The 144,179-nt window shown below is 41.9% G+C and overlaps 1 protein-coding gene and 1 non-coding gene across 8 annotated transcripts; one reads left to right on the top strand and one right to left on the bottom strand.

Annotated features, from left to right (window-relative positions):
• Positions 1-32,368: 32,368 nt before the first annotated feature.
• Positions 32,369-136,450, top strand: FAM53A (family with sequence similarity 53 member A). 7 transcript variants are annotated; one of them, XM_030563758.1, is made up of 6 exons: positions 32,369-32,388; positions 61,151-61,406; positions 75,784-75,838; positions 78,740-79,542; positions 111,855-111,962; positions 135,257-136,450. In XM_030563758.1, the coding sequence occupies exons 2-6, from the start codon at positions 61,329-61,331 to the stop codon at positions 135,581-135,583; spliced, it is 1,371 nt and encodes a 456-aa protein (XP_030419618.1). In that variant the 5' UTR covers positions 32,369-32,388; positions 61,151-61,328; the 3' UTR covers positions 135,584-136,450. The 7 variants fall into 7 exon arrangements, with proteins under 7 accessions (XP_030419618.1, XP_030419619.1, XP_030419615.1 ...); XM_030563759.1 differs by lacking the exon at positions 32,369-32,388 and adding an exon at positions 32,486-32,566 and having other exon boundaries at positions 78,743-79,542; XM_030563755.1 differs by lacking the exon at positions 32,369-32,388 and adding an exon at positions 32,486-32,566.
• Positions 131,540-131,646, bottom strand: LOC115652989. The gene has a single exon (XR_004000806.1). It is a non-coding gene; the product is annotated as a U6 spliceosomal RNA (small nuclear RNA).
• Positions 136,451-144,179: the final 7,729 nt, after the last annotated feature.

Below are 144,179 nucleotides of genomic sequence, written 5' to 3'. Positions count from 1 at the left end.
TTCGTTCACGTCCCCTTTCCTGAAAGGATTCAGTAATGACCTATCAAAGAGATGGTGTGACAGGATGTACAGAACATGAAAGGGTTAAGGAATTGCTATGGGCTTGAGTGGGCCTCCCTGGCCATGCCAGACCTGCAAGATGTGTCAGGCCTGGCAGAAGAGTTCAAAAGGGAGAAGCTCAGCTCAGTAGCAGGTCAACTCTAGGAGGAGAGTAGATCCCAGGTCCTCCAGCTCCCACGGGAGAGGCCTGCCCAAGGGCAGAGCCTGCCCCTATGCATATGGATTGTCCAAGCACCCTGAGAGCAGAGTGGACTAGACTATAAACAGCTGCCACAAGGTCCTCTCTGGAGATTGACCAGAGGATACTGAGCTGGACAGTAGCTCACCCACGGCCCCTGAAGTAAAACAGACAGGTGGTTCATTTGGGACTAGTTGTTTTTTGGGGCTTTTCCTCTCATTTTGTTTCTTCTGAACCCCAGAAGGGGCAAACTCCAGAGGAATTCAGCTAGAGAGCTGGGTTTCCATCCTTGGGCAGCGGTTACTCACTGTTTCTGTGTGGACAACTGGAGACTGAGTGAGCACATGACCCTGATGCATCCTGAGGGGGCACTACAGAGAGACTAGGCCCTTGGCGGATGGGTTTAGTCTCACATCTTCCCAATCAACCAATACACATAATTTGCCTTGGATGGGCTAGGTATGCTTCTCAAGGGCAGTACTGCCCTCCCATGGGCCTTTTCCCTGAGAGCTGATGGGCTGAAACAAAGGGGTGTGCTAAATTCTCTGTTACTTAGAGTCTTTAAATCAAAACTGGGCATATTTCTAAAAGAGATGTTCTAGTACAACTACAAATTGTTGGGTTACGTGGAGAAAGCACTGTAAGAAATTATATGGCAAGGGTGGCCAAACTTATTGACCCTCGGAGCTGCATATGACAATCTTCAGAAGTTCGAAAGACAGGGTGTGCCTGCTGGGGCTTGGGGCTTCAACTGCGCAGTATGTGCTGCTGTGGCCTGGGGCTTCAGCCCGGCTCCTGCTGAAGCCCCGAGACCCCCTTCCCCACAGGACAGAAGCTCCTAGCCCCAGCACCTTGCCACAGGGCAGAAGCCAGGAGCTCTCCCCCACAGTCTGGTAGGTAAAGAAAAGGGGAGGGAATGTGAGGCTCCTCGAATTACACTTCAACAGTAAAAGAATTGCAGTTTGGCCACCTCTGTTATATGGGCTGTGATATGCAGGAGGTGATCATAGTGGCCCCTTCTGGTTTTTTAAAGTCTATGACCCAGAGATACATTAAAGTGCAATTTCCTGTCCAATCCATCTGAACTCCCCATCCACATGGGAAATAGCTGTGCAATTATTTCCCTCCTCACACCTCCATGTGTGCAAATGCTAATGTATGGCCATATGGGAAAGCAAGAGTGATGAGGGAGTTTTTCCTGTGGACTTGGAAGTGTCACAGATGGGAGCAAATTCCACAGTCTTGGGCCAGATGTTGAGAAAGCCCTGTATTCCGTGCACCTTTGAGGTAGGCAGTTCCATTGTTCCTGAGGAGCAGGGTTGTCCAGGGAGACACAGGTTCTGAAGGGCGAGGGGATCTCGCTGGTTCCTGGGTCCAGTCCATGAAGCGATTTGCAAATATGCTCTGAGAACCTAAACTAGAGCTGTTGTTGGGGAGGGAGACACTGGAGTGAGGAAAAAAATTGTGATGTGTGTTCTCAGCAGTCCATGTTCAGTGGCCACATTCTTCACCAGTGGCTGCTTTCTCAAAGCTGATGCCCATGTATATTGCATTGCAATAGTAGAGGAAATGAAGGTGTGTGTGATGGAAGCCCGGGCCACTGTTGGAAGGGATGAGGTGTAGTCTTCTAACCAGTGATTACAATGTGTTCCTTGTGGTGGAGACTGTTTGAGCATCCTGCAACATTTAGAAACCTAGAAGGACTCTTAGAGTAAAACCAACCAGCCACAACATCCTGGAACAGTCCCCTCCACAGCTCTAAACATAATTGACCTGCAGCATGTATACTCCATGGGTTATGAGGCAGTGCAGAACTGGGTGCCACAGCTGTGCCCTGCTTGCCTACCTCTCCTCCCATGCGTGCATATGTGGAAAAGCTAACCAGAATTTGACCCTTCATGAACAATATGTGCCTGGGCCTGTACAGGTTTATAGATTCTGGACTAATCTTAGATGTCTCGCCCAGTTTGGCATGTGTCAGAGATTAAAACCTGGCCCATAATTCACTTGTTCAGAAGATATTCACTTGCTTCACTTTCTTCCACATACTCTTTTTTTCCTACACCTACCATCTGGGATCAGGCCTCAGAGGCTGCCAGAGCGGAGTGGCTTATGTTGCTCTTGAGCAAGGTATAGATTAATTGCAGAGAAGTAAGCGACATGTCTTTTAATACTTCACGTGCAATAGAACAACCCATTTTCTCTGAGAAATATCCTGTATGGTGTTAACACACATTCTGTTCCAGATACTTAACTATCACTATTGTGTATCGGATGCATTTTTATCTGAAAACTGAAATTAACCCAACAACCCTTAATCTGAACTTTTTATTTTTTTTTGGTGGGGGGCAGAGTGATGTGCTGGGAAGAACTACAGAACAACTCCCTTGAGGTCTTGACATTTTTTGCATAGCCACCAAGGACTTTGAAAACTAAAATGTTTTGTCAAATCTCCTCCTGCCCCCACTGTGCCTTACTAATATTAGACTGTGATGATGCAATTAGTACTGATTCAGGATTTAAACCTGCAACCTGCTGATCTAGTGGTAAGAGTTTTACCATTAAGGGAAGAATGCTTTTATCAGGAGCATTGCCTGGGTTTGTAACTCTAACACTAGCCACCTACACGGAGGCGCGTGTGACCTTTCAAACTCCCTTTTAGCTTGCAAAACGAAAAAGAAAAGATGGTTTAACCACAGTTTGCATTTAGTTGCATGCAAAATGGACCTCTTTTGTAGCACAGAAGGCAGAGTTACCATCTGATATCTGTTTTGTGACCTAATTAAATTAAGCATGGTGGTCTCAGTTCATGTGTGTGTGTGTGCGTGCGCATGCGTGCGAGTCTCTACATGGCAAACCACAGCCAGAATTTACCCGAATGATTCTCTTGCTGGCTGCCTTGGAAAAGAGACCAAGAACTCCGTGGGCGTGGAAACTTGAATTAGTTTCTTCTTGCTACAGAGTATGTCTAGGCAATAACTGTGGGGGAGCAGCGTGGGAAACTTGCACGCCTGTTACCTGTGTTGTACCTGTTCTCTGGCTAAACAGGCACCTGGACTTCTAAGTTTTAACTCTTCCATCTGTGCATTTGGTTGTTGTTGTTGTGAGGGGATGGGTGGAAGGGTGGTTGGTTTTCATTTAAAGAAGGAGGTTGCTGAGATACAATTGTTTCTAAAGCTTTCCAAATGGCGAGTCGGGGCAGGCATTTTGCTCTCTTTTTGTGAAGCAGTTCTGGGGGAGGTATGCAGCGGGGATGCTGCAGGCATCAGCACTAGGCCTGGTTTTATTTAGCATCTTTATTAATGATGTGGGAGAGAGGAGAAGCAGCTCGCTAATGAAATTCACAAGTGACTTTAAATGGAAAGGCAGCGCAGACATTGGAGACAGCAGAAAGATAAGACAAAGGAGCTTCTAGCCATGGGGGTCAAGGAATAACAAGATGACATTCACCTGAAAAAATGCAAGTTGGATACATCTGGTGCATCAGAGAGATGCTGGATGAGGCTTGTAGGAGCCTCTTGTGAAAGTTTGGCTACTGGATTGAAGGGCAAGCTGTGGTGGATTTTCTCTTGTTTTGGATAATGCTTAATCTTTCCTGCAGAGGGAACTGGGATTCATAAAAATATATCTTGGAATCAAGGGCTAGATCTTGAGCTGAGGCTGAGATGTATTCTGTGCATGTGGTGGGTATGGAGGAGGACTCAAAGGTTATTCATGCTGCTTTGATGGTAGGATTGGTCCTACCCAGGAGGTCAGAGCAGTTTACAGACTGGCCACAGGGTCACTATAGCAGCAGGGAATCGCTAGGGGTGCCCTGGTTGTTGCCTCCCTCCCCTGGATTCACCCTTTATGCTGGCTGCTGGAGGACGTAGTGCACAGATACTCAGACCTTAGTGGTTCAGGAGCCAAATTAGTCATCAACATTACCCAGAAGAGCCACAGTAGTGTGAATTCACTGTTTCCTTTACTCTCTCTCTCTGTATGTGTGTGTACACACACACACACACACACACACACACACACACACACACACACACACACACACACACACGGGAACCTCAGAGTTACGAACACCAGAGTTAGGAACTGACTGGCCAACCACACATGTTATTTGGAACCAGAAGTATGCAATCAGGCAGCAGCAGAGACCAAAAAAAAGAAAATACAGTACTGTACTGAGTTACACATAAACTATTAAAAAAAAAGTTTTAAAAAAAGATTTGACAAAGGAAACTGCTCTGTGCTTGTTTCATTTAAATGAAGATGCTTAAAAGCAGCATTTTTCTTCACAAAGTTTCAAAGCTGTATTAACTCAATGTTCAGTTGTAAACCTTTGGAAGAATTACCATAATGTTTTGTTCTGAGTTATGTACATTTCAGAGTTACGAACAACGTCCATTCCGGAGGTGTTCGTAACTCTGAGGTTCTCCTGTATATCTGTATATTATTGTCTTGTTATTCTAACCAAGTATTATGATTTTATCAAGTACAGTTGGATAATTACATAGTAAAGGCCTCCTGATTGGTTAATAATTAAATCACACAGTGATTTAATATCACATGCTGCAAAGAATTGCAGGAGATTCATTAAAGAGCCACTTGCGGCTTGTGAGCCTCAGTGGGCATCACGGGTGTAGTGTAAATGCTACCAAAGGATTCCTTTATGCAGGGGAGGTCCCCTCAGGGCTGGATCCAGCAAGTTCAGGCCTGCTTGGCACTGGTGGGATGGTGCAAAACAGCCAAAGTGGGACTCAAGATTGGCACGCTTTTTGGAATGGCCCAGATAGCACCAATATCAGGTGTTTTAAAAAGAATACCACTGTACCCTTGTACAAGGGCCACACATGCAGCCTCCCACACAAAGCACCTGCACCCAGGTTCACATACGCACTTGTACACTTGCCCTCCTTACACCAGAAAACGGGCACTTACAGACCTGGGAGGGCCAAGTGCTGCTGGTTCCTTTGCTGGCTATAAGAGAGCATATTTTTTTAAAAATTGAAAACTAATGAGTAGCTTCCCCAATCATCCCCCTCCTACTCTATGGACTCATGAATCCCCCGCTCCATGGCATGCATTGCAGTCTGCAAAGGGGCAACCCTGAAAGACTCCCTTGTTAAAAGAATTGACCCTCCACTAGGAACGTTTCCTTAGGGGCACGTGCCACTTCCTGTCTTTTCCCATTTGTTGCTATGATGAAGCTTCTGCTCAAACAATGTACTGCTCCCTCCATCCTTTTTTTTTTATGCTCCAAAAATGTAGCTGCTCCTACAGTCAGGCTTTGAACAGTAAATAGAACTATGGCAAGTCACTACTGCCTTTTCCTTTCCATTCACTCCAGTCACTAATTTCCCCAGTTTAAGCAATAGCTCCCTCATGTAGGGTCCTGGCTACAGGGGAATGAGCCTAGGAGGAGTTCTGTGCAGAAGGCAGCACCTTGCAGGATCAGTCCTCATCCTAGGCTGTGGATCTTGGCCCAAGTCCAATGGTGCATAACAGCTCAGAGCTAGCATAAAGTGACAGCTGGGGGTTCCCTTCATAGGGCAATCCCACAGTGATGTAACACTGGCTTTATGCTACTCACTCTCCCTCCAACCCCCAGAGATGGGGAGGATGGGGGGTTCCGGGGAGTGTGCTGGAGAGGAGAGGACGCAGCCTCGCCAGTGGAATAGCTTCAGGCAGCATAAGTTAGAGTAGCTGCAGGACTATTATAACTTACCCCAACGGCTGTTTTGGGCCTGGCAAAGCTCAAGATGGGGGGATGAAGCACCACTTTCGCCTGCACTTCGGCACTGCTGAGGATCGAGCCCTGTAGAACAAAAGTTTCTTGATTGAAGTTCATAGTGTAGTCTGTTGGGGAGACGGTGTGCTGAGCCCAGCGGCCTGATAGGAAAGGCTGAGAGCTTTCTAATGAGGCTCTATCCTAAACCAGTCTTCCTTTCATCCCTAATCCCTTTAGGATCTCTTGACAAGGGGGCGGGGCTCAGGTAGAACAGGGGTTTCATAAGCCAGCTCGTAAGCAACTGGGATCTAGCAAACATGAGCAGCAAACAAGGGAGTTTTGCAAGGGAGCGTGAGAGCTAGATACACCTAATAAACATTCTCTAAACCAAGACCAGTAACCTTCCCTCCCACTCCCACACCTCCCAAACACCACCCCACCATACACACACAAAGAACAAACATACAAAAAACCCAGCAAATGTAAAAATAATGCAGGCAGAAGTTCAGCAGCAGAGTGAGAGCTGTCCTGTTTATTTCACTGTATGAAATGTGTGATAATCTGCCTCATGGGCAGTGGTGTACGTGTGCATTCAGTGCAAGCAGCACATGGCCCTCACAGCCTGAGTACGGGCTCTGGAGACCAGAGTGGCAGAACTGGAGGATTTAAGGGAAAGGACAAGGTACATAGATGAGACTTTTCTGGTCCCACCCCTGCTCTGAAAGCCTCTGCACTGTTGAGGGTGATGAAAGTCTAGGGGAAGGAGAACATCCAACTGGAGTGGAGGGAAATAATCTCTCAGTTGGGACCCTGCCTCCACGTGATGTCATGGTATCCTCTTGCACTGAGGGTACCTATCTGCAAGAGAGGACCCTTATTATTAGAGAGAGACAGGGGGATTCAATTATTAGAAATATAGGTAGCTGGCTTTGTGATGACTGGGAGAACCGCATAGTGAATTGCCTGCTGGGTGTGAAAGTTGTGGACCTCTTGAGACATCTAGACTGATTTATGTGCTGTGCTGCACAGAAGCTGCTGGTCGTGGTACATGTAGGTACCAGTGACATAGGGAAAGGTAGGAGAAAGGCCGTGGAGGCCAAATTTAGGCTGGTAGGTAAGAGATTAAAGTCCAGGAACTCCATGGTAACATTCTCTGAAATGCTTCCAGTTCCATGCGCCGGGCCAGTTAGACAGGCAGAACTGCAGGGTCTCAACACATGGATGAGACGATGTAGAGAGGAGGGATTTAGGTTTATTAGGAACTGGGGAACCTTTTGGGAAAGGAGGAGCCTATTCTGGAGGGATGGACTCCACCTAGCCCAAAACAGGACCAGATTACATGTACAATTAAAAAGGTCATTGAGGAGATTTTAAACTAAGGGCTGGGGGAAAGTTGACAGGTAGGGAGGAGCACATGGTTCAGACAGACACATTCCTTAGGGGAGGATTTATTAAAGGGGATACTTAATGTCTTAGTAAAGAGGAGAGGATAGAAGTTGATAAAGTGCAGGAAGGAGCTGAAGAGAAACAGTCAAATGAAAGAGTACCATTCAATTACATCCCAGGAAGGCAGACAACTAAATATTGACAAATTTTATAAGTGCTCATATATAAATGCAAGAAGTTTAAATACTAAGATGGGTGAACTTGGCTGCCTGGTATTAAATGAGGATTTTCATTTCATAGGCATCGCAGAAACTTGGTGGAATGATGATAATCAATGAAACACAGTAATACCAGATTACAAAATATATAGGAATGGCAGAGTAGATCGTGCTGGTGAAGAGTGTCTCTATATGTGAAAGAAAGCATAGAATCAAATATACTAAAGCTCTTAAATGAACGAAACAGTACCATAGAATCTCCATGGATAAAAACCCCATGCTTGAATAAGAAGAGTATAGCAGTAGGGATATACTACCACCCATCTGATCAGGATGGTGATGGTGACTATAAAATGCTCAGGGACATTAGAGAGGCTACAAAAACAAAAAACCCAATAATAATGGGGGATTTCAACTATCCCCATATTGGCTGGATACATGTCACCTCAGGATGGGTTACAGAGATAAAGTTTCTTGACACCATAAATGACTGTTTCTTGGAGCAGCTTGTCCTGGAACACATAAGGGGAGAGGCAATTCCTGATTTATTGGAGCACAGGATCTGGTTCAAGAGATAAATGTAGCTGAATCACTTGGTAACAGCGACCATAATATAATGAAATTTAACATCCTTGTAGTGGAGGAAAATACCAAAGAAACCCACCACAGTAGCATTTAACTTCAGAAATGGAAACTATACAAAAAAGAAGAGGTTAGTTAAACAGATGGTAGAAGGAACAGATACAAGAGTAAAATGTGTGCAAGCTGCATGGAAAGTTTTAAAAAACACCATAATAGAGGTTCAAACTATATGTATACCCTAAATAAAAAAAAAGTAAGAGGACCAAACAAAATGCCACCCTGGTGAAAAAACAGAATAAAAGGGATGGTTAGAGACAAAAAGACATCTTTAAAAAGTTGAAAGTCAGATCGTACTGAGGAAAACAGAAAGGAACATAAACTCTGGCAAGTCATGTGCAGAAGTATAATTAGGCAGGTCAAAAAAGAATTTGAAGAGCAACAAGTAAAAGATACCCAAACTAACAGCAATTTTTTTTAAAGTACATGAGAAGCAGGAAGCCTGCCAAACTATCATTGGGACCACTGCGTGATTGAGGTCCTAACAGAGAACTCAGGGAGGACAATGCCATTGTGGAGAAGCTAAATACATTCTTTGCATTGGTCTTCATTGCAGAGGATGTGAGGGAGATTTCCACACCTGAGGCATTATTTTTAGGTAACAGATCTGAGGGACTGTCCCCGATTGAGGTGTCAATAAGGCAGGTTTGGGAACACTTTGATAAATTAGACAATAACAAATCACCAGAATCAGACAGTATTCATCCAAGAGTTTGGAAGGAACTCAAATATGAAGTTGCAGAACTACTAATCGTGGTATGTAACCTGTCTCTGAAGACAGACTCTGTACCAGATGACTGGAGGGCAGCTCATATAACACCAATTTTTTAAAAAGGCTCCAGAGGTGATCCTGGCAATTACAGGCTGATAAGCCTATTTTCAGTACCAGGCAAATTGGTTAAAAGTACAGTAAAGAACAGAATTATCTGACACATAGATGTACATGTGGAAGAGGAAGAGTTAACATGGCATTTGTAAAGAGAAATGATACCGCATCAATCTATTGGAATTCTTTGAGGGGGTCAACACACCTGGACAAGAGATTGGGTGGATATAGTGTACTTGGTCTTTGAGAAAGCCTTTGACAAGGTATCTCACCAAAAGTTCTTAAGCAAAGTGAGCAGTCCTGGGATAGGAGGGAAGGTCTATTCATGGATCAATAACTGGTTAAAAGATAGAAAACAAAGAGTAGGAATAAAAGATCAGTTTCCACAGTGGAGAGAGATAAATAGGATCTGTACTGGTACCAATGGTACTCAATGTATTCATAAAGGGTGTCATCAGGAGGAGGGAGAAAACTTGTTCACCTTAGCCTCTAATGATAGAACAAGAAGCAATGGGCTTAAACTGCAGCAAGGGAGATTTAGATTGGACATTAGGAAAAAGTTCCTGTCAGGGTAGTTAAACACTGGAATAAATTGCCTAGGGAGGCTGTGGAATCTCCATCTCTGGAGATATTTAAGAGTAGGTTAGATAAATGTTTATCAGGGATGATCTAGACAGTATTTGGTCCTGCCATGAGGGCAGGGGACTGGACTCGATAACCTCTCGAGGTCCCTTCCAGTCCTAGAGTCTATGAATCTATGAATAAATGATCCGGGAAAAGGGGTGAACAGTGAGGTGGCAAAGTTTGCAGACAATACAAAATTACTCAAGATAGTTAAGCCCAAAGCTGACTGTGAAGAGTTACAAAGGGATCCCACAGGACTTGGTGACAAGATGGCAGATGAAATTCAGTGTTGATAAATGCAAAGTAATGTACATTGGAAAACATAATCCCCACTATAATACAAAATGGTGTTACCACTCAGGAGAGAGATCTTTGGGTCATTGTGGATAGTTCTCTGAAAACAGATGCGCAATGTGAAGTGGTAATTAAAAAAGCTAACAATGTTAGGAATCATTAGGAAATGGATAGATAAAATAGTAAATACCATAATGCCACTATATAAATCTATGGTACATCCTGTGCAGTTCTTGTTCCCGCATCTCAAAAAAAGATATATTAGAATTGGAAAAAGTACAGAGAAGGGCAACAAAAATGATCAGGGCTATGGAATAGTTTCTATGTGAGAAGAGATTAAATAGCCTGGGACTGTTCAGTTTAGAAAAGAGGCTACTAAGAAGGTGATATGATAGAGAGATCTATAAATCATGAACAGTGTGATGAAAGTGAATAAGGAAGTGTTATTTATGCCTTCATATAGCACAAGAATCAGGAGTCACCCAGTGAAATTAACAGGCAGCAGGTTTAAAACAAATATAAGGAAGTACTTCACACAACACACAGTCAACCTGTGGAACTTGTTCCCAGAGGATGTTATGAAGGCTAAAAGTGTAACTGTATTCAAAAGGAATTCATCTTTTTTCCTTATAAAACCTGAGCACAGAAGACCTGGATTTTCCAAGCTTCCGAGTACTTCATAATGTGTCACACCCTTCATTTCACATCTGCCTCAAATCATTACTAACTCACTGGAGAATCAGCTGTGAAGTCTTCAAGATTTCCACCATCCATGCATGCCAGTAGTCAACTTTGTTTTCAGTCTAATAGCCCATCAGAAATTACTCATCAAAATCTGAGTGTTGAAAGCTTTGTAGGATCATTGTGGCTTCTATTGCTGCTGTGTTCTCAGCTTGAGCTGTCGCTCCCTTTAGAGGGCATCTGAAGTTTTATTCCTTCTCACATTTTACAGTTTAACTTCTTTTAAAGTTTCTTTACTTCATTACACCTGAAAGGTAAAATTACACCATCAGCTCTTTGCGCACAACTCCCACTGAAGTATAGAGGAATGTTGAGCATGAATCATTAGCAGGATGTAGATTAATACCCATCCTCACATGATGAAATATACCAATGGTTTGCTGCCATTTCATTACAAGAGAGGTGCAATGAGTGGATTTTTATGTGTGACTGGTTTGTTAATTTCATTCTGGGTGAGTTTTCCAGTACAAGTTATTTACTTTAGTCTCTTTGTTTATTTTCATGTTCTAATCCAGATGCTCTCATTGCCTGAATGAGCAAGGCTCTGTCTCATCCAGTGGGTTCCCTATCATTTCAGGTACTTCTACTCACCCCTGGGCACAGGACCTGCCCAAGCATTTTCGGGATGCTTCCGGGGTACCCAGGGTTGTGAGGCACCTCGCTACCACCTGCCCTGAGCCCTTGGCTATGCCTGCTGTGGGTCAGTTCCCCAACTCTGCCAACCTCTGGCAACACAAGCTCTATCCTCTAGGCCTCTGCAGGCCTTTCTCTCTCTCTACAGGTCAGCCAGAGGTGCACCCCATCCTCCCAGTCCTCTGAATGTCTCCCTAGCATGCCCAGCCCCTGATCACTGGAGACTCCCAGAATTCCCAGATCATCTCCCAAAGGCACAGTTATACCATTGTTCCGCTGATCACACAGCACTTAAGAGTTGTTTGCAGAGAAAGCAAGGGTAAGTTTATTTAACAAAGAACAGAGATTCAAGTGGGAGCAAGCAGAAATATTGGAAACAAAGGGTTACATGAAAAACAAAATCAGAACATGCATAGTAGAGCCTAAACTTAACCTCTAAGATGTTGTCATGTCATACAAAGCAAAAGCTCCCCCAAAATCTTTCCAGCATATTACAGCCAGGTTTGACTGTGATATCGTCCATTCATGAAGCAAGTCCACACTCAGCTTACTTCCTAGATGAAAGATGCAGATTGAATCTCAGTACCTACAATTATAGTCCCTCAAAATCCATTGTCTTCACTTTCAGCCCGCTGCTTGGTTTTCCTGTCAATAGCCTCCCCTGGAGACTTTGCAAATCACTTGGGCAGCATTTTCAGGGTGACCAGATGTCCCGATTTTATAGGGACAGTCCCGATTTTGGGGTCTTTTTCTTATATAAGCTCCTATTGCCCCCTAACCCCGTCCCGATTTTTCACATTTGCTGTCTGGTCACCCTACGTATTTTGCTGACTAAATAGGAGTTCATTGTGAAGTATGCAATTCTCAGTGTACACAGAGACAGACTGATAAACATCTCTTGCCTGAAAAAACCTGTTTCTCACCTTTTGGTGACCAGCCCCAAGTCACAGACCTTAAGAACATCATTTTTAGTATATATACGTAATTCCTTACATATTATCCATCCATACATAGCGCAATGATTATGATGACCACTGTGACGCAGGCTTTCTGTAGAGACATTAAATGACGTGCTTTGGTAAACGAGGATGTAGATACTAGATCCAGAGGATCCCTGTAAACCTTACGCATCCTGTGCCTTCTGCCAGTTGGCAACAAGAGGGCCCTTGGTCACGTCTATGCACCATTTAAGTCCCACTTAAGCCCTTGATGTGAAATCCTGCCCCCAGTGAAGTCAATGGCAAAACTACCATTGACCTCAATGAGGTCAGGATTTCATCCCTAGAGTGAGACTTCATTAGGTCACAACCTTGTGAAGAGCCTCTGGCCTAAGAATATAACTCATTTCCCACTCATAGACTCATAGACTCTAAGGTCAGAAGGGACCATTGTGATCTTCTAGTCTGACCTCCTGCACAACGCAGGCCACAGAATCTCACTCACTCCTGTAACAAACCCCTATGTCTGAGTTACTGAAGTCCTCAAGGTGCATAGAATTCCCCAGCAAGTGACCTGTGCCCCACACTGCAGAGGAAGGCGAAAAACCTCCAGGGCCTCTGCCAAAATGCCCTGGAGGAAAATTCCTTCCTGACCCCAGATATGGCGATCAGCTAAACCCTGAGCATGTGGGCAAGACTCACCAAGCAGCACTCAGGAAAGAATTATCTGTAGTAACTCAGATCCCACCCCATCTAACATCCCATCACAGACCATTGGGCCTATTTACCTGCTAATAATGAAAGATCAATTAATTGCAAAAATTAGGCTATCCCATCATACCATCCCCTCCATAAACTTATCAAGCTTAGTCTTGAAGCCAGATAGGTCTATTGCCCCCACTACTCCCCTTGGAAGTCTGTTCCAGAACTTCATTCCTCTAATGGTTAGAAATCTTCGTCTAATTTCAAGTCTAAACTTCCTAGTGTCCAGTTTAAATCCATTTGTTCTTGTGTCCACATTGGTACTAAGCTTAAATAATTCCGCTCCCTCCCTGAGATTTATCCCTCTGATGTATTTAGAGAGAGCAATCATATCTCCCCTCAGCCTTCTTTTGGTTAGGCTAAACAAGCCAAGCTCTTTCAGTCTCCTTTCATAAGACAGGTTTTCCATTCCTCGGATCATCCTAGTTGCCCTTCTCTGTACCTGTTCCAGTTTGAATTCATCCTTCTTAAACATGGGAGACCAGAACTGCACACAATATTCCAGGTGAGGTCTCACCAGTGCCTTGTCTCTGGATTTCTTTGGGATTGGTATTGTAACAGACTCTGCAGTGTGCTTGTAGGTAAACAGACATATTATTTTGAATGCACAGTTTTCACTGGACAGAAAGTACTTTTAGTTCTTCGCTTCTCTCATGCAGATCTGTACCGTTCCTCTTGTTTGTAATGTAGACTGTTAAAACAACACCCTGATCCAAAGCATCATGGCTTTAGGCTGTGTTCGTCCCGTGCAATGTTCTTGTTTCTTAATGCAACATGATCATGATCCAAACATACAGGAAAATTACTGTGGCTCAGGTGCTCTAAAGTTTCCACAATATTTTTCCTGTAGTCAGTTTATTACAAAAAAAAGACGAGGGCTTGTTTTTCAAGGTTGCCGAGCACCTCCAGTTCCCAGGGCCTTAACCTGGAATTGTGGCTGCTCAGCACTTCTGAAAATCTGGCCCTAAGAAATTACTTTGTCAGTATGTTTTGCAGAGGAAGAAGAAGAAAAACAAGGCAAGGCATGTCTTTAAAGCCTAAATGACAATGGCCTAGTCCTATATCTTTAATTCTACATAAATTATCCTATGGGATGCCCCAAAAGCCATGATTCCACAAAAGCACAAAAAAAAGTTATGCTGGACCCTCCAGGTTAAAATGAGACGTGGAAGCAGTGATCAAAAATTGAAAATGAATATAAACGGGGGAGAGGGGAAGTGAATGGCAATGAGTATAAGTTACAGGTTAAAAAAATAGAGGTGACTGATAAGGGAAGATAAAGAAAGTTATGAAATATCAATGGCCTATAGGCTAAAAGACATTAAGGCATTTAAAAAATATATATTAGGAACAAACCAACAGAGACCTAGGTCAGATATAGGTTCATTGCTAGATGCAGATGGTAAAACTATAAGCAGTGATGTAGAAAAAGCAGAAATGTTCAATAGATGTTTCTGTTCTGTATTTGGAATGAAGTGGGGAGGGGTGTATTCATCCCATATGATGATGGGCATGCAACAGAAGGATTTCCGTTGTAGTGGGGTGTACCAGCTCCTGCCCTGAGGGGTTTAAAAAGCAGCCCCGGAGAGGACTGAAGCTCTAAAAGCTGCGGTGATTGGGGGCAGCAGTTGCAGCTCGGCCACACCCCAATCAGGCCACAGCTGGCCGGTATACAAAGGCTGTGAGCCAGGAGCCCAGACAGCCTCCCTCTGCCTGTAGAGGGAGAAGGGCCTGGCTGCAGGGCAGGGCAGGGCAGAGGAGCTGGGGAGCTCGGGAGCTCCAGCGTGGAAAGCCCCAGGCTGCAGCCTAGGCCAACAGGTACTGGGGGTTGCAGAGGGCAGCCCAGGAGTAGGCCAGGGCAGCAGGTCCAAACCCAACCTTGCCAGTGATGAATAGGCTGATACTGCAGTCTGCCCCAGGGCGCAGGGGCTAGACAATGACCTTATACTGAGGTGAGATGGGAATAGTGGGTGATGCTTTCCTGGGGAGGGGAGACTCTGAGAGAAAGGGGTTACTGCCAGGGGGCAGCACCCCAGCTAACAGGGCACCGGAGTCCAGGGAGAGAGATGGGGGCCACGTGGTAGTGGACCAGTGGCCTGCAGAGGGTGCTCCGGGCTGGAAATTGAGTTAATTCCCTGAAAGACCAGCAGGAGGCACCTCAGGGGTGAGTCTACATGCTTACATCCATCTATAACAAAGGAAGATGTGAGGAATCTTCTACTAAAACTAGATATTTTCAAATCAACAGCCCTGGGTAATTGTCTTAAGGGAATTGTCTTAATAGCCTTAAGGGAACAGCAATGTTATTTTGTTTAATCAATCATGGAAAACTGGGGAAATTTCAATGGCCTGGAGGACTACCGGTACTTTCCAACCCCTCCCCCGCCCCCAAACAAACAAAAAAACACTACCAACAAACCTGAGCATGCAACTGGGAATTTGCATGACTAGTGGTGATTTGTGTACACAAAGTGGACAGAGGGACATCTAACTAAGCTGTACACACAAATCCTGCTTAGATGTGTATTTCATTGTTCCCTCCTGGGCTGGTGCAAGAAGTGGGCACCATTTAAGGTGCCAATGAGTTTTAAGAGGTGCATAGGCCTTATTCTAGCTACCTGCACACAGTTCAAGAATGTACACAAGTGCTGATGTGTATCAAACTGCCTGTGCAAAGGTAGAGGCCCTTTAAAAATTTAGCCCTGAATGTCCAATTCCAGCCTGGAATTCCTATCAATAACAATAACAATTCACTCCAGGTGCTGATAAAGAACTGATTGACCACTTGTTCATGGAGGTGCTGACCCATGTCCCTGCATGGTTCAACGGATCCTAAGTGGCAAAGATTGGAGCAGGAGTTCAGGGCAACTGATCTCATGTACCATATATGCTACATGACAGCATCAGGTCAGAGGCACAATGTTCCTGACCAGATCTAGGGCTAAACTTTCCCAGACTTTGTGAGGTGAAAGGTTTGGAGCCAGTGTTCTGGTCTGGGATTAATCTTACTGTATGCGCACTCTCACTCAGGGCCTGATATTTTCACCTTTGAAATCAATGGGCACAAAGTCAGGGCTTCAGTGTGCAAGTTAAGCCATTTCTTAAGATTTTCTGCTAAATTAATGGACAGCATAGTATACGAACATTTAAAATTTGGACCAACAGCCTACACTTTGTTCAAGGGGACATAACACTTTGTAGACTATACATTTTAATATTTTAAATGCCAAGACCTTCTGAATAACTTTATGCTTATAAAATTAGCAGAGGACAGCAAACTGAGAGGGGTGGCAATCACTTCAGAAGACAGATTAGAATTTAAAATGACCTAGACAAATTAGAGAATTGGTTTGACATCAGCTACATTAAATTCAATAAAGACAAGTGCAAAGTGCTTCATTAGGAAGGGCAAGTCCAATGCACAACTACAAAATGGAGACCATCCGGCTAGATGGCAGTATTGCTGAAAAGGGCCTGGGGATTTTAGTGGATTGCAAATTGAACATGAGTCAACCATGTGCTGCAGTTGTGAAAAAGGCTAATATGCTGGGATGTATTAACATGAATGTCCTGTGTAAAACTGTGTAAAAGTGTAATTGTCCCACCTGGCACTGGGGAAGCCTCCAGCTGGGGTACTGTGTCCAGTTCTGGGGACCACACTTTACAAAAGATGTGGATAAATTGGGGAGAGTCTAGAGGAGAGCAAGACAAATGATAAAAGGTTTAGAAAAGTTGACCTAAACTGGACACGTTTAGTTGTGAGAAAAGAAAACTGAGGGGGGACCTGATAGCAGTCTTCAAATATGTTAAAAGTTGTTATAAAGAGGATGGTGATCAATTGCAGATGACACTAAACTGGGAGGAGTGGTAGATACTCTGGAGGGTAGGGATGAAAAGCTGGATATGAGTCAACAGTGTGCCCTTGTTGCCAAGAAGGTTAACGGCATTTTAGGCTGTATAAGTAGGGGCATTGCCAGCAGATTGAGGGACGTGATCATTCCCCTCTATTCGACATTGGTGAGGCCTCATCTGGAGTATTGTGTCCAGTTTTGGGCCCCACACTACAAGAAGGATGTGGAAAAATTGGAAATAGTCCAGCGGAGGGCAACAAAAATGATTAGGGGGCTGGAGCACACAACTTATGAGGCGAGGCTGAGGGAATTGCAGAAGAGAAGAATGAGGGGGGATTTGATAGCTGCTTTCAACTACCTTTAAGGGGGTTCCAAAGAGGATGGATCTAGACTGTTCTCAGTGGTACCTAATGACAGAACAAGGAGTAATGGTCTCAAGTTGCAGTGGGGGAGGTTTAGGTTGGATATTAGGAAAAATGTTTTCACTAGGAGGATGGTGAAGCACTGGAATGGGTTACCTAGGGAGGTGGTGGAATCTCCTCCTTAGAGGTTTTTAAGGTCAGGCTTGCTAAAGCCCTGGCTGGGATGATTTAGTTGGGGATTGGTCCTGCTTTGAGCAGGGGGTTGGACTAGATGACCTCCTGAGGTCCCTTCCAACCCTGATATTCTATGAATTGTTCTCCTTGTCCACTGAAGGCAGGACAAGAAGTAATGGGCTTAATCTGCACCTACCGAGATATAGGTTAGATATTAGGAAAAGCTTCCTAACTCTCAGGGTAGCTAAGCTCTGGAATAGTCTCCCAAGGGAGGTTGTGTAAATCCCCGTTTTCAGATCAGGTTGGACAAATATCTGTTAGGGACGGTCTAGGCTTACTTAATCCTGTCTCACTGGAAGGGACCTCTCAAGGTCCCTTTCAGCCCTACTTCCTCATCATATTTTCATTTTATAGTTGTGTCACTATATGCACTGAATTAATGCATGCTACACCTCTTATAGTCACGCAATATTCATGTCGGACATATCTAATTTGTGACAAATCCTGAGACTCTAAATCAGAATCCGAGTGAAATACATTTCATAATTATACTAATATAAATATCAGTAAAGCTGACTGCAGTGCCCTGTGAAGGCCCTTTGGATATATTAACTTCTAACATCCATTAATCAGTAGGTGCCATCACTGAATAAACAGAGTTTCAAAACTTTCTCTTAAAACCTTAGCTCCTTTTTCCTTTGGGAGGAAGACCTGAGGGTACAGGAATGATAATGAAATCAGCTGATTCAAATCAAAGGAACACCCACAGTGAGCCAGTAATTAGTGCCATTGCTATTATTTGCTAAGGACCAAATGTTGGCCTTATGAAACTGATAGGAGTTCAGTACTGGCTCCAGTGGGACCAAGAGTTGTGATTCTATTTTACCACTATGCACTGAAAACATGCTTGGCCCTGTACAAAACACAAAACAAGTCCCTGCCCCAAGAGCTCACAGTCTTAAAATACAGACCATAGGTGTTCAGAAAGCACCAGGAGAGAAAAAAACTGGTGTTTTGGTTTTTAAAATGTTACTACAATGCCCACAAGGATGGAGGTGGAAAAGATGAGTCATTGGCAGGGGTTTGAATTAAGATAGGGAGGTGGTTTGGCAAACCAAGTGGTGAGGGGAGGACCATTGGCCCTAAGTTTGTTTTACTGTCTCCTGAGAGATTTTCATTATAACTTCTAGTGGTGCATGTTTTCATAGCATGCTGCTTTTTGCATCTGTCATTTTGAAAGGATGGTTGTTCTACATATAGACAAACGTGCAAGTTGCAACATGTAACCAATAAAAAGCAAACTTTCCCATGGAACGCCCTGGTGGTAATGGTATTGCATGGTGCCTAAAAAATTGTAGGTTAGAAGAAACTTAAGGCCTTCTGGCTACTTCCTGAAAACAGAGGCAGTGGATTATAACAGTCTTCAAACTTCCCACGCGTCAATGCCAGATAAACAATCCATTAGTCAAATGCCCATGCCAAAGTACTGCAGCTTCGTGCAAATGAGAACTGGCAGAGAACTATGACCAACATTTTCAAACTTGGGGAGCATCTAGAGTTAATGTCCATGGCCATATTTAGGCTCTGATCTGCAACCAGCTCCACACAGGCAGACCATTGGTCAATGGGGCTGCATGTGGAGACAAGAAGTCCACTCATGTGGGTCCAGTGACAGGAGCAAGGCTCTAGGCACCTAAATACAAAGGATATGATTTTCAAAGGTGCTGAGCAGCCACATCTCATAGTTGGCATTATGGGTGCTCAGCACCTTTGAAGACCAGACCACTTTAATTCAGGCGTATAAATAGGAAGGTACGTGCCTAATTTTAGGCAGCCATATTTAAACATTTTGGCCCATAGTATACTGTCCTGGGCTGGGTGGCTGGAAACCCTACTACATGAAATGACAGACCTGCTCACCTGCCTTTTCATGTTCCCTCTCCAGCAGTGGTTCCCAAACTTGGGACGCCGCTTGTGTAGGGAAAGCCCCTGGTGGGCCGGGCTGGTTTGTTTACCTGCCGCGTGCACAGGTCTGGCCAATTGTGGCTCCCACTGGCTACGGTTCACTGCTCCAGGCCAATGGGAGCTTCTGGAAGTGGTGGCGAGTATGTCCCTCACCCCGCACCGCTTCCAGCAGCTCGCATTGGCCCAGAGCAGCGAACAGCAGTCAGTGGGAGCAGCCATCGGCTGGAAATGCGGACACGGCAGGTAAACAAACTGGCCTGGCCCACCAGGGACTTTCCCTGTACAAGCGGCATCCCAAGTTTGGGAAACACTGCTCTACAAGATTAACTACTGAAGCTGTCCATCTGGCTGGGGCCTGTGTTTACTACAGCAGACAGTTGAGTTCTGTTCCCCATGCCACATGGTTAAGTGACTACCCTGGTGTCTGTGCAACCGTGGAGCGTTACAGCAAGATCATCTGAGTGGGATGTCTGGCTTTAAAGCATTGCACAACAGCTGACCTTTTGTTTGCATACCAAAAAAAAAAAAAGGGGGACAGATGTGGGTGGTTTCTGAGCCTTCCCTTAATTACTCGTGACAGTAGCTGCAGGCTGGTGATGAGCACAGCCCCCACATGTGTACAATCAGATACTCAATGCATGGTTTTCTTAGGACAAGTCCCTATAGATGTTGGAGTGGATGAGAACAGTGGATTAAGTTGTTTGTTGCACACATGGTTTTAACTACCTGACACTGGGTGTGAGAACAGCCTTCAAAACTTACCAGCCCAGGCACAAAAATGACTTGGCCACCCTTTATCATGACGACAATAAGGGGATGGAAAAATGATATTCCACTTTCCTCAGTTGTATCTCACAAGGCTGGTTGAGAATGTACTGTTAGCTGTAACCAGAGATCAGCTATACAGTGGTGGGCAGGAGGTGCTGGGAGGGAAAGGGGGGAGTGAGGGTGGGGTGCACTCAGGGAATGGGGCAGAAAGAGGTGGGATGGGGTGGGGCCTTCGGGAAGAGGTGGAGTGGAGGTGGGGCCTGGGGTGGAGCACTCCCTTAGAGTACTGGTGGAAAGCAACAACGCTCACAGCTCTTGTTTTGAGTGAACCTCTCAACAGCTGTCTGAATCGCTGTCATTTTAGGGTTAGTCTACATGAGAAGCGCTGCAATGGCGCAGCTGCCTCAGCACATCTGGTGAAGACATTCTATGCTGACGGGAGTGAGTTCTCCCATCGGCATAATAAATCCACCTCCGTGAGAGGCAGTAGCTAGGTTGGTGGCAGAAGCTCTCCAGCCAGCATAGCACTGTCCACACCAATGCTTAGGTTGGTGTAACTTACGTCACTCGGGGGTGGCTTATTCACATCCCTGAGTGACATAAGTTATACTGACATAAGGGGTGGTATAGACCAAGCCTTAGGCATGGGACCATTGGCATAGCAGTTCAGCTTTTCACTGGCCCTGACGAATGCATACAAAAGAAATCTAAGGCCTTTCAGAGGATCCAAGTTCCCTTATCATTAAAACAAAACACAAAGAAGCATATCTAGACAAAGTGATAAGGGGAAAGAGTTAGATCCATTGCTGCCTCTGTGGTGCTCAATGTGGGATCACAAAGTAACTATAACTTGCAGGTCTCATTCTGTGTATGTGCAACATTTGATGTTAAGAATATCCACATCTTCTGTAATCCTACTTCAGTTATGTTGAATGCAAAAGGTTTAGTTTAAGCCAGCTGTGAATGAAGGTCTGCTATTAACTAGTTTAAAATGTCTATATAAATGGCCCAAATTAGTTACATATTATTTGTCCTATTTACATTAAACACCTTTAAAAATACACTGTTGTACAGAGTGAAATTCTAGGCCAAAATTCAGATTTATCCAGTTCATTATAGTTTAATGGGGCTTTTGTGCCAGTTTGACACTCCCTCTGTGTGCTTCACTTTTCTGAGCAGGCTGGGGTTTTGAACTAAATGAGAATCCTGTTCTCTATACTGCTCTGCCCTCTTCCTGCTTACAAGACCAGAAGGACAGTGTAACATTCACATACACGAGTGTCCTTGCTCATGAAGGAAGCCAATGTAGGGCTGCCTAGCAGAGTCTTAAAATCAATGTGACAGCTCTTGCTGTGGGAAGCAGATTTTTCAAGACTTAGGCCATATGTACACTACCACTTATGTCAGCAAAACTTATGTTGCTCAGGGGTGTGAAAAAAACACCCCCCCAAATGACGAAAGTTTCACCAAAAAATATGGTAGTATGCACAGCTACCGCAGCTCATTTAGATGGTTTTATTATGTCGATGAGAGAGCTTTGTCCCGTCGGCATAGCATGGCTACACAAGCAATCTTATATCAGTGCAGCTGCATCAGTACAGCTGTGCCACTGTAAGATCACTAGTGTAGACATGGCCTTAGAAGGGCATATGAGTTCAAAAACAACATAGGCCACATGGAGTTACAGTAGATATTAATTTGGTCCTATATAGGTAATTTTAAATGTTACGTTTGTCAACATAAAATTCACAGGGTCTGTCCCATAGTAGTGCAACACCGACAGGCTCTGGTTGTCGGTGGGCGGGACTGAACCTGAGGACTCTGGAGCTTAATACATGAGCCTTTACTGCATAAGCTAAAAGCCAACAGGCCCTTAGCTAAGGCTGCAGCAGACTCGTTAATCGCTAAGTGGTCTCAGTGCCACTAGAGGAGATAGAACACCACACTCAGGAGATGTGTGAGTTACAGTAGTTTAAGATGGAAACAACTTATTACAGGGATTCTCAAACTGGGGGTCGGGACCCCTCAGGGGGTCACGAGGTCATTACATGGGGGTCACGAGCTGTCAACCTCCACCCCAAACTCAGCATTTATAATGGTGTTAAATATATTAAACAGTGTGTTTAATTTATTAGAGGGGTCGCACTCAGAGGCTGGAGATTGAAAGGGGTCGCCAGTAAAAAAGTTTGAGACCCACTGACTTATTAGGTAGGGTCCATCCTTCTTCAAGGGGCAGAATATAGTCCTCCCAAATAGAGAGTCTTCTATTCACTTCCCAAGCGATATACTTGGTTCTGAGCCTTCTTTCATTGACTCCAAGGACTTAGTCTTTGATCTTTGTTCCTTTAAAAACTAACTTTATTTAAGCACTGACTATATTCTCAACCATGACTGGACGTACCTCTAAAGACAGTACCTGCTCCAAGGAGCTTATAAGAGCTCGAAGACAGACAAAGAAAAGGCATGACACAAGAGTAATGCTTAATAAGCACATCAGGTTTGTCAGGAGGAAGACACAGCACTTTCATTTAACTTGCACAAGCATTAAAGCTCAGTCTAAGTATGCTTAGTTTTCAGAGTGGCCTTAACTCTTGCCTCCATATGGAGCATCAGTGAAGAGTTCAAAGTACTGGTCCTAAAAGATCATCTTAGCCTCCATGAGCCCCCAAATAACTTTGTTCCATAAAGATGATGCAGCTGGATAGATCCAGGTTCTGACACGTGGGCTCTGGGAACAGAGCATTCTCAGCAGCAGGCCTCCAGTTGTGGAACTGCTTGCCAGAAAAGATCAGACTGAGCCCTATGTTGATGGTATTCAGATCAAGGTGTAAAAGACATATTTTATGATAGTTTTCCCTGAACTGATCTGCAAAAAGCCCAACGCAGACAAAGTCATGCTCTTCTGCTGAGGAGCGACACAGAGAAAAAAACAATTTTGTTCCAGGCTTTTACAGTTTAATAAATTTGTGCAGCACATAAATATCATGGTGATAGGTGCAATACAGAAACCTAAGAGACGTAGAACAATCAGAAGAGACGTTATGTGAATTGTATATGTCTATAACTCTTCTCTCTGTATTTGTTTTAGACAAAGAACTACTTTACCATAGTCACACTTCCATGTGTTGAACAGCTGAATGAGACGTTAAAGACTGCAGTAATTATGTAAATAATGCAGCTTTACTCAAAGTGTTCTAGCAGTATGTGTTAATACTCCATATATATTATTCACTAAAAGCTTCCCAGTTGCTTATTTTCTTTACCAGTGTGACGGGGCATGCATGCCTTACACAGGGACAGCGGGGGTTAACCCCTCACTGAGGGCTGAGAAAGCCACGCCCCCATGGCCCTACTGGGCATGCTCGAAGTGCAACACCAGTATAAGAGGGAGCAGCCTGGCTCAGTCTGGGCTGATTGCTGTAGGGGAAGAAGGTGTGCTGCTAGCCCCTGCTGAAGGGCTGTGGGCACTTTGTGATGTGGAAGTTGGTCAGCTGTCAGCAAACCTCAGGCTCTGGATATGACTGAAGGAGGAGGAACTAGGAAGCCACGAAATATGGAGAAGCAGGTAGGGAGTAACCCAGGGAGTTTTTCTGTGGAGTTGGTTGGACAACTGGAGACTAGGTTGGTGTGTTTTGGCTGGATCTCTGCCAAGCTGGCAGGGCCCTGGGTTGGGACTCTGTGGAGAGGGAGGACCTGGGTCCCCTTATCCTGGCTGCTGGCCAGGTGGTGGCCCATCCTGACAGTGGCTGACTCTGGCTGCTAGGCTGTGCAGCCCTGAGTCTGGGGGAAGCCACTGACTCTGGCTGTGAGGCTGTGCAGTCCTGAGCCTGGGGATCTGCAGGAGTGACAGCGGGCCTAGCCCATGACAACCAGTTTTTAAAGACCTATGGCTGATTGCTATGGAATGGAAGACACTTGTCTTTAGTACAAATTAAAATCTGAATCTAGAAAATTGAAAATGAGTTTAAATTGCAGATATCTGGATAAACAGGACCGTAGTTCAATATGGAGAAAAATGCTGAATTAATGTTTGGAGTCTCTTATATGTACTTCTCTGAAACTCTAGCTCCATTCAGACAGGCACATACTGAAGTCTGAACTGAAATCAAATTACTATGTCCAGCTCTGCCGTTTCAATCATTCATCCCATTTATAGGGGTCTTTTTGTCTTGAATTAGGCAAAATGTGAGCCCAACAGGAAATTAAGCAACCAAGAAAAATCAGGAAATTCACTCAAGTGGCTTAGCCAGTGGAATGCCATGGCTATCTGCAAACTAAGGCTCCAAAGAGGAAAGGCTGAACTGCAGTCTGATTTATTTTCAGAAAGGCTAATGTGCTTTTAATTTGTATAGGACTAGTAACCATGAAAAAACCAAGGCAGAGCTTTATGCTGTTGTTTTGAGATTTGCTTTTTATTCTTAATATATTATGCATACATATACATATAGGAGTATAATAACAATACCCTACTTATACAGCAAACATCAGACTGCCACATTCTCAAAATTTGGTGTTGAGACAATTTTTTCTTGCTATAAATCAACATTTTTAAGTTTTTAAAAGCTCAGTGAACTGGAACAGAAAATATAAATACAGAAATTTCTCCTCACTCCTTGGGACAAAGAAAATCTATGATAATTCACTTTAAACATCCAAGCACTATTTATTTTTGTAGCAGCCTCTAAAATTGTGTGTGTAACACCAACCGACTTGGGGCAGGATCAAACCTGGGATCTCTGGAATTTAGTGCATGACCTAAAGCCCATATAGCTCTTAGCCAGGCTATATAGCAGACTCATTAATCTCTCTCTAAGTGGTCTCGGTGCCACTAGATGGGACAGAACACCACACCCAGGAGGTATGTGGGTTACATGTGCAATTTTGCATGTGTAATATTTTTCTGCATCCAATTTTTCGCATGTAACCTCTGATTTGCATATTTGCAGTAAGCAGAATACTGAGACATGTAACTATACTTTTTTTGCATGCAGATTATTATTGTAATACCTAGGATTCTTACTCATGGACTGGGACTCCATTGTGCTGGGTGCATACATACACACAACAAAAAGGTGAGCAAAGAACAAACAAAGTGAAAGACAAGAAACAACAGATGGATACAGATATAGATGTGGGAGCACAAGAAAACAATGAAACACTCATGACTGGTCAGCACGATAGGTAGTGGTATCACTGTACGAGTGGACTGACCATTGTCATCGTGGTGAAGGAGAGTTCTGAGGAAGGTTTTGAAGGAGGCTAATGAGTGGCTTTGCAGATGTTTACAGGGGACTCCTCCCAAACATGAAGGGCAGCGTACAGGAAAGCACAAAGGTGCTAGTTTGAAAATTTAACTAGCAGGTGATGGGACTGACATCGCCAGCTGAGTAGAGAGGGGAGTTTATGCCTAGGCAGGGAATGAAAGATAGAGCGTGGGATTGGCTGTGAAGGCCCTGTGAAGACAAGCAACTTACATTTGCTGTGACTGAGAAGAGGGAGCCAGTGGAATGATGCAAAAAGAGGTCAAAGCAGCACTGCAAGGATCTGAGCAGGGCAAGATGGCATTTGTCCAAGAGAAGGCTGTTGCAGTAACTGAGTTGATGAGCGCCTGGATGAAGATTTTAGCTGTATGGATGTATAGGAAAGGTCTCATCTTGGAGATATTATGCAGAAAGAATTGGCAGGATTTACACATAGCCTGAAAGGGAGTTGAAGATGACTTCCCGATTATAGATCTGCGTGACAGACAGGATGGTCATGTTCTCCACAGTGATTGAGAAAGGAGGTAGCAGGAAGAGCTCAGGGGAGAGATTGAGTTCTGACAGCTAGACATCCAAAAGGAAATGTCAAAGAAACAGGCTGAGCTGCTAGTTTGGACAGAAGGAGACAGGTCTGGAGAGAGAGAGATCTGTGAGTCCTGAGCATAGAGATGATAGCTGAATGTGTGTTTGCAGATGAGATTACTCAGGGATAAGATGTGAAGGGAGAAGATGCAGTGTGAGCATAGAAAAGAGGTTTTGCATGCAAAACTCTAGGTGAAGGATTGTATGCCTAGTATTTTGGGCATGCATTATTATACCCAGAATTAGACAACTGAGTTGAGGATTGTGTGAAAACTTGGCCCTGTAATCGTAATTTTGAGTATCATCATAAAATATAATGGTTTCTTCCTTATCAGATGATAGTAATGCTCAGAATATTTTGCATCATATAAAGTGAAATAGAGATTACTGGACTACAACATTTGCTAATAAAATGTCTTTATTTCCAGTAAAGTTTTCAAGTTTGAAGGGACTTTGGTTCCTGGGAACAGGTAAAAGTTATTGAGGCCTGACATAAAGCTCCTTGCCACAGCACACCATGCTCACCACAGTTCTCAGAACAAAAGAAAATGCATAGTTGTGTGATCCAAGACAATTCCCATCCTGTGAGAGTCCCCCACCCATCCAAAATTATCCTGCATAGGGATGCTAATATAAATTAGTCCATTTCTTTTGTGCCCAAAAGATTTCTGGGAACCTAGTTATAGAATAAGAAACCAGAAAGTTGGAAAATATGGTTTCATTTAAAAAAATATTTTAGCTAATAAAAATCATCAAGGGGAGAAATGACTGGTGGTAGTTTGACATAATTGAATCTTAGATAGTGGTGAAAAAAGTCAATGTGATGTTTTGGGAAAGCATACCCTGGGTAGTTGTACCTAAGTTTATTTACCTATGATTCATGTCATATACCCCCCTCAGAAACTGCCAAAGGCGTCTCCAAAAACAGAGTTGCTTGCAACAAATTCATCTTTCTACATCCTTCCAGATTCTCTAGGATCAAAATTATTCTAGTTAAATTCTGCCTGCACACACAAGGCATCTGCACTTGATATCTTTTCAGGGCAAAATTTTGGTCCCACGTTTCTTCTTTACATTTAGATGACCTTTGCAAACTGCCTTGTTTCTCAGTTTCAGATTCTTTTTTTTAGCATTCTTATTGCTTATCTTACTCACTACACCTCCCCCAAAGAACAGACAGTAAGGGAAAGCAGTTTACAGACAAGCAAACCTTAATCTGTTAGAACAGTCAGAGCTAAACTAGCTTTAGAATTCACCAAAAGACAAACAGTTAGGTCAGGACTTCCCCATACCATCAGAATCCAGACATTTAGCTGTAGGATTGCCAAACAAATAGACTTGGGTGGGGAAGTGTGAAAAGCCAGTTTGACAAACTAGGCCATGCTAAAAATTCCTACTCCCATATCGCACTAGAATATGAGGGATGGTTTGGGACTCTTAAAAAATATTGCAACTCCTGCTCTAAGTAGGACTACAGAGCCAGTTTGGTTTCTTTCTTCACCCATCACCAAAAAGATTCTATTAGATCTGGCCCTAAACCAAATGGTGCCACACAAAAAGAGCATTTTCAGTCCCCTGCCCCCACCTTTGGCTAAACTTTTGAATACCTTAATTTTTATTGCATGTGTAGCCCATTTCACAACTTTGATGCATGATTTACCCGTCATATAAGATGATACATTTGTACACTAGGATCTGTAAATCTTTTTTTCCCTCTAAGCTTATAGACACTTTTTTTTTAATTTTAAGAATAACTGAAATGTACTAACATCAATACCTGAAACATTTTACCTCCAACATTTTTTCCCTTTTGTCGCTAACAACAAAAAGAGCTCCCTGAGCTTGGTGCCCCCCAAACTCGGCACGCCAAGTGATTGCCTGGGTCACCTGCCCCTAAATCTAGCCTTGGGCTTCGTGGGCTAGGAGATGGCATCCAGGATGATTGCTTGCTGGCTAAGGCGGGTTTCAAACTGTCCCTGATACAAAGAGGATCAGCTAGGGTTTTATTGCATCTGGAATCTTTCTGACGGCTTCATAAATTTCATTGGTCTCTGAAAACAGAGGCCCCACTTGTATCATAAGTATTTTACAGGGGGACAGATGAATGACTAATAATTCCGGCAGGAAGAGGAATATTATGATTTCATGTAATTAACTGAAATTTGCTAGCAAAATTCTAGACTGCTTACCTGTATTACCCTCTCAGATCTTCAGATACAGAAAAAACAGTGTGGAGCAGTTATGCATATACCCTGCTGCTTTTGGATTAATAAAGTTAATGACTAAATTCTTTAAAATGTGATTACTGCATGATTATATGGTGCAAAATATGTTTTAGTTAATGCAAAATGCACACCTGAAATTTAACATAATTCTTCACTGTGGATAAATATGGCATTTCATTCACTTTACTGCTTCTCTCTTGTTTGCACAGGTGTGGGACGGGCAGAGTGGGGGCAGGAAGAGGTAGAGCAAGGGCGAAGTGGGGGTGGTGCACCCCTGAGGAAAAGTAAAAGTCAGTGCCTATGCTACTTAGGCAGCTTCCACACAGCTTGTCACTGTTGGTGCCTCACATCAAATAGAATAGGAAGCCATTAGGAGATTGGAGGAGTGTGTCACCTGGTACAATTACTTGCTCATAGCTCAGATCTCCACCTGCTCATGTGCTAGACAGAGAAGAATGGGCCCATCAGAGGTAACAAAAAATAGACTGGAAGCCTTTCCTACCTGTGACAGGGGAAAGAGACAGGGAGAGCTGCAGAAAGATGTCAGCAGAGAGAGCGGGAGCAAATGAAGGTAAGGACTTGTGAGAGTTAAAGGAGGGAAGGAGACAGAAGCTCTAAGAGGTACAGATGATGAACCTTACTACAGTACCTGGAAAAAAGAGTTGAAAAAATCATTACTGCAAAGACTTTTGTTCGCTATAACATGATAGGAATGAAGCAGAGTGGCAGCACTAAGGATACATAATGTCCCTCAAGTTTGTTAGGATGCTTTGAAAAAGTTAAACTAATAGGTAAGCGAGAACCCTAGGATATAATTTGATTAGAGACTTTGTCAAAAGCCTTTTGGTAAAGTCCCTCACAAGAAGAATCTACTAAGGAAAAGTGGTAACTATGGCACAAAAGGTAAAATTATAAATTGTTAAAAACTGATTACATGTATAACTAAATGGCCAATTCTGAGTGTGGAAAAGGGTTAGTAGTGAAGTGCCTCAGGGAACAGTTGTCTTCAATGGGAGTTCTATGTACAAAAGTGATTGCAGGATATGGCTCTATCACTGCCAAACAAGGTCATGGACAGGATCATGAAAACAGATGGAATACAATTTTTCATGTGTTTAGAATGGATAAGGCCAGAAGCAAGATGAATACAACCAAAAACTATTTCAAGGACCAGCATTAGGAGCTGAAGGAGAGACCTGTGTACTGTAGGTAATCTTTTCAGAAAACTTTGGAAGTAAACTAGTGCCTGAAGAGATAGTACTAAGAGGTCATTTCTTTCAAAGATAACTTATTACATTGTGAGGGTATGGGGAGGGTGTCCTGACAGAATTGTTTGGGAAGGCTTTAATGCCAACATGGACATGAAAAATACAGGGGATAAATTAAACAAATGGGTGTCATAGGGCTTGCAAAGAAGAAAAGCAAAACCTGACAAAGGAAATACTGAAATAGCACTGGCGGGTAAATGAATTCAGATTTGGGCATATGCTAGTGCTAGAATTAAAAGCATGAAAAACAAACACTATGAAACAGGGGTTTCCTACGGACAAATACAGTGATGATTTTGGGCCCTGATTCTGCATCGGAATCTGTTAGATTTGGCCGTGGGCCACTGCAGTCTCATGATGCATCACAAATCTACAATGTCGTTAGATACAATCAATACATAGAAAAGATTGGGAGGAAGGTAGTGTCGTAACATTATATTATATCTACAAGCATTGGAAGGTGGAAATAGCCCTGTTGGGCTCTCAATCTTAGTGCTGTCCAAACAAACACCCTCCTCTTCCTATTGTAGCTGCCTCGGAACTGCTTTTCAAACACTCCAACAGAAGCCTTTCTTCTATAGTAAGAAACAAAACCAGTCAATCCTGGCCTCCATTTTGAGAGAGACTAGAAAATGGGGGTGTGGAACAATGGGAGTTTTCCAGAAGCATTTGATGCCTTCTCCCACAATTCACCTGGGCTCCCCTAAGGTTTTCCTGGAAACCAGAGGGTTGGGAACTGTGGGATACAACAACCAGAGAACAGTGCAACACAGCACAGAGTAAGTGTGCACATCTATTCAGGAAGTCAAGTTAAATTACAGTTATAGAGACTATATCAAGAATGTTAAAAGTTTTTTTTTAAAAAAAATCTTGTAATGAGGGGAGAATCTCAGTGTCATCCAGTCTGCATATTGCTGCCATTTGAGGTCAGTGACTCACAATTTCCCCCAATGGTTCCCATGGAGACTAGTGTTTTTCATCTATCTGTGTGGGCTTCCTTAAAGAAAAGAATGGAGACTTTCAGTTTTTCCTGTCAACCTCTGCTACATTTCTGAGGTGAGATGTCAAGTCACAGACCACGGTCAATATCAACTGCTACAGATGGACCCTGGAGAATGAAATCCTCCCGCTAGCCACAGATAGATCTTCTACCCACAATACCAGGACTGTCTCAAGCGTGTGACCTTGCCTGAAGTGCATGTGGGTGAAGTCCAGCTGTAGTGGAAGCAGTTCTTGGCTAAACCCTCAAAAATGGGAGCTCTGACACTGGAGGAGCTGGAAATGTTTCCTGAGGATTGGCTGGGACTTTACTGTACTTTAGAAGGGACAGAAGGCTGCTCTCTATGAAGATGGCATTGGACCTTGCTGCCAGCAAGGTACCTTGCACCATCTATAATGGGCCTGGATCTGCATCTCAGCCTCTTAGAGTTGCAGGGAAGGATGAAGAGAATCCCTCAATACTTCTCCCCAGCATTGCAAGCCTTGCTAACGCGCTGGCTGTGCGCATGTCTCAACCCACCTCATCCAGCATCGCCAGCCCCTCTGATGCCACTGGCACTGGGTGTGCGCCTGTCTCAACCCCCCTCTCCCAGCATCGCCAGCCCCTCTGATGCCACTGGCACTGGGTGTGCGCCTGTCTCAACCCCCCTCTCCCAGCATCGCCAGCCCCTCTGATGCCACTGGCACTGGGTGTGCGCCTGTCTCAACCTCCCTCTCCCAGCATCGCCAGCCCGAGTCCTGGCACTGGGTGTTTGCCTGTCTCAACCCCCGTCTCCCAGCATCGCCAGCCCCTTTGAGGCCTGGCACTGGGTGTTTGCCTGTCTCAACCCCCCTTTCCCAGCATCGCCAGCCCCTCTGAGGCCTGGCACTGGGTGTGCACCTGTCTCAACCCCCCTCTCCCAGCATCGCCAGCCCCTCTGAGGGCAGTGGCACTGGGTGTGCGCCTGTCTCAACCCCCCTCTCCCAGCATCGCCAGCCCCTCTGAGGCCAATGGCACTGGGTGTGCGCCTGTCTCAACCCCCCTCTCCCAGCATCGCCAGCCCGAGTCCTGGCACTGGGTGTGCGCCTGTCTCAACCCCCCTCTCCCAGCATCGCCAGCCCCTCTGAGGCCTGGCACTGGGTGTGCGCCTGTCTCAACCCCCCTCTCCCGGCATCGCCAGCCCCTCTGAGGCCTGGCACTGGGTGTTTGCCTGTCTCAACTCCCCTCTCCCAGCATCGCCAGCCCCTCTGAGGCCTGGCACTGGGTGTTTGCCTGTCTCAACTCCCCTCACCCGGCATCGCCAGCCCCTCTGAGGCCTGGCACTGGGTGTGCGCCTGTCTCAACCCCCCTCTCCCAGCATCGCCAGCCCCTCTGAGGCCTGGCACTGGGTGCGTGTATCTCTCAGGTGCCCTTCCCCAGCTGTCTGTGCCCACAGGCTCTGTGGTGGGGTCTCTCAACCCCTCCCCATCTCTGAGGCGCCAGCACGGCCATGGCCGCCGCGACCCCTCGAAGTACTGAGGGCGGCGGTAGGACAGGCATCGCCCCTCACCTCCCCCCACCCCCGAAGCGCGCATGCCCATTTCCCAGCAAGGATCACATCACTACCCCATTGTAACCCCTGCGCATGCGTTCACCGATGTAACGCGTCCACAGGTATTCTCAGGCTTATGAATCAATACACATGCGAGAGGAGCAAAGGCTCGGGAGAGGCTGTTCTTTTCCGTGTTCAGCCAGGGCACGCGATCCTTAACAGAGCAATACTTCCTTAACAGACGCCTCCCAGCACCTTGCATAAGCGCATGCGCACGTGTACTGTATATGGCGCCGTGGGGCCGCTATGCCTTCTGGGAGTTGTAGTCCGGAAGGGGCCATTGAATGGGGCATCGCTGCTGTAGAAGCGCTCCTGTGGCTAGTCCGTCCCCTGTGGGCGGGGTGAGTGTGTAGTGCGGCCCTATGGCGGCGGGGGTGAGAGGTCAGCGGCTTGCAGACCCGGCCAATGGGAGGCTCGTGGCTGGAGGGGGCGGAGCTCGCTGTGTTTTGTTCAATTGCCATTGAGGAGCGTTGTTCACATATACTGAGGGAGGCGGCCCGGGCTGGCCTTGGAGGGCAGGTACCTGGTGGGAGCAGCGGGGCCGGGCACGGGGAGGGAGGGAGTGTGAGTCCGGGAGCGAGAGCGGCGGGATAGGGGTCGGTATCAGCCGGGGAGGCAGTGGAGCCAAGGACAGCGGAGGCCCTGTACAGATGCCGCGGGTTGGGGGGGGTCACAGCTGTGGTGGGAAGAGGTGCCGGGCGCAGGTAACTTGCGCGAGGGGCAGCTGCGGGGCCGGGCACAGGTCCCTTGGGGGTGGGGGTGGGGGCGAGCTGCGGGGCCGGCCACGGGTCCCTTGGGGGTGGGGGGGGGCGAGCTGCGGGGCCGGCCCCGGGTCCCGGGGGGGGGGGGGGGGGGGCGAGCTGCGGGGCCGGCCACGGGTCCCGTGGGGGTGGGGGGGGGGCGAGCTGCGGGGCCGGCCACGGGTCCCGTGGGGGTGGGGGGGGGGCGAGCTGCGGGGCCGGCCACGGGTCCCTGGGGGGTGGGGGGGGGGCGAGCTGCGGGGCCGGCCACGGGTCCCTTGGGGGTGGGGGGGGGCGAGCTGCGGGGCCGGCCACGGGTCCCGTGGGGGTGGGGGGGGGGGCGAGCTGCGGGGCCGGCCACGGGTCCCGGGGGGGGGGGGGGGGGGCGAGCTGCGGGGCCGGCCACGGGTCCCGTGGGGGTGGGGGGGGGGCGAGCTGCGGGGCCGGCCACGGGTCCCTGGGCGGTGGGGGGGGGGCGAGCTGCGGGGCCGGCCACGGGTCCCTGGGCGGTGGGGGGGGGCGAGCTGCGGGGCCGGCCACGGGTCCCTTGGGGGTGGTGGGGGGGGCGAGCTGCGGGGCCGGCCACGGGTCCGTAAGTGGCGGGTGTGTGTGTGTGAGAGCTGTGGACCCGGCACAGGTCCCTGGATGGCGACGGTTGGAGGGGTGAGCTGTGGGGCCGGGCACAGGTTCCTGGGTGTGTGTGTGGGGGGGGTGAGCTGTGGGGCCGGGCACAGGTTCCTGGGTGTGTGTGTGTGTGGGGGTGAGCTGTGGGGCCGGGCACAGGTTCCTGGGTGTGTGTGTGTGTGGGGGTGAGCTGTGGGGCCGGGCACAGGTTCCTGGGTGTGTGTGGGGGGGTGAGCTGTGGGGCCGGGCACAGGTTCCTGGGTGTGTGTGGGGGGGGGGGTGAGCTGTGGGGCTGGGCACAGGTTCCTGGGTGTGTGTGTGGGGGGGTGAGCGAGCTGCGGGACTGGGCACAGGTTTCTGGGTGGTGACGGTCGGGGGGGCGAGCTGCGGGGCTGGACACAGGTTCCTGGGTGGCGGTGAGCGAGCTGCGGGACTGGGCACAGGTTCCTGGGTGGCGGCGGTGGGGGGGGGGGGTGAGCTGTGGGACTGGGCACAGGTTCCTGAGTGATGACAGTATGTGGAGGGTGAGCTGTGGGGCAGGGCACAGGTCCCGTGGGGGTGGGGGGGTGAGCTGCGGGGCTGGGCACAGGTTCCTGGGGGGCGGGGGACGTGCTGTGGGGCTGGGCATGGGTCTGGGTGGGGGGGAAGAGCTGGTGCTGGGCATGGGTCTGGGGGGAGGTGTGTGTGTGTGAAGTGCTGGTACAGGTCCCTAGGTGGGCAGGGGAGCGAGTAAGCTGTGGGGTTGGGGGCATGGGCTGCAGGGACAGGCACAAGTCAGGGTTGGGGGGGAAGGGGCAGGGCACAGACACTGGCCATGTATGGAGTAACTTGCTGCGCTGGGCACAGGTACTGCGGGGGGCTGGATGCAGTTAGCCAGGCCTGCACAGTTAGCTGGCCGTGTGTGTGATACTGATGTGGGCACAGGCAAAGGGGCTAGGCATAGGTACCAGCTGTGTGTGGGGGGCAGAGGGGTCAGCACAGCTACCAGCTGTGGGTGGGACAGGGGGAGCAGGCAGGCAGTGGGTCTGGGCACAGGTACTGGCTGTGGGATTTGGGGGATCAGCTGCGGGAGTGGCCACTCAGATGGTTTTGTGGGCACAAGGGCTTGGGTATTGGCTGATGGGCAGCAAGGTCAGGGTAGCAAGACACTTTCTTAGTCCCTCTGCCTTAGTGGAGCTTCCTTGGGTAGAGCATACAAGTGCTGGCCGAAAGGGCTGGTCAGAAGGGCCCTATTCTCTTTATGGAGGGAGGGGTGCTCAGTACCCATACTGTCTCAAATGTGAGAGGGGAAGGAGGGACTTGTGCAGTATTGATATATAGGATAGGGGGTGGGAGTGTGTGTGTGTGTGTATATATGTACACTGAAGGATGGCTTAGTGCTTATGTGGAAGTGGGGGAGATCATGTAGTACCTGTGTTAGTATATACAGTAACAGAAAACCACTGAGCACAACTTGCTTGGGGAGGTGTGATTCCTCACTCATGGCTGTAAATTGTCGACAATATGTGTAATGGAGTTGTATTTAACATGATAACCTCTTGTTTCTATTAACAATTTTTAATATTTGTATTTGGTGTCAGGTAACGCAGGCTCAGAATAAATGTTCGTTCCCTGCCACCCTTTCAGCTGTTTATATTTGTTTTATAGTTGGAGAGGAGAAAAACTTGGTTTTGGCAGAATAAAAATGTAGTAACATCAATAATTGCTGCCTAGATTAAAATTAGGTTTTATGTATTCCATTGTTATAGGTTATAAGATAAAGCTACTCCTGTAGGCAAAGAATTCTCTGGCTCGTATATAAATGTGTATATATGTTTGTATATGAATTTTGCAAGGATTAATTTCTTCAGTGTTCATGTAAACACTAGCTCTTAACACCTGATTTTGTATTATGTCATAAAATATACAACCTGAAATATTTTAAGAGCTAAATAATTACTCTTTTAGCAGTTCAGGCATATGTGAAGGAACCAAGTTGTGTTAATTTAGCTACACATCTTCAACAATGTCAGTATAAGTCTTTTTGCTGTTCATTCCAAAATGTTTTTTATAACAAGTGCCTTTGTGGTTGGTAAGCTAATTCTCATGTATGTATAGCTTAAAGCATTTCAAGATCCATTGGGATAGAAGATGTGATGTAAGTGTAAGATTGTTATTATGACAAACTCACATTGGCTGTACCTTTTTTTCCTAAACTGTGAGGTTTTTTAAGTGCAGTGAAATTCGTTCTCTGCAATCACCCAAGTGACCAGCAAAACTCAGTTGCCTGGGAGAGGAGATCTTTAAAGGTTAAATAAAATTGTACTGGAAACTTTGCACACTCTAAAAAGGTAACTTGAAGATTAGGAGGAGCTTTGCTGGAGGTGGCCTTATATTTTAGTATCACATCTTTTTTTTTAAACCTTGACTGAGTTCTAAAAAAACCCCTTCTTTTTATGTACATCATAACATATCTTTCCTAACTGTTCCAATAAATAGCTCTTTGCAAAATAGAGTGCTTTATAATAGTAACTACTTTTAGGTCATCTGATGGAGAGGAGTCTGAACTGTCCATGGGAAATCAGAACAGATACTGTTTTGGTTTGATATATTAAATGTGCATGCTGAGTTGTAGGCCTCAGGATGAGTTTAGCCAGCTGGTCAATCTATTTTCTGGTCCACCGTGCTTACATTAAAATTAGCTTGTGTGAGCTGTTGCAGGCTTCACTGTTACATTGCCCTGAATTTTTGTGTTTTGCAGCTTTAAAATGTGATTAATCTTATAAAAATAGCTTTGAGCAGAATCTTTGAGTGTTTGGTAAGTAAAATATTTTGAAGATGTTTTAATTATACTTTGTGTGTATGTGCTGTGAATTGGATTCTTAATGTTTATCCTTGTATATCCTATTTTTGAATTGGAATGTAACTTCAAGATTTGCTTATGAGGAGGACATGTGCATGGGGCAAAGTGTAGGCAGATAACAGCAATTTACAGTACCTTAAATCTGATTTTTTAAAATAAAAAATAGTCTTTTTAAAATGACTATGTTGCTCTAATGACTTTTAAAATAGGATTGCTGCTACTTTATATCAGATCTCTAGGAAACATTCATCCATACTTTTTGTCTAAATTGTTTTTTTCTGTTCTCTGTGTTGTGAAATACAAACTTCTACTCAACTTCAGTTTTCACTAGACTATATAAGTGCATTCTGTGTATGAGACATAAACATAAAATATCTGGCTATAATTATTTTGTTAATACTTGGCTCAGTGATGACTAGATGAGCTATATGGTGGTAAACTTTTACAAAATTTTGTTAGAATACAGACGGGTTGCTCCATAGGCCTCAGTTGCAGAAAACCCAGCAGTCTGTCTAGCCCAACCTGTAACACCCCATATTTTAAATATTTAATATAATATAGCTCACTTCCTACAAGCTTCAAAAACTATATTGAGTTCCAATATTCTACTTTTCTTCTCTTTGAATGCAAGTTTTTTTGCAAAGTATTATCATTTGGATAGGAAGGGAGAAGTACTGTATTATGAATAGTGCTTTCATTTTTTCTACATTACGTTTTAGAAATCCAGTTTGTATGTCAGAACTTGTGGGAAATTTAGTTGATGTGATTGGAAAGCTTAATGTAGTAATTAAATGTCGTCGTCATAGTAACATTACTACTTAATTTTTTAAACCAAAATTGTGTTTTGTGTGGGATAATTTCCTTCCTTCTCCCCTTCTCCATCCCAAGAATTCCTCTGGAGTCTGGTAGCCATTGTTGGGTTTTTGCCTCCCACCCCCCAAAACACATTCCTTTGTGTTAACAGCAATGATGATGGCAGTTCTGGTCACCTCCTGTGGTTTGATAGATTATTCCCTTTAGAAACATGTATTTAAAACTTTCCAACCTTGATTTTTATTCCTGCAATAAATTCTATGATGCCACTTAGAATTGTATTTTAGGAATCTGTTTTTTGTTTTTGCTTTGAGTTTTTTTTTAATAGTAAGATAAATCTCTTGTCAGACCATGTTAGAGGTAGGTGATCGTGGGTTTATATTTTCTTTTTTTTTTTTTTTTTTTTTTTTAGACTAACACACACAGTTGTTCTTTGCATGTTTGAGGGAAGTGATGAGAACACTTAAAACATAGAAGAATTCTTCTGTTTGGGCATGAGTTTATAATAAGTTCAAAATTTCTCTGTTAAGGAATCTGAATTATAGTTTTTAAATGTTTAACTTGAATTTTCTTATGTTTCTATGGAAAAAAACTTTTAGTATCTAAAACATTATCTTTTTAGAAGTCTTTATCATACTCTTTTCTTTTTATGACAATAGATTTTATCCAGTGTTTGCTGGATAAAATCTACACTGCCTCCCTCCTATTTAATATCTAGCTTCTACATGTTCACAGGCACACTTGTAGCATCTTTACAGTGTGGCCAAGAACATTTCTGTTTATCCAGCTGAAGGAAACAGTTTAACATCAGAGCACCTAAAGAGGCAGTAAATGACTCTGTGTGTGTGTGTATGTATGTGTGTGTATATATATGTATGTGTGTGTATGTATGTATATATAGTATTGTAAAACAGGGGTGCATATGTTGTTGTTAGGAGTCGTTTGATACAAGATAGTCTGTGCTAGCTATGGGGAGAAAAAAAAAGTTATTTATATGAGGACACCGCAAAAATAATGTTATGCTAGCTGATTATGTAGTTTCTGATACTGCATATCTGTAGCAGTTGATATTAGTGGATAAGTGGACAGTATTAGTAAAGTGGATACATACCTGAGAAGCAGTGATTTGTGCTGACAGCTTCTTTTTGGACATGTCTTGAGGCTTATGTGGTTAACATCTTAGGTGTCAGTGTTTATTCAGTATTCTTTCATACATTTATATTATTAAAGAAACAAAATATTGCATAAGACTAGAAGAGTGGCCACACTGGGTCAGACAAATGATTGATCTAGCTCAGTGTCCTGTCTTGTGACAGCAGTCAATACCAAGCACTTGAGAGGGAATGAACAGAACAGGGCAATTTCAAGCGATCCATTCCCTGTCATCCACTCCCTGCTTCCGGCAGTCAGACATTAGGAACAGCCAGAGCATGGGGTTGTATCGCTGACCATCGTACGTTATAGCCTACATGAACTTATCTAGTTCTTCCTTGAACCCAGTTATACGTTAGGCCTTCACAAGGCATTCCACAGGTTGACTGTACATTGTGTGAAGAAGTACTTCGGTTAGTTGTGGTTTTTTTTAACCTACTGCTCATTAATTTCATCATGTGACCCCTAGTTCTTGTGTTATGTGAAGGGTTAAATAACACTTTCTTATTCACTCTCCACATCATTCATAATTCTATAGAACTGTATCAGATCTCCCATTAGTCCTCTCTTTTCAAAGATGAACAGTCCCAGTGTTTTTAATCTTTCCTCATGCGGCTCTACATTGTTATCATTTTGTAGGTATAGTTGGAATTAAGATTTCCAGTGTGCATTACTTTGCATTTATCAACATTTATCATCTGCCATTTTGTTGCCCAGTTACCCAATTTTGTGTGATTCCTTTGTATGTCCTCAGTCTGCTTTGAACTTCATTATCTTGAGTAATTTTGTATCATGTGCAGATTTTGCCACCTCACTGTTTACTCCTTTCCCCAGATCATTGATGCAGTCCATATTTTTTTAAATATATAAAATTCTATTAAATTTAAAGCCAGTGAGTTTTTATTAATTCTAAAACTTTGTTAGAGGGAGCCTGAATGTCAAATTTATCAGAAAAATAAGTTTTGAGGGTGGGTTTAAATTAAAGGCAAATTTATCAAGCATAAACCCAAATAAGAAGTGTGTGTGTCTACTTTTCAGTGGATAGCCTAATTTTTTTAAAAGAAGATCTACAGTATTCAAATCAAATATTCTGGCATTACCCTAATGCAAGAAAATCCAAAAGATGGAAAACAACTATGAATCAAGTGAAATGGACTATTCTGGACAATGAAAACAAGTTGCATGAAGTACTAAAACAGCACAAATAGTGGAAAAGCTAGATTTTAATGTATACATTAAAAAGATCTAGTCATTCTTCAGTTCTTAATTTAACTGTGTATATGTTTATTTTATATTGGGAAAGACTGAAGTATGAAAGCATGGTGGTTCTGACTTTTTCATTTGTTAAAGAGGGAGTTATGTGGCTCAGGCAGGCTTGTTACTAAACGTATTTATTTACATTAAGATAGTCAATTTATCAATAGCATTTTCAGATGTGATGTTAAAGGATATCATCAGATTAAATTATACTCTTAAAAATTCCGTTTTTAAAAAACAAACAAACCCTTTTTGTTGGATGACTAAAACTAAATTTTTACCTAATTTATTTTTCACCATATGAACTCTGTTCATATCTTGCATCAAACAGTGAAACAGGCGTATCAGTTTTACTGAATGGTTCTTATGCCCTAATGCAGCAGTTCCCAAACACTTTCCCTGCATGACACCATGTTTAGATGTATTGATTCCTATGATCTCAGACAGCATGGAGGACGCCATTTAAAAATGGTGTCCTCCATGCACCATGACCTCACACACACCAGACATGACAGGTCACGCAACATGGAGGATGCCATTTTGCTTTACAAAATGGTGTCATCCGTACTGCATGACCTCACACATGGAATTGCTGTGACCCCATCTACTGATGGAGTGACCTCACTTTGGGAACTGCTACTCTAGTGATAAGACCCTACAGCTGTGACTGCTGAAATAACTGCTTTATATGGCAACAACACTTGCTTTATGTTTCATAAAGCCTTTTTTGTTAAACCTGCTAAACTCTAGGTCTGAACTGCCTTATATTGGCCATATAATTCAAACAAGTTGTTTAAGACTCTGATTCTGTAGCTGAATCTGTGGAAGCAAATCCCTGCACCCAATCCTTTGATTTCATTTGGGCTTCATGTGAGCAGAGGGTTCTGCTTGTACAGATCCAGTTGTAGGATCAGGGCCTAAGAGTACAAAAATTAATCATACTATATTACTTAACTGGCAACAGCAAACACATACTAGATGCTAGTTTTGCAAAAAAGTTTTATAAAAAATGATAAAACATCATTGCCACTATTCATATCAATTGCAGGGTTGTGTATCATAGCAGTTATCAGGCTGTTCCTGAACTGATTGAGTTTTACATGTTGGAGCCAAACTGAGCCGGGGAGGGTTCATGGAGAAATCCACTACAGCACTGTGAATACGTTTTTTGAAGGACATGCATTGTTTCTCAAAGTTTATGTAGTGGGAGGGCAGGATATAATATAGAATAGCTTTTCTCTGAAGAATGTCTGGCTTTTTAAAAAATATTTATTTAAACATTTACCTCGCTCCGAAATTTAGGGTATCAATTTAGACAACAAGCACAGGACTTGGTGGTGATGGAGGACTTCAACTATCCAGACATCTGTTGAGGAAAATAACACAGCAGGGCACAGATTATCCAACAAGTCCTTGGAATGCATTGGATACAAGTTTTTTTTTTTTATTTCAGAAGGTGGTGAAAGCAACTAAGGGAGAAACTATTTTAGATTTGATTTTGACAAATAGGGAGGAACTGGTTGAGAAGTTGAAGTGCTGGGCAGTTTGAGCGAAAGTGATCATGAAATGCTAGCGTTCATGATTCTAAGGAATGATAGGGAAAACTGCAAAATACAGATAATGGATTTCAATAAGGCAGACTTTAGCAAGCTAAGGTAGTTGGTAGGTAAGATCCCATGGGAAGCAAATCTAAAGGGAAAAAGCAGTTTGAGAGAGTTGGCAGTTTTTCAGAGAGTATGAAGATCACAAAAGCAAACTATCTTACTGCCTAGGAAAGATAGGAAGTAGGGCAAGAGACCACAGTGCCTTAACCAGGAGATCTTTGATGATTTGGGGGCACCACCCAGGCGCTCTCTGCCCTGGTCGTAGCCATGCTTCCAACTGTGGCTTCCGACCACAGTTCTGTCAAGCCCCCCTTACCCATAATGGAACTGAAGTTTGGGGGGACTCCTGATGTAACACTTGTGCGCAAAAAAGGGGGCAAGCATCATTCTGGGACGTATTAGCAGGAGTGTTTTAAGCAAGCCATGTAAAGTAGTTCTTTCATTCTACTCTGTGCTGATAAGGGTTCAGATGGAGTAATGTGTCCAGTTCTGGGTGCCACATTTCAGGAAAGATGTGGACAAATTGGAGACACTCCAGAGGAAAACAAGAGACTGGACTGAAATCCAGGACCTCTGTGGTGGCATTGTCAGAAAGGCTTCCAGTTCCATGTGCCAGGCTAGGTAGGCAGGCAGAACTTCAGAGTCTCAGTGCATGGATGAGACCATGGTGTAGGGAAGAGGGGGGTTAGGAACCGGGGAAACGTTTGGGATAGGTTGAGCCTGTACAGGAAGGATGGACTCCACCTAAACTAAAGTGGATCCAGACTGCTGACACTTAATATTTAGAAAGGTTGCAGAGCTGTTTTTAAATTAAGAGAAGGGGGAAAGCCGATTGCTGCAGAGGAGCTCGTGGATCGGACAGAGGAGAGTCCATTGATAGAGATTCTCTAGGTTTCAGTCAAGAGGAGAGGATGGAAGAGGATAAAGTATGGGCCAGATCAGGCAAGAAACATTCACATAAAAAAAGAACCTGACACATGAGAAAAGGGCAGACAATAAGCAGTGACAAGTTTTTAAAGTGCTTGTACACAAATGCTAGAAGTCTAAATAATATGGGTGAAGTAGAGTATCTCATGTTAAAGGAGGATATTGATATAATAGGCATCACAGAAACCTGGTGGAGTGAGGACAATCAATGGGACACAATCATTCCGAGGTACAAAATATATTGGAAGGGCAGAACAGGTCGTCGGGGGGTGGGGGAAGTGACATATATATGAAAAAAAATGTAGAATCAAATGAAGTAAATCTTAAATGAATCCACATGTTCCATAGAATCTCTACGGATAGTAATTCCATGCTCTAATGATAATAGATCCCTACCGTTACATTCTTGACCACTTGACCAGGACAGTGATCATTACTATGAAATGCTAAGGGAGATTAGAGAGGCTATCAAAATAAAGAACTCAATAATAGTGGGGGATTTCAATTATCCCCATATTGACTGGGTACATGTCACCTCAGGATGAAATGCAGAGACAAAATTTCTTGATACTTTAAATGACTGCTTCTACGAGCAGCTGATACAAGAACTCGGAAGGGGAGAGGCAATTCTCGATTTAGTCCTGAGTGGAGCGGAGGATCTGGTCGAAGAGGTAACTAACAGGACCTCTTGGAAATAGTGACGATAATATAACATTTAACATTCCTGTGGTGAGAAGAACACCTCAGCAGCCCAACATTGTGGCATTTAATTTCAGAAAGGGGAACTATGCAAAAATGATGGTTAGTTAAACAGAAATTAAAAGGTACAGTGTCTAGAGCAAAATCCCTGCAAGCTGCATGGACACTTTTCAAAGATACCATAATAGAGGCCCAATTTAAATGTATACCCCAAATTAAAAAAAACACAGTAAAAGAACTAAAAAAGAGTTATTGTGGATTAACAACCATGTAAAAGAAGCAGTGAGAGAGAAAAAGGCATCTTTTTAAAAGTGGAAGTCAAATCTTAGTGAGGTAAATAGAAAGGAGCATAAACACTGCCAAATTAAGTGTAAAAATGTAATAAGAAAAGCCAGAAAGGAGTTTGAAGAACAGCTATCCAAAACTCAAAAGGTAATAACAAAATGTTTTAAGTACATGAGAAGCAGGAAGCCTGCTAAACAACCAGTGGGGCCCCTGGACAATCAATATACAAAATGAGCACTTAAAGACGATAAAGTCATTGCAGAGAAACTAAATGAATTCTTTGCTTCAGTCTTCACGCCTGAGGGCTTTAGGGAGATTCCCAACCTGAGCCATCCTTTGTAGGTGACAAATCTGAGGAATTGTCACAGATTGAAGTGTCATTAGAGGAGGTTTTGGAATTAATCGATAAATTTAACAGCAACAAGTCACTGGGACCAGATGGCATTTGCTCAAGTTCTGAAAGAACTCAATAGTTCCACAATTTCACATTTAACTATGGTTTGTAACCTGTCCTTGAAATCAGCTTCTGTACCCAGTGACTGGAAGATAGGTAATGTATCGCCAATATTTTCCCCACCCCTCCACAATCCCTCAGTGATGTGGCTTTTTTTTCCTTAAAGGTCATACTTTTAAAACTTTGTATTTCCCAATTTGATTGTGAAGTGTGCAATGACTTTCTGCCTTCAAGTTTTCTGTTGACCTTCAAACTTTTAAAATTTTGGATATGTGGAACCATAATATATCGCATTATGGGTCTCCAAAGGTCTGCTGCGTTGACAACTTCAGAGCTCAAGAACTATCCCTAATCTGCATAAAAATGGAGCAGTTTGTATCCATCCTGATCCTAAATAGGGAGCTTCAAGTGAGAACTGTGGGATACAACATGTACAGCTCTGTCTCAGTTTGAGCAGCAAGTCTGCTTGAGACTAAATGAAGCTGGGTCCTGTAGCCTCCATAGGCCATAACTCCATATGACAGATGTGGATGGCCCAATTCAGCCACAGGTTCTTTGTATGCCATTGTAGTGAATTGTTTGCCTTCATATAATGCGTATATCATAACACTTCCAAAAAGTAAATCTACCTTCATAACATATTTTGGGGGGGGGAGCGGCACACTTTTCCTCATAAGAACTTGTAGTAATTTTAAAGTGCTACTACACACTTTTGTACACTGCTTCCTGCCGTTTGTGAAAACAGGGATTTTATATATATTTAGGAGTGTGTGATTTGAGTCTAGATTCATAAGAACTGCATGATTCACCTGTCAAAGTTTGTCAAAGACTTAGCCCAACTGTCCAAGTCTAACACAATATTGCAGGTAGTTATTTACATTATCTGTTTGAATTATATTAGTGCCCAAAGCCCTAACTGGGATCAGAGCACCACTGTAGTAGGTGCTATATATAGGAAAAGACAGTTTCTGTGCTGCAGTCCAATTTGAGGCAAGACCTGAGTGAGGTAAGTTTAAAAAGGCGGGATGAAGGAAGAGAGAAGAGGAATGAAAATACGATCACATGGATACTTACATACATTGGTTCAAATGATGTTGGATTAATTTCTTTTTGTGTAAAATACCTAAAGCTTTCTGTTTAACTTAGTTTCACAAAGCCTTGTTTCTGAAGTAAACTTCCAACAACAAAAGGGAGAGACCAGACTTCTATGGCACGTATATAACTGAGACTCATTGTTCCTTGGAATGGAGAGCATTTGGGAGGTATAGTGGTAGAACTGCTGTTCAGAGAAACAAATCTGAAAATAGTGGCCTGCTGTATTGCTCAGTACTTGTGGCAGAGCACATCTGGACAGCTGCATATGTGTGCCTTCTTCCCCCATCAATACTGTGCTTTAGATAGTCCTATTTAATATTTGGACAGGACACTGCTGAACTAATAAAAGATATTGCCTCACCCACCTTGTTTCTCAGAATTAGTGGTAAGATTTAACCATTAATGGGTGCTCTACCGTTTAGTCCCTTGTGACACAAATCTATTCAGAAATTTGACACTTATGACAAGTCAGATAAGAGCTTTGAAAAATAAGGCATTAACGCTGAAAAATTAATTCCTACACCTTAAAAATGCTAGACTTTTCCCTAAAATATATCATTCAAGAAGTACATAGCACTTGTTTTTATTAAATATCTCCGTTGTTGTGTTTTAAATTCTTACTGTAAGACAAAAGATGATGAAAACTGAGGAATGATTTTCTGGCACTTAAAGAGAAGGGGGTGGACTCTAAAAGATGTGCCAGAGTTGGGAACAGAAGCCACAGACTTCTTTTTAGCCCTTGAACTTAATTTAAGCTTAAACTCTGCTCCATGTCTCAGGCTGTAAAATGGGGCTACATGACTAGCATTCTGTAATATCTAGTTCAGCTGACTTCCAGAGTTGGAAGTCACATATTCAACCTCTTGGCGGTAATGTATGTATTTTTATTTTATTGTGAGGAGACTTTTCCCCCCAAACCTATGCCAGAGAGTAAGATATTACATCACTGACTGAAATGCTGGTTCCAGAACTACTAGATGTATTATGTATAGATGGTTTTTGTTGTTTTGAAGCAAAAATCTCAGCGTGTTGGGATCAAATTCTTAAGGCAGTGGAAGATGTTAAACTGATGCTTTCTGATGTACAGATGTAAAATTAAGTGTGGCAGCTGTGATTTCTGTAATGCCATAAAGTATGTCCTTGTGAAAATATCAGGCTAGGTATTTTATCACTTAAGTTTTCATTTGAAAGGCAAAAGGGTGACTTTTATTTTAATAAACATTACTAGCCATTTGGGGAGCTAGAAATAATGGTAATATTGGTAGTTTGATGGAATTATAGCTAACTCTGGCTGCATTTCTGAATCTGGTTTCTGGAACTAAACCAATAACTGTGGCCCTAATTTTTCCCTGTTGAAATTAATGGATGTTTTATTGTAGGCTCATGGAAGACTAAGTTGGGAGAGTGCATTGTGGTACTGAAATATTTGGATTTATGGCAGTGACTCTAAGATTGCCTTGAGCTCCTCATTTACAGCAAGGATAAAATCCCTCTATTTCAGGGGTTCTCAAACTGTGGGTCGCAAAACCATTTTAATGGGGTCACCAAAACTGGTGTTAGACTTTCTGGGGCTGAGGCTGAAGCCAAAGCCAAAGCCCCATCACCTGGGGTTCCTTGGTAGGGGGGGGCAACGTGTGCTTCAGCCTTACCAACGTTTTCATTGTTGCTCCTTTCCTGGAATACATCCACCTCCTTTATTTCTCCACATTTCATCCATCCAAGCTGTTTTTTCCACCTCAGCCATGTCACTCCACCAATCGCTTGCCTAGGCAACAGCTTCTGTTATCTCCACCACTCAGATGTAAGAATGAAAAGGGATGCAGCTTCAGCATATGGCTTTTTACAGAGTAAGTGGATTATTGTAAATGTCTGTTGAAAATAGTTTCTACTTTTCTATTTCAGCCACAACTCAGACTTCTAGAATCCTTTGTATAACTGTCATGGTCAAGTGTCCTTTACAGAGAATGTTTCTCTGACAAGAGTGGAGTGGAAATCTGATTTTCTTGGCAATCTCTGGCTGGCAAAATACTTACATGAGTTTAGTCAATCAGCTTCAGTAAATACAGTTGAATTGATATTTGATTTGCTAGGATACTAGACTTCTAGACTGGAAGAGGTGGATGTGACGTTTTTGGGTCTGAAAATCTCTTTAACAAATGGCAGATGGACCAAGGGCTAGTGCTATAAATGTGTGGGTGAGTGTGTATACGAACATACGTGGAGGTTGACTGTCCTCCCAGTCCTTCCAGCAGATGCTCCAAAAAACAAAAAAAAAAGGCGGGGGAGGGGAGGGAAGAGGAAGTCCTCTCCATAAAAACAGGACCTTTCATCTAGGTCCTTAGTAAAAACCTGGCTGGTCCTTATTATACTGCAATAGTGTTCAGAGGTCCCAGACAACATGTGCATTACCTTTTGTGTTAGGAGCTGCACACAGGAGGATGGGATCTGTGCCCAAAAGAACTTGCAGTGTAAAGACCTAATCGCATAGGGGAGGTCTGTCCGTGTGGGTCAGCTTATCTGTGCTGAGTCCTCTTTACTGTTTTGGCTCCACTTGGGTATATGGGTCCACCACTAGAGATCAACTTGCAGGATGTAACATCTGTACATTATCACTCAGTTTTTTGCATATATTTAAAAAAAAACTTTTTTTTTTTGGTGGAAGTAGTATTTTAAGCTTTAGTCAGGTGGAGGATAAATTGTATGAAAAATTCAAACAGGCTGCATATGAAATGGTAAAAGACCACGGCTGCACACTTCTTTCTCAAGATATCTTCAAACAGTAATTTTAATTAAGTATGTCTGCAAAAGAAAACTGATGGCGAAATGATTGTTATAGAGAAGAGAATTTTATGATTTAAATTTTGTTTAAAGTATATCCATTTGTATAAAGTATATCCATTGTGCCAATGAAATTAGTGTACTTATGGAAGAATAAGAAATTAGTTTTTGTATCCGGAAAGTACTGTGTACATAGGCATTAAGTTTCAGGCATCAGTTACAAAGCAGGTAGTGTGGAGGAGGGAGGGCAGAGTTGTGGCTGCATGTTCAGCTTGCACATTGTTTAACCATTTAACCTATTACATATGCTAAACATAAATGAAGTTATGGTTTAATTGAATTGGAAATACAGACCACTTTGCTCAGCTGAATTTGTTTATATTTACTGGAGAAGGAGTTAAAAAACTTGGAAGAGTTGTGTCCTTAACTATATTACAAGTACCTTCTGGGATTAAAACTGAAAATGCACACTCTTCAATACTTTATGCTGCTTCTACCCTGTACATTGCATTTCCCAAAAGGAATGAAAAGGGGGAGTCATTTCACTTTTTAGTTCCCATGCTCTAGCATTATGCTGTGATGTTTGGGATTACAAATGCTACAGACAAATGTTTAAATCTAAACGAAACTCGCAGTCATGCAATAGTAAAAAACATAGTTCTGTTTTTACATTTATTAGCTTAAATTTCGGGCCTTGCAGTGTCGCTTTTTAAATACCTAGAAAGTGTTTTCCCTATTTCCTGAGTTAAAATTTTCTTTTTGAAAATTTTCTTAGTAATAAGCTACATATGTTTAGTCTTGATTGAGAGTAAGTTTGGGCCGCAGAATGGAGCTGTCTTGTCTATTGTGCACTGTATCTGTTTTGTGCACTTTCAAGATAGATGATACAGCAGAAAGCCTTTTTAAATGACACGTAAGCTTGTAGAGTTCACTTACATAACAAATCCTATATCCATTTGTTCTCACAATTTTTCTCTTGTTGGCTTTTCTGTTAAATATATTGCCGGGGTTGGGGGACACTTTAACGTGTGTGGTTAAAATAAACAAAAAAACCCTCTGGTGACAAAGTGGTGCATTGAACAAAAGGGCTGCCATATTGACTGTGAAGATACCAGGCTATGATCCTCTTTCTAGCAGTAGAAGCTAAATCTGGATACTTCAGAGGAGGATGTGTAAACTTTTTTATTGCATTAAATTGAATAGAACGATACAGTGGGAGGGAAAATTTCAGATTTGCCCTGAAGAATGAGGCTGACAAAACCACTAATGTACAATGTTTAACTACTGTAGAAATAAACTAGTCTTAAAATGATTCCAATGAAATTTTTAATCTCTATCCATAAAGCCAAGTACCCTAAAATGCAGAGGTCTGACTGTACAGGACTGAAGGGGAAATAACAGATTTTTAAAACTTACAAAATCACTTATTAGCTTTCTTTGACAGACAAAGTCAAATATTATGGGAGGTGTATAAAGCTCCTTTTTAGAGCCACAGAAAGTCATGAAGTATCAAACCTTAAGCTGAACATTTTCCACCTGACCTGAGGCCTTAAATGGGCAAATTTCACTTTTAGGGAGAGTAAGAAGAAAACAGCTTTTCAGGAAGGCTTATTTATGCAACCAGAACAGCTGTTTGAAGCTTTTGAGAATTGTGGAATGTTAGAATCATCCTTGGGAGAAGGGTCAGTGGGCAGAGTAGGTGAGGTAGTCAAAGGTGCTTGGTAAATGCATTTTATTATACGTTACATAAGAATGACCATACTGGATCAGACCAATGGTCCATCTAGCTGAGTATCCTGTCTTCTGACAGGTCAGGGCCAGATGCTTCAGAGGAAATGAATAAAACTAAGCAGTTTGAGTTATCCATCCCCTGTCATCCAATTCCAGCTTCTGGCAGTCAGAGATTTAGGGATAACCAGAGCACAGGGTTATGTCCCTGACTACTTTGTGCTAATAGCCATTGATGGACCTATCCTCCATGAACTTATCTAATTCTTTTTTTAACCCAATTATACTTTTGCCCTTCAGAGCATCCCCTGACAAGTTCTACAGGTTGACTGTGTTACGTTTGTTAAATCTACTACAGTAAAAACTTTTTTTAATCTGGTATGTTTGGGGAATGGGGGTTCTGGTAAGTGAAAAATTCCAGTTAACTAAGAGGGAGGGAGTTTGGATGCGGGGTTGGGGCATGGGAGGGTGTGTGGGGCACAGGCTCTTGGAGTTTGGGTGTAGGAGGGGACTCGGGGCAGGGAATTGGAGTGTGGGAGGGGTTTCGGGTTGCTGGATCTGGGAAGCACTCACCTCAGGCGGCTTCCAGCAAGCCGTGACCTGTTCTTGCTGTTCCTAGGCGGAGGCGCAGCTAGGCAGCTTTGCGCCCGCCCTGCCTAAGTGCTGGTCCCGCAGCTCCCATTGACCGGACTATAAATCAGACTTTCTATGAAGATGATAAATGCCATTTATAGGGCTTTCCAGCTGGTACAGGGCTGGAGGACACAACTTTTACTGTACCTATTAATTTCATTGAGTGACCCCTGGTTTTGTGTTATGTAAAGGGATAAATAATACTTCCCTATTCACTTTCTCAATACCATTCATGATTTTATAGGTCTCTCTCATTTCTAAGATTAACAGTCGCAGTCTTTTTAATCTCTCCTCATATGAAGACTGTTCAATGCCGCTAATAATTTTTGTTCACCTTCTCTGTACTTTTTCCAAATCTAATATATCCTTTTTTTGAGATGGGATGACAAGAACTGCATGAAGTATTCTAGGTGTGGACATGCCATGGATTTATTTAGTGGCATTATGATACTTTCTGTCTGATCTATCCTTTTCCTAATGGTTCCTAACATTGTTAGCTTTTTTGACTGCTGCTGCATATTGAGCAGACTTTTTTTCAAAGGACTATCCACATAACTTTCTTGAGTGGTAACAGCTAAGTTACACACTATAATTTTGTATGTATAGTTGAGATTGTTTTCCAATGTGCATTACTTTGCATTTATCAACATTGAATTTCATCTGCCACTTTGTTGCCCAGTTTTGTGAGATCCCTTTGTAATCTTTGCAGTCAGTTTGAGTCTATGCATATATATTTCTCTTTATTTACTGTAACCATTACTGCCTACTGAGTTGTCTACATAAATAGCTCCCTTTCTTAAACTCAGAACCAATAACAGTGTACAAGTAACTGAAATTATTCCTTCCAGTTTTTACTAGTTTGGCCTTGTGGATGCCAAACTTCACGAGTTGTTTTTGCTGGGACTTTTTGAAGATCTTTACAATCCATACTAGAGTAATAGATTCCAAGGCTAGAAAGGACCATTGTGATTATCTAGCATGACCTCCTATATAACACAGGCCATGGAACTTCCCCAAAATAATTCCTAGAACAGATGTTCTGGAAAGACATCTGATCTTGGTGGGGTTTTTTATAGGGTTTTGTTTTGTTTTTTTTTACACTTAAAAACAAGAAATAAACCAATTAAAAAAAAAACTGTTAAAGTTTGCCACATCATTATTCATCCTTTTTCAGGTTGTTAATACAGAGAACACCAGCCTTAATACTCACCTCTGGGGTACCCCATTATTAATTTCTTTCCATGGTGAGAGTTTGGCTGTTTATTCCTACTCTGTTGCTTGTCTTTTAACCAGTTTTAAACTATAACAGGACTTGTCACTCTGTAGTTAATAAGATTCCTTTTTAGCCTCTTGTGTGGGACTGTATTTAGAAACCTTTTGAAGGGCAAAATAATTTTTATCCACTTGTTTCTTGCTTCCCCCCCCCACGCCCCTCTTTAACTTCTTAAAAGAATTTTAACAGGTTGGAGACGTGGATTATCCTTTATAAGGCTCAGCTAGCTTGCCCTCTGGTTTCACTATGCGCTAGTGCTTGGCACTTTCTATTCTAAATGTTAATTAAAACAAACTTTTCTGAAGAAAGAACATCTAGAAAAACTCTCTTTGAGGGATGGGATGTGCAGTGCAGCTGGTCTTAGTCTGTTCTCAAGTTTTCCTGTTCCCTCCCACCTTAGCCCCCCAGTTCTCCTCACCACTTGAGTGCAGTGAAGGGTCATTGGAGTGGCATAGCCAGCTGGGCTGCATCTTTGTACTCTGCTTCAGGTCCCTGAGCACTAGCCTCTCTGAAGAGTACAGTAAAACCTTCAGGGAGTTGGGGCACTATTATTCTGTCAGTATTTAATGTGTAGAACTTCTTATTCCTAATGAATTATGAGTTTCATGTCAGTTTTCCCTCAAGAATCTTTGTTTTGTGTCTTAGTAGAGAGACTTAAATTGTTTGAAGTTATTTCATACTCTTTAAATGGCACATGCTCATTAAAAGGTTTGTTCAGATGAAATTAAATAAATCTGCTCCTTTGATGGCTTGTTCCTAAACTTAATTAGCTGTTATCTGATTCATGTAATTTTGAAGAATTATTTTTAATAGTTAAAATTAGCTAGTGGCTGTCTAGCCAAGTGCTTTTTAAAAAACCCCAAAACATAGTAAGCAACTAAAATATTTCAGTAAACTGCCTAGAACTCTATTTATTTTTCTTGAAATATGTGTATATGGAGAGACTTAACAGAGTGGATAAGTAGTCACTGCCCAAACTCCTTGAGTTCCAAACTAGTAAAGCTAATTCTAATAATGGTAAAACCAATGTATGAAAGCCTTACTAGACCAGACTTTATAGCACAATATTAAAGGATATGGTGTAGTTATGCACCAGTTTAGTTCAGTAATACTATGTGCGAGAAACCTTCATTCAGATGTGGCGTAGAAATAACCTCCGAAAAGCTATTTCTCCAGGTTTTCTGCAGCTTATGTCAATAGCAGGCACATATGGAACTGGATTTATCCTCTTCAAGTGCAATTGTCTATATGCTGTAAGTAGAATTAAAAAAGTCACTAGTGTGTTCATAGATTTTTTTTTTAAGGAAGAGAACAGAGGTAATATAGGAATTTACATATTGGATCAGGCCTCTGAGGTTCATCTGGTTCAGTGTTCTCTCTGACAGTGGCCAGTACCATATGTTTCAGGTCAGGTTTCCTCAACGAGTGGTCACCTAAATGTACTTGTTGGGTTACTTCAGTGGTTCTCAAACTTCTGTACTGGTGACCCCTTTCATATAGCAAGCCTCTGAGTGAGACCCCCTCCCCTATAAATTAAAACCACTTTTTTTTATATATTTAACACCATTCTAAATCCTGAAGGCAAAGCAGGGTTTGGGGTGGAGGCTAACAGCTCGTGACCCCCTGAGGGGGCCCGACACCCAGTTTCAGAACCCCTGGGTTACATGATGTACTTATCTACTTACTAGATTAATGTATATATTAGATCATAGGTAAAATATACTTAGTAAACCAGATTTTTTTTATACTAAAGCTATTTATTGGGTCATGACAGGCCATCAAGGTTTACAAAAGGATCCTGACCCCCAAAAGATTGAGAACCACTGTTTCAGATGAAGATGCATGAACCCAGCAGTATGAAGATGTGGGATAGTCACACCTTGGTGGTGTCTCATATCCTGGTCTCTAATAGCTAAGTGTAAGTGCAGAATGACGCTTAATCTCTCTTCCAAAATTATCACTAATTATACCTTTTGGATAGTCTTGATATCCATATAAATGTCCAATCTCTTTTGAATCTTGTTAATGACTTCCTATAGCAATTAGTTCCACAGTCGGACTCCTCATTTATTTACATTTATTGGTTTTGAATTTGCCTGTTTAGTGCTATCGAAAGGAGGGTTGTGTCCCACCTTATAAAATAACTGGAAGGGGGTGATCCTCCTAGGAAGAATTGATATATTTGTGACAATGGCCTGAAGACATAAAGAATAGAACTTTTAGTAAGCAATAATATATTGAGGAACACTTTAAAAATCTTCTGACTGTATTGAAATATTTCAGTTTCCATGTAAGACTCCTGTGCCAGTACAGGCAGTGGGTTTTACACCTCCTTTCCAGAAGGGGGAGATGGGTTAAAAAACAGACCAAGCTTCACTTGTGCACCTCTCCTGCATGAGGGGTTTATTGGCTGCCTGCACTGCCAGGAAGCTAGCTTTCTGGATGCTCTTTGGTTTGGTTTAAAATGTATAATTTTCTCTCTCCCCTACCCCTCCATCCACTTGTAGGTTTTCCCTGTCTAACACAGAAGGCTTTGAGTGAGGCTTAGTGGCATGGTTCTTAGGCACTGTCTTCTGATCTTATGCACTTTACTCCCTTTGAGTACAAAGGCCAGGTCAGAAAACACCAGCTCCTGCTGAGTACAGCAATATCGTGAACCTGTGTTTGGTGGCACAAGCTTTGTTGTCTTGCAGGCAGACTTGCCCATCCAGACTGTGGGAGGTAGGTAAGCAGTTGCCAATCTGTGTAGGATGTAATCTCTAATTTGAGTGTATTATTATTTATTATTTTTTATTTTTATTTTTGTGCTGCTTTTCTCCAGTTGCTGGAGTGGACCCTCTGTTGCTATTGCTTGCTGAAGATCTAGGATCAGACTTTCCTCTGCTACAGGAAATGGGTCTTGGCCTAGCAGTCTTTATAGGTTCTGGATTCCATGGCAACTTGGCTGAGTTTAGCTCTCAAAGGTGCATTTAATGTATTCTCTTCATCCCTTTTTTTCTGAGCCAATGACCCCCTGAGTCTTAATTCTTCAAATCTAGTGTAGCTGACCCACTGGATAACAGAGTATTTTTTAGAGCAATTGATATATCTTCTTCTATTGTAGACCTACTTCTGAAGTCATTCACATGCTTTGGGCTTCTCCAGTCTTGATACTATCTGAAAATTAAAATCCGTATTTCTCACTTCATACAAACAAAATGTCTCTTCAAATATTTATAAATATTTTTTTCTCCTCACTCCCCTTCTAATGTATAGCATACCTAGCTGAACACTGCATAGAAACTTAAAATTCTGTGGCATGTTGTGGAAAGCATTGTGTGGAGAATTTGCTTTTTTGTAGCTTAAGTCACTGATTCTCTTAACTGAAGACACTTGGAACATAAATATTTTGTTAGGTGCCTTGTATTTTTTGGTTCAGTTCCTAGTTTTTGACATTAAGGTTATGCTTACTATCTTTTTGTATAATTTTTTTATACAATGTTTGTGCAAGCCAGGGAAACAGTAACTGCTGCTTAAGTAGGATTTGCTAGCTAGATGTTAAACAGTATATCTGGTCAGCACAAATAGAGCCTACAAACCTTATTTTTAACTATGGATAGGACATCAGTTCTGTCCCACTGCTTTCTGAAATCATCTTCTGGCTCGTAAAAGGAGAATAACATTAAAAAAAAAAAAGACTTTCCCATATTAAGTAAGGATCCCAGTAGTACTTTCTAGACCTGGTGGTTCATGAGAATCAAGCCCCTGGTATAGCAGTAATACTTCTGGCATTTTGGCCCCAGGGCTAAATACTGGAAATGTACTAATCCAGTAATATTATTGTAGTAGTAGTAATAAAGGCTTCATTAGAAAACGACAGGGATCGAAAACTACATAGATCTGGAACTTCTGTAGTCAGTCTTAGACTTGAACCAAAAAGCCCTACTGATCCAAGGAATTGCCTCTTTTTTTGGTTTGTTTTTTTGTTTTTGTGTCACGAATACCCCAGGGCTAAACTTAAAGTACTTTGGAATTTTAATCCTGCCAGGTCATGAGCTTTTAGAGTTTATAAAAACATATTTTGGTTACCATCTTGATATCTTTTCTTTCACTGAAATTCTGATATGAATTTGGAAGCTGCTCTCTTTGAAGAGAAGTTGCTAGCATATAATGGTTTCTCTGTGATAACTGGTTTGGAATACCACTTTTCTGATGGCATAAAACATACATTTATAACTTTAGCAATTAATAACAGATGGACTTCTTACATGGCAGTAGGAGTAAAGCAAGACTGGGGGGTTGTGGGGAGAGGGCAGGTAGGTGAAAGCAGTGTAGTAATCTGAGATGTTCTGCTTGGTGCATTACTTGTTGATGTGTCCAGGCAGCCTACGGATACGCAATCAAGGATCTGTTGTTGGAGTCTGCTGCCCAAGTCAAGTCTAGACTGGGGGACAGGTTGTTCAACAACTACAAGGCTTGGGGAAACAATAACCATAGATAAATGCGTTCTGAGAGCTGTGGGATTAGAATATGCCATCCAGTTCCTAAACCATCTCCTCCCTTGCCCCATCCCTTTTGAGGGGTACTTCACATAAGTTACTGCTGCTTCAGCAGATTTAAGACTCAGGTTTGGGAACCATAGAAAATGTTGCCCTTCATCATTTGGGGAAAGGGATTCTATTCCCATTACTTCCTGATTCACAAGTTCAAGGTACGGGGTCAGACCTATTCTCGACCTTTGAAGTCTCAACATTATATCAAATATGAAATTCTACATGGAAACCCTAATTCTAATTCTTCCTGTATTGGATCACAATGACTTGCTTGCTGCCCTTGATCGTCAAGAACCCTACTTTCATGTAGCAGTTATGCGAAGCCCTAGGAAGTTTCTGAGATTTGTTGACCCACCACTACATTATCTATACACAGTACTCCCTTTGGCCTGCCCTTAACCTTGTGTGTGTCTACCAAATGCATGACTGTAACAGCAGCCTATGTCAGGAAAACAGGGATTCACATCTTCCCTTATCTGAATGATTGGCCAGTGAGGGGCAAGTCCAAAGATCAAGTTCACCATCAAGTCTGGTTCATACTATGTCTCTTATTGGCTGAGGCTGATTTTGAACAAAGGGAAATCCACATTAATTACAAAACAAAAAAGTGAATTTCATTGGGGCCCTACTAGAGTGTGAGGGCCTTTCTCTCGCACAAGTTGTTTCAGACAATTTGCTGTCTATGTCCGTGTCTCAGATCTTCACCTCTCAACCACTGTTTGGGTATGCTTGACATTGCTAGCCTAAATGGCTTCATGTGCTTATGTAGTTCAACATTGAATATCAGGGTTGAAAGGGACCTCAGGAGATCTAGTTCAACCCCCTGCTCAAAGCAGGGCAAATCCCCAGACAGTGGTGGTGTTTGGTGTTGTTTTTTTTTTTAAACCACAGTTCCCTAATTGTCCCGCTCAAGGATTTGAATTTACAACCCTGGATTTAGCAGGCCAATGCTCAGACTACTGAGTTATCCCTTCTCCCCCCGTGTGAGGTTGTGCTTCCATACTCTGCTTCCATACTCTGCAAGGATGGCTGAAATTGATATGTTTCCCAAATTATTAATTTTTGAATAGCCTAGTCTGAGTACCTTCAGCAGTTTTGGAGTCCCTAGAGTGGTGGGCAGATCAGAACAATGTATAGAAGTGTGTATCCTTTGCTTATCCTCCACCAGCCAGAACTGTAATTACCGATGGCTTAACAGTAGGTTGGGGACCACATCTATAGATTTCAAAAGCACAAAATTCGAAACAGATATGAGGAAATAGGTTGTGCTTTTTTATAGTGTAACTAATAGTAGCCAGTGGAACTTGCTGCCACAAGATATTGAGTCTGATTTTGTTAGGATTTAAAAAAGTATCTGTTTTGGTAGATGGTCTATCAGTATAAATTGAGACCATCTACAGTAATATTTTAGGGGAATTTTTTTTTCTTTTAGAAGAGAAACACACATACTTAATGCCATTAACTACTAACTGACAAGGTTAAGAAGAAATTACTCCATTGGTAGCTTGGACAATTAATTTTTTTCTAAGGCATTAGCATCCTGACTCAGTAGCCAGTATCAGAAATGGCAAAGCAGACTGGGATTAGAACGCTGTGCTGCAGTAGTTTGCCTAGCAAGGGGTCTGAATTGGAAGGGGGAAGGAAAAATTGTTGAAGCTTTGGTTTGGTGGAATGAACCGCTCTAATCTATGAATGATATAAAGAACTGTGGATACCTATGTATGAGAACATGTCAGTTAACATACAGGTTACCTCAAAATAGACACCTTTGTAAGAAAACTTCAGTTTTTAGCAGTGGTCTGAGTGCTGTCGTAGCCACACTGAGCTGTCTACTGCAATCTCTCACTCTGTGATTACCTAGTGCTGAAAGCTGGGATTTCCCAACAGGAATGGCAGGAGCTGAAATCTAGTAGAAAGTTAAACGAATTAGTCCAACTAATGTAATTTATCATCTTTATAGTACATACTCTATCTTCCACAGCTTTGGTAAATTTAGTAACTTCTCACAGGTAACTGTACTGAACATATGTCTCTCTCTCTCCTTTTTTTATTTTTATTTTTTAACAGGTTCACTTTAAATTTCACAGTAGGATCAGTTTTGGTTGAAGGAGTGTGTGATGGGTGGGGGGGAGAAGGAGGGAAGATACAAACTAGACCTATATCTATGCTTATGGTTCAGTCTTAGTAATGACAGTATATATGAAGGAAAATATAAACAGTGTAAATTGCCCAGTAGCAGAAAATTGCCTTAATGAGTCTCTACTAAAAAAAAAGTAACTTGCCCATCTTTGTGACTATCTGGAACTAATAAAGGTGACAACTCCCGGATGACTGGTTGCTTAATCTGAGTTTGAAATAGTGTGCCATGCTAGTTCAAGAATTCTTTTTCTGGATTTAAGTCATGGTCTGGAATGTCCAATTGATTAAAAACTAGTATCCAATAGCCTTATCCCCTCCACTTACTTTGCATAATAAGATGCATTAATTGAACTAAGGTTTTAGTTTCTACAATATGATGCAAAGAAAAATCTTTAGTATCTAGTCTTGTTTTAGCTGGTACTTTCTGTATCCACTATGTAAATGTTCCTTTGTATATCATCAGTCACTTTTTTTCCTCTGCTAGTTTGATTGGATTTGCCTACCTGTCCTTTCTAAGCAGGTGATTTTGTAAGTTTTTGCACGATTCTACTTAAAGAAGAAAAGGGAAAGGAGGTGAAATGAAGCTGCAGCAGAAAAGCTTAGCAAGAGTTGGTGGCTGCTCTCCTGGAGTAATTTTCCTATGATAGTTTTTTAATCTGAAAGTCTTTGCATTAATCATAGATGATTAGGATTGGAAGGGACTTTAGGAAGTCATCTAGTTCAGCCCCCTGCTCAAAGCAGGACCAATCCCCAAATGGCCCCCTGAGGGATGGAACTCACAACACTTGCTTTAGCAGGCCAATGCTCAAACCACGGAGCCATCTGTCCCCGCTAAAATATGTAAAAATGAAATATTTTTTAATAACATGCTCATCTGAATTGATGGAAGCATAGTAAATGGCAAAACCCAACTTCAGATAAAATGCTGCTGCTTTCTAGACTTTTGAGTCAGATTCCTTTTCTTGGTTATGCTTGCTTACTTCCAGTGAAGTCAGTCAGGTTGCCTGTGCATAACAGCAGAATTTGGCCATGTGCGTGCATCTATAGATAAGAGCATCAGAATATGAAAGCAGCCTTAAATTGTGTTGTATGGTATACTTTACTTCGGTTTAAAAAAACACCACACCCTTCTCACTGATGAGTGCATCAGTGCTCTGTAGGAGTTTTTCAATTTCTGATTCAGAGATTTGATTGGATTTCAGGAGAGGCACTGGCAAATGTTTTGAGTCTTGGGTGCTTATAAAGGATGACAGCATTGTGCTTTTAGCTTGCATTTCTGTAGAAACAGACCAATGAAGCTGCACAGCTCCTAGGAAGCATTCAAGTGTTTGTCTTAGCCTAAACAATACCTACTTCATGGCAACTAAAATCAGAGTGGAGCGAAGGGCAGGAAGAGTGACAGCAGCGTATTTATATTATCCCAACAATTTTACTGTTTCCAAAGAAAACTGCTGTTATGTAGGGCTATAATATGAAATTATATTCTCAGGATTACTTCTAGGTGACAGGTTTAAAGATAATCAGGCAGTATTGTATGGGTAATACCTAGGTTTTAAATGGTTTTAACTTAAGTCAAGTACCCAAATAACCTCTGGCTTACTGTTAACAGTTATTCAAAAAAACTATTAGTATATGTGGAAAATACTGGACATATTTAAAATATAAATACAATATATTGAAGTATGTTTGTAATATAAATTTACAAAATAATCACTTCTTTTCCAATATTCCTTAAATTAATCTGTTTTTATCACAAATTGTATGCAGTGTTGTTGCTGTGTCGGTCAGTTAGAGACAAGGTAGGTGAGGTATTGTCTTTTATTGGATCAACTTCTATGGATGAGAGAGACGAGCTTACACAGAGCTCTTCTTCAGGTCTGGGAATGTACTCAGAATGTCACCGCTAAACACAAAATGGAACAGATTGCTTACCATACATGGTTAACACACGTTTCAATAAAAGACATTACCTCACCCACCTTGTCTCCTTTATCACAAATACAATTTTTTTTGTTTTAAGTATCCTATTGAATGCAAACAAAACTTGTTGATGGTTTGGTGCCTCTTTTAATTTGGTGAGTCTCTTCCTGTTTGGCCATTCCCAACATTGCAAAACAATTCTGAAGAGTAAACAGTCTTTGGTTACTTTACATTTGACTTGCATCTCTGAATATGTGCTTGGGTATAAATAGCTCTCTGTTCCAGTTTTGTATAAATGCAAGTGAAGCATCTCTTCCTGATGCTTCACAAAGCACATGGTTTAAAGTGAATCCGTCTGACTTATTAATCGTTTTTATTTGGTACTATAAATTTACATGATGTGTTTACAAAGGCAGTATGATGTGTCCCTACACTGAAAAGCTGACAGTCTGAAATAAGTAAGCTAAGATATGGGACAACAGTTCACTGAAGGTTGGGTGTAGAGAAATTATTGCTGAGACAAAGGTAGAAGTGAGTTTGGAAGCCTAGATGGGGGCAAGGGAAAAGATGGAAAACCAAAAAAGAAGAGAGATTTACATCATTGCATGGAGAAGTGCAAGGAACAAGAGGAGAGTTTAGAGCAAATGAGCAAAGATGATGGGGGTGGCTTTGATAAGACTGTTCTTGATGTAAGTAGGTAGCTAATGATCTTCGAAGAAGAGGCATGATGAAAGAGAGGTTACTTTTTGGGCATTGGTGATAGTAGGGATAGCAAAAATAAAGGTAGGTAAGGGATGACCAGGGCACAGCATGTACAGCGGTGAGCTTACTGTTGGTTTCTCTTTATTGCTAACCAAGGAAATGTTCTCTTCAATTTAAAATGTGTATTTGAATGCACATTTACCTTTCCAGTCAGCTTTGTTTTACAACTCTAAGATCCAATTTTAGCTGAAGATCAGTAATTATAATTTATAAATATACATTTTTATAAGCATTATTGGTCTCTATACATCTACCTAGAAATATAGAGAAGCAGAAAATATATTAAAAAAAACAACAACCCTCTATCCCGTTCTGTTCATACATATAAAAATCTTTCAGCTAGATCTGCCAGAGGGGCATATTTGGGAAACATAATATCCATTATGTTGAATAGCCTGAATATCTTTCCTGTTTAACGACACAAGATTCTACATTTGTTTGTCCTTCCTCTTATATAAACTTGCTTTTTTACACACCTGTCACTAATTTTGCTTTAGTGATTTTTTTGTGATAAAAAGGAGTCTATCGATAGAGTGTAATGGTTGCTATATAGAATGTCTTGCGGGAAGGGAGAAAAATAAGGGCTGACGAGCAAAATTACTGAGATGTGATTTCCGCCTTTGTGGTGGTAATTGTCAGCGATCAGTATAACGCAGTAGGAGCCATACCTGGTGAAATGAGATCTGTAATCTGTGAGGCAAGGGAAAAAAATGCAAGAAAAATTTGGGGGTACTAACATCTTTGGCTATATGTGAAAGGTCCTTAAATATAAATCCAGTTATTGTAAAGAATTTAGTGGGTTCAAAACTGACTTTTTTTTTTTCTTCCCCCTTCCTTCCCTCCAAGTTTACAGAAAAGCAGACATGATACGCTGAAGGCCTTTGGATATAAACTCTGGCAGTAAGATGGAAGCATAAATCTTGAGATTTAGAACAGAACCAGAAATGGCTCACAAATACTGAAACAGGATACAGAGGAGCCTCCAACGCTTCCCAGTGTGAGCAGTGGCAAAGGGACAACTACCATGGTAACACTAATAACAGAAAAGCTGCAGAACCAGAGCTTGGATGATCTGACCTGTAAAACGTACAATATTCACCTGGTAAGGACATGCTAAATTACCATGTAAGCTTGTTGAAGTAGCAGGTAATAAAGAAGCAGCATTCATAAAATACACACCAAAGCCAAGAACGGAAAATTAAATTAAATTATGGATTTAATTATGGGTGAGAGTTCCTAAATGTAGGAGGGAAGTGAAGGAGGGGTCTTGTGGAAAAAGAATATGTAGTCGTGTAGCTGAAGACTGTATCATAATGCATATGTGCAAGGGAGCCAAATTGAGGTTGCACAGGCAGCCGTAATTCTGTTTCCTAACATTCAAGTGCTTGACTTTGCCACCTTAAAGTTCCCTTAATGTATATGTTTTGTGTGTAACTTGCTTGACATTAGAAGGAAGCAAGGATGGTAAGTGTTGCATTGTAGATCAGGAGAATCTTATTTTTAAATTTCTGTAAAAATTTGCCACTTAAATTTTGTTTGCCTCATGTATTCAGAGAACTTTCTCAAGTAATTTGAATACTAGTTAGAAGGCATGGTTATGTGCTTATGGAGTGTCATGGAGTGTGGGGGAGTCCGGCCCTGCACCCCTCTTCCTGGGACCCACAGTGACTCTTAGCCAGCCAGTAAAACAGAAGGTTTATTGGACAACAGGAACACAGGTTACAGCAGGGCTTGCAGGCACAGTCAGGACCCCTCCACCGAGTCCTTCTGGGCTTTCAGGGTGCTTGGATTCTAGCTAGGATACCCTGAATTCCGCCCACACAGCCCCAAGCCCAAACTCAAACTGCTTCCCTCCTGCCACTCCCTTCCTTTTTTTCCCTTCCCGGGCAAAGGTGTTGACCTTTCCCCTCCCTTACCTAGCTTAGGTTACAGGCCCTGGCATCGTCCATCCCCTAAAGTCCTCCCCTGCTCTCCCATTCCCCACACAGACAGTCCCTACTGCATCACATCTCTCCCCCCTTCGAGACTGAACTGAGCGGGGTCACTCTGCCCAGTGACCTGGGGAAGTTCAAGGTCCCCTCTCCGGGACAACGCATCCGCTGTCAGGTTGGCACTTCGCTTCACATGAACCACGTCCATGTTATAGTCCTGCAGGAGCAGGCTCCACCTCAGGAGCTTGGCGTTGGCTCCTTTCATCTGGTGCAGCCAGGTCAGGGGAGAGTGGTCGGTGTACACGGTGAAGTGTTGCCCAAAGAGATATGGCTTTAGCTTCTTAAGGGCCCACACCATGGCCAGGCATTCCTTCTTGATGGCCGCGTAGCTTTGTTCCCGGGGTAGCAGCTTCTTACTCAGGTACACGATGGGGTGTCTCTCCCCCTTTTTATTCTCCTGCATTAACACCGCCCCCAGTCCCGTGTCTGAGGCATCGGTGAACACCATAAAGGGTTTGTCAAAATTTGGGTTTGCCAGAACTGGGCCACTAACCAGAGCCGCCTTCAGCGCCCGGAAAGCCTCCTGGCACTGCTCAGTCCAGATTACCTTGTCTGGCTTCCCCTTTTTGCACAGTTCAGTGATGGGGCCGGCTATGGCACTAAAGTGGGGCACGAACCTTTGATAGTACCCCGCCATCCCAATAAAGGCCTGGATCTGCTTTTTGGTTTGGGGGGCAGGCCAGTCTTTGATTACCTCCACCTTGGCTGGTTCCAGCTTCAGGCAGCCGCTCCCCACCTGATGGCCCAGGTAAGATACTTCAGCCATCACCACCTTGCACTTCTCAGCCTTGACTGTTAACCCAGCCTTTCGGAGTTGGTCCAGGACTTGTTTAACCTGGGACACGTGGTCCTCCCAGGTTTGGCTGAAGACGCAGATGTCGTCAATATACGCCACGGCAAAACTCTCCATCCCCCGCAGTAGCTGATTCACCAGACGCTGGGAGGTGGCCGGTGCTCCCTTAAGGCCGAAGGGCAGGGTCAGAAACTTATAGAGCCCCAGAGGGGTGATAAAGGCCGATTTCAGCCTGGCATCTGCGTCCAGCGGCACTTGCCAGTAGCCTTTGGTAAGATCCATAGTGGTGAGGTACCGAGCACCTCCCAGCTTGTCCAGGAGCTCATCAGGCCTGGGCATAGGGTAGGCATCAGATACTGTGATGGCACTGAGCTTTCGATAGTCCACACAGAACCGGATTGACCCATCCTTCTTGGGGACTAGCACCACTGGCGAGGCCCGAGGGCTGGAAGATGGCTGGATCACCCCCAAAGCCAGCATGTCCCTGACCTTTCTTTCAAGATCCTGGGCAGTTTTACCAGTGACCCGAAAAGGGGAGCATCTTATAGGGGGATGTGACCCGGTCTCCACCCGGTGGACAGTCAAATTAGTGCGTCCAGGCTGGTTGGAAAACAGCTGTCGGTATAGATGCAGCACCCCCCTGATCTCAGCGTGCTGGCCCGGGGTCAGTTGATCAGAGAGGGGAATTGCCTCCAGGGGGGAACCAGCCTTTGTCCCAGGGAATAGATTTACTAAGGGGTCATTTCCCTGCTCCTCCCAATGTCCACACACGGCCAACACCACATTCCCCCTGTCATAGTATGGTTTCATCATGTTCACATGGTACACCCGACGGTGATGTGCCCGGTTTGACAGCTCCACCACATAATTTACCTCATTTAGTTGCTTGATAACCTTGAAGGGCCCTTTCCAGGCGGCCTGGAGTTTGTTTCTCCTCACGGGGATGAGAACCATCACCTGATCCCCGGTGGCGAAGGCACGGGCTTGTGCTGTGCGGTCATACCAGACCTTCTTCCTCCTCTGGGCTCGGGCCAGATTCTCCCTGGCCAGGCCCATGAGCTCAGCCAGTCTTTCCCGGAAGGTCAGGACATACTCCACCACTGACTCTCCCTCGGGAGCGGCCTTCCCCTCCCATTCGTCCCTTATCAGGTCTAGGGGCCCCCTCACCCGCCTTTCATACAACAGTTTGAAAGGTGAAAACCCGGTAGATTCCTGGGGTACCTCCCTGTATGCAAACAGCAGGTGAGGTAAGTACTTGTCCCAATCTTGCGGGTGCTGGTTCATAAATGTTTTTAGCATTATCTTTAGTGTCCCGTTGAACCTTTCCACCAGCCTGTTGGACTGGGGGTGATACGCTGAGGCCCAGTTGTGCTGGACCCCACATTTCTGCCATAAGGACCGGAGCAGGGCCGACATGAAGTTGGACCCCTGGTTTGTTAAGACCTCCTTGGGGAACCCCACCCCGCTGAAAATTGTTAGCAGCGCATCTGCCACTGTGTCTGCTTCGATAGAGGACAAGGCCACCGCCTTGGGGTAGCGAGTGGCAAAATCCACCACCACCAGGATGTATTTCTTCCCTGACCGGGTCGTCTTGCTGAGGGGTCCCACTATGTCCATGGCCACTTTCTGGAAAGGTTCTTCTATGATGGGTAAAGGCCTCAAAGCTGCTTTCCCCTTGTCCCTGGCAGGGGTCACAGGATTGGCAGTACTGTCGGACATGGGTAAAGACCCCAGGCCAGTAAAAGTTCTGTAGCAGCCTCTGCCTGGTGCGCCGGATTCCCTGGTGCCCTGCGAGAGGGATGTCATGGGCCAGGTACAGCAGCTTGTGACGAAACTTCTGGGGAACCACCAGCTGCCTCCTGATCCCCCATGACTCTACTTCCCCTGGGGGAGCCCATTCTCGGTACAGGAACCCCTTCTCCCACAGGAACCTCTCCTTGCAACCTCTCCTCTTGATCTGTACCGCACTAAGGTCAGCCCGGTCCCTGTGCTTCCGCAAGGAGGGATCTTTCTGCAACTCGGCCTGGAACTCAGCAGCTGGGACAGGGATGGGGACCGGCTCTCTCTTGCTGGCTGGGTCTGAGGCCGCAGCCTCTCTGAACCGTGCCCCTGGGCGTTCCCCGCTCCCTGGGTTAGGGTCCTGCACCTCGGGTCGAGTACCTTCCCCGTTGTCGGGGAGCAGTGCCCTTTGCCGACTCTGACTACGAGTCACGACCAGGGCACTCTGGGTGTTACTAGGCCAGTCCTCGAGGTCCCCTCCCATTAACACGTCAGTGGGCAAATATTGGTGTACCCCCACATCCTTGGGGCCCTTTTTGGCCCCCCATTTCAGTTGTACCCTTGCCACGGGTACCTTGAATGGGGTCCCGCCCACACCCATCAGGGTCAGGTAGGTGTCGGGCACCATCCGATCTGAGGCCACCACATCGGGCCGGGCTAGCGTTACCTCTGCGCCCGTGTCCCAGTACCCAGTGACCTTCCTCCCATCCACTTCCAGGGAAACAATGCACTCTTTCCGGAGGGGCAGCCCCGCGCCCACCCGGTAAACCAAAAACCCGGAACCTGGAGCATCCACAGGTGGTATGTTGCCAGCCCCCCTTTCCTGGGAATGTAGCCTCTCCTCCGATTGGGTTTTTACCCAGTCCACCCTCTGCGGGTTGGGTCTGCTTGGTCTGTCCCTGAGCTTGGGGCACTGGGCCCGTATGTGACCTTGTTGGCCACAGCGATAGCAGCCCATATCTCGTGGGTCCCCTTGAATGGGTTGGAGGGACCTGCCGCTGGATGTTCCCCTTTTGGGGGGGTTCTCCATAGGCCCCCTTTGGGAGGTCCCATGATGACTTTCTCTCTGCGTTGAGGCAGGCCTGCTCCTTCGAGACTCCTCCCTGCCATCCCCTGCCCGACTGTCCACAAATTGGTCGGCCAGCTGACCTGCATGCTGCGGGTTCTCCGGCTTTTGGTCCATCAACCACAGCCTCAGTTCGGACGGGCACTGCTCGTACAGGTGCTTCAGTATGAATAGGTCAAGCAGGTCCTCTTTAGTTTGGGCCCCAGCTGTCCACTTGCGGGCATACCCCTGCGCCCGGTTGACCAGTTGTAGGTATGTGACCTCACGGGTTTTACGCTGGCTCCGGAACTTTTTCCGGTACATCTCAGGAGTCAGCCCAAACTCGCGGAGCAGGGCCTGTTTGAACAGTTCGTAGTCCCCTGCCTCCGCCCCTTTCAGTCGGCTGTACACCTCCACGGCTGTGGAGTCCAGTAAGGGGGTGAGAACTGCGATCCTGTCTGCAGGGTCAACCCTGTGCAGCTCGCAGGCATTCTCAAAGGCCGTCAGGAAGGTATCTATGTCCTCCCCCTCCTTACGCCAGGGCAGCAAGTGCTTATCAAAGCTCTTTGTAGGCTTGGGTCCCCCCTCACTCACCGCAGCCGGGGCCTCACTGCTCCTTAGCTGGGCCAGGTCCAGCTCATGTTTACGCTGTTTCTCCTTCTCCTCCCGCTCATGTTTACGCTGGTTCTCCTCATGTTTATGCTGGTTCTCCTTCTCCTTCCACTCACGCTGGCGCTGGTTCTCCTCATGTTTACGCTGGTTCTCCTCCTGTTTACGCTGTTTCGCCTTCTCCTCCAGCTCTTGCCTCTTTAACTCGAGCTCCCCCCATTTCAGCTCCCTTTCATATTCCAGCTGCCTCCGCTCCACGGATGCCGAGCATTGCCGGGAGGTTCCCCTGCTGGGGGGTGAGCTTCGCCGGGAGGCTCCCCTGCTGGCCGGGGGTGTCACGGTGCCCTCGGTATACACTGGGCTCCTCCCCGCCCTTCCCCTACGCCTGGGGGGAGGGTCTCGGGAAGCCCTCGTCCACCGGCTGACCACTCCCAGCGGGGACAGACACTGGTGCCTGCGCTGCATCTGCCCGGCTGCTTCCCTCAGAGACAGGGCTCCGTTCATTCATGCGGTCTCCCTGCTCCAGCTGGGCAATCAGCTGGTCCTTGGTGCGTCTTCCCGGGCGCAACCCCCTCTGCTTGCATAGCTCCAGCAGGTCGCACTTGCGCCGCTTGGCATACATCCTCCTGCTGGCCACTCACAGGCCGGGGTGCTCGCCGCTCCCCACGGTTTCCAGGGGGACCCCTAGTGCACCAGCCCTTCTTGAGGTCACCACCTCTCTGCCAGGGTCGAGCTGCAGACTCCTTCGCCCTTGGGACCGCTCGCTGCAATCCCCCGGGGGACCCTGTTACTGCAAAGTCCTTCTCACTGGGCACACACTCCCAGGGGTTAATCACCTCTTCGTTTTACTGCTCCCCAGTCACTTACTGCACCCCGTGGACGGCGCTTCCTGTAGTATCTCCCGCCGCTGCCACCAGTTGTCACGGAGTGTGGGGGAGTCCGGCCCTGCAACCCTCTTCCTGGGACCCACAGTGACTCTTAGCCAGCCAGTAAAACAGAAGGTTTATTGGACAACAGGAACACAGGTTACAGCAGGGCTTGCAGGCACAGTCAGGACCCCTCCACCGAGTCCTTCTGGGCTTTCAGGGTGCTTGGATTCTAGCTAGGATACCCTGAATTCCGCCCACATAGCCCCAAGCCCAAACTCAAACTGCTTCCCTCCTGACACTCCCTTCCTTTTTTTCCCTTCCTGGGGAAAGGTGTTGACCTTTCCCCTCCCTTACCTAGCTTAGGTTACAGGCCCTGGCATCGTCCATCCCCTAAAGTCCTCCCCTGCTCTCCCATTCCCTACACACAGTCCCTACTGCATCACATGGAGGCCTTGAGAAGATATGATGAAATGCTAGAATGCTTTGTCTGCAAAGATAATGCATGATTTTCTTGCGGCAGAGATGCCCCAATTGTAGCCTTCATTTATTCACCTAGTCCTACTGCAGGAAATGTAAAGCAGCAAACTTTTGTTCTTTTCTTTTTTCTTCTTTTAAAAGATATGTAGAACACACAGCTTTGTGGTGAATTATGGTATGTCTTTGAGTGGGGGCAATCTGCTACACCAGGGGTGGGCAAACTTTTTGGCCTGAGGGCCACATAGGGGTTGCAAAACTGTGTATGGAGGGCCAGGTAGGGAAGGCTGTGCCTCCCCAAACTGCCTGCCCGCCCCACTTCCCACCCCCCTGTCAGAATCCCTGACTTATCCAAATCCTCTGACCCCCCCCGTCCCTAACTGCCCCCCTGAGACTCCACCCCCTACCCAACACCCTCTGCTCCCTGTCCTCTGACTGCCCTGACCCCTATCCCCACCCGCACTCCCTTACAGGCCCCCTGAGACTCCGTCTATCCCCCTCCCAGAACCTCCGCCCCATCCAGCCGTCCCATGCCCTTGTTTATTTGAATTGTTTTTCTGTAAGGTCACATTGTAAATGAAAAGCAGGTAGCATTAGCTCATGTAGATGTAAATAAACTTGTTTGTCTTAGCAATTAATTGAACAAGAAGTAGGACTTAGTTAACTTGTGTGCTCTAAAGTTTTACATTGTTTTATTTGAGTGCAGTTAGGTTTAAAAAAAAATCTACATTTGTAAATTGTACTTTCACAATAGAGATTGCACTACAGTAATTGAGGTGAATTGAAAAATACTATTTTTTACATGCAAATATTTGTAATAAAAATAATATAAAGTGAGCATTGTACTGTTTGTATTCTTTGTAATTGACATACATATATTTGAAAATGTAGAAAAAGATCCAAAAATTTATAATAAATTGATATTCTGTTGCTGTTTAACAGTGCAATTAAAGAGGCTATAAATCCCGACTAATTTTTTAATCTCATTAATTTGTTTTGCATTAATCATTTGAGTTAACTACAATTAATTCACAGCCCTAATTAAATTATATTTGTTGCCAAGTTTGAAAGAGTCAAACCATTGAACTGGTGGAAGTCACTGGCTTAAGCGCCTATCACCAGAAATTGTTGAAGTGCTAACCTAGCTTGTGACAGCAGTTCTCTCTTCTGCAGGTGCGGAAGAATATTTTCCTCTTTTCAGTTCATTCAACTAGTTCAGGTCAGTTACTAGTTCATCCCAAGTTAAGAAACCAATTGGGATTTTAAAAAGCTGGAAGATTTTGTTTTTTCCCCTTTCAATCTGCAAATAAAATGGTGTGAAAAGATGAGATCAACTAGTTCAAAAATCTTGAACATAGTGGAGAGAAATAATCAGTTCAATAACTACAGGTAATACTTCCATTCAATAAATCAGCTACCTTTAAATGAAAAACACATTTAATAAACTAACTTATGTATCCAGCATCTTTAAGATGCTTCATTTAGCTAAAATAATTATAATGCTGCTCTGGTGCATTTTAATTGAATTTCCATCCAAAAGAGTTTGACACAAATCACAAATGAAAAATGAATCATCATATAATAAATAGGTGCCCAGGCTCCCTGTACAGTCCTAACATATCAGTCCCATTTTCAAATGTCGTATTAAAAAAAAGTGATTTAAGCATCAGAATAAATGTAAGTTATGTAAGCAATCACATAAGCTTAAATTTGTATAGTTATGATTTATCCTCTTGGTTACCAAAAAACCCATTCAATTTAATGTAAAATGTTATAATTGGTTCTAAATCAACATTTTTAATAGGTTGCTTTTTACTGGTTGGTAACTTTCTTTAGACAAATAGCAAAAAAGTGCTTTAATTATTTGGGGGGGCATGTAAAACAAATAGTGCATTTGATTTGCAAAATTGATGCTCTTCTGAAAAAGGTGGTAGACATTTCATTAGTCATGACATTCTGGCCATTTGATTTTTGGAACTAATATTCTGATTCAAAAACACTGACTGATTTGTGTACAGAAAGTTTTCAGTGCCCAACACTTCTAAAAATCAGATCACAGGTTTCAAGAGGACTTTGGGTGTGCTGAGTATGAAGAATTGGATCCTGAGGTAGGAGATTTACTGGTGAGTGGAATACTCAAGAGAAGGCTAGATAGCTCTTCCAGTAGCTGGGAGAGAGCATGGACTCAAGGGCCAAAAGGGGAACTAGTAGCATTGATGTCTTATTGTCTCGCCCTTTTGTCCTTTAGGAAGAAGAAGCCATAAAACCAGGGGCCATACTAGTGAGTCAGAAAGGCGTGCTCTGCCTGGGTTCTGTGATCTTTTTACCTGGAACTATCAATTTAGACTTGGTCATTTCTGGCTGATATGAAAGTATATCTACAAAATGTGCTGAAAATACAGTGCAATCCCCTTGGGTTGAGGGTGTGGCCAGTGAGCTTTGTAAACTTTTTTTTTCCTTGAGCAAATGTGGCTGACATACAGAATAAGTTTATCCAAGCTGGTAAGAATCGTCGGAGGTTTTGTCTGCTGGTATTGCTGCTTTTGGTCTGATGGTTCTCATGTTGGCTGCTTTTTTTTAAAATGAGTTCTTTTTATTTATTTATATTTTCTTCATGGAAGTTTGCTATGGTATGTGAAGTAAGGAAGGAAATGCTGAATGGCAGTAACTATGACTTCAAGTTTTAGGATATTGACAGGCGAGTGTGAATGTCTTTGGACTCATAGCCAAGATAGGAGAAGGCTTTTAAATGAGCCAGCACTACTTCGGCTTGTTTGTATAGAAAAATTTGCAGTAGAAGGGTCTCCTGGACCCAACCACCAGTGGAAAAATTTGAAGGCTAGATTTGGGAGATGGCTTAATTAAATATCCCTTGTTACATTGACAGTGCATGGGCATTTGAAGGCTCATACAGTAAAGGTCTTATCACGGTGGTATCTTAGTGCATGCACAAAGGACCCAATAACTTCTTCTCGCTTTCCTTGATGGTATGTTGTCCCCACACTGCCATGTGCTGTTCCTGCCCTCTGCCTTGTCTTGCTCCCCGAGCCTCCTGCTTGCTGGGCAGGGGGCGGAAGGTGGGGAGAGGAGGGATCATGTCAGGTTGTCCCCCTCCCCCTCTGCTCAGACACTCCGCTTACCCCTTCTCCATATAGAGCAGAGTGGGGACACAGACAGAGAGCTTGGGGCAGCAGCTGCTGTCTCAACTTCCTGATCCACTTAAAAAGACAATGCATTTCAGGGTACGTCTATACGACAGGATTATTCTGATTTTACATAAACCGGTTTTGTAAAACAGATTGTATAAAGTCGAGTGCACGCGGCCACACAAAGCACAATAATTCGGTGGTGTGCGTCCATGTACCGAGGCTAGCGTTGATTTCTGGAGCTTTGCACTCTGGGTAGCTATCCCGTAGCTATCCCATAGTTCTCGCAGTCTCCCCCACCCATTGCAATTCTGGGTTGAGATCCCAATGCATGATGGTGCAAAAACAGTGTTGCGGGTGTTTCTGGGTAAATGTTGTCACTGATTCCTTCCTCCATGAAGGCAACGGCAGACAATCATTTTGCGCCCTTTTTCCCTGGATTTCCCTGGCAGACGCCATAGCATGACAACCATGGAGCCCATTTTGCCTTTTGTCGCTGTATGTGTACTGGATGCCGCTGACAGAGGTGATACTGCAGCACTACACAGCAGCATTAATTTGCCTTTGCAGGGTAGCAGAGATGGTTACCAGTTGTTCTGTACCGTCTGCTGTGGCATTGTAAATTGGCGATGAGATGACGGTTATCAGTTGTTCTATGCTGTCTGCTGTTGTCATGGGTGCTCCTGGTTGACCTTAGCTGAGGTTGGCCAGCGGCGCAAAGACAACAATGTTTATGTTGTATCTAAAAATAGTCAGTCCTGCCTAGAATATGGGGCAAGTGTACTAGAGAACCAGTGTACCAGAGAGCACAGCTGCTCCGTGTCAGATCCCTCAGAAATGATGAGCTGCATGCCATTCTAGGGGATGCCCCTGCAACAACCCCACCCATTGCTTCCCTCCTCCCCCAACCTGCCTGGGCTACCGTTGCAGGGTCCCCCCATTTGTGTGATGAAGTAATAAAGAATGCAGGAATAAGAAACGCTGACTTTTTAGTGAGATAAAATGAGGGGGAGGCAGCCTCCATCTGCTATGGTAGTCCAGGCAGGACATTAAATGGTGAGGGGGAGAGGAGCCCAGCATCCTGCTGCTATGATAGTCCAGGCAGTACAGAATCTTTTATTAAACATGAAAGGGGAGGGAGGCTGATGGAGCTCAGCCCCCAGTTGCTATGATGACGGTTACTAGCCGTTCTGTACCATCTGCTGGGAATAACCGGGAGTCATTCCTATTTCTACCCAGGTGCTCCCAGCTGACCTCACCTGAGGCCAGCCAGGAGCACTCACGGGATGATAAGGACGACTACCAGTCCTTCTGCACTGTACCGTCTGCCACCGGGAAAGGGAGGGGAGAGGATGCTGCTGTTCAGTGCCGCAGCACCGTGTCTACCAGCAGCATGCAGTAGACATACGGTGACACTGAAAAAAGTCAAACTATTTTTTTCCCTTTTCTTTCGTGGGGTGGGTAAATTGATCAGATATATCCTGAACCACCCCAAACAATGTGTTTGACCCTACAGGCATTGGGAGCTCAGCCAAGAATGCAAATGCTTTTTGGAGACTGCGGGGACTGTGGGATAGCTGGAGTCCTCAGTCCCCCCTCCCTTCCTCCATGAGCGTTCATTTGATTCTTTGGCTTTCCGTTACGCTTGTTACACAGCACTGTGCTGTGGACTCTGTATCATAGCCTGGAGATTTTTTTCAAATGCTCTGGCATTTCGTCTTCTGCAACGGAGCTCTGATAAAATAGATTTGTCTCCCCATACAGCGATCAGATCCAGTATCTCCCATACGGTCCATGCTGGAGCTCTTTTTGGATTTAGGACTGCATTGCCACCCGTGGTGATCAGAGCTCCACGCTGAGCAAACAGGAAATGAAATTCAAAAGTTTGCGGAGCTTTTCCTGTCTAGCTGGCCCGTGCATCCAAGTTCAGATTGCTTTCCAGACACAATGGTGCACTGTGGGATACCACCCGAGGCCAATACTGTCGATTTGCGGCCACACTAACCCTAATCCGACATGGCAATACCGATTTCAGCGCTACTCCTCTCGTCGGGGAGGAGTACAGAAACCGATTTTAAGAGTCCTTTATATCAATATAAAGGGCCTCGTGTGGACGGGTGCAGGGTTAAATCGGTTTAACGCTACTAAAATCGGATTAAACACATCGTGTAGACCAGGCCTAAGAGTGGGTCAGCATACTTAAAGGGCCAGTGTGCATTTCTCTCTTAGACACGCACCTTGTGTGTGGGAATCTCTCTGCATACTATCTGCCCTTCCCCCCGATTCCTGCTGCCTTGTAGAATGTGAGGCTACATTAAAAACAACGTGTTAACCCTTGAGGGCTCAGCCGAGTGCTAGTTCATTGTTTAGCACAGGGTTCTCAAACTGGGGGTTGTGAGCCTATACTCCAAACCCTGCTTTGCCTCCAGGATTTATAATGGTGTTAAATATATAAAAAAGTATTTTTAATTTTTATGGGGGGAGTAGCACTCAGAGGCTTGCTATGTGAAAGGGGTCACCAGTACAAAAGTTTGTGAACTACTGTGCAGCAAGGCATTCCCAGGGAAATATCCCATCCTTTTCCACCCTCTAACTTCACCACCTCAACCAAGCTTCACAATCATCATAGTTGTGAACAGTATTAAATACTGTGGGTATATCTATATAATATATAGGTTTTTTGGTCTGGTGAAAAAAATTCCCCTGGAACCTAACACTTCCCCCCCTTTACATTAATTCTTATGGGGAAATTGGATTCGCTTAATATCGTTTTGCTTGAAGTCGCATTTTTCAGGAACGTGACTACAAGGTTAAGTGAGGAGTTACTGTATTGTCATTCTGTGCACACTTGCTTCTCAAAACAATGGTGTGAGTTCCTATCTCAAATTAGTAGATAGAACAGAAAAGCACCTCACTTAGTTTAGCACAATGAATTATATTACATATTAATAAACTTATAGACTATGTAACTGGGAATATTCAGTTTTACAAGATGAACATGAATGAAATAATGCTCCCTACCAGTCTCAAGATTAAAACTTTGAAACCTAAATTAGTCCTGGGATCCTGAGACTCTTGCTGTTTCTGGAAAAAAAAATTGTGTTTTTATTAAGTAGCTAGTTCCAAATGCATTTGCAGATATAAAAAATATAGGATAAAAAGTATAGACAAAAGTCTATAAGACATGCAGGCATTTTAGTGGGGTAGGATATTTTTAAAGAAAGCAAACTGTCCTTGCATTACTCAGTATCTTAGTTGTGAATGTGAAATTCAAGGTTTTAAAGCTGCCAGTTGCACTTTGGTGGTAAACAGCAAAAATGCTCCATTGCCCAAGGATGTTTACTTAAAACTGAACTTGTATCTGGAAGGAAGCCTCTGAACAATACTATCTTTTTTTTGGCTTACTACCAAAAACAAGATCCAAAAAAAGCTTTTAAAAAAAGGGCAGGTTTTTTAAATTATCAGTCCTTCCTCCCCATCCCCAGAAAAACTCTACAAGAATCTGAGTTCTAGTAAGGTTATTAATTTGCCTTTTAGTTTTTAGGAGGCTTAATATCAAGCTGCACTACGTATCTGAGACAAATCTAGTCACTTTTCCATCTAAATTTATAATAACTGGGAGAAAAACATTAAGGCCTTGTCTACACTACTGGGGTAAGTCAACCTAAGTTATGATTCTCCAGCTATGTGAATAACATAACTGAAGTCGATGTAGCCTTAGGTTGACTTACCGAAGTGTCTTCACTGCTCTGCATCAGTCGGCTTACCTTACTTTTCTCACGGAGCTGGAGTGCCAGAGTTGACCAGAGAGCGATCTGCCATCAGTTTAGCAGATCTTCACTTTGCATGGATAGTAGCAGCATTGATCTCCCCGGTAGTGAAGAGAAGCAGAGTGTACAAACTGTCCTTACTATGCACTAGATTTGTGTTTCTAAGGATTTTATAGAATGCACATATAGTAACCATGCTTAGAAACCATGTTAACATGATGCATCTGATCAATATTTGTAATGATTTGTATGAAAAACTGTAGCTGTTCTTTGGCAATCAGTAAATTTTATTGTGAAAAATCTACTTTTTAAAGGGCAAAATCCGCAAATCTGCTAAAAGATCAGTAAAACATAGCAAAGTACACTCTTAAAGGGCAACAAATGTTTTTCTCCTATAAATGCCATAATATGTTTATCCAGTCCTTAGTTATGTATTTGAGTCTAAATTTTGTGTTTACCTGAAAGACTGGAATGGCTTTAGTAAAGCTGTTCAGGTATGCTGAATTTGCAATACCATAGGAGCCTGAAAATTCAGGCAGCTTCTTAAATTTCAATTTCCTGCTGTTTTAATAAATTTTAGGTGTGGATCCAAAGCTCTCTCTATTTATTATTTATTTATTTATTGTGGGGAGGGCGGAGTTAGGGATAGATTCATTCAACTTTGGAATTACTTTATTTAGTTCATATTGCAACCCAGGAAATACTTGAAAGCTTTTTGAAAGATATTTTGGATTCTTGTATAGCATTGTACCAAAAAACGAAAACTTAATTTTTTTTTAATTATCAGTAACTTAGACTGAAGAATATAGGTTTTTTTAAGACTCCCAACCAGAAACATGTCATTCCATTTTTTATTATTATTATTATTTATTATAATTATATATATATAAAATAAGAAAACTGGGAAGTACAATATTTTAAATTTTCCTTAAGGCTTGTGCTCACTGCCTTTCACACCATGTATAGTTGTATGGTGTTGAAATTTTTTTCTGATTAATTTCAGTACTCATCTGAGAAGCTGAACAAAAGTGGCAGCTTGTTCCCTTTCGAAATCAATGGTAAGTTTTTTTTTGTTTTGTTTCCCCCCCCCTGAAATCATAGCAGTATTTTACTGAGGTAATTGGTATAGTAAGCAGCCTTTCTATTGAAATAAGGTGGAGGGGATTGGAGCATGCTCTTACAGAGCGTCCTTGCTTATGCGGGTCTTGGAACAATACTGGGAATCACTGGTTGTCAATTTTTGTACTTGTGATCTGCTTTGCATAGTAAAGCCCCTTGTTACATGTTTTTGTTCAATATCTGTTATGTACCCAGTTTTGTCCTGTCAAGACTTTCTTCAAAGCAGAAAACCACACATTAAACTTCTTTACACACCTTCATAAAAATAGGTCTTGGCAATATAGAATAAACCACATATTCGCTCTCAAATATCTGTTAACGTGATGCGAACAATCGAAGTTCATGTCCAGTGTCTTTTGATGTAGGAAAACCTGCATGTATGTGGTGTTTTGTGTGTGTTTTGTTTTTGTCCTTGGATATCTGGTTACTGTTCTATGTTTCTGCTATCTTACTGCCATGTCATGGTTGTATTTTTATATCTTTGATTTATTGATGATGGGAAAAGTTGACATTTTACATCAGCTTAATTTCTTTATAAGGTGTAGTACATTTCATTTACTCAGTGGGATTGTCTCCTGAGATACTGATCTTTTGTTTCTTTGAGGTTTCTGAGGGAACAGCAGTCACACAATCTTACAAACAACACTAGTCTCAGCACATTTACTGTAAAAATCCATCAGTGACTTTGAACAATTATTTCTGTTTTTTACATGAATCGGTCTTTGTAAGAGATCTTAAAACTAGATGCTAACAAAATTTGCATTACATCAGTATCTCAAAGTCACAGACAGGATCAGGGCCTCACTGTATTAGGTGCTTTATTCACACTGAGTTAAGGATGGTTCCTACTCTGAAGAGCTTATAGTTTAAGGCAAAACACATATGACTGTCCTATCTGAAAGACTGGAGGAAGGAGGACAAAGGAATTCTAATTATATATTTGCATAGGCCAGTTGTCTGGACAGTTACAGTTGTAAGTTGGAAGGGTCTTTTTGAGTAAACAAGATGTGGAAACTATTGGAAGACCCTACTGGCCATGTAGCATATACATCTTGTAGCTACTTGAGCTTGCAACCCTCAAAACGTTTTAACACATCAACTTTTGACTGTTAGGTTTTTTGTTTTTTTTTAAGTACCAACTGCAGTGGAAATATAAGAACTGCCAAACTGGGTAAAACCAATGATCCATCTAGCTCAGTATCCTATCTCCCAGCATGGGCCAGTATCTCAGCTTCAGGGGGAGCATACTGAACAGGGCAGTGGGAATGATCCACCCCGCTTTCCCTTCCAGACTTCTGGCAGTCAGAGATTTAGGGTCACCTGTGAACATGGGTTTGCCTCCCTGACCATCTTCAAGATCCATATGTAAAATATTATTAATCAGTGAACCTAGACAGCTTTTTATCTCCAGTTTTAAAAGTAATACTCTGCTCTAATATACTTTTAGTGTAATGAAGACAAACTTCATCTTCTTATTACAGGCTTTAAAAACTTACTTGGGAAAGACCTTTGGGTGTCCCAAAACTTTAATTTATCCTTTATTACCACAGCCCCTGGATGAGTGAAATTTACTTGGCTAATTGGCTTAAATTAGCAAATTTTCTAACCAAGCATGAAGAGCTGTTAACTGGCCAGCAGGACAATGATATGCCTTTCAATTTGCAAATCCTAGGCCTCTGTTGTAGTTCCTCTTATGCTTCACTCTATAATGTAGGGGAACAGCTGTAAAATGTGCAAAATGTTCTCAAAGAAAAGCTTCACAAAAGAGTGAGGCTTAGCTGGCAGACTTTTTTTCCAACCCAGCATTGCCACTTCAGATCATAAGAAGTTGTACACTATGGGCTGTCTGTATTCACAGTAAAATTTGTATAAGAGTTTTTAAAAAGTGTAAAATAAGGGGAATGGTGGCCTTTAATTTAGGGCTTTCAGAGGCTTTGTGTCATGGATATGAGTGGGAGGGACACATGTTTCACGATCCAAAAAAAAAAAATCTTTATTTTTTAAGCTTTTAGTCACATTATAAAGAATGAACACACATGACATAAGCCTTGGATTTCCATAATGTGGCGTCTTGAAGGAAAAAACATTACAAACCTATAATTATTGGGCTTTACGTATGCAGTATATCTCCATAATGGAGGAAGACAAAATGATCTGTGGTCCCTATAGACTTAAAATGGTCATAGTTATTGGCTAGATTTTAATTGGTGTTTAAGCAAAAAAAAAAAAAAGAGAGAGAGAGAACCCTACAACCTGCTGGATTGTTCACAAGATTTGTTGAACCAGCTCCGCCCTACTTACCATGGTTCAGTGCTACTGGTCTTAATGTCAATATATTTTCTGTAGTCTCTGAAGCAGCAGTAAATTTGCCATTACTGCTTATTAATATCAACATTATTTATGTTCTTATGAATGTACAAAATGGTATGCTGAGAATACTATGCTTTTGTAAGTGACTTAGAGCTAAACTATCCATAGCTCTTAATGTGCAAAAGTAATTCACATTTTCACAGTTGCAATACTGAAGTACAAAGGTTGGTATTAGGGTACAGAATGCTAATGTTACTTCAGGAAGACTTCAGGAGAATTTGTGTGTACTGTTTTTTCTGGTGGTTTTGTTTTGCTCTAAAATACCAGAGTTCTCCAGTAGTAATCTTCCCCTTCAGAACTAGCTCATGTTAGAGGGTTGGGTTTTGGTGAAGATGCGGAGTCAAGTGTCCCCTTCACAGCTAAGAGAACTATCTTCCAACTTGTTGTTTTTTACCCAAATAATATCTCTGTTAATGTAAGCTAACTGTATCCTATTTTTCTCTTTCGTCCCTTATATTTTTCTTTCTTAGAAGAGAGCCCTTGGAAAGCTTTAAATGGGGGTTGTCCAATCCAAGCTGACGCGACCAAAAATTCAGCTTACCCTTTCCCAGTGTGCCCATTCAGTAGAGGCACAGCTAACAACGTGAGTCTGCAATGGCAGCAGGAATCTTCCAGCACATCTATGGTGTCAGGATGGATAAGTGAACTAAATCTTAATGAAAACTCGGGGCAGCCATTGGCGCCACCTACCAAACGCCACTGTAGGTCCCTCTCTGAGCCAGATGAATTGGCTCGTTGTCGGTCACCATGGAAACCCAGCAGTTCAAAAGTCTGGACTCCTGTGTCAAAGAGACGATGCAACAGCGGTGGCAGTGCCACCTTGCAGCGCTGCAACAGTCATGGGAGTGCAAACTTACAGAGAAGCACAAGTATCAGCTTGCCACAAAATGTTCTGTCCTTAAATAATGTCTTCACTATCACCAGCTTCAATACTTCTCCAGTGCCCCGACCTTCCTCTGCGAGCAGTGGCTTTGTGGACAGTAGTGAGGGAAGCACAAGTTCAAGTATCCGTTGGAATTCTGGAGGACCTTGTGACTTTAATCCTAGGCGTCGCCTCTCCCTCTCACAGGAGCACATCACCGAGACAGGAAACCTCTTGCCTTCAGCCAACAGCACTCCCACCTCCACACCAGAGCTCAGCCGGCGTCAGGGCTTGCTGAGATGCCGCTCACAGCCTTGTGTCCTGAATGAAAAGAAAAGCCGGCTAAAGCGCAGACGAGAGGAGGATGTACGGTGGAATCGTCCATCTTTAGACTTTTTTAAAATGACACGGGTGAGATTTTACTTCCTTCGGTAGGGTGTAGAAGTGAATTATTGCATGCAGGCTATTTCTAGAAAATAGTTGGCTAAATCAAAAATTTCTGTGGGTGTGAAAATCAGATAAATTGGTGTCTTAATATTAGCTTTTGTAATTTCAGCAGTACAACTAGTCTTCTGCCACTTGCTAACTTCATGCCTTGTAGCTACCTATAACTCTCTGCTACTAAGGCCCAGCTTGTGCACTGCAGCCTGTTTCTACAGACTACAAAAGGCTGCATAAAAACACTTTAATAGGGTTGGGGCAGAAAAAAAATTTTAGGCTTGCTTCTGAAATGTCACAGAAACTTCAGGGAGGAAGTGGAGGGAAAAGTAGTCAGGTAAGTCTGTTCCCATGAGATGGGATTAGGTGCAGTAGTGAAACATTCTATTGTGCACGTGTGTTCTGGTTAAGTAATCCTTTATGGCTCTAATACCTCTGTAAGTCAAAGAAAAAATGAGTCAGAACATATATTGGCCGACTACAATAGCATAGATAAATGTGCATCAGAAAAACCTGTAGGTGAATACAATTAAAGAAACTGCTAATAAAGAGACAACAGTGGAAACAGATGTATCCTCATAGGGCTTCTCCAAACATTGTCCCACAGAAGTAGAAAAATGCATTCTTGAGACCAGCTGTACAAAATTCTATTCCCCCACTCAACTGGGCGTGAGAATTTTCTTTGAATGAGTAACCATTTTTTTTCATTATCTGCATGATCATGACCTGGGGGAAGTGTAGACTTTGTACATGGGTTAAAATTTTCATAACTGTACAGTGCTGATGTAGATTTAAGTTTAAAAATAGAATCCCATTGTTTGGTGTCGATGGGAGCAATATCAAGTACTATCACTTGGGCCATAGAGAGAAATCTGGCATTGTGGTGTCGTCATAGGTCAGCATCATCCACACCCTTTAATGCATCTTCCATAACTTCATTGGTACCAGCCTTGGAGAGGTTCATGTAACCTGCCTTCCTCTTCAAAGGAGAGCTATCCTAGTGATAGCCTGGTGAGGGAGACAGTATAAAAGGATGATCATGAAAGATAAGATGAGAAATAATGTTTTAATTTTAATGTAAGAACTACCTAATCTTTCAAGGAACAAGTTGAAAGAAGTGGGACCCTGGAAATCTGTGGTTACCGGTTATTGGTGAATTTCAGATGAAGACATAGGGAAGTTCTGGTAAAGTGCTGTGGGGTGAACTTTCAGTTATTGGACGTCTTTCAGCTGGACTGATTCTTACCTTTATTGCATGTGGTAAGCAAAATTAATTTGGCAGATCAAATATGAAATAGGCAAATTTCTTTGGTTTCAGAAAGGTAGTATTTGTTACCAGAGAGCGTCTGAGCCCAGAGTAACCTCTAAGACTGGTGGGAAATGAACGATTGGGTAATTTTAGGTACAGTAGCAGGAGTAGGATAGCCAGATATGAATAAAATTGACACCGCCTCTTCCTTTAGTAGACGATAAGTCTTAGAGTCTTCTGAAACTGGTCTTTCCTGAGATGATCAGACCATTGGTCAGAGGGGTAGTTTTAGTTCATGAGAATCATAATATGAATTTTATATGGGTGGGGGAGGAGAGTTGGAGTTATGTGATCTTAGCCCATTTAAAAGGTATGTAGTCTGTGCACCTTTAATGAAAGTAAACACTAGTTAAGAAAACCAATCATTCTGAGGGGTATCAATAAATTTCTAGTGTACTAAGTGAATTTTTTTCAGCAAACCTTCATTAACTATAATGTCAACCTCTTAAGCTAGCCCTTTTATTTATCCCCCAGATAATTTGAAGATTCTCTTTGATAAGATGTTGACAAATATATTTTTGTATTATGTGAGTCAGTGCTTTTCTTTTTATACTAATTTTTATTGGTTCTCTTTCACGTGAAGTAATTTTGAAAAAAAAATTAGTTAAAAACTATACAAAACTTGGATTTGAAATGAGATCCTGGGCCTTGATCCTGCAGCAAGTGTCAGCAGGCAGTATTTAAACAAAGCTTGATGCAGTATTGGAGCCAAGAAATCTGCTCCTTGTTGAACTCTCAATTATTACATGTCTTTCTGGCTTTAGTCACAAAATATCAATAGATTGAGACACTAGTGTGTTTTTATTAATTTTAACTTCATCTAAAATATGCAGTTAGGCTTATTGCAAATGAGTCTTGACTAATGAGTCATCTGAGATCTTAGTGTGCTAACGATTGGCAGAAGTCTAAAACAGATTATGGAATTAGCTTTTATTTACCAAAAAAGCTTACTGTAAATTAATGCTAACTCATTAAAATACAATTTATTTCATTCCTCTAATAGGCTGTAGGATTTGGGGGAAATTATTTGCAAAAAGCTTCATTTTGGGTAGTTTTTGATTTGCCTAATACTGATGAATCTGAGCCATGTAAGAAAAATATCCAAAGGGGCAATCTTGGTTTTAGTCAAAAGTTGCCCCAGTTTCTCAGACTAGTCTATAATAAAGACTGCCAAACTGAAAGCTAAGCACCTGCTTAAATTGTCTAAAATAAGAGTATTTCAGAAACTGAAGCCAATTTGCATTTTCACTACTAGTAGTTCAGTTAACTTTGTCCATTATCGATCTATTTGTAATTTTTGAATGACTGTTTTTCAGTATATAATATTCATATACATATGTGGTATTGCAGTCTTTTCGAAGGAAGAAACCCTGAGAAATGTGTGCTTTAATTTCTTGAAACTTTTTGTGATAAAGGTCTGTTTTCTGCTAGTAATGTCTCTGCACCCTTACGTAGGGTTAACACTATTGCATTATCCCTGCACATTAAACCACTTGTTTGTTTGCTGTAAATACACAAGAATCTATAACTATACAAAAGCCAGGACTGCTTCACCACTGCATTTTAAGCATAAAAAATTGAGCACCTTTCTCCAAAGCCCTACATAATCTAGCCTCCAACCCTCTACAGTTGTTCTCATTTTCTCCCACTCCCTCACCTTACTTGATGTGCCTTCTTGTATCCCTTCTCCTGGACTCTGTTTAATATCTTCATTCCTGCTGTTCCTTGTACTTAGAAGTCTCCTGTTCCTGTCCACCAAGCACAGTCATATTTTCTCTCTCTCTCTCCCTCCCACAGTCCTTCAAAATCTAATAGGAATCCTTCTTTCTATATCCATTCATTGGAAGAACTGTTGTCCTGTGTCTGATCTACCTTAGACCATAAGCCTTTCAGGGGAAGAAATGTGCCTAGTTCTGAAAGTGGTATGTAGACTTCAAATGCCAAATATAAATATAATCTTCTAACTCAGGGGTAGACAACCTATGGCATGGGCGCCAAAGGCGGCACGTGAGCTGATTTCAGTGGCACTCACACTGCCTAGGTCCTGGCCACTAGTCCGAGGGCCTCTGCATTTTAATTTAATTTTAAATGAAGCTGCTTAAACAATTAAAAAACCTTATTTACTTTACATACAACAATAGTTTAGTTATATATTATAGACTTATAGAAAGAGACCTTCTAAAATGTTAAAATGTATTACTGGCACACAAAATCTTAAATTAGAGTGAATAAATGAAGACTTGGCACACCACCTCTGAAAGGTTGCCAACCCTTATTCTAACTACGATATTAAAAAAATCATGATCTTGGGTGTAGAGTCAGTCTTGTTTCTTTGATCATGAAGGAAATACACATAATGATAAAGTAACCCCTTCAGATTTCCCCTACAAATGCAGGGCAGAAGTAATTGAAAACAGTTGTAGTGATAGGTGCAAAATAAGATGGTCATTTTTTTTACCATAAACCTAACTAACTAAATAATCCCCATAACCTTTCAAAAAGGGCATGTTTTCAGATGTGCTCAAAGTTTGAGAGCAATAGCAAGCTCCATGTGGGAGTTCCACACCCTGAGGGCCTGCCCAGCAAAGATTTGGTAGACTTCAGGGGAAATGACACAATCTTTGCAGGATGTTTAAATTGGAACAGCTGTAGTTGAGTTAGATTCCAAGGCCAGAAGGCACCTCTGTTGATCATCTAGTCTGTCCTCCTTTGTATAACAAAGGCCACAACTTCCCCAAAATAGTTGGTAGAGCATCTCTTTTAGAAAAACATCCAGTCTTGATATAAAAACTTCCAGTGATGGAGAAATCTACCATGACTGTTGGTAAATTGTTCTAGTGGTTAATTAAAATATTAAAAATATGCATTATTTCCAGTCTGAATTTGTCTAGCTTCACCTTCCAGCCATTGGATTGTTACACCTTTCTCTGCTAGATTGAAGAATCCATTATCAAATAATTGTTTCTCCATGTAATGAAGTCACCCTTTCTTGTTTCTTTAAGTTGGATTCAAGGAGATCAATCTATTTATCACAGTAAGGCATGTCTTTTTTAACCCTTTAGTCATTCTTTTCTCTGAACTCTCTCCAATTTATCAACATCTCTTTTGAATTATTAGAACCAAAATGGGACACAGTATTCCTGCAGCGGTTGTGCTGGTGCTTGTAGTAAGGCGTAAGCTGGGCCCCTCTGTTTTCTGCCCCTGCTTCCCATGCAAATCAGTCAGGGACTTCTCTGATTGATGCAAACACCAGTGCTCTTTATTTACAGCTGTTTCCCACCACCACCTTACTGTTTATATATAGGTTTTTCACAGTCAAACTTTGCCAGCAGCAGGCCTGGCCAACAGCAGACTAGAGGGTCCCACTCCTCTCTGTGCCTGGCCTGTCTCTTCTCCACTTTTTCCTCCTCTGGTTTTCTTTCTGCCAGCCTTTATAGCCCCTGGCTAATTAGGCTGGCAGCTGTTTCTTATTGCCAGAAGCATGGGGCTCTTCAACCAGCCCCAATCCATTCCCCTTGATCTGGGGCTGGAGTGGCAGGGGGCTAATTAAGTCCTCCTTACTCAGCACCTGTCACAGTGCTGAATACAGAGGTAAAGTAACCTCTCTACTGCTACTTAAGATTCCCTTGCTTATGCATTCAAGGAGTTCATTAGCCCTTTTGGCCACTGCATCGCATGGGGAGCTCATGTTCAAATGATTCCACCACCTTCTCCATATTTTTTTTCTTTTTCTTTTCCAGAGTCACTGCGTCCTTGGAAAGTCTTGAAAGTATGGCCTGCATTCTTTGTTTCTAGTTGTATTAAAACACACATTTGCTTGTGTCCAGCTTACCAGCTGATTCAGATTGATCTGTATCTGTGATCTGTCCTTTTCATTATTTACCATTTCCCCAATTTTTGTGTCATCTGCAAACTTTCAGTGATTTTGTTTTCTTCCAGGTCATTGACAAAATGTTAAATAGTGTATGGCCAAGAACCAATACCTGCAGAGCCCAACTGAAAACAAACCCACTCAATGACCATTCTCCATTTACGACTACATGTTGGGACTTATCAGTTAGCCAGTTTTTAATCCATTTAATGTAGGTCATGTTAATTTTATATTACTCTAGCTTTATAATCAAATGTCATGTGTTACCAAGTCAAACACCTTACAGAAGTCTTAAGTATATTACGTCAACACTATTGCCTTTCTCAGCCAATCTTGTAATCTCATTTTAAAAAGCTCTCAAGTTATTTGAGAGGATTTATTTTCTGTAAACCCATGTTGATTTGTTCTTTTATTAATTGAATCCTTATCTTGTCTGAGATTAACGTCAGGCTGCTAGGCCTATAATTACCTAGGTCATCCTGTTTATCTTTTTAAAATATTAGCTTTCTTCCAGTCTTCTGAAACTTCTCCAGTGTTCCAAGACTCAATGAAAATTAACATGAATGATCTAGTGAGCTCCTCAGCCAGCTCTTCAAAAAATCTTGGCTGCAAGATCTTGGATCTCCTGAGTTTTAGAAATGTCTAACTTTAGTGCCTGTTGGTTAACATCCTCCTGAGATACTAGTGGAATAGGAAAAAGTGTTATATGATATCATTACATTTGTTTTTTCCAAACACAGAAGAAATATTTATTGAACATTTCTGCCTTTTCTGCATTATTTCTATTGATAATTCTAACATTTCCATCTAGTAATGGACCAATACCATTGTTAGAGTTTTTTGTTCCTAATATCTTATTGTCCTCAGTTCTGCTGGCTATATATTTCTATTTGTGCTCCTTTGATTCCATTGTCAATTTTCCACAATTCCTAGCATCTGATTTATATTCATTACCATCAACTTCTCCTTTCTTCCTTTTGTTAATATATTAATTTTTATTTTTAGATTTTCCTTCACTTTGTCTCCATACGTGGTAATTTTTTTTAACCAATATGGCCTTCTTTCTCCATTGGAAGATTGTGGCTTTTGAGAGATCTAATAGTGTTCTTAAACTATTCTTAGTTGTCATTCACATTTTTTCTGATTTTTAAATTCTTTCTCCCAGCTAATTTAGCTCATAATTGTTTTCACTTTTGAAATTGCCCCTTTCAAAGAACTGTGTATGTATATATTCCTGGTCTGGACTTTTATTCTGTTTGCACATTATAAACGTGATCAAGTCATGAATACTTGTACCTTCGGTGTCATTACATTTTAGTTCTGTGATTATTTCTTCTTTTTCTGTCAATACAATTCCCCCATGTTGATAGCAGCACTTTTTGGGATAGGAAATTGTCATATATAATATCTAGGAAATCCAAGGATATTTTAGTATTGGCAACCAGCATATGTCACTCTAATTGAAATTTCCCAGGGTCACGCAGCTTTTTTTTTTCCCCTACATGTTAAAGATAGGTGCGTAAAGAGCTAGTCATCTTGTTCCATAGTGTGACTTGGTGCTCTGTAGCAGATACCAATACCACATATTGTGCTTTATTGGTTAAGATGCTCATCCATAAGCATTCAAGATCATTTTCTTCAGAGTTATCAGTGACTTGGAAACAGGTAATGCCATTTTTGAAAGTGTTACTCCCCTTTTGCCATCTGATCCTTCATCAATAGGTTATAACCATTGATGTCAAAGTTCCAATCATGCGAATCATCAGACCAGGTTTCAGTAATGCCAGCTAAGCCACATTTATGCTGCTAAATGAGCAATCCAATTCCTGTGGTCTGTTACCAAGGTGCCTAGCACTGGTGTATATTCAGTTATTTTCACATCCTTTGGTTCCTTGACTGTGTTCTCAGAATTCCAGTTTTGTTAATTGAGAACTCATATCTTCCTTCTTTTTACCCTCCTCTTAGTCAGGAGGGTGTCAATATAATAACTCTAGCTAGCTTGTCCCCAAGGAGATTACAGCCACCTCTCCACAAAAGATGGACCATAGTTTGGAAGGCCTCCTTCAGAGTAGAAGGGGAACCAATGTTCCACAAAACCCAAACCCTCCATCCTACACCACTTACCTAGCCAGTGGCTCACCTCCAGAATCTTCTGTCTTCCTTCACTGCTGGGTGTGTGTGTCTTGCGGATAAAAGCTATATACATATAACTGCATTTTGGCCTGTTTTTATCTGGGGCTGGGAATCATTGCTGAGCCACAAGGGGGGTTGCTTAGTGACCTCAGTATAACATGATGTGCTCTGCATATGCACCACCAGATGAGTTTTGATCTCTCAGTGGTGGGCACTGGAGAAGGGCACACTATCTGAACCATTATGCACAATGATGAACATCCCAGACCTCGACAAAGGAGGAGGCAATACGTAAAATATTGGCAAAAATAAATACTGGTACTTGAATCAATACAAGTTTTCATGTTAGGATAGTGGCGTTATGAGCTAAACTGCATTTCTGAATTGTGGTGAGGATTCCTGGTCCCTTTAGCTGCTGCAAGAAAAAAATGATCCTGCTCATTTGCTGTGTTTGTCTCTCCTTTGGGCTGTTGCTATCCTGCAGAACTTCTGGTTTGCTGCATTCATTTCCCTGTGTGACTGAGAGGCTAGTAGTAAATAAGTACACCTTTACCCTAATATAACGTGAATTTGGATTTAACATGGTAAAGCAGGGCTCTAGGTGGGGCTCTGCACTCCGGCGGATCAAAGCAAGTTCAATATAACGTGGTTTTACCTATAACACCGTAAGATTTTTGGGCTCCTGAGGACAGCGTTATATCAGGGTAGAGGTGTGTTGATGATGCCTATAACTAATGGATGCTGTTCTCCACTGACTTGCCAAGTTCCCCTGCCTCCAGATGGGGGTTGTCAGATTCTTTAAATGCTGCATTTCATGTGGAACAGGACCTGTAGTCAGTTGATTAGTAAGGTAGCCTCTTTGGGAAAAGTTGGACCAATTACTTACAAATTAAAAATCTTACGCGTAATCTAGATCTAAATCTATTCAAAGGTTCCAGTGTTAGAGCCATTATAGGTGAGTTAGCATGATCTGAAAACTGCTAAACATAGTCCTAAAAAATACCCAAAGCTAGTCATTTAAAAAAAATCAGACTAACTGATGGAACTTTCCCAGAGACTGAATGCCTATTTCTGCTGAAAAACACAACCTACTGAGTCACTGAAAAATACCTCCATGGTGTACTTAAATGTTTACACCTTATAGTCTTAGATGGAGCCCCATGTATTTCACAAATGTGAAATAACAGAAAACGAAAAGGAATTAAAAAAAAATAACCTCTCTGCTCCCCCAGCAGTCACTCCTGCAACTGCTATCCCACAAGGTTAGGTCCAGCCTCCCACTCCTGGTGGTGTGACCTGGCATGTGGGGAATGCCAGGTCAGCTCATTCTGCAACCCCCTCCCCAGGGCCTACTACCCCCTAGAGGAGGCTAATGGGAGGGGCATTGGGATTCAGTGAGGGAGGAGAATATATAAAAGGGGGGATGGGGAGGGGTCCTAAGGACTAATGAGGGACTGAGGCTCAGTGTGGTAAGAGGAATATTTAAGGGCAGTAGGATTGGGATTTCTGAGGATTGAATTGAAGAGGGGGCTATATAAAGGGGAAGGATCCCTGGGAATAATGAGGGCTTAATGAGAGAGAAGGGGTAGAGGTGCTGTTTATGAGGCTAATGGGGGAGGGGGTGAGGTTCATTGCAGGAGGAGGAATATATTTATATTAATATACTTTAAAAATATGGATGGGTGGGATCCCTGAGGACTGGCGGTGTGGGACTGGAGTAGGAAGCAGTAGTGGTTGGGAAGATCTCTGATTTCCCGTGGGGTTTGTGTCACTGACTGGGGATGGGAAGTGGAAGTTATCCATGGACTGCCGTACTAGGTGAATTTCAAGGGGGGGAACCCAAAGGAGCTGTCTGGGGTATTTTGGGTGGCTTAACTGAGGTGTTGGTGAGTGTCTTAAGAGGAATAATGCTTAATAAAATGATATACTGTAAGAAAAAAGTTGTATTTAGATACTTATTTGTATATGGTCATTTGAGATTTTTTTTATTGCACTTACATTAATATAAAACATATTTGTAACAGATAAAAGAAGAAAAATCCTGAAAAATAAAACTTTTCTTGGAGCCTAGTTTTAGATGTTTTAAGTCCGTTCTCATCATATACACACACCTCCACACAATCAGGCCCAACAGGCTTATTTCCAATAAGGAATAGAAAATGAAATAGATTTAAATAAAAATATATCTGTAAAATACTAAGTAGCTACAGAATTTTTCTTACTGTCGAAAATTTTTCTGCAGCATTAACTCATTGAAATATTCAAGATCCCATTTCAATTTTAAGTAGTTTTTGTTGAAATGGGGAATAGTATTTAGAAATCTGTCTAGGTTCTTACTTGGTGCCAGTCACCATAGTACCTGATGAAATCTTAATAAAGAAATGTTGAACCACAACATAAACATACATAACAGATTCAAACCGTGTGCTTTTCTTTTCTTTTCAGCTTTTTTTATCTTCCAGAGAAGTTCAGAAATTCTCAGTCAGTCTTGAACATTTTAGGACTCAAACAATAATGAAGATTTTGTTGGTTTTTTTTAACTCGATAAGTCAGTTGATGTAACTGACAGTTACAGGTGCAACATACTCTTGTGCAAAATAAATAAAAGCATTACTGTTTTTAAAACATAACAAAGCTTTAACTCCAAGTAAAGATTTTTGTTTGAGCATCTTTTATTAAGAGTGAAACTTATTCCTGCAAACATTTTTGCCACTCCTTATTTATATACAGTACAGCAGGCATTTTGAGATAGATAAGAATACAAAGACTGTTTGTATCAGTCTCCATAGCTTTAAATTTTAGTATGTGTGGAATGCTGGTATGCTTCCTGGGATAGCTTCCAACTAAGAGATTGTATGGGTTTTTGGTATAGGTCATATCTTTTTCAAGAACTGATACTGAATATAGTGTATGATCAGTAAGTACTATGTGTTTTTTGGAGTCCTTTTAACTCTCTAAAAGGGATACTATCAACTGGAATTTGGGGAAATGACTAACTTTGAAAAAATCCAGTTTCTGATCATGTTTTTCAAGTAATAGGTCTTGAAATTAAAAAACAAACACCAAAAAGCCCAATTTTTTGTTAGAGCTTTCTGCTCCCTTGCCAAAGTTTTATAAGAACCTTTTAAGCAAGAAAGAAACTATGGTCCCCATACTGCATTTGGAATTACTAGTATGTACCTCTGTGCCCATACAAAGTCCTGATGAAGTACAAACTGAAAATAAAGATAGATAGATCAGTGAATTTTAACACTATTGTGGAATAAGTGAGTTTTCAGAGGGCATTTAAGGCTCCAAGTCAGCAAAGTGCTTAATGTGTTTGAGTCCTTATGAAGTCAGTTTGACTTAGGCTTATTTTAAGTCTATGCTTATGCTTAAGTGCTTTGCTATTGAGGCCTGTATGAGTAGGGGGTAATGGCTGGGTGGACCAAAATGGGAAGAAGGGCCTTCCAAGCATAGGGGAATGGCAGGAAAAAGTCAAATGCTTGTTGGAGAAAGGGACAAATGGAACATCAAGTCTGGCATCATTAGCAGAACAGAGTTTGCAGGAGGGATGCAATAATATCAATTGTGATTTTTAACTGGACCTTCTTAAACATGCTCATAGACCAACCACATTGAGCAAATGGCCTTTGTCTAGGGAGCAGACTGGAAGATGGGGAAAGGAGCCCCCTTGCTGTAGGAGGTGGTCTTATGAGGGAGGTATAGTCATAGTATTTGTGATGCAAACCTATATTTAGGCTTGGCAGAATTTGATTTTTATTTCTTTATCATTTTGACTGATATCGATATTGTTTTAAAGCACATTCTCAATTTTAATTGATTTTGAATTTTCATAGTTGTCAGATACTTGGCAGAGGGGAGTTTAGACAGCAAGGGTCAGACAATCATTTAATGACAGACATTCAGATTAAAAAACTTAAAGCTTTATGACTATTAAAATGCAAATGGTCAACATCAAATGTTAAAATATACAAAGTAAATATCCTTAAATCAAATAAGTTCTCAAGCATCTTTTTTTCTTCACCTACTGTAAACTTATTGGTGGGAAATTTTTTTTGTTGGTTTGGGTGCATATGGTGGAATTGGCATTTACTGATAAAAATCTAATTTTTCCAAGCATACCTATGCTTGTAGATGTGTTTATGTAAGAAAAATGGTATTTTTTCTGTAAATTAAGTTTTCCCCACTAACTTCTCATTTTGTTTCAAATGAGACTTCATCTCTGTTTAGGAGATACATTAATCTAATCTAAAATAATCTCCAAATCTTTTGAATGGCCCACTCTACATTGAGGTATGAATAATTTTCTCAGTTTTGCTTCTGAACTGTCTTGTTAGAGTGGGAGAGGAATGTCCCACGTTTACTATGCTCAGCAGTGTAGTATTTAGTAATTTAATAGCTAGCTGAACATTACTTTCCGCTCAGGTTATGCATTGTGGATCTTAAAATGAGGTCATGTTGGTCCTTTTTTGTGATCTTTGGGTTATGTATGATTGAATAATTAGCAGTACTGTGGCCTAAATTACTTACTTTAGCAAAAATGAAGATCTAAAACAATGTCCCTGATTCAATTAGTTTTTAACTTTTGTCACAAGATATATCAATAATAGCAAAACGTTGCCAATATTGGTGGTACGCATCTGTCATACATTCATAATTGCGCTGAAATTCATGGACAGGGTATGTCCCCTTCTCCGAAAAATATATATATTCTACTTCAGGAATCAATATGCTATTGCACCTTTAAAAAATATTTTGTACTGCAATCATATCTCCAAACTCAAACATGGGGAGTGTAAGTATGAGATATGGGACTTTGGGTGTCCGTGTCATGTCATATTGGTCTAGTCCCCTTCCCCTTTTGGCTAATGCAAGGGGACTGATCTGCCCAGATGGAGAGCCATATCAAGCATGCTGAAGAGGTGTTCTGCGGTGACTCTTGAGACTCTTGCAAGGCACCCCATCAGTCAAGGTCAAGGATTAGCTGTGGTAGTGGCCTACAACTTGGTGCTCAAAGCTCATTCAGAGTCAAAGAGTCTAAAAGTTTGTAAGTGAAATTTTGCGGTGCTTTGAATGGTTAATATATTCCTCCACTTTCACCCCAACTTGTCTTCCAGCCTCATTCCAAATGACTATATCAATTTCTTTGCAGAAGACTTCCATGTTTCTTGTCTGTTCACATGGGATTTGTATTTACAAAGGCTGAGTGCAGTGGGTCTGTAAGAACAATTGCTTTGATCTCTGCCAAACTTGTACATTTAAAAATAAGATTTGCCATATTTACAGTGTCTATATCTAGGTTGGGTTTTTGGTTTTTTTTGGTTCAGGCTAAGATCCTGATCAAGAAAATGAGAGCAAAGGTAGCTACAAACTACTGTAACTATATAGCACCCACTTGCAAATAAAGTACGGGAGCGGGTGGAAGAAAACTGCTGTGAACAAGGGGATTGATTTGGATCCAGGGCTGGGATTTGGAAAATGTGGCTTCTGATCCAAATCCTTAACCTTGCTCTTGGCTCCCCATCTGAATAATGTGGGGGTGGGTGGGTGGGAAGGAAATTAATGCTAACCTACCTTCTATAATGCATTTTGCAAGTGATTAGTATGGAAAGTGCTATATCAGTGATTATAAACCGAATAGGGATGGAAGATAAGACCAAATTCTTCTGAAGGACAAAATGTAATCCAATTAACTTGTGGGATCCTATGAACCTGTTCAGTTCACTGATATCTAGTCAGTGTACTAGGACTACTTTTGCCTCCTGTGTTCACTTTATTTAAAAAAATAAAAAAAGTTAACTGTACTATAGGTTAACTTAGCTACCAACATGCACTCCACATTAGTGACCCTTTGTATGTGTCCTACAGCCTGGGAGCCAACCTGACCCCACAAGTCTACACAGCAATAAAACAGCCCCACAGCTCATGTCGGCTGGCCAGCCGTGTGTGTCTAGTTGCTGTGTAGACATACGCTGTCAGGAATTTTAGAGTTAAGCAGATTAGACTGCCCATTCCCTCTCAACTGCTTGGGTTCTCATCTCTTGCCACTTGTGGTGTCATGTCACTAGTTGTCCAGTCCTAGTGCTAGTCTGGCAGTAAAATAAGGTAGGCAAGATGAACCTTTCTAATGTCTAAAACAGAATATTGTGTTTGCATGTGGTTTTCATTTTTTTTTTCAGGTCACTGGAAAGGATGCTTGTAGCAGTAAAAAGTTTTCATGTAAAAGTAAATTGGTCTTATCTGCTGTGAAGAAATGCAAAATTAAGAAACTGATCTGTTCCTTGACTTGCCTTGATCAAGCTGACTTCACTTTTCATGAGCTAAAATATTAGTGTGCTTAGTATTAGTTTCTTAAAACATCATGAGTTCAGTTATGTGGTGAATTTTCTGTCACGCTTCAGGGTTGTTTTTAAACTGCGAGCAGGAACGTGACTTATAAAAGCTAACGTTGATTACTGATTTGGGGAAGGAAACCCTATCTTTCTTTGTCTGAGCCTGTGCACTTCCAGTTTGGCTGTGTTACATAACTTTAAATGATTTGAATTGCAAACACTCGTGTGAACTAAAGCATATCTACCTCTAACCACACTGTTTTTAAACTTTCTACAGTAAAGATTTCTATCTTCTAGTACTTATATCCTGCTGTGTACCTGAGCTAAAGCAATGTCCTTTATAGAAGAGGAAAATAAGTAGTGATAATGTTCTAGTGCAGATGCTAGACTGTTTTGAGAAATAGGCTTTTGTACTTTCTAACTAATAGTTTGGATAGTTTTCAAAGCAGCTGTTTGACCTTGTTGTAAATCTGTATTTCCCACTGGCCTTTGGGCTATTATCTGACAGTACTAGCTCAGTTCCAACAGCTTAGATTTTGTAGTCTTTAGTTTTATGCATTTTTTTCTATCCTGGCAAATCTGAACAAGTTGAATGCATGTATGTGGTGTGAAAGGTGGAAATGTACTATAGAATACACCTTTAATAAAAGTTTAATGATATCTAAAGAGTAATTCTATTAACCTAACATCAGATGAATGACTTATCCATAATGTATATAGCTCTTGTTACCTGTTTTCAGCAACATTATTCTCAAGTATATTTTAATTTTCATAGGCAGGTTTTCTGAAGATTTCTTGCATATGAAGTGCTAAAATTCTAGCTGAGAATACTGTGTAGTAATTTTAATAGCAGCATCATACTGCTACACTTAATAAAAATTTGCTGATAAAGGTGTTAAACACTGTACAAGATGTGCAAAAACAGTCCCTCTCGTATTAGTGTTATGTGCCCCAGTATTTGTAGAAGTGTTTGGTAGCTTAGAACTTTGCATGCCTCGCCTTGCCTCTGTGGATGCCTAAAGTTTAATCAAACACCACAACTACCACAGGAGTGCTATTATGTGTAACGATGCAAGGGATCTAAGCTCAAGTGTCGAACTTGATGCTGAGCTTTGGGGCTGGGAGTATGTTGTGGAAAATCCTTAGGGAGGAGGAAAGGAGTTTTATTAAAATAACTTCAGGATCATTTCCTCAGGGGGAGTAGTTGTATGTAAATCCTATATAAACATTCTCATACGTTAAGAGCATGGAAATGGCACTTCAATATACAATTTAGTCTGAAATGGAAAACTGATAACTTGAGATATCGAGAGAATCTTTTTTAGAAGTCTCCAAATCAGTGGTGGCCAGAAGGGACCACCAGATCATCTTGTCTGATCTCCTGAATATCGTGGGCTACCAACACCACCCAGCACCCAAACAGTAAACCCAGCAACCGAAATGAGACCAGAGTATTACAGGAAATGAGACTTGTGTGCCACAGGAAAAGAATAGGAGGGATTGAAGTGCACCAGTGGCAGGGAAATGATTAAATAATATATAGCCAGATAATCCTGGAAAGTTACCTGCATCCACACTCTGCAGAGGAAGACAACCTCTTCCCTTCTTTTCTCCCCTCCTCGCCCCCCCCCCCCAATCTGACATGGGGAAAATTCCTTCCCAACCCCACAGATGGCAATCTGGTAAACCCTAAGCATCTGAGCAAAAACAGCCAGCCGTGCAGTGTGCGTGCTTGTGTGTGTGTGTGTGTGTGTGTGTGTGTGTGTGTGTGCTTGGTACCAGATGGCCCTCCCCTTCCAATGTTCCATCTTTAGCCATGGCTACCCCTGATGCTTCACAGAAAAGAGATTTAAAAAAAAAAAGTAGTGCGGGGGAAATCCCTTTTGGGTGGCTGGTTGGAAATCCTGAAGCATGAATTTTTGGGAACATGAGAGAAACTGGGAGTGAGCACCAAGACTGCTGAGCTCATCCCTCTACCATCATAGGCAATTTTACCATATAATCCCACTCATAAATTTTGTCCAGCTCTTAAAACTAAGTTGTTTGCTCCCACAGCTTCTGTTTGGAGGCCGTTCCAGAACCTCACCCCTCTGATGGTTAAAAACCTTCTCATTTCTCCCCCTGAATTTGTTTATGGCTAGTTTATTCCATTTATTATTAGGCCAACATGGTCCTTTAGCTTAAATAGCTCTTTCTTCTTGGTACTTATCCCCTAGTGTATTTACAGAGAAAAATCATATCTCCTCTCAGCCTTCTTTTTCTTAGCTTTCCAAGTCTCCTCTCATAATATAGGCCCCTCCATTCCCTTGATCATCCTAGTAGCTCTTCTCTGCACCTGTTCTAGTGTAAATTCATCTTTTTTGAATGTGGTTGACCAGGGCTCTACACTGTATTGCTAATGAGATCTTACAATGGCATTTTAACACTTCTCTATCTCTACTGGAAATGCCTCGCCCAATACATCCTAGAATTGCATTAGCCTTTTTCACAGCCACATCACACTGGTGGCTCATAATCCTCCTGTGATCTACCCACACCCATACTTATCTCTCCTCCTCTGTTGCTTTCAACTGATGAGCCAAGAGCAACAAGCCAAAGAGACCCCAGAGCTGAAAAATACAAATGGCCTTTTTCCACAAGCTTCTGTCCTTGTGAATAACATGTAACTTTGCTACAAAAGTATACTTTGTTTTGTTCAGTTTCATTGCTAGCCTTGTCTTAGAGGTGTGCTAGAAATCTTTGAACTGTACTGATGGATTTCCATTTTTTTGGTCATTCACCTTCCCCCTCCCTCCCCACCTCTCAAGAATCTCCTTGCTCTCACAGTGGCTGTAATTTAGCTGTGAATAACTTGAGGCTTTTCTGTTGGAACCATTCTGCACTTTAGAGGATATAAATTTATTCCTACTCATTTGAATGTATTAATATTCCCTAAGAGGTCTTTACTGTGTGCCTAACATCTGTCCACACATTTTCCTCTAACTTGTTTTTATTAAGCAGCCTGATACTATTTACCTACTTCATTGAAGACAGATGTATTGAGAACTAAGCATTTTGTCTGTCCTTCCTCTTTAAGGATCAAAACTTAGTTTTATGTGAGAATCATGCTAGACAACTGAAAATTCTTGGGCATTTTATACGTATAATGTAGTCTTGCTGTTTGTGTTGTCTGAAAATAGAGTAATTTATGGGTTACCATGCAAATTGACTTTAACTGAGAAAATGTCATTCTTTCCTCTCCCCCAGGCCTCTTCCACCCTTAAAGTGCATGTTCAAAGGGCCCTTATATTTTCAGTGTAGACACTTCAGACCTCATTGCTGGTCCAAGATCCTTAATTTATTATTTATGTACTGTCCAAAATGTGCTTGTTTTTACTCCCATAATTCAGAGTTAATATTTTAAATGTCAGAATATCATCTCAGCTCTTTCATGGTGTGTCATTTGTTTTGAAAGTGGTAATACCATTTCTGTATCAAGCCAGTTGGAGTTGCAAGAGAAACGTATGCTTTCTTCTGTCCCAGACTGTCTGTCTGTCTGTCCTCCATCATCCCAATGTTTTTTTTGTTTGCGGCTGCCTTCTGGCTCAGCCATGTACAACAGTGAATCATCTAGTCTACCTCAGTTTGTTCTTTTGAACCTAGTACTGAAAACATTAGACTTCGGAAAAGCATTGAGTGTTATGATTGGGGTAGTGGGGAGGGAACTGCTGATGCCTTTTTAAAAAAAAGTAAGAATATTTTGTCTTCTGTATCTCTTTCTGCAACCTAATATTCCATAAATTGGGGATAGATTAATATTTTTGGTGGTTTTGCACCCCTGAAAGTAAGGTTTTATAATGGAAAATAACAAATTCTCTAGATTGGCACAGCTCTAATGAAGACTAGCCGAAGAAAGAAAAATTCAGAACACAAACTCTGTACAAAGCAGGCATTACATTTTTGTAAACAAGATGTGTGACACTCCGGCAAGGTACAGACTGGACTATGGGACCGCTGTCTCCTTTAACTCTTGGAATCAGGGTATCTTTCACAATGCTGTACTAGAGACAAGCAGCCCCTTCAGGCTTCACTCTCGCACAGCCGCTAGCGTGTGAAGGCACACCCAAAGTTGCATGCAGGCTCTGTGTCTTTTGAACTATACACAAGGAGACACCTGCAAATCCCCCCAGCCTTGCAGCCCAGAAATCTACCGTCTTGCACTGCTCAAGATCCTCTCTTGCATAGTGCAAGCTCATTAGTTTGCCGCTTGATCAAAGGATAGTGGACATGCCATCAGCCTTTATAATCTGAGCAGATTCCCCAAACGCTTTTAGACAAACTCACCGGTAAAGATAAAACATTAAAATAAAATAGATTTTAAGTGATTTTTATGAGTGTTACGCATAGAGGTCAGAGTTTGGTTACATTAGAATTAAAGGGTAAAATCACAGTCCAAATCCTAAACTTTATCCAACTAAGCAAGCTTTGAATCAAGCAGTTTTTCTCATCCCACTAGATGTTATAAGCAGTTCACAGTTCTTAATACACAGGCTGAATTCCCTGCTCAGGCTGGGACCAATCTCCCAAGTTCCAAGTCTTTTCTTCCAAGCATTCTTGTTGCCTGTAGAGTGGTTGGGGATGGAGAGAGGTGGACTCATGATTCCACTGTCCTGTGTTTTATACTCTGTTCTAGTGCCTGGAAAAATACTGACTCAAACATGGAGTCAAGCATCAAATGTCCTGATATCTTGCTGAATCACGGAGTTAAGCAATCCCCATTGTGTAGGGCTTGAGGAACTCTTACTGAATTGCAAATCTCTTGTTTACAATTCCTCTGCTGGTCAATGGCTGGTGATCGTCGCTTAACACCTATCTGGGTGTGAGTCACCCCCTTTGTTGCTGATTTAGGGCTAGCTGTGGGCATCTCCCAGACTCTCAACATATTTCAGTAACAACCATATAGCAATCTCATTATTCCGTATACAATAATGATACACATTTTGACAAAACAATGAGTTTCAATAAATCATGACTTTCCATAGAATATCTTTCAAGGCATTCTTTGTACAAAATATCATAACCATATACACGTGGTGCGTGTGCGGGTTACAGGGTGCTATTTTCAGGTACAATATGTCACAGGATGAAATTCAGTAAAGTCAAATGCAGAGTACTCCACATAGGAAGGAACAATCAATTGAACACGTACAAAATAAGAAATGACTGCCTAAGAAGGAATACTATGGAAAGGCATCTTGAGGTCATAGTGGATCACAAGCTGAATATGACTCAACAGTGTAACACCGTGGCAAAAAAGCAAATATCATTCTGGGATGTATTAGCAGGCGTGTTGTGAACAAACGCGAGAGTAATTCTTCTGCTTTACTCTGCACTGATTAGGCCTCAGCTGGAGTATTGTGTTCAGTTCTGGGCGCCACATATCAAGAAGGATGTGGACAAGTTGAAAAAAGTCCAGAGGAGATCAAGAAAAATTATTAAAGATCTGGACAACATGACCTTTGAGGAAAGATTGAAAAACTTGGGTTTGTTTAGTCTGGAGAAGAGAGAACTGAGAGGGAATAAAATTTTTTCATTACTACTTTCACTACCCACTGAGCTTTATTAACTGCATGGTATAGTTTTTTCGGGCTGGTTTGGGAAAACTGTTAGATGAAATTATAAATAAGAATTAACTACATAAAGTCTAAAATGACACATTGTCCCGCTTTAAAGGCAATGTGAATTTCTTTCACAGGATATCCTGTTTTAGTCTCTCAATTCTTATTAATGTCATGTTGTCAGTCAGCAAGGATTCAAGATGAACTAATCTGCAGATCATCTGATATTTACCTCCTTTTGGGAGGCCAGTTATATATAGCGCACTAGCATACATATAGTGCGCTATAGCTGACTATTGTTGTAATGATGAGCCAGCGAATGTCACTTGAGATGTTAGGGTATGTGTCAGCCGAAGTAGAGTTGGGATCTCCATAGTCTTATTATGAATCTGCACTCCATTTAATTTAACTAGTCTGATTACTTGGATTTAATCATATTTTAAACCATTTTCAAAACTTTAGCAGTAATACTGGTGAGTTCAGCAAGTCTCGAAAATTCCTCCATACCAGCCACCAGAAGCTTAAGTCATCACAGAACCAGGGCCGGCTCCAGGCCCCAGTGCGCCAAGCGCGTGCTTGGGGCGGCATGCCGCTGGGGGCGCTCTGCCGGTTGCCGGGAGGGTGCCAGGCGGCTCCGATGGACCTCCCTCAGGCGTCCCTGCGGAGGGTCTACTGGTCCCGCGGCTCCGGTAGAGCATCCACAGGCACACCTGTGGGAGGTCCACCGGGGCCGCGGGACCAGTAGACCTTCCGCAGGAACGCCTGCGAGAGGTCCACCGGAGCCGCGGGACCAGCAAGCGGCAGAGTGTCCCCCACGGTGTGCCGCCGTGCTTGGGGCAGTGAAATGGCTAGAGCCGGCCCTGCACAGAACTTACTTTTTCATGTAGGAGAAGAGAGCTTCAGCCCCATACTTGGTTTACATTCAGCACAATCACTAAATGCTATCTTCCTGAGTCCGTACACAGTTTCAGTATCTCTGCTGCTCATACAATGGCTTTGCCAAGCAGAAATAATATAAAACTGATAAGACTTTAGTCCATTTCACTGTTACTGCTGAAAACTACCAGTGTGGCTGATGGCAACTTGTCATGTTAGGGAGTTGACCCTCAACTACAGTGTTGCGCTTGTCAGTAAACATTTCACACCCTGATTTATTGAAAGTTTGTCAATTTATTCCCATTTGTCAGGGTTTTCTAAAATTATTGTGCCATGAGGTCAAACAAAATCCAATTTGGAAGAGCCACATAATTTTAGTATATTTAAATTCTGTGTAGATTCACTGCTGGAGTTTTATTACTTCTTCCAGCAGCTCCACCTCCCCAGGCTCAAGGACAGAGAGAGGAAAAAAAAAAAACCTAAATGGTGGGATTAGCTCATAGGATGTTCCCCTCTTCCTCCCCCCCCCCAAAAAAAATCATGGTCTTTCCCCAAGTCCCACTGAGTTAAAATCTGTGGTGCTCTGGAGCTTGGGTATGCTGAGTCTTCTGTGTAGAATACATAGTTTCTTCCTTCTCCCTCAAAAGGCTGCTCTCCATAGTCATAGCTTTCATGGTACTGATGTAGAAGTGAATTATATTCTGTATTCAGTTTAGTAGTGTAATAGTCCTTGTGAAGGTTGATACAGATGTTCATCCCTCTGTAATCCTGCTGAATTTTATACCTTACTGGTCTTGCTCTCAATGTGTTTCAATATGAAATATGTAATTTAGTATTGGTCAGACTTAAACACTGGTATAACTACATAGCTCAGGGATGTGGAAAATGCACACTCTGAGCAACCAATTATAGTGACCTAACATCCGGTGTAGACAGCGCTACAGTGCAGTACCTTTGCTAACAGGAGAAACTCTGTATGTGTAGACAAGCCCTTACAGTTGCATTCCGTAGCCTACTCGATTGAGCAGATCAAAGTTAGCTATAAAGAGGCCTGGTGGTCTGTAACCAAGTTATTTTCAAAAGACAGATTTTTTTTTTTACCTTTTTGTACATACATCATGTTGCCTGGGAGCTAGTTTGATGGTATGCATAGAGAGCATTTGGAGAGTTTTGTGCCTTCACGTTCATGGCTGAATTTGGACCGACTTTTTTTCCTGTCCTAACTCTGTTAAGTGAAAAGCACTGGAAGACTTCTTTAAAAGAAGAATTGGGCTCTTGAATGTTCAAAATTCATTAATGTAGTAAGTTTTTTTTTTTTTTGACCAAAGAATCCCAAAGAATGTAGTCGCTTCACTTCTTTTCTAGTGTTAGTCTCAAATAGTTGAAATATTTAAACTGAGAGGTAGACTACCTCCTGTAAATCAACACATTTGTGTAATGTTGACTGTTGGACTTAGCTAAGTAGTACACGAGTTTCTGCCAGTCTAAGAATGTATTGTGCTCCTTAAAAAGTGATAAACTAACCTGTGCAGAAATGCATGTGTTGTTAAATCAATACGTTTATTCTAAAAATAGTTATTCAATTCCTTTTTCCTTCCAGTCATTCTTTAATTCCACACCATGTGTACACGTGTGCAAAATGCCAGTACAAAAAATTATGCATGTGCATTTACTGCTGAAAGTTTCCCTACTCAGAGGAAGAGAATGGATCTGGATTTAAAACATAAAGTAATGCCCACTCAATGGTTGTATCGTCAACTGAGATTAGAGTGGTTGTTGCATTAAATCATTTAAAATTACATGCCTCTCCCTCTTCCATTAGAAGTTCTGCTTCTTAGATGGTAATGCTCTGAATCTTATTTTTTCTGTTTTTATTTTTATTTTTAAATATACGTTGATCCTTGCTGCATTGCATTGTCTTGAAGACATTTGTTTGACTGCAGTGAAAGTTTGAGGACTCATTTCTGTGTAGTGTCCAAGTTACACTTAAAGAAGCTGGGGAGTGATGGTGCAGCCCAGTTGTTCGTAGATCCCTGGTACTGAGCTCATTAGCACCGTTGGAAGTTATACTTACACCAGTGCAGGATCAGGCAGAGCAGAGTTGTGTGCTACCTTGGTCCCTTCTTGCCCAGAACTGGCCCTATGTTGTGGTGTTTGGGAGGGGACTGCTGTTTCAGGAGCTTGCTCTGCTAGCTTTGCTTTACAGGAGAAGTTCCCTTATACAATACACAGGGAATCTTCCACTGGCCAATTCAGGCCAGATTCCAGCCACTTTGACACAAGAGTGTTGTAAAATGGTTTTAGCATAAGTGAGACTTCTAAGCATATTACTCACTTTTGGTTTTCTTTGCATTTTTTTTGGAGTGGCTTTAAATCTTGCATTCTTCGCTCCACTGTGACAGGGAGAACTTTCTTCATTAATTAGTACCAGTATGGTGGATTCAATTTAAATTGTCCAAAGTGCTGGTTGTGGATTATGCCTGTAATCTCTTCCAGTGTGCAAATGGTTTCCAGGAAGATTAGGGTCACCTCTCTCCTTATTACAGGTTCCGTAGAATTTTTTAATCAAATTGAGATACACTTTAGTCAGGGCTTGCAAAATATATCCATCACCTGGAGGAGATATGTTTGCTAGTCTAAGTACAGCTCTACCCCGACAGAACACTGTCCTCGGGAGCCAAAAAATCTTACCGCATTATAGGTGAAACCACTTTATGTTGAATTTGCTTTGATCCACCAGAGCACGCAGCGCTCCCCACCCCCCGGAGTGCTGCTTTACCACATTATATCCAAATTTGTGTTATATCGGGTCATGTTACATCAGAGTAGAGGTGTAATATGAAAGACCCAATGGAAGAGGAATCCAGCAAGGTTTGGAGACTCATTGATGGGTAGCAAGAGGGTACAGAGGCTGAGGGGCCGGGGCGGAAGGAAGCGGGGAAGGAGGGCTGACTCCATTTTTCTTACCGGCCTCTTAGTAGTAGTTCCCTGCCAGACTGGAAGCTCCACCACTTTCAAGCAGCTAGAAGGGAAACAGGAGTACTGTGTCCCTTCTACACCATCTGGCGACTGCTAGCTGGTGCATGGAAGGTTGAAGATTGGGGAATGGAGAAGTCTCTATTTTGCCCTCCCCATTCTTTTGTCTTAAATTGTTTTGTGGTCCTCTCGTGAATAACTCCAGTGCCTGCCTTTGCTTCTGTTCATAATTTCTCCAAGCAACAGTAGTGTGAAACTGACATGATTAAGACATCTCTGGGTTTTAAATGTCTTCCATTTACAGCATAATCATTTATTTAACTGCAGTCTCATGACCTTTCTTGTTATCCTGAATCTTATTCTTCTACAATGGTAGGGCGAGGAGTATGGGAGTTAATTACAGATCCATGAAATAGCACCAGCCACTTTAGGTTTTGTTAAAGGTCCTTGGTAGTAATGAAAGCAGCTGTCAGGTTACTAAATTCTGCTTTCTTGTTTGATTGATGTATCTGTACTCCAACTAGACTAATGGTGAATGAAAAGTTCCCCTTTTCCTGTAATGATGGAACATCACAGTAATTTGGTTGAGAGCAGAAGAAAATGTGTCCTAATCAGGAAAAAAGCTTCAAACTTGTATTCTGTCTGTCAAGCAAACGGAGTGACCAATTTGGGGTGCTTTGAATTTGGACCGTGTTTATTATCATGAAAGTCCTTTTTCACTTTGGTCTATTTTACAGAAAATATTGTCTTAATGTTCCTGAACATGGACTCTTTTTGATTTCAGCTACTACCCTACACAATGGGGTAGATACATTGCAGAAGGATTTGAGTATTTTGTAATGCGGGAAGATTATGCATCCCACTGAGATTCTCTATTCTTTCAAATTTCATTGTACAACTGTATTCAGAACTGCGTTTAAATCCAATTTTGAAACGATCTGCAGTATGTAAATAGCAGTATTACCCATAAATAACAGCAGAAATAAGTTTATCCTCTAAATCCACATTTAAAACTTGTAAGGCAAACTGGGAGAGGCTCCAAACTCTACGTAACCAAGGGCCATGTTGGTAACTTACCAGGAACTTGAGAGATGCACCTAAATGGAGCAGTTTGCTGTAGCTGCCCTAATCTTAAATTTGGAGAAATGTGAACCATGAATGCTACAGATCCTAATGGTCTCAGTCATTCTGTATTAAAGGTGAAGGTAGCTGTGGATTACAGTATATAACTGTGTCTCATTAGGCCACCCATTCCCTAATGCAGTGGCTCTTTGGATGTACTACTTAAGACGGAAATACTAAATGGTTGATGGAGGAACTCCAATCCCAGTCCAAGAGTTTCAATATAAATGGACTATAATGAGTTTGATTAATTCTTGCAAATGCCAATTTGCTGGCTCCCCCAGCAGCAGTCTGTTTCCCCACTACAGCATATTCCTCAGCTGTAGGAGAAGCACTGAACTTCCCTGCCAAGCCACATGGAGGATTGGGGAGAAATCTATTGCATCTTCTTTTGGTAGAGGAAGGAGGTAGTAAGTTAAGAGCCATTCAGAGGAATGTGCCTTCCCCGTTCCAAAAATACAGTACCACTTGGAGCACCGATATCTCTTCTCTTCCCCCACCAACTTTGTAACCTTGGGGGGAAGGAGTCATTGTCCAACCATCCCATCCCTTTGGTCTCTCTCAAGCTGGCTTGTTAAGAAGTGAGAGAAAGGATGACCCTTATTTCCCTAGAGAGTCTAGAACTAGCTGCTGAGACTAGGTGCCTGACTGCTTTTGTTCAGTCCCTGCAGCCCACTCCCCAGGCCTGGCAGCTTTGAACCTGCTCTTAATTCCCACAGCTCCATAAGAGGGGAGATGTTACCCTTTTGTACAGACATTCCCAAGATGATATTCCCCAGTATTGGTTTGAGAACTTCTGCTATAAATGTTGTTGTTTGTGCGCTGTCCTGGAACCAAGAAGCGAGAGTGGGGCTGTCTAAATGTGGGGCTAAATTGTTTAATACTGTCCCCGTTATTTTTATTTGCAAGATTCAATTTTTCCCAGCTCGAAGGAAGGGAAGAAAGCTTCAAGCTATCAAAACAGTTCTTCTCGTGCTTGCCTTTTACAGGTTGAGATGGTGTCCCATTAAGATTGATGTACCAGTCAATTGTTTCTGTTTGGGGAGGGACCATTCATATTTTACAAAAATATATGAATCCCATTTTCAGTAACTTGTTGGGCATGCATCTGGTTTTCTTGAAGCCATTTTTAAACATTGTGTGTGCTGAATGTTTCTCTGGGCAGATGTCTTTCTACGTGTTTTTGTGCAGAGCCTAGTACAGTTGGGCTCCAATCCTAACTGGGACTTCTGTACCATCACCATATTATGATTGATACAAATTATCTACGTTCTGGGATTGAGGCTATATATGACAGCAAAAGTGGTGAAAGGGGAGCTGAAGTGAGTTCTTGAGAGAACTAAAGAAAGAACAAGGTAGCTTGGAGGAGGAAAGCTGTCTTTTTTCAGGTCACTCACATTGCCCCATTCTATTACAGACATAGGAGTGGTAAAGCAAGAGGGGGAACTATAGTAGCTGTAGAGTTATTTATTCATGCTGCTAATTGTATATCTCAAGATTTTAAAAAAAATACTACATGGACTTTGTGGCTTTATTCTAGAACTTGGAATAATGAGAGATTCTGTAGTTCAAAGATTGCTTTATTTCTTGACGTTTGATCCTAGTTTAAACTTCGTTAATATTTCTATCTTTCTGGATGGCTCCACCAATGAGCTTTTTCGTAAGGCCCAATTATATTTTATAAGCAAGAGTGTCTAGAGTGCATACCAAGTGTGAATTTTTTTAAATAAAATGTCAACATACAAAATATAATGCTGCTGATCTGGCAATCCTTAACTTCAGAGGTAAGGTAGAATTTTCAGTGTTGCGTACTGCAGCTGTCATGAGTGTACTGTTCTCCTTTGCAGACTGTTGCAACAGTGTTACACTGACTCATTTAGCTTGTGATCCACTATGTCTCCCATATCCCTTTCTGCAGTACTCCGCAGCCATTTCCCATTTTGTATGTGTACAACTGATTGTTCTTTCCTAAGTGGAGTACTTTGCATTTGTCCGTATTGAATTTCATCTTGTTTACTTCAGACCATTTTTCCAGTTGTCCAGATAATTTTGAATTTTAATGCTATCCTCCAAGCACTTGCAGCTCCTCCCAACTTGGTATCATCTGCAGACTTCATAAGGGTGCTCTCTATGCTATTATCTAAGTCATTGATGAACATATTGAACAGAAGTGGACTCGGAACTGATCCCTGTGGCACCCCACTCGCTATGCCCTTCCAGCTTGAATATGAACCACTGATAACTGCTCTCTGGGAACGGTTTTGCAAGCAGTTATGCACCCACCTTATAGTAGCTCCATCTAGATCAGTCGTTCCAAAACTGGGGTTCACAAAATGTTACAGGGGGTGCTCAGGGAAAAAATTCCCTAATGGTGGACAGAGCTGTCCCTAGGGATCCCGGGCAGCACAGGGCCAGCAGCCCAGAGTCCCTGTACTTCCAAGAGCTAAGCAGATGAAAGCAAGCATTTCTATCACACTGAGGAGATTTAAACTTCGACTCCTTATAAGAAATGGAAAAGGAGGTGGATATTGCTGTTTTTTAAATTAAATAGGCAGCTTGTACTGGTTTTTAAAATTATGAAGAACAGTTTAAGCTTTATTGTAACATGCGTTGTTTGCCTGCACTGCTCAAGATCTGAATGCTGTGTAGGAGGAGCTCTGAGTTGGCTTCTTAAATACCTTCATGCTGTTTCACATCTCATACTCCTTGGTGAAACATAGCTTTTGTCTTATACAGGCTTATTCAAAGTGATACAAGCTACGGAAGTGAGATCTTGGAAGAGTGTTGCTGTTTTCAGAATGTAATAAAAATACTGTAATGATACATAATTTAATAGTGTATAATAAGCATGTCATGAAAACAAATCTTACATTTCCAAGATCACTGCTTTTATAATTTATACTTAGGTAAAGGAGAAAATCCCTGGAAATATTCATTTTTAAGAGGGGGTTCGCGAGACTTGACATTTTTAGTGAATGGTGTTGGCAGGTTGTTAAAGTTTGGGAACCACTGATCTAGATTGTATTTCTCTAGTTTGTTTGAGAAGGTCATGCGAGACATTAAGCTTTACTAATGCCAAGATATACCACATCTACCACTTCCTCCTATCCGCAAGGCTTTTTACCCTGTCAAAGAAAGCTAAGAAGTTGTTCTGACATAATTTGTTCTTGACAAATCCATGCTGACTGTTACTTATCACTTTATCTTCCAGATGTTCTCTAATTTGAGTCATTATTTGCATCATTATCTTTCAGGATACTGAAGTTAAACTGACTGGTCTGTAATTCCCTGGGTTGTCCTTATTTCCCTTTTTATAGATTGGCATTATGTTTACCATTTTCCAGTCCTCTGGAATCTCTCTTGTCTTCCATGACTTTTCAAAGATATAGCTAATGGCTCGTCTCCTCAGTCAGCTCCTTGAGTTATTCTAGGATGTAGTTTATCAGGCCACGCTGACTTGAAGACCTCTAACTTGTCTAAGTAATTCTTAACTTGTTTCTGTATTTTAGCCTCTGATCCTACCTAATTTCACTGGCATTCACTATTAGACGTCCAGTTGCTACTAATCTTTTTGGTGAAAACTGAAACAAAAATGTCATTTAGCACTCCTGCCATTTCCACTCTTTCAGTCTCCCCCCGCCACACACACACCCATTGATTGGGCTTATGCTGTCCTTGGTCTTCCTGTCTTTCCTACACGGTGAGAGAGTTTGCTCTTATGCCCTTAATATTGTCTCTTTGAAAAACTGCCAACTTTCTTGAACTATTTTTCACCTTACACTTGGTTCCCACGGGATCTTTCCTACCAACTCCCTAAGCTAAAGTCTGCCTTCTTGAAAGCCATTGTTTGTTGTGCTCTTTCCCCTCCTACCATTCCGTAGAATCATGAACTCTACCATTTCATGGTCATTTTCACCTAAGTAGTCTTCCACTTGCAATTCTCAACCAGTTTCTCCCTATTTCTCAAAATCAAATCTAGAAGGGTCTCTCCCCTAATAGCTTTCTCCACCTTCTGAAATAAAAAATTGTCTCCAATACATTCCTGGAATAATTTGGGTAATCTATGCCTTGTCATATTATTTCCCAACAGATGTCTGGGTAGTTGAAGTCCCCCATCACCACTTTGCTTTGGATGATTTTGTTATTTAAAAAATGCTCATCTACCTCCTCTTCCTGGTTAGGTGGTCTGTAATAGACCCTGCCATGACATCACCCTTGTTTTTTATCCCTTTTTATCCTTACCCAGAGACTTTCAACATGTCTGTCTCGTATTTCCATCTCAACCTCGATCCAAGTGGTACATTATTAATACTAAGGCAACACCTCTTCCCTCTTTCTCTGCCTGTCCTTCCTGAGCAAGCTGTACCCTTCTATACCAATATTCCAGTCATGCATATTATCCTAATTGTGACGCCAACTATGTCATTGTTGTGTTTATTAACTAGCATTTCAAATTCTTCCTGCTTATTCCCCGTACTTCTCAGATTAGTATACAGACATCTAAGATATTAATTTGTTTTCCCTCTGTGTTCTCTTCTCTCCCTTATCCCTGCTGTAATGGCCCATGTTCGCCCATGATCCACACATAACTATTTCAACTACAGCGATTATTGTGTCAGAGCTGAATTTGTCTCTTGAGCTGCTATATTTTTTGTTTTGTATTTAGTTTAATCATTGCATAGAAATTAAATTAGTTTTGTATTTAATCAGTAACTTAGTAACTTTAGATAATTACTTGGTTGTTCCTTTATCCCCATTTTATTACATTACTTATTCTCAAGTCTGACTCTACACAAGTTTACTTTGCAGGAGGTTCGTTGGGTGGAGAAGGTAGGGAAGCCCTAATGGTCCTAGGTGTTACATCTCAGTTGGGAGCAAAATAAATCAGTATCTTTTGATGGTGGTGGTGACTTGACCTCTGAATCTGTCTGTCCTCTACAGTGTCACAACTTGTGAATTAAACTGGGCTTCCCTTAAAATTTGGTAGAAAAATTCTATATTAGCTCCACACGTAATGTACCAAGCTTGGATGAATTTACTTTTCTATGGCTTGGATTTCTTTAGAGTGACACACATCAGGCTTATAATGGAAACTTAGTTGCACCCTTAACTATATGAAATGATATCTCTTCTCTCTCCCCTTCCCCCACAGCTTTCTTCCATAATGTTCAAACCGGGGTAAAAATCTTTCTAGTTAATCTTCTGGCCTTCCTTGTCCATCTGTCTTTGATCTTTGTCTCTTTTGATTTGCAAAGTACATCAGAGCATTGGGCAGGGTGTGGGTGTTAACAGCACTGAGCACAAAGTTGGTGCTTAACCAATTCGTCATTATTCTCATTTTATTATTTGTTTGTTTTGTTTATTAAATTATTCTGGAAGCATGGCTTCTTTTCATTAACCAAGCAAATGAGTCAAATGAACAGGGTTCTTATAAGATCTTTTCTTCAGATAATACCTGGACAAAATGCTAGGCTTACAGGGACAAGGTGGGTGAGGTAGTATCTTTTATTGGACCTATTTCTGTTGGGGAGAGAGACAAGCTTTTGAGCTTACACAGAGCTCTTCTTCAGATCTGAGTAAGCTCAAAAGCTAGTCTCTGTCACCAACAGAAGTTGGGTCCAATGAAGGATATTGCCTTTCCCAGCTTGTCTCTCTAAAATACTGGGACCAAGATAGCTTCAACAACATTGCATACAGCAGTGGACTTACAGGGAACTTTCTTCACAGCAGACATAAAGTACGTAAAAAGTCAAGAGGAGTAAATGAAATAAATTACAACATTTTAAATTGATACTTTGTTTTCTGTAGCTAGATGGTGGAGGTCGGTTGTCTTTGTGAAAGCAGGGACCCAAAGTTAGCCTGAAATACAGCTTTTCTTCAGGTTTTTGGGTCCTTGTCTTTCTCTGTTCTCTAGAACTTGTATTGTGTCTGAAACAGGATCTTTCAAGGTATGTGACACAGTCCGTAGAGATGAGACAGAAGCTAAAGCAGTATGAGGCCTTCAGCTAACTTCCTTATTGATCAGGGTTTAGATAATTTAAATTAAGAGAGTGGTTGTTAGTTTACAGGAAACATGCATTCTGTCATAGGAACAATTCTTTTGAGAGGTCAGTGAATCATGGAACATCAGGCAGAGGATTTCTAAAATAGGGCTATGAGGAATCTGCCCTACAGGTCAAGGACTGTCTGTTTGTACAGTGCCTAGCACACAGGGGCCGTGATCCTTGCCAGGGCCCATAGCCATCACTGTAATACAGTTAATTAAAACAATATGACCCAGATGTCTGTCTAAATATTGCTTTTAGGATAATGGATTAGGGAGTCAAAAAACTTGAGTTTTCTTTCCAGCTCAACTAATTTGCTCAAGGTCAATGGCTAACTTCTCTGCCTGGTTTCCCCTTATCCTTTGTCCATCTTGCTGCTGCTTTGCAGTGTTTCAAGTGTTGGAGACTATACCATTAAGTTTTTAGGGTTGCTGTGCCATACAAATAGCTGTTATGTAGTTTACCTAACTTTCAGGAAGAAGTCTGAACACTGAGGCTGGTAGGCTTCACCTGTCTATCTTTAAGGTATCAAAACAAAATAGCTCTAGTAAATATTTACATTAGCCAACACAGGTGAAACAAGATGTCTGTTACTATAATCAGACACCAGGGACCTTGAACATTAAGTCTGTAACCATAACAGTGTAGTCGAAACCAAAACACAGCTCCTGAATGGCACAACTCTTAACTCTCTGTAGTGTGATACATGGCAGTCTGAGCTGAAATTTAATTTATAGATATTTAAACTGAACAGATGATTTTACATACAAAGTATATTATTCAGTTTCATTGCTATGTGTCAGTTGTCTTGGTTTGTTTGGAAGTGTACTTGTGTTTGCATCCTGATCTTTCTGACTGAACTGGCATTTGCTTTTTAATTGTAAAAGTGAACGATGCAGAAGACAGCTTTTTTATTCACAGCTAAGATTTTGACACTGCCTCAAACATATGGTTTTATAATCTCAGTTGCTATTACAGTTAAGTTGGACTTTCCACTGTAAACTCCCATTAAACGTTTTTTAAAAGTTGCTATACTAATATTCCGATACTTACAAAAAGGTTTTGTTAGAGTGGACCAAGAATTTGGAACTTGTTACTAGAAGGAAAAAGCATGGCCACTAAACTTGCCACATTCAGAGCGAAATGGAAAACTTGCCTCTTTGTCTAAGCTTCCCCTCAATAGTACCTTGAATCTCAGATTCCTTAAAAGGGGTTTAAGTCTCCTTTTTTGGCATCGAAAAGATAGAGCACAGATTTTTTTAAGCTTGTAGGAGATGGAACTGGATTCCTACCTGCTGCAATTCAGCTATATTAAAAAAAAAAAAAAAAAGACTGAGTCCTTCATTTTTATTATTCTTTGCTGACAACAATTTTGCAGAAGTTAAATAAGATACCCTACTAGTAATGACACTGAAATCAGGCAGTTGAACTGAATTATAGCCTGTTTTTAGTTTTAATTTAGTTCAATTTAAATTTTAATCTACATTTCAGTACTACAAATTTTCGTTAGGTTGAGGTTTTGCAAAACTACTGGTAATTCAAATTCCAGATGGAAATTGCCTTGACTTAAATTGCTGTTGTATCCCTTTGTCAGTGCACATGAATTTTGTTCTAGAAACCTAAATATACCAGCCCATTCCTTTTTGTAAATAAACTTATCAAACCAATACTAGTTCTTACCCTAGAGAAGCAAAAGCAACTCAGTTGCTCTTTGGCAATCTTGTGTCTCTATCTCCCTCTCTTTCTTGGACTTGAAGCATCCTTGATTCTACCTGGGGGATGCTGTTGAGCTCCTCTGAACCAGACTTACATTAATTAAGCAGAATCTAATTAAATGCAAGGTACATAGAGCAAACCAACAAAAGGTCTCTTCAGACCTGCCAAGCCTCTCACTCAAAGGGAAACTCCCTCAGTTGTGATTGTTAGAATGCTAATGCTGTTTTTTTCTCATGGAAGATTTTGCAATATGGTTAAATAAAACTTAAAACCTCTTTTTTTTTCATTTCCCTTATTCACATTCAGACTTTGACAACCTCCTGTTTTAAGCAGACAAGTCTTAACAGGGCACCACATATAATTTGGAAGAATGAGTTAGAACTTGTCTACATGGAGAAGTTTTTCCATAAAAAGGTAGGGTGTGAATTTAAAGTACGGTAGCTATTCTGGACCAGTTCCCAGTGTGGACTTTCTTACTCTGGAATAAGAGCCTCTACCTGGGGGGTCTATTCTGGAATAACTGTTTGGATCAGCTTGACCACATAAACAAACTTAGTTATCTCTGTTCTCCCTCATAGAAGAAAAACGGTAGGTAAAGAGGAAGCTTCCCTCCTAAGGGCTCGTGCAGAACTTGTTACTTTGGACCACTTTGATTAAAATCCTACAAATTAAGGAGGAAGTGTCATTGGCTAGAAGGATTGATCTGTTCTAGTAGATGTGGAGAGGGATAGGAAGTGGAATGAGAGACTAGAAATGTCAAACCCTCCTTTCTCTGGTCTCCAGTATCCAAGAATCTGACCGAAAATCATGCAAGCGCATAAATTCAGTTAAGGCTTTTCCAGTACTTGGGTATACGGAGTGCTCGTAGTGTTTCCTTTTATTGCCAATTGTGTTCAGGTGTTGAAATCTTGATCCCTTATGAATGTTAATGTTGTGTAGGAAAGAGTCACACGTACTAATATTGGAGTGTGCAAGAGACTCTGGAAAGCACTTAATCAAACATTCATTCCACCTGTACAGTATCAGCATAGCTGAATAACTCTCATAATTTTGGAATACAAGAAGTGGAAGAGCATTTCAAGAGCTTTGGAATTAGTTTCCAAAACTCATTAATATCTGCAAGCTTTGATAATGACAAATGGTGATTATGATGCTGATCCAGTGGAAACAGTAATCAGAAATGTATATTTCTTGAATTGCAAGCACAGTTGAATGTGTTCTCTGAGATTCTGGAAGGGTTTCAAACCCTTAATTTTTTCCACTGTTGTAGATTTGCTTTGCTTCCAGTATCCAAATGACTGTGTTCCTGTTTGGCATTATATGTAAATTGTAATGCTTTAAGAAATAAAACCCTCTTGGTCTGTTTAAGATATACAAGTAGTATACTGTTTTTAAGTATTTGTACAGCATTGGAATACTGTCTTCCATCTGTGCTAAATGTTTATTTTGTAGAATTCAGATCATCTTTCTTGTTGACTTAGTGCAGCTGTAAAAATTGACCTAATTCCTTTTTTCTCTCTCACGTGAATTTTCTTTCCTAAAAGAATTAAGTGTTAAGATCTGTAGGCTAAAGAAATTCAGAGGTGATTATGCTGTGGGACCTGATTATGCTGCCCTTACTTAGACAGAATTTAATGAAGTTGAGAATTGTCTATAACTTGTTCATTCTCTTTCCTCTAAAGAAGACGTAGGCTGGGTTTACACTGAAAAGTTATATCAGCATAGCTGTGTCGGTCAAGCTGTGTGTGGGAGGTAGGGGTGGAGGGTGTTGGGGGGCAGGATTGAAAAACATACCCAGGACTGACACAGCTGTGCTGACACAACCTCCAGTGTAGATGCCACTATCAATGGACGCAAACTTCTGTTGCCATAGCTGACTTCATTCAGGGAGATGGTGTAGGCTGCAGCTATATTACTGGGCTAAACTGGATTGCTAAACCAGTATAGTCTCTGTAGTTTAGCCACGTTTTGGGAAAGCGTTTAGAGCCAGTTACTTTATATTCTAGATCATTGATCTAGTACATGGCTTTATTTTTCCTTAACTATTTCTCATTGAACTAGTATCAAAGTTAATTTCTTGTTTACATTGATCTCTATGCATCCTGCCCACCCTTCTTTGACACCTATTGACGGTAAAGGTGGAAGATCTTTGCAGTAAGAGGGCAAGAGATCTATGGCATGAAATACTGATAAATACTTTTATGTAACTTATTGTCTAATAGTATTTGTGATTTAACTGTTCTTTTCATGAAAAACATAGATTTTAACCTTTTAAAAACATCATTTTTCGTTAATGCCAATTGCATTATAAAAGATTAGAAGCCATTAAAGACTTTTTTTTTTAGATTAGGTGAGGTTGGGGTAGAGGTAGAAAGTAAATTTTTTTTATTCTAAAAAACTGTAGCATAATCTGAAAATTGGGGTCTCCGGTACATATTTGGAAAGTATCACAATATTGGTGTCGCAGGTGTCTTGTGGCTTAACTGCCTTGTGCTACTTCAGACTTTCAGAGTTATTCTCTCGTGTTTTATATGTCTACGTGCAAACTAGTTTCCCTGTTCCTTTTTGAAATCAGAATGTGCTTGTTGGTGTTGATCCAACTGTACAGCATGTCTAAATAGAAATTAAAAATTCTTATTTATCATACAAACGTAAGATTTCACAAGTGGCTGATATTCTATTTTAAATGTTAGTGTGTCAAGGTTATAATTTAAAAAGAGAACTCCAACCCTAAACATCAAGAATTATGGAAATAATTAGCCAAGGTAGCTTTTATGTATAAAAAGCTGTATTCCATTATCTTTGCAATTAGCATTGTCAAAATTCCCCCCTACTCATTATTAAACAAACACCCCAAAGTCTGAACCAGAACACCAGTTAAAAATTTTTATATAGCTCATGGTTGAAAACTCACCTTCCAAATTTTTTAAAGCTTAGGTTTAACTGTAATGTTACATTCATGATTGGAGCTGACCTGACAGAGCTGCAGTGGGAATTTCCTGTGTGCACGCACGTCTCCTAAAACTAGAACCCGACACCTGATGCACTGGGTGCATCAACTTTGTTGTACATGCTAAGTTTATAATAGTTTGTGCATGAAACTGTGCACCTGACAACTTTGTGTGGTGCCAGACTCTTGAGTCAAAGGGTGAGAGAAGTCTGGAGTTGGACTGATGGAATGTACTACATATGGACATGGTTTGGAGAGTTTGTGGTAGGCGGCGTGGGATTTAACAAATCTATAATGAGCACAAGATACTTGAGCTCTGTTAGAGTGTGGAATTTTTTATTTTTAAATCCTTGAATCTCCCGAACCACTCAAAGTGCCTTGATGTGTTAAAGCAGAATTGAAAGCCCTTTCCCCACATTCTCTTTGATAAACACCAGACATACCTCCTGTACAGCTGGGAAGCTCCATAGAGAAGTAGCAGCATCTTCACTGTTTTTGTTGAACCCAAGTTGTCTTTTGTTACTTTTGAGCTATTTAAGATTTCCTGATTCTACAAGCAAACTGTCTTCTTGCTTAAGTGGCTTAACAAGAAACTGTAAGGAGCTCAATAGATTCCAGTTCTCTGAAGAGATACTAATCTCCCCAGTGTGCCTGGGCTACTACCAAGCTACCACCCTGTCCCTGCAAAATTCATTCTGCCTTGCAAGAGTTCCTAAATCTGTGGAGGCTGGAATCAAGAACTCTGCAGGGTAATGAGATCTCATGTAGGCTTAACCCGAACCCTTAAAACATTTTCATTTGATTCTCTGGTATAAAATAGTTTTTGGTAATACTAAGTTCAAATAAAATTAAGTTGTATTTGAGACTTGTGTAGATTTAGATCTAACTTATAGCTTTGTCACACTTGAAAACTTATGGGTAAGTAAAACCTTAAAAGTAAGCGGTATAACTGATGTGCACATCTAAGGGATTTTAACTGAAACTAAATGCAAATTTAACTATGAAGCTGCTAAAACCTCTCTAATGTAAGACATCAAGAACATGGCAGGTTTAAAATACAGTAACATTAAAGTGTAGAAGAGGCCTTAAGATCCCCACTTAACTGTGGGGCTGTTCATACATCATGACTATCAGTTTCCCAATGTCTAGTATCAGTTGCTGCTTTAATGAATGCTGACACACATCCAAATTAGAAGTTATTAAACACTGAACAAATCAAAATAGGTGACCTCACTTTAAACTCCAATTTGATGCAGGGGACTAAGTCTGGTTATGCTCAGTCTAACAATCCCATGAAACAGGATGGCACGAATGTGTTTTAAAAAATTAAATTACACACTTTTCTGACGCATGTCTGTTGTCTTTCTCCCCTCTTCTCCCGCCCCCCACCAGTAAAATAGTTTGTGCCAACAGCATATTGTTATAGTGTTTAGCAGGGGGGAAGTAGATTCACAGTGCATTAACAATTGTTCATGATAACGAGCATTATAAAACATCATCCTATTTTTAGCCTAAAGGATTTCTAAGGTAAATAGTTGTAATAGTTACAAAAGTGCATGTGATTTGGTCCTTCCTAGAATTTTTTTTAAAACCTAAAAAGCAAGCTGCAGTTTATAAATTTGGTAGGTTATTTATCCTGGTCAGGTAGCTAGTGAGAGTTATGGACTTCATAAGTGTCCTAGTAACTAGTCTATAATAACTTTTGTACCCCCCCCCACCGCACTCACCACTCATAGTTGCTTGTTACAAAAATTCACCTCCCAACAGGATGAACACTGGCAGAATAAGATTGAATTTCATGCACTCCCACTGAGTGGGTCTTTTGACCTTAGAGAGAACTTCTACCAGTTATGTGGACACTGACCTCATGTCTGTGTAAGGTTTGCCCCCTCCCTCTAATTCAGTGGTCCCCAAATTTTTCAGTGTTGCACCTTCCCTTACCTCCATCTGCACCCCCTCCCCCACCCCAGGGCTAGGATTGAGGCTAGGGTCGGGGCCAGGAGTGGGGCCAAGGCTGGAGGCCGGGCTGGGACTGGTGCAGAGCCGCGGTCAGGGGAAAGAGCCGGGATTGTGGCTGGGAGCAGGGCCAGAGCAGAGCTGGAAGCAAAGTGGGTCTGGGTGGCACTCCCTCTCCACCTTGCCATGGGGGCTGGCCCCAATCCTGCTGTGCCCCCTTGAACGTTCCTTTGCAACCCCCTACGGGTGCTGCACCTACACTCCACTGCAGGGAGGAAAGATAGATATATATGTATCTTTTGTGAAGCGCTTCCTTATCTTTTGGGATGAAAGGCAATGTGCAAGGTTGTGTAGTTGTAGCAGAAGTTGGGGGGTGTTTTGACTTAGTAGGTGTTACTGTTTCATGGGTATTGGCTGAAAATGGTTCACAGTGCTTGATGTGTAGATCAGTCATTTCCATAGAGTCCTGTCTGTTCTCCTCCACTCCCCTCCTTTTGCCCCCACAAAAAACCAAACCTGAGTGCTATTTGCACAGATTTCCTTGTCCAGCTTCCTGACTTTCTTTATACCAGGGTTCCCTCCTTACTAAAGTCTGGATGTAGGAGTCAGCCCTCAATCTCAGAAAGCCTTTCCTTCAGACAGGCTTGCCTTTCCACTGGCCATCTGTTCCTAACCAGGTATTTGAGCCCTGTAAAAGGGTCACCTAGCTCCTTTATTCAGCTTCGTTTGGGCTTTCTCGTGGTCTCCTTTTCCCAGTTGCTTTCTGGGAACCTGCGGTTCTTCTGTGTCCAGGTAGTCCTGTCTACTTCAAAACACTCTTGAGCTTTATGGCACCGGTACAGCAGAACCTCACTTATGAACACCAGAGTTACGAACTGACCAGTCAACCATACACTCACTGGGAACCGGAAGTATGCAGTCAAGCAGCAGTAGAGACATAAAAAGTGAATACAATACAGTACTGTGTTAAATGTAAACTACTTTAAAAAAATTTTAAAAAGAGTGACAAAATAAAGAACTGTTTCTCTGCTTGTTGCGTTTCAATTAAGATGATTAAAAGCATTTTTTCTTCTGCATAGTAAAGTTTCAAAGCTGTATTAAGTCAATATTCAGTTGTAAACATTTGAAAGAACAACCATAACGTTTTGTTCAGAGCTGTGAATATTTCAAAGTCACAAACAGCCTCCATTCCTGAGGTGTTTGTAACTCTGAGGTTCTGCTGTATTCGTTAGCTTGTTTCCTCCACCTTTCCCTGATGGGGCATGTTCCTGTAGTAGTCAGTGAGTGTCCTTAAACATCCATAAATAAGTGTGTGGTTACACCAGGTTACAGGGGTTAGGTGTGTTGGGCAGAAAGCTGAAGGTAAAGTTTCCTTAGCCACTTGAAGTTTGGAAACTATAGCAATTTGCTAATAAAACCAGTGAGTCTCAAACCCTCTGGTTGCAGGCAGGAACCTTCATCAGCCATCACATTCTTCAGTAATTCATTCTGTAAATGCATGTGCAAGTCGTGCAGCAGCCTTTGAGAGTTATAATTCATGTTGCCAATTACTGAGTTTTACTTTTTTTTAAAAAAAAAAGGGGGGGGGGTTACCAGGTATACCTTGAATTGACTATTGTGACATACAAAACTTATTCCTGTTGGAGTGTTTACCCCCGCCCCCCCAAGTTCAGTCAATGTATGCTAGTTGTGCTCTCTTCCAGAAAGTGACTAAAACCCAATTGTCAGGGCCAAGTGAATTTGATTTCCATAATGTGGATTGCTTGAAGAGTTGATTTGAAATCCTTAACATTTTATTTATAGGTCTAAAGTTTACTAAAGAGATCGTGTGTGCCTGAACATGTGCCTATACATGTGATTATATCATGTGTTCCAAGTATGTAAGTGGGTTAAATAATAGCAATCGTTTCTTTGCTTTTGCAGCATAACCCCTATTTTCTAGGAACATCACTCATAGCTATGCTGCAGGTTCAGTAAACCTGATAACCTTTAACACTGCTACCCCACACAAAGGGTAAGAAGAACATTTGTTCAATACTAACAACTTTTTTTCTCCTTTGCTTTAAGCACAATTTTTTAAATCTGACATAATTAAGAGCAAAGCCTTTTAGATATTTTTGCTGCTATTTTGGTTAGAAAGGAAACTTGGATGTGTCATATGCTCCTACTCAATGTGTTTCTGAGAACTTAATCAGTATGCAAGTATCCAAAGCATTACTTGAATCAGAATTTGAGAAATCAGCAACCCCTTCACTCTTATCCCTCTTGTCATGCTGAGGAGGCCACCAGTGTTGTGTCCCACGCTAAGAGCAGAATATAAATGTGAGTTTGAAGAGTTAATTTGGTGGGGGGGGGGGGGGGCTCTTGCCTGGGTGGCAGCTGCAGTTTGAACCATCTCGTCTCTGCTGGGGCAAGTTGCCTGAAGCAGCTGCTTCCACTTTCCATTTCCCTCTCTATAACGGTAGTGTGACCTGACAGAATGTACTTGTTACAAAATATCTATGGGTTTAATGAGGTTGAAACTTGGCAACTATCTCCCAGAAAAACACTGCCAGGAGTAAACATTTTTCAGATGGTTTAACACGGTTAATGAGCATTTATTACTTTCCAGATAGTAACATTCTTTGTATGAAATGTATTGCCCGTTGTTACTTACAAAATGGGCAGATTTTTTAAACTGAAGAGTCTGGTTTACACCAACTCAGAATTATCTTCAGTCTGCTTTCTTTTAAGTGGTATTTTTGAAAAGGTGATTGGGAAAGATTTGATTGCATCACATATTCTATGTATAGCTAACCTGCACCCTTGCTCTCAGTTCTGGTAACTGGAGCAATTTGAGAGGGTCAGTCATAAGGAGCCATATAAAAATAAATTCCACTAACTGGGGAACAAGCAACTAGAAAAACAGATGGCACCAAAAATAGTTTATTACCAAGCCCTAAACATGATTGTGTAATTTTTTCTTCAAAAATAATGCAGCTATAAATCCTGCTGAAAATCAGTAAGTACTGAATTAACTCCAAACTTCTGAGTGTTGTTAAAGCCTTTTGGCTGCTATCCAGGCTTGGTGTTGTCCTTCATTCACAGGATCAACATTTAATTTCTTAATGGGAAACCTGAAGAATTCATCCTTTTTGAATGGAAACATAGACACGGTGAGCTTGAATGAGTAGCTACAGGCTAAAGTGTTACTGGAATGGAATGGAATGGGAGCTGTGCTTGATGAGATCCTGCTAGGTTGCAGCCAGGATGAATCTCGGGTCTTTCTTTTCAGCAACGCATGAACAATCAAAGGCCCCCTTTTTATCTATTGTTATCAGGGAAGACATCCATTTAAAGTTCAAATTCCAGCAGGCTTGGGAAGAAGGAAAGGAGATAACAGTAGGCCAGGCTAGGAGATGATAATCAAGCATCAGAAGTGAGCTGAAGACAAGCCAGCACTTTGTCCTCTGACAGGAGAGACCAGGCTGGGGGTACTTAGTTTTGAATGGGGGCTTGAAGTTTTTTGCAATCATGAATGAAACACTACTGAGGTGGCAGGCACAGAGAGCATCTGGCGCTTTGCTTTCTTTGCATCAGCAGAGTGGATCACAATGTGAAATTAGGCCCAAAATGGCATTTAATGAAGTGAAGCCTCCGTGTTGCAGGCCTCCTTGTGCTCTGACTGCAAAGGACAGCTCAAGAGTGTGTGATCTGGGGACAGCAAGGAAAGGAAATCTCATTAAGGATACTGTTTTTCCTTTTACAAATGTCACTTGTATAACAAATGTCTTACAGATAGCTGGCTTTCTCGTAAGTGTTTAACACCATGTAGCCCTCTGCCAGCCCTGAAAAGCAGTACTTAAACTTACAGTACTTTGTTCTGGAAGTGTGCTCATAAGAGGATGAAGCTTAATATCCGATGCAGATTTACTGTTCCTCTTTGGCAAGTTGCTGTAAGTACAAGTAAGAATTCATTGTTGAAATAGCTAATGAGTACCAGACCAGCTGCATCTGACCTTATGTGAAAAGGGGCTATCCATAAACTCCCATGTAAGCTTGCAGGCAGCTGTGGGCTTTTTAAATTAGTCAATGATAAACAAGTTCATGCCAAACCTGTTGTTGATTCTTGAAACTCAATAGTTACACTATTACATTAAGTTAAGAATCATGGTACAATATGCTAGCTATGAGGTATTGTCAGTTGATGTTTCCAAGCTTGTACCCAAAGAGCTGTGATGATCCTGGTTCAGTCCATCTAGGGCTAAGGAGGTGACAGAGAGAATTACTGATTTCTTCCCCCCCCACCCCCGAATCAGGGATGTAAAGAAGTTATTCAGCAAGTTTCCATCATTAATATGGAAACCCACTTTCTGATTTCTAAAAGTAATTCTGCCAGAATGAAAGTCATTATTAAGATCCTTAGAAACCCAAGAGAAATGAGTTAATTTTACCACTTATTCAGTTAATAATTCAGTGGAATTCTTCAAATGATTCTGCATTTTATGAATGAAGTACTGGATGTGGTGTGGTATTGCAGTTATTTAGTTCCAAAATAAGAGCTTTTTTCATTTTTGAAACAAGGTCATCTTTTTTTATACATTAGAAGATATTCAGTGTAAAACTGTACTGTAGGAGGTGTACTTTACTTGTTTTTGACTGAAGTCACTGTCTGAGCCATTTCTTTGGAAAGTGCAAAAAACCAAAACACAAGCTTTGCACAGCCTGGAGCAATTATAAAAATACATCCTGTAGGGAAATACCTCAGCTGAATCAGTTTAACTGTCACTTTGTCTTTCTCCTAGACTTGCATTGCACAAATCATTTTCTGTTGTACACAGATACTGGCACATAGGTAAACGAATGTCTCAAATGTATTGGAAGATGGGCTAAATTAAACTGAGTATGCCAGCTGCCTTTATTACTTTGATTTCATCCACTGGATTTTTAGAATGAGAAATACTAGTTTATTCATGATTATACATTCCTTTTCTTCAAAATGTGCAAACCTGAAAGACACTTTCTTACACTAATAAAAGCTAATCCTTCTAAATAAATGTAACCCATTGACATAGGTGGATTTTACTATTTGAAAATAACCTAGCTATTTCAAAAAATAACTCTCTAAGCATTGGTATTGGCCTTAGTCAGATACGTCAAAGTATTTGAGAATAAACAAAACGAGCTATTTATATTTCTGAGGGTGAATGATAAATAATTGTTTGCAGTCATATGTTGCAAACTGGTGTGGTAAAAACTGGCATTCAAATAAGTGACTGACTTCCTACTTTTAAATAAGTTTGCTTTTACTAATAAAATTCATTTCCTTTTGTTTGGGATAATATCACTAAAATATTCTTTTATGTTGCATTGTTTTCCATAATAAAAGAATGTAAAGAAATTTCCAATAGTAATGCGTGAAATTTGGTAGCCTGGACTATTTACAGCCTTATAAAAACATGAAATATGTGATATTTATCATTTTATGTACAAGGCTCCGAGAGTGCTTTACAGGCCAGAAGGAGGAATCATGGAGTTGGACAACTGGTGCACAGCACACTGCACTTCAGTAGGGAATTGAGACAAACTCTTGCCATTAAGAGAAATGCCATAGGAATTCTAGTATTCACTCACAACAGGCAGGATCTTTATTGTAAAGTCTTACCTAAAAGAGCCTGCCTGCCTGCCTTCCTCCTTTTCCCCTGCCCACCATGAACAAGTATGGTATCCATTTGTCTAACACAAAGTATAAATGACCACTTGCCTTGATTTGTGAACCTTATCCAGGGAATCTGTATCCAAACATCCCACTCTGTGAAGCGCCAAGCGCCTTCAGCACCCTGTGACTTCTAAACCAAGAAAGGATATTTCCAAACAACATTGTTCTAAACTTCTTTAAAAAGCACAGATTGACCTGATACTGAAATCCTAGTCTCTTTGTGGCTTTATGTTAACTAAGTTGTCTCAAAAAAAAAAGCCCTTGTCAGAAAGCATTAATATTAGATATAATAGCTACTGTATTTTAGTTTAGGTGCTAGAAATAGTGAACGTACTGGATATGTCTATTGGGCATTTTTTCCTTTACACAGACAAATGTAATTTGCTCAGTTTAACTTTCCTCTGGAAGTAATCAATGGCTCTGGTGCATCTGTAGTATTAACAGCCAATAAGAATTCATTGTAACACGTACTTTAAAAAAAAAAGTTAAAATGAGCAAAACATTCCTAGCATCTTTGCTTTTTAATGCTTATATATCAAGAATATATAAATCTGATTTTCTTTTTGTGTAAATAAGTAAAGGGAATGAAATTGCTTTCAGACCGAGACCCTTTTTCCCCCCAGCTGGGAGTGAATTTTATGGCCTAATTATAAAACCCCTTAAAATGTTAGTTATAATAGAATGCCAGCACAACCTAATAATGTAGGTGAGATTGACATCTGTCAGTTAACTAGTGCAGTTTGAAGTTTAAAATTCAACATTTACTTTTGTAATCTGGTATAAATCTTTCTAACAGATACATGTCACTTTAATATTCACAACACAGCTAGCTTTACTGGTCTGTTGTATACCTCACCCTTCAGTAAACTCCGCAAAAAAGTATGAAATGATAGTTTTAATAATTCATAGGGATGCGAGTCTATGGACTTCTGAGCAGGATGGGATGGCTGCAGCTCTGAGTGCATGAAACCATTAGTGCTGCTAAATGTGTCAGGTGTAGTAGAAAATGCATAGTCCTGCATAAAAGTCAAGATGACAAATGTAAGTGGTAAGAAATAATACCATTTGGCAATGTTTTGTAGACATAAAGAATCAAATTCTGTCCATGTCAGAGGACAAAGGCAATGGATTTACATCAGTGCTAAATGAGGTCCAAATCTGACACAATATTCAGTGTGAAAATGAAAAACTGTTTTGACAAATTATTTGTAAGTTTGTAATTTTTTGTCCTTTTATTTAGAAATAGTTTGTTAACGATGATTCATTAGTGTCCAGTAAAATACTACTTCATTGCAAGTTTTCTCTTAGTAAGTTAGCTAGTCTTATATTATGAGCTAAGTTATATTCACTGAAATGTACTGCGCTTTGAGGCCTGGGGGAATGTGGTGTACATTGTTTGAAAGTTTTATCTTTCTGAATAGGTAGCCAAAAACATACAATACAAACCAAAACAAAGTGAAAAACTCTGGCAGCATTGGTTTTGGATCCTAAAGACTAGTACTGTTAGCCACTACTGCTACAAGCAGTCATTCTCTTGTTGATCAGTATCCATATACTGTTCAGAAATGTCAACCTGCGCAACCATAGAGTGTATTCTCGTCTCTGTGTAGACGGACTTGTCAGCATAACTCACTCATGCAAAACAATGTGAATATACCCCTTTGTGTCAAGATACCCATTCAAAAAAAACAAACAAACCAGAAATGATAGACTGGAGAGAGGTCAATTTATATGAATTTTAAAGAGACATGTTGTAAGTGTAATGCTAACAATAGTAAGCACTACAAACACTTTGTATCTGTGAAACTGGAAATATGATCTTCATAAGTTAGTGTCTTAAATGATAAATGTGAAATCTCTCACACTTGAAGTGAAAGATGTGAATTACGAAATCAGATGGGAGAGGGGAAAATCCCCCTATAAATTTAGAAGGGCACTGGAGGGGGGGGAGATGTGAACAGTTCTTCTTGTGTGATTTTTGTGACTGAGCAAATAATGCATAATTTTCCTTTCGGCAAAGATGCATATATTTGTTTGCAGCAGAAACCTTTCAAAAAAGAGAGAGCCATTTTCCTTTTGTCAGAGCCCGTCAGGGGAGGGGTTGGCTCATTTCTAAGCTTGCACAGCACCCAGTGTAGTTAGGCCCCAGTCCCCATTATAAATCGTTTAATAACATTCCAGCTTTTTGGCTTGTTCATCATCATTTTAGGAGCTTTGCAGAAGGTGGACTCCTTGGTCAGGTCAGGAGCAGTAAAAAGTAGCAGTGGCTATCATGGGCTGCTGTGGGAAGTGGGGCTGCTCTGCATTGCCCTCTTCTGGGCCACACGTGGTTCTGTGGACCCTCCCCACCTTTGTCTGCAAGGTTTGGCCACCTGCTTGCAGCAGAGTATTCTGTGCCATAAGTTTGGTGTGAGTCTCAAAACAATCAAATGACAAAATGGCAACTCAGGACTTGCCCGTACACCCGTTTAGACGGGGAGTGGGGAGCAGACGGCAAAAGGCAAGCCCTTAATTACCATGCTTAGGGCAAGGCCCTGGTATGGGTCTAGATTAGCCCTGAGGAGCTCTGTTCCAGTCTCACCCAGCTCTGTCCTTGAGCAACAGCAGGCATGCCTTCTTAACTGGCCTGCTGGTTCTTGATTGGTCAGTATTTTTTTTTCTTGGCCCTTCCAGGCCTCTGGAGGACTGTCTCGGGGGTGGTCCAGTCTGAGTAAATTTTCCTTGGGTGGAGAACTGAGGGGTAGAGAAGGCCTGATGTACTCAGTCCACACACCTCCCCTGCAGAACAAGCCCAGGACTCTGATCTCTTCCCCTCTGAAAGAATGTCAGTCCCAGGAAAAGTCCACATTATAGAGCTGTGAACTTGGTTGGTATCGTACACAAAAGACATGTGGTTATAATGACCGATACTACTGAGTAATGTATTAGTGTCCTTCCTCACTTGCAACCATTTAAAGGTTGCATGATCTGTTACTAGATCAAAGGAAGCCCTAAAAGATGATGATGTAAGGCCCCTACAGTCCATTTGATGGCCTGGCCCTCTCTTGATGGTGGAGTATCCACTCTCCTGTGGCTGCAGCTTCCGGGTTATACACAGTATCGGATATTCCACCCCCTGAATGTTTTTGGACAGTATTGCTCCCGGTCCAACTGTGGAAGTCCCCATTTGTAATACAAACATGACTGGGAAGTCCCAAATACTGTCGCACAGGCTGTTGACTGAGGATATCCTTATCTTGGTAGAGGCCTTGTTCACACTGAGTTTGTCCCCTGGACTGCTTGAGATCTATTGGCCTTCCTGAAGTTGGTCAGTAGTGCAGCAGGTGTCATGAAGTGGGGCATGAATCTTTGGCACTACATGGCTAGATCCAAGAAAGCCCACACCTGCTTCTTGGTGGTGAGAACTGGGTCTTCCTCGGCCTTTGTCTTGTCCTTTAGGGGTTGTACCCAGCCGCTTCCTATGAGATACCAGAGATGGTGTGTTTCCAGCATCCCAAACTCGTGAGGCATCTCACCTGTCTGGAAATTCTTCTCCACTTTGCAAAGTAAATAATTTTGTAGTTCGAAGTGGGGAAATTGGGAGTCCTGACCCTCCTATGCAATGATTCTATTAATCACCGCATGCCAATTGTGTGCCTCTCTAATGGTGATTTTCCTGAACCAAATCAAAGGTCCTAGCTGGTGGTGCCATTGATTCAGTGTCAAGAAGTGTTGTCCCAAGGTGGTTCTGTTGAGCTGTCAGCTTGCCAGCTGCTAAGGCTGCTCATAGTCGGGCCTTCCTGGCTGCTTGTTGCTGTTTCCAAGTCATCTTGGGTTGCAGTGAGCCATCACGAAGGTCACATGGCAATTGGAAAGATGTCAGACAATCAGACTGGAACAGTACCCGGGTTCTCCAGGTGACACAATAGTAGCAAGACAAAATGTTCTCAGTCCCTTTTAGATTATTTCCCATGGCAAGTTCGGGATTACTCCAATTCAAAGAATTCTAGCCTGGTTCCCTATATTCAAATGCACCCAGGCCATAGGATAAGTATGAGTGGGGATATGTGCATTGGGTCATCTTGCAACTCTTCCAGTTCCAGTAGGGTCTCACGGACCAGGCTGTAGGAGCATCCAGAGTCTATTAATCCTTTTTCTGTCCCCATTCCCCCCCCAAGCAGTACTGGAGCTGAAAATGTCTGTGTCATGGTATAATTCCCCACTCTGAACCTTAGCATCCAAAAGATGGGGTACCAGCATGAATTCCTCTAAGCTCAATTACCAGCCTAGTACTTGTAGTGCTGCCACCAACCAGGAATTCCAGTGCCTGGTACACTCTGGTCCCCCCAAAACCTTGTCCGGGGGCCCCCAAGACCCAGTCCCCCTGGATCTTAACACAAGGAAAGTAAACCCTTTCCCTCACCGTTGCCTCTTCCAGGCTTCCCCTCCCAGGGTTACCCTAGAAGATTACTGTGATTCAAACTCCTTGAATCTTAAAACAGAGAGGAAAATCCACCTTCTCCGCTCCTTCTCTCTCCCCCCTCCCAGACTCTCCCTGAGAGAGAAAGTAATCCTAACACAGAGAGAAAATTAACCTTTCTCTCCTCCTTCCCTCATAGACTCATAGGTCAGAAGGGACCAATCTGATCATCTAGTCTGACCTCCTGCACAAGGCAGGCCACAGAACCCCACCCATCCAATTTTATAACAACCTCCTTTCTCCCCACCAATTCCCTGGTGGATCCAGACCCAGTCCCCTGGGGTCTCACCAGAATAAAAAAAGAATCAGGTTCTTAAACAAGAAAAGCTTTTAATTAAAGAAGGAAAAACAGTAAAAATTATCTTTGTAAATTTAAGATGGAATATGTTACAGGGTCTTTCAGCTATAGACGCTGGGAATACCCTCCCAGCCTAAGTATACAAGTACAAATTAAAATCCTTTCAGCAAAATACAAATTTGAACTCCTCCCAGCCAAATACACATTTGCAAATAAAGAAAACAAACATATGCCTAACTCGCTTTATCTACCTATAAGAACTTATCAGAGCCTGTATCAGAGAGATTGGAGAGAAACCTGGTTGCATGTCTGGTCCCTCTGAGCCCCCAGAGTGAACAACAACCAAAATCTAACAGCACGCACAAAAATTCCCTCCCTCAAGATTTGAAAGTATCCAGTCTCCTGATTGGTCCTCTGATCAGGTGACAACCAGTCTCACTGATTTTGTTAACCCTTTACAGGCAAAAGAGAGACGAAGTACTTCTGTTCTATTAACTCCTACTGTCTATTTATGACAGTCTGGCAACACTTTTCGTGGCAAGGGCTTATCTTCTGAGAGTCAGGTTTCAAGCTATGAACGTTACCCTAGACTAGATCATAACCAACCCCAGAATGCCTTTCAAAACCTCTCTCTCCTAGGCCATATGTCCTCATGCACTTATGTCAGACCTTTTGTAAGACTCCACCTTCATTGCTGATGATTGTAGCTTCAAACTGTGTACTTGCCAAACTAACAATCCACGAGCACCATAGTGAGTGTTCGTATCAAAGTAGTGCGATATCCCTGTCATGGTGGAAAAATCCCCATCAGGCTTGCATCAGCATTCCCTTCATCACCTCCACATCAGAAAGAACAACCATTATTAATGCATGCCTGTTGCGTTTTGGAGCTCACCTGGACAACTATACAGTGTAAGGCACCTGGACATCTTGAGAGTACAGGATGCACATCAATATTCTAGAACTACAAGCAGTTCGAAGGGCTTGTGAAACCTTTCTCCCTTTCATTCAAGGTCACTAGACCCTAAAACTGTCAGACAACATTGGGACCATTTTGTACATCAACAAACAGGGAGGAGAGAGATTTGTCCCCCTGTGTACAGAAAGGTCAATCTGTGGAACTGGTGCATTGACAACCCGATTAAGTTGGCAGCTGTCTACTGCCCAGAAAAGCAGAATGTGCTAGCAGAGTGTCTCATCAGGTGCTTTGCAGTTGATTGTGAGTGGGAGCTTTGACTTTGTGGTAAACAATTTTTTCGCTCTATAGGGGACCGCAGCCAGGCACCTGTTGACTTCCCAAAGTGTAACATATTCTGTTCCAGAGGAGCCTGCGGTCACCACTCACAGGTCATCGCTCTGTTCCTTCCATGGTCAGATCCTCTGATCTATGCCTTCCCTCCACTATCATTCCTGCCTCTAGTTTTGCATAAAATTCCTCAGGACAGGGCATGAGTCATTCTTATTGCCCCAGACAGTTTTGGTTCCTGAACCTCCTTCACATGTCATTTTGGGCACTGATCATTATTCCTATGTTTCCCAATCGTTTGACTCAGGGGAATGGCAAGATCATCAGACATCCCAACCCAAAGCTGCTTCATCTCAGAGCCTGGTTTTTGGATTGGCATTGTCCTTAAAGCAATCGTGTTTTTGAAGTTGTACAGAACATCCTTTCTAATAGTAGGAAGGAGTCCGCTGGGAAATGTTACCTAGCCAAGTGGAGGAGTTTCTCAGTGTGGGCACATCAGATGGATTTCTCCAGAAGCCACAGATATATTCCTCTCATTATGGACTTGAAGATGACAGATTTCTCTATTGCCAAGTGAACCCATAAGGAACTGACAATCGGTGCATACCACACACCTCCCCAGGGCTTCTTGATCTTTGTACATCTTTTGACTAACAGATTCAGGAAAGGCCTAATCAGCAACTTTCCACTTAAAAAAAGCGCCTGCTCCTCAGTGGGACTTGAACTTGTTCTCTCCATACTAAGTGCCCTTTTGAACATTTTTAGCTTCTTGCTCCATGTTTCTCCTGTCTAAGACTGTCGCATTCTTGATAGCCATCATCTCAGCCAGCAGGGTTGGTGAGCTTGAAGCGTTGATGGCAGATCCTCCTTATTCTAAATTACAAAACTTTATGCTTATGGTACAGTGACACCCTAAATTCACCCCCAGAGTAATCTGATATTTACCTGAACTAGGCTATTCACTTAGCTGTGTTCTTCCCAAAACCTCTCATGCTCAGAAAAAGAGGTTCCATTCTCTAGATGTTTGGTGAACCTTTGTTTTTGTTCTGTGCAGGTAAAAGGCTATCAGGAAATCACCTAGACTATTTGTTGCAGTAATGGAAGGGGTCAGAGGTCAACCTATATCCTCTCAAAGAATCTCAAAATGGATCTCCAGCTCTGTCTTGCTCAGCTATCAGCTATCTAACCTTCCCATATTCATTGGATAAGAGCTCTTTCCACAAGAGCACAAGCAACATCTATGATGTTGCTTCAAGAGGTGCCTCTAATTGATATTTGTAAGGCAGCTATGTGGCGCTCAAGCCACACATTTGCTGGACACTATGCTGTGGTACCGTACTGCTCTGCCAGTGAATTTTTTGGAACAGCAGCTCTTTGTTTGGCTCCGCCATCTATGACCTTGCATCCTCTTCCTACTTGAGTACTGCTTGTCCAGTCATCCGCAGTGGAAAGTAGATAGGGACCAGCACTTGAAGCAAAAGAGAAAGTTACCTCGTAATTACTGGAGGTTGTTTGAGATGTGTGGTCCAGATCTGTATTCCACTACCTGCCCTCCTTCTCGTTTGCTTCAGATCTTCTCTGACTTGTGATGAAGGAACTGGAAAGGTGGTCGATCTATCCTGCCTTCTATCTCCTCATGGAGTGCATGTGTGACCGCAGTGGAATACAGATAGGGACCACAGATCTCGAAGAACCTCAAGTTACTAATAAGTAACTAACTTTGTCTTAGAAATCAAAGTGGCAGTTTTATCCCCAAAACAGTCTTGTAAGTTTTAAACTTGAGAAAATGCATTTCCATCTAAGTTTTGAATTTTAACTTTTGAGCCTGGAGTGAATCTTCAGATGCTATAAATCATTTTCTTGAAATTTTAAATTACAGATGCTCCCTGAGTTACGTAAACCCAACGGAAGCAAATCCGAACTTATGGAAAAAGTTCCATAAGCTAGAAATTGGTAGGGTTTGCGGGTTTTTTGCGTAATGGTTGGATATACGTTTCTGACTTACACCTTGCGTAACTCAAATTTTGAGTAAGTCGGGGAGCTTCTGTAACAGAAGTGTTAGTAGGTTCCAAACATTCAACACTGCAATGGAAACTTTTTTTTTTCTTCTTGTTTTGTGCACTTTATGTGGATGGTTCCACCTTTCTGCTGTATTGTAGGGTCAAGAATGTCTCTTGTATTTGTTTTGCACAGTGCCAAGCATTATGTGAGCACATCACTGATGATAATGACATTACATTTGAGTCAAACATCAAAGGCCTTATTCTCCATAGTTACGCTGCTGCAACCTCATATGTTTCAAAAAATATTCAGGTGTAAGAGTGGAGAATCAGGCCACCTGTGCATACAGTTTTTGCACAATCGTTCTGTGCGATGTGGTTTAGCTGTTAAATTAGTGTATCTGCTTTTATGTGGTGTGAGCTAAAATTGCTGCTACTGTGTATAAAGTAAAAGCTGCAGTGATGGGATACATGGGATCAACTGTTTCTTGAAATCTCTGAATTTTCCAAGGATTTCAGACATCTTTTGTAAACACTTTGGGGCACAGCCTGCAACCTACTGTGTTTTGTCTGTCATAATAGACACAAACTGGTACAGAGCCCCACATGATGAAGGTCTCTGGTGCTACCACAACATAAATTACTAATACTTGCACATATCTGATCTCGATTTTTAAATGGAAACTTTTTAAAAAACAAGTTTTGTGGTAATGTGAAATGTATGATAAAGGTGGCTTACAATAATTTATAGGCATCTCAGCTGCATTAATTATTAATCACTCTAATTGTAATTAGAGGCATAAACTACTTCATGAAAGTGGAACACTTTTTTTCCAACTGAAGCTCAGTTTTTAAAGAGATGCTGGATTTCTTCTGTGGTGACTCCATGAAAATATTTATTAAAAGGTACGCTGTAATGGTGGTGGAATTCTGGCTCACTTTGCTTCCCTGTGGATGCTTGTTCTTTAATTGTCAACCCTTTCCTTAAGAACACCTTTTTCCGCAGTCCTCGCAAGATAAGATCTGTGCACAAGCCTGGTGGGTGTTGTGTAGACTTTGTGACTAAACTTAATTTGTGAGCTTCCTGGAGCCATGATGATATTCTCTAAGTGCTATATAAGTAATTTCTAGAATATCTTGTTAAAATGGTGCCTTTCATAGAGAGGAGAGGATAGCTTTGGAAGAAGCAGCATTGCCAATCCCAAGCATTCAAAAACCAGATTAGGCCACAAAATACCATGAGATTAAAAAATAATTGGAGGAGAGCAAGGGGGAGTCTCTCTTAATTTGCCTCTTAGTTTTTGAGCCTTTAGAATTTGTTTTCAAGCTTCCCTCCATACCAGTGAGAGCTAGAAACTAGCTACGTTTTTTTCTGAATGAAAGTTGAGATTCTCATGTAATCACGAATTTTCACGTCATCTTTGCGCAGGGGCCATGCTAATCTCTCTGTATCGTTCCAATTTTAGTATACGTGCTGCGCTCCAGGAGCAGGAGGTTTAAGAAAAGCACCACATTTTGCAAAACTTGCAAGATAGCGGTGAGAACTGGCGACACTAAGTACACATATGGGATTTGTGAAAGAACTATTTAGCCTTTCAGGAAGAATTGACTGTAACACCTTTCTAGTACACATTCTGGGGTTTTTAAACACTGCTAAGGACATGGCTAAATTGAATGTGTTGTGTAAATTCATGTAGCAAAACGCACCAATGAAATCAGTTTTATTAAAACAAAAAACTTCAGTGACTTACTGTGAAATTTCTGAACAAGAGATTCTGAAGAACGTGCACACATCAGCTTTCAAATTCCTGTGGGCCTAACTTGCTTATTTGATTTGAAAGCAAGGGTCTAGGGATATTTTCTTATTTCCTTCCACCAACATTGTTTCCTACAGAGTTTTAATATTCAGAGATTTTATAACCCTATTCCTTCTAAAACTCTTTTGAGCTTCTTTTCTTTCTTTACACAAAAGAATACTTTTGGCTGATTGAGTTCCATCCATTGCCAACTGTCAGTTCTTTTGTTTTGTTAGTCCAGCATCCTTTATAAAATGAGGACCATTGAGCAAGTACTCACTGACTCCCCACTGAGCATGATTGTGCTTGAAAGGTGTGGTACTGTACTGGTGTAACATGTAAAGCTTTAGTTAGTGGGTTTTGAATGCATTTCAGTGTCTACCTTTTTTGCTTTGTGAAAAGTAGTGGGATTGTGCTTGAGATAATAAATCCACCTATTTTTAGTTTGGTGTGGTTGTGACAAGTGGGTGAACAAAGAACTAGCTGAATGCGCTTGCTGTTGTGTTGAAACCAGCCAAAAGTTCCCATTCAAGTGGTTTCAGTGCATTATAGCTAACCGGCAATTTTCTGTTTTTATGTACACAACCCTAGAAAGACAGCTGTGCTTAGTTTTGATTACTCTTTTTAGTAGTAACTTGAATAAAGCTGACTGGAGGACAATTCAGGGGTTCAAGAATCCCTTTCCAAAAGTATAAATAAGTTTTTCCTTGTTTGAACAGGAGCAGTAACCAGTATCTACCATAAGACTTAAAGGGCTACCTGGAAAATACTTTTTTCCCTCTCTCTGGAGACAGATAGCAAGAAACGTTTTCACCATTTCAAAGCAGTGAACTAGGGTTCAAATATCCTTAACTGTATTGCAGCAGTTCTCAGCCCAAGGCCCAGTGTGGGTGCCGCAAGCAGGTTTCAGGAGGGCTGCCCAGCAGGGCCAGCACTAGATTTGCTGGGGCCCACGGTAGAAAGCTAAAGCTGGGGCCCTGAGTCCTGCCACGTGGGGATGAAGCCTAAGTAATGTAGTTTTGCAGGGCCCTGTGGCGTAGAAATAAGATGCAGAACTTTGCAACCACTTGAGCAATTTACCAACCGTTACGATGGATTCTCAATCTACCGATGAAAAGCGCTAGATAAGAGCATAGTTGTCGTCGTTGTCACTGGAAACCTTTTAAATGAAAATTGGATGTTTTTCTGAGAGATGATGTAGTTCAGCCACAGCTGTTGGACTTGAAGCAGGAATTAATTCATGGAATTCCTATTAGCTGTGTTATGCAGGAGGTCAGACTAAAAGATCACAATGGTCCCTTCTGGCTTTAAAATCTGAGAGTCTGTATAACAATGTGGAGAGAGAATCTTTTTTATCTGAGAGCACTCCGCCCCCCCCATTCTAATAACACTGCTGTTCAACCAGTGTAATGCTGTTGACTGCTGCAGACTTACTCCAGCCAGAGAAAAATGAATCAAGCCCACTGTACAAATAATGGTGGCAATCAGAAGGCTACTCTGGAAGAGTTGTTCCACTGTAGCAATACGATTTGGTGTAGGTTACCGTGAGATACAGCATTAGAAGTTCAGTGATCTCTACTGTGCAGCAAAATCTCATTGAGGTCCTGTATAAGAGTACAAAGTCAGTGAAGCATGTTCATCTTAGTAGCAGTGTAATCTACTAACTTTCATCCAAGTTGTGCCGTAAAATCATTCTAACGCCTCACGTATTATCTGGGTTCTCTCTGCGCCCTCTGCCCCCCAAAACTGAATACTTCAATCCCTGAATGTGCTGGATCCAAGTTATGCATATCTAGGAAGTGACAGGATTTGTAGTAGTGAACAGGGGGTTGAATGTGAGGGGAGCACCCAAATTCAGTGATTTATATGGTCTTGGGCAAGTCACTTCACCTCTGTGCCTCTTTCCCTACTTATAAAATGGGGAAAGAATATTGACCTTCCTTCCTCAGTGGCATTGCGAGGGCTTGTTAGTAAATGTCTGTAAAGTTCTTTCTAAAAGGCATCCTGTGCCAGACATTGGTAACATAATGACTGTGTGTACAGTGAGAAAGGAATTGTATAAAATTCTCATCGAGGAATTAGCATATACTGTATAATATTGATAATTGATCAGTGAATAGATTGTGTTTTAAAAACCACGTTTTTAATGAAGAATGAAAGCTGAACTTTAAAAACACTGAAAATTAGAGGGGTCCTTAATCTTTTTGTCCATGTGGCTCCAATTTACGGTGTGTGCGCGCCTCGTGTGAGAGCAGAACCTTTTGACACCAGTGTCCTCTGGGGCCATGCCTGTGTCCTGTATATCTTGGTGCGCATTTCCCCCCTCCCCTGTTCTGCCTGCCTCCCTCCCCCTACATGAGGGCATATGGGACAGAGCAGCTTCTACCACCTCTCGCTTCACTCATATACCCCAGGGCAGCAAGAGAGCTCAGCAGCCTGTGTGCTATCCCCCAAAGTACCCTTCAGAGTCCATTTAGAATCATTCCGTTACTTTGCTTAGCTTACTGACAACTTTCTTTGCTGCTCCTTCTTTAAAAATGTTTTCTTTCTTCTACTTGGTGCTGAGGTGCCTTTCTATCTAAAGGCCGGACTAAACCTCTCCAGGTTCAAGCCAGGCCTTTCACTCTTAACTGAGGGGGGCAATCGGTGTCTGCGCTCTATGGGAGAGAGCAGTGTGCTGTTGATTTTTACTTAAACCTAATAATTAACCTCTTATTCTCTTTTCCCCCAAGCATCACGTAAGCCTGGGATAAATCAAGTTCCTTAGTTTAGATATTTCCAGAGCCTTTCTTTATTATTTAGGTAGAATAAAACCATTCAGGAAATCAACCTGTTTGTGACATTAGGGAAGGCTGTAAACGATCAGATCATCTCTTCCTGGAGATTCAAATGGCTCACTCAGTACATTAGTCTTATACCAACTAGTAGATGTGGTCTTCCCTCAGTCATCAGGGACCACTCAGCTAGAGACCAGGCAACATCTTCAGTATGTCTAAGAAATATTTCTGTATGGGTCATCTGCAGGGCAGCCACTTGGAGCTCAGCTCATACCTTTACCAAACATCATGTCCTGGATTTGGTGACTAGATCAGATGCCAAATTGGGAACAGTAGTTCAGAAATCCTTATTTGGCTAGCTGTAGCTAGGACGTCAGATTCTTTATTAAGCTGGAAATTGCTAGCTAGTCTTTGTAAGTGAGATGATATGGACAAAACATCTGAGAATTGCAGTTACTGCACAGTAAATAACTACTGTATAATGGCTTTTTTCTATTGCTTTTGGTTAATATATTTTTTTAATTACAGACTTTAAAAAATTCGAAAAGTCTTTGCTCCCTTGATTATGAAGAAGATGATGACGATGACGACACACAAATGAAGACAATTGTGTCATCCCCATGTGATTCACATGACTTTATGAACATCACCCCTGGTTCCAGTCCAGTGAAAGAGCAACTGGATGAAATAAGGCATCATGGCCCATGCCAAGTTGCCTTCAGTGTAAGGGATTATAAGAAGGCAGCTGCAGTGTGTGAAAGTGACGAGGACACAAGTGATTGTGACAGCACTGAAGAGGGTATCTTTCCGCTAGACTGCGGGGACTTGGATCTAGAGCAGATTGAAAACAACTGAGGCTCAAAGTTATGTACTAGAATCAGTTCTAAATTAAAATGATTAGTGGATTACCTTTGCAATGCATAATCCATGTCCCTGAATCTCTGTATTGCCTATCTTGGGCCTGTGTTAGAAGAAATGTTTCAGGTGCGGGAAAAAAAGAACCATTGTTACCTGTTTATAGTCTATTGATCAGTATATGAACAACAGCAAAAGACAACTGGAGGTTAAATGTTATTTTGAACATTTAAGAAGTAACTTTGATTACAAATTTCCTAACAGATATTTTGCATTTTTATGGCTTTTACAGTTCTGGAGAAAGCATCTCTATTTTGAAATGAATTTTCAGAAGGGCATTCTATAAAACAAAATCTGTCTACAGTGATTCTGGTGCGGGTCTATGTTCCATTTGTTAAAGAGCTTAATGTGAAAAGTGAGTTGCATAATTAAATTGGTAATAAACCATTGGATATCTGGAGATCTGAATACTTAAGTGTCTGGTTGACAACTGGTCCAAAATACTTAACTGTCTCCTTATACAGTGAGTGGTTATAAAACTTCATTACATGTACAAATGGTTTTTCATACATACAAGACTTTTTGATCAAAATATAGTAGTGACCTTAAAGGTTAACACTTTCCATGATTTTACTACTTGAATTGTTTTCCAGCCAGAAGCAATGCTAATTTAGGTGGGATGAAACTGCAAGTAGCTGCCCACCTTCTTGGTCATTATTATGTTTTCTGTGGTTCAAAAGAATGTACAAGAGCACTTGAACTTTTAAACAGGGACTTTGTAATGATCAATTCCCCAGGAGGTGATCCCTTCAGCAATACTAGAAGGAAACTAGTCCTTGAATTAAATAAAATGACATTTTGCTTTGCATTTGCATGTGTTTATGAATTTTATTGGTTGATCTATGAAGTCTTTGGCAGGTATTGTACCGTGGCATCTCTCTCTTTTTTTTTTTTTAAACACGGGGGACGTAGTTTTAGATTATCCAGAATTTTTTTTGTGGGGTTTCAAGGGGTAGTTCAGTGTATATTCACTACTCTTTAAAATGTAATACTGTATTGTTGCTGACCATTACAACATACTGTTATTAATGTGGTTACAGTGAAGGAATTTTCCTCAAATAAGGAGTAGTAGTTTGGGGACACTTAATTTCTACCTTCCCCAACTCCATCTAATTTAATTGTGGAATCATTCAGGTAGTGGATTGTGTAGGACTGGTTAAATAAAGCTAAATCCACTGCAGTTTCTGCAGGAGTGCCAGTACGGTGCAATGGAGATTTCAGTCCTCTCTGCTAGAGCTCATTTTAAGCTGCCATAGTGGTATAGGGGAAAACGAGTACATCAGTGAATGTGATTGGGGGAAAAGAACATTGACACAGAGCCTAATCTTGTGTCGTTGAGTGCCTCAGCACTCCACAGGATTGGGTTCCAAATACCTAACCTACGGAGATGTCTAGGGTGTCTATACAGAATGAAAGAAGCATGGCTAATCAAGAAATGAAAGTCACTTCATATACACAATGTATGCAAAATGACAACCTTGCTGCTCTAGCAAATGTGGCAGTGTAAAAAAAATAATAAAACAAAACAAATACAGGTTTAGAAAGGTGTAATGTATACAGGAAAGACTTGTTTGTGCATATCATTGTACAAAGACAATGAAATCTTGTGCCTGTGGTGCATGCTGCATACAATGGAGGGATCCACACACACACCATTTTAAAGTAAATACACACAACTATCCAAAGTAATTATTGTTTTTGAAGTGCAAGGATGCAGTGCCTTAAGTGCATCCAATCTCCCTGGAAATGTAGAGGATATGCCAGTGGAATAGTAAGCCACGATGAGGGTCCCAGAGGTTCCTTGGTTGAAAATCAGGTACTAGTGGTTGCAGTACAACCATGTTCTCTATTTTTTTTTTTAAATGCAGCAATAAAGTCAAATAAATTTGAATGAATTTAATGATGCAGAGTGATAGCCAAGGGCAGTAGGATGGCTGGAATCACTTAAAATCTAATCTTTCCATTTTTAATACACATTTCTCATTTCCTGAAGTTTTATAGTTTTAAGAAGATTGGTGTGGTGACAGCAGGGGATCTTAACCAATAAAGGGAGAGCACAGAAGAAGTGAAAATAAAAGGAGAAATGTCTTTCGAGGCATCTATACAGAGGGAGTTCAGGGAAAAGGCTCAGCAAGGAAAAAACTTTACATTTGTGAATAAATTATAGATGTGTTTTTAAAAAAAAACAAACAACTTACATTTATTAGAGAAACAAAGTTTGAAAGACCTGCTCCAAGCAAAGGACTGTACACCAGGAAATCCAGGTTTCTAATCCCAGATCTGTGGTCTGAGCAAGTCAAGACTCTGTGGCTTATTTTCCCCAAACAATTCCCCTCTCACAGGTGTGCTGTGACTAGGGAACATGTAGCGCTGTTAGGACAGGAAGCACCGCAGAAGTGCTCAACAGTCTTTATTTAAGAGAGTACAAAAGCACTCTTGAATAAAGAGGAACAACTTTTATGGAAATATAAATGTAGTAGTAACCACTTACTTTTCAGCTTGGGTTTTATTAGAGGGTGACCAAGAAAATAATGAGTTGAACAGCTGTGCTAGAAAAATTGCAGAATCGTGAAATGAAATGAAACCAAATGAAATCTGTTGAAAGAGGAACATGTGTACTTAGGTCTACAGACTAATATAATCCCATGTGAGAGCTAGGAATTAAAGGAATTGTTGCACTCTTATGGTCCCTTCAGACAGTGATCCTACTATTGTATAATGCACAAAATTATAGTGCCTGCCTCAAAAGAGCTTATTAGACAATGAACTCGCCACATTTATGTATTACATTCAGGTGCTCCAGATGAACAGGGAAATGTCCCTAATAACCTGCAGTGTACAAGTGTAGTAGGGAGTTTTCAAAAAGGAAGTCATATAGCATTGGAGGCCAACTAGGTGCAGTCTGTCATAGGTTGAGCTACGTCCTTTAGAGGGTTCACATTTCAGCTCTCAGCTATGCTTGGTCCCAGGCGGAGACCCAGGTCTTCTAGGGGTGATATGAAGTTACCTGTCCTCTGTCGGAGAAAGAGCTGATAGGAGCAGAATAAGATGAAAGTTTGGTTGTGCTTCCCTTCTGCCAGAAAGCCAGTGAAAGAATCCTGGATGGAAGAAGCTAGGAAAGGGTCAGAGGAGGCCTGGAGCTAAGCTAGAGAAGTACTCTGGGGAGTCAGAGAAGAACAGCAGCAACAGCCACCACAGACATGGCTTTGGGAAACCATTGAGAAGGGCAGCCTTGGGGTTAGGGAAATATGTGGCTGCAACTTGAGGGCAGAGCTCCATAGCAAGAGGAGGGTCCAGACTGCTGGGTAATAACAGATAGAGAGGTGGCGAGGAAACCCTGGCACTAGGGCAAAAAAGGGCTATTGAGTATATTTTGTACTTTCTTTACCCCAAAAGGAAAGGTCTGTGTTTTGAAATACCCAAACATCAAATCATCAACTGTCCCATTGGGAAACTGAGGCAGATGATCCATCCTTATGGCAGACCAGGTAAGCTGCTGTTATGTGGTCCCAGGTGAAGCCAAAACAATCAACTGAGTTCAGTTCTCATTCTGCTGTTTCCAGGAGGTTCCATGGGTCCCTGGTATGCACCCAAATGATAGATACAGCCTGAAAAAAACAGTTGATGTTGCCAGTTCTTGCAACTTTTTTTTTTCTTCAAATTATAGGATTTGATTGTCTGATGTGTGCACTGTTGACGGTTCTCAGGGAACCCAGGACTTTGAGTTACCTATTATCTCCAAGGTGAGGGAGTCTTGTCTGTGCCTAGCTGGGTGTCTGCTCTCTAACACCACCAGCCTTTCAGCCACACAAGAACTCTCCTCTGGGACATACCAACCCCTATGTTGTTTTGTAGGTTAACAATGCATCCCAATCCCTGAGTCCTTTTGAATCATTCCCCTTTGATAGCCAGCCTCTGAGTTGGACTAATTCCCCATCCTTTGTGCCCCAGAGTTGCAGTGTACCCCAGTTTTATCTTAAACTACCGCTCCTGTAAGCCACGTTGAACTTGCGAGCACTTATAAAAGTAGTTTAATCAAGACAGCGTGGTTACTGCTGGGCTGGTGTCGTGGAGATAAGGGGCAGCCCCTAGGCAGTGGTTAGTGAGCAGGAATCTGGGTAGTTGCAGGAGCCAAAATCAGTAGCCAAGGGTCAGGGTCAGAGATTGAATTTCAGTAGTTACCAGGCTGGAGTTGGGAGTCAGGCTCGAAGTCAGTCTGGGATCAGAACAAAACAAGGTGAGGTCTGGAGCCACAGCAAGCCAGAAGTCCTATGTGGTTGCCCAGGCGACTCTCTGCTGCATCTTCCAGGGTTAAATAGTAAGCAGTGGGCCCATCTGAGGCTGCAGGGTGCTGTCTCTCTGGCCACTTTAGACACTGCGGGAAGTAGCACCCAATCGCCACAGGGCTCCTTTGATGGGGCTACATGTGGCCTTCCACTGGCAGTATGGGAGCATTCGCTGCCCCAGGCTGTATAGACCTGGGTTCCAATCCTGAAGCTTCCTACATTACACCCCGTCAGGGGCACCTTTCCTCTGGGTTGGCACCAGGCCTTGTTTGTCTTAATGAAACCAAGTCATGGGCAGCGGTTCCCAGGAGCACACTTTGGGACCATAGTCTTTCCAATCTAGAGGTTGTACAGTCTCCCCCTCTGCAGTCTAGAGTTGAGGATAGTTTGAACTTCTATATTGCTCATGCCTTTGGACCTGGTCCAGTGGGAGCTGGGGAGACAGAACTGATGGGGGGATTGGGAGGTGGCAGATGGAGGGCCAGAGGCATGCAGAATTGATTAAGAGCAAGGAGATGGGCAGATGTGATGGGGAGAGCTCCAGCAGTGGTGGCCAAGATCACCTTAGTAAATTTGAGAGATTCAGCAGCACTAATTGTCTCTGATCTTGAGGTGTGATGGGGCAAGGGAAGTTCAAAAATCCAGACAAACGCTATATAATATATTTTTAATTAGGAAAAACTTCATGATTTGGGGGCCAATGTCATGATTTTTGAGCGTCTGACACATGATTTTTAAACCTTTGGGGCTGGCAATACTGTACGTGTTTCTGGCGCTGAATACAAACTCTTTGGTTAACAACAGCAAACATTTGCTATCTGTATCGTTAGATATCAAAGCCAGATACTGACAGCTACTGTGTTCTCTAAGGGCATAGCCATGGAAGTGGGTCTATACCTGATCCCTCTTTGAATCTTGGTGAGTTCTTGGCCTCAGCAACATCCTGTGTCAATGAAGTATGCTTTATGTGAACAAGTGCTGCTTTGAGTTTTGAGTTGTCTGTTTTTCAGTTCCCTTGCATGTCTCCTTGCTCTTGTGTTTTGAGAGCCAGGGAACAGAAGCTTTTGATCTATCTTCTCCAGACCATTTGTATTGTATATACCAGTGTTGTTCTGCTTTCTAAGGTAAACAATCCCAATCTTACAATCTTTTAATGTGATTTTTTTCGGTTTCTCTACTCATGGCAGCTAAGATTGCCACGGGGGTGAGGTGGGAGGGGGTGAGTGAGAGAAAGAAAGAGAAGTGGCAAAATGCATCCCAGGAGAGGAGCAGCTCCTGACTGAGACTTGAAGGAGCACCCAGTGAGGTAAGAGGTGACCCAGGATAGACCTGCACTTTGCTAGACAAAAGCCTTGTCATTCGCTGGTGCTAACTTCCTAAACTGCCTCGTGCGACACGATTACTCAACCCCCATCAGACCCTTAAGTTACCACTGTGATGTACCAAAGCTGCACTGACTGAAGAATGAGAACCCAAAGGCCTCTCTATTATCCAGGGTCAGCTCCTCAGCCAGTGAAAATTGTCATAGCTCCAACTTACACCGGTTGAAAAGCTGCCCCTAGGCCATCTGCTTGGCAGCATCATTGAGCTTTCAACATATTTTAGTTGAATAGCAGGTGTGTAGCCGATGGACCAAAATGACCTGAAAAAGAGCTCTCTGCAGCTTGAAAGTTTCTCTGTTTCACCAACAGAAGTTGGTCCAATAAAAGATATTACCTCATCCACCTTCTCTCCCTAATATCCTGGGACCAACATTGCTACAACACTGCAAACCGACAATGAACTGTCAAAGGAGCATTTATAGTCCAATAGCCGGTTTTGACACATTTTTCAAGTGGGTTTTGACACAAGTCATTTTGGCCTCTAGGTACATCTCTTACTGTCTTCATTTGCTAGGTTCATCTGGTCACTGTGGTCTCTCTGAAAGTGCTAAAACTGTAGGAAGTGATAAAGCATGAGGTAGTGTTCGTGGGTTGTAAATAGGCTTGGAAGGATTAAATTTTTATCGGTAAGTGTTGGTAAACTTTGATTTCCCCATAAATGCACATTGATGAAAAAGTGCATTTCAATTGATGGTTGAAATTTACACATAGGCAAAGTAAGAAAAATGCTGCTTGAGAACTTCTTAGAGTTTGATTTAAAGATAGTTATTTTGTATATTTTGACATGGGCTTTTGATCATTTGTGTTTTAACGATTACAAAGATTTTACTTTCTGAATCTCAGTGTCTGCTGCTGTTAAATAAATCTTCTAACCATCCGGCTCATAATTTCCCACAACTGTGAAAAATCAAATGGATAAAAAAATCTAACACAACCTGCTTAAAGCCCATAATTTTGTGCACTTGTGACCATTTTTATTAATCAAAATATACATGATTATCCATTGAAATTATATAAAAAAAAATTCTGTCAAGATACTTTAAACAATTGTCGTAGACCTATAATCTATAAATGGAGATATCCTATCTCCTAGAACTGGAAGGGATGGGGTTTTGAGTCCAGCCCCCTGCCTTCACTAGCAGGACTAAATACTGATTTTGCCTCAGATCTCTGAGTGGCCCCCTCAATGATTGAACTCACAATGCTGGGTTTAGCAGGCCAATGCTCAAACCCCTAGAGCTATCCCTCCCCCCTCCACCTATATACTCTTTACAGTCAAGTTTAAAATTTCTCAGATGAGTGATTCTTTTATTATATTTTTTTTAGAATATTTCATTCAATAAGGATAAATCCACAGAAATACAAATGTGGTGTGACGTGTGTACATGTTTGTAACAATTTGAGAGGCTATATATACTATGTTAAAAACTGTAAAGTTGCAAAGTCAAGCATTCAAAAGTTAGGAAATGCCAGATTTAAGATTGCCCATGCAAGATTTGTTCCTCTTGTGCAAATTCATTTTGACAGTCTTTAGTTATGTAATCTCACACTATTTTTCCCTAGGACCCCTGCCTCATTCAGTGCAAAAGATGGAGCGTGCTCACTGAATGGGTAACTATGCAATATTTCTTTTTTATCCTCTTTCAGCATGTGGCCCCATACATTACTTACAGCAGGCTACTCAAATAAATGCAGATAGAAAAGCCCATTAGGAAATTAATCTAATCCATGGTGCCCCATCATCTTAGTTCTTTACAAGTATAAATGAATTCATCTTCACAACACCCTTGTGATGAGAGAGGGTATTATCACCATTTTACCCATGGGGAATCAAGACACAGACTTTAAAAACAAAATTGTATCCGCTATTTAAGGTGCCCAATTTAATCCTAGGGACTGATTTTTTTCAGAGTACTTTAGCATTTTACAGCACTTTATATGTGCACATCAGAGCTCCTAGTGACCACAGGTGCGAGTGTGAGTGCCCAGTACTTCTACAATCCAAGGTTGTGAGTTCAGTCCTTGAGAGGGCCACTTAGGGCTCTGGGGCAAAAATCAGTACTTGGTCCTGCTAGTGAAAGCAGGGGGCTGGACTTGATGACCTTTGAGGTCCCTTCCAGTTCTAGGAGATAGATATATCTCCAATTATAAATACAAATCAGCTGATAAGGCCTACACTGATTACCTGTGGAGGTGGTTTAAGTGCCATGCCCAGTATCACAAAGGAACTCCGTGGCAGAGGTAAGGATAGAATGCAGTTTTCCAGGATGACGTTTGGCAGCCTTAACGACAAGCATACTTCTCTTTCTGCAGTTCCCCGGATCCCTGCTTCATTCACCACCCACCTTCCAGCTTTTGCGCTAAATGAGGCAGATGCACTGCAGACAACCACCTCATTCATTGCACAGCCCTAATTCATCACCAGAGCAGGTCCGTCCCAGGCACCTTGTGTGGCAAGGGTCTCACTGAAAAATATAGTATGTGATTAAAATGTGATCTTGTAATTACATATTCACAAGGCGGTTCAATTCAGGTTGTGTATACATCTGGCATTTCTTAACTTCTAAGTATATGAGTTTTGCAACCTTGGTATTCTTTTAATGCAGTTTTTATAGTAATTTTCTACATTAAAAACATTTTTTGTTTTTTCAGTTTTCGTGATGTGGAACATATTGATCATCCCCACCTCAAACACACACATAGCAGGGCAGAGTCGGGGCCTTTAGATCCACAGTACAGTCCTTTATCACTTTTGCTAATGAAGTAACTAGTAGCAGTTGTAAGTTGTTATCTTCTATATGAATTTACTACTAGAAAGGGAATGAGAGACACTTTGATAGTGGCATTCACAACTATTTGGTAGACAAT

The sequence above is a fragment of the Gopherus evgoodei genome, chromosome 5 (assembly GCF_007399415.2).
Source record: "Gopherus evgoodei ecotype Sinaloan lineage chromosome 5, rGopEvg1_v1.p, whole genome shotgun sequence".
Taxonomy (NCBI): domain Eukaryota; kingdom Metazoa; phylum Chordata; order Testudines; family Testudinidae; genus Gopherus; species Gopherus evgoodei.
The sequence above is the reverse complement of the archived record's forward strand: the minus strand, read 5'-3'. Positions and strand labels throughout refer to the sequence as shown.

Bases quoted from the DNA above. Each gene is read 5' to 3' on its own strand.
- FAM53A (XM_030563758.1), top strand. From the start codon at position 61,329: ATGGTAACACTAATAACAGAAAAGCTGCAGAACCAGAGCTTGGATGAT. The intron at 75,839-78,739 runs GTAAGTTTTTTT...TTTCTTTCTTAG, and splicing joins GTTCCCTTTCGAAATCAATG to AAGAGAGCCCTTGGAAAGCT. The intron at 111,963-135,256 runs GTAGGGTGTGAA...TTTTAATTACAG, and splicing joins AGAAGTTTTTCCATAAAAAG to ACTTTAAAAAATTCGAAAAG.